At 45.4% G+C, this 117581-nt stretch overlaps 1 protein-coding gene across 3 annotated transcripts; it reads right to left on the reverse strand.

Moving 5' to 3' along the window:
• Nucleotides 1-5139: 5139 nt before the first annotated feature.
• OXCT1 (3-oxoacid CoA-transferase 1) lies at nucleotides 5140-100018 on the reverse strand. 3 transcript variants are annotated; one of them, XR_014787579.1, is made up of 18 exons: nucleotides 99102-99333; nucleotides 88862-88970; nucleotides 85716-85806; nucleotides 67503-67638; nucleotides 65583-65732; nucleotides 63253-63359; nucleotides 57642-57702; nucleotides 39356-39463; nucleotides 34428-34542; nucleotides 34224-34318; nucleotides 34050-34098; nucleotides 29480-29552; nucleotides 28189-28264; nucleotides 17831-17920; nucleotides 15095-15175; nucleotides 12352-12453; nucleotides 5759-9232; nucleotides 5145-5452 (listed from the first exon to the last, which is right to left on the reverse strand). XR_014787579.1 is itself a non-coding variant. In XM_084833147.1 (17 exons), exons 1-17 carry the CDS (start codon nucleotides 99925-99927, stop codon nucleotides 9191-9193), a joined length of 1545 nt encoding a protein of 514 aa, XP_084689273.1. In that variant the 5' UTR covers nucleotides 99928-100018; the 3' UTR covers nucleotides 5140-9190. The 3 variants fall into 3 exon arrangements, 2 of the variants coding, with proteins under 2 accessions (XP_084689273.1, XP_084689272.1); XM_084833147.1 differs by lacking the exon at nucleotides 99102-99333 and adding an exon at nucleotides 99868-100018 and having other exon boundaries at nucleotides 5140-9232; XM_084833146.1 differs by having other exon boundaries at nucleotides 5140-9232.
• Nucleotides 100019-117581: the final 17563 nt, after the last annotated feature.

Consider the following 117581-nt stretch of genomic DNA (forward strand, 5'->3'; position numbering starts at 1 on the left):
TTTTTTGTTTTTTTTTTAAATCTTCATATCATGTTTCTTCTTTTTATCTTTTGTTCATTTTATCTCTTTTTGTTCACAGCTCCGGAATCTATTTAGATGTGGAGTGGTATACAAATGTTGTAAATAAATAAATAATGACACAGGTTTCATAACATTTCTATTTACCAAGAAGAAATTCATGTGAGAAGGCCAGATTTAAATTAGCTCATAGAATCATCCCTTATGGCACAGATCAGGAACCTACAGCCCACAGGAGGTCCCCATCTGGTTTTCCAGCTTCCATGCTGCTGGGGAGTAGATCCGGGAGTGGTGGTGGGGAGGTGTCAGAGAAAAGTTGTACATGCAAAAATAATCTCCTCTATACAAAATGGCTAAAAGTACACGGTAGAGCTGGAAAATGTGCATAAAAGGGAAACCAAAATGATCCAAGGGGCCAGAGCAACTCCTCTAAGAGTACACAACATTTGAGGCTTTTTAAGCTAAGAAAAAAGGTGAACAAGGAGGGGGCACTGATTAACATTTATGTTATTATTATTCATGGTGTGGAGAAAGTGGAGAGGGAGTTTTTCTCCCCCTGCCATATAATGCTAGAACCCAGGATCATCAAATGAAGCTGAGTGGTGGGCAATTTGGGCCAGATAAAAGGTAGCGCTTATTCACACAGGACATAGTCAAACTCTGGGATTCACTACCACAAGTTGTAGCGATGGCCACCAGTTGGACAGCTTTAGAGGGATTAGACAAATTCAGGAAGGATAAGGTTATCAGTGGGTACTACTCATGATGGCGATGTATTACCTCCAGTATCAGAGGCAGCATACCTCTCAGTGCCAGTCGCTGGGGAACATGTGCAGGAGGGGGCTTTGGCATTCATGTCTCATTGTGGGCTTCCCAGAGGTACCTGGTTGGCTCCTGTGGGAACAGAATGCTGGGCTAAACAGGCCTTTACTCTGATCCAGCACGACCCTTCTTCTGTCTTCATGTAAAGAAGCACCATCAGTGTAGTGGAATCAGGGGCTCACAGGGTTGAAGTGCCAGGACTTTTTGAGCAGGGACATTGATGTCATCTGCCCCCCTGCCCCGCCTCCGACTCTGTTCCCTCTGAACTTAGCTGCAATTCTCAGAGTAGGTGTGTGGAAATGAATTTCCCCAACAATATATTGTGAGCTATCCTTGTTATAATGCAAAGTATTTTGGGGCAGCTTGGTGTTGAATGGGTAATTAGGACCCATTATCTTTACAAAAGACCACACACACACACACACACACACACACAGACTTTTCTTGGGGTGGAACATAGGAAGCTGTCTTATACTGAGTCAGACCTTTGGTCCATATATCACAGTACTGTCGACACTGACTGGCAGCAGCTCTCCAGAGTTTCAGGCAGGAATTTTTCTAGCCCTCCCTTCTAACCTAGGGCTTTCTGCATGTAAAGCAGGTGCTCTACCACTGAGCCAGAGCCCCTCCCCTTAGTGTGATTGGCAACAGGGACTGTCATGATGAGTGGTTGTATTTCAAAATCTACCACTACACTACTGAGCACCAGCCTTTTACATTTGATAACCTGGGCATTTTGTAAATAGCCCATTTGGAGTCAACTGCTTTGACCAAGGATCGCTCTTGCACAAGTAATGCAATGCCCTTCTGTCGTCCCACCTTCTCCATTTTTGTCTGATTTTACACTTCCCAAATCAGCTAGAGTAATCACAGAATTATGCAAAATGGCACCAACCTTTTGATATCATCATGTCCCGCAACCAGTTGATTGCTAGAAAGTGCAAAATTGCTGTTGAAAAACTCACTCTTGTTACCCAACGAATTAGGCAATGGGCAGGAGACTCTGATCCTCAAACAGCTCCACTGCCATAAAATTGCCATTGGTCAATTCAACGCAATAGGAGAGTCCTTCCCATCGCTGCCGCCAGCACCAACCAAACCCGTTAACACTCATGCAACAACGCAACATTTCCTGCCTTTATGGTTAAGAAGAATCGGTTTGGTGCCCTTTCACTGGACTAAAAAACCCCCCTGCTTTATTATCCTTCCCATATGTATTCAGGGAACCATATTTCTCTCAATGGTTTTCTGTTATATGATGGTCTATATCTGGAACAGCTTTGTAGTGTTAATAACCCTGCATAAAAAACCTTGCAGTACCAGGGAGTCACTGAATCAAAATTGCTAACTTTTAGGCTGCAGGAAGTCTTGCTCCTGAGAGGATTTTTGTGGTATCGCCAGTTTCTCTCTCTCTCATTTTTATATTATCTTTGGGGGGGGGGGGTTAACCAATTTGTCCTCCCCTGCTGCATGCAAGTCCTTGCTTTCCATTATGGTCTGTTCCAGAACGTTCCTCAATTCTCAATGCTGACATGGGGTGGGGGAAAAGTGAGGGGCAGTAGAAAAGCTCCATGAGCAAGCAGAACACCACCAACCCTTTGGATCTAAGTTATTTTCTATCAGAAAGTAGTTAACAGCGCAATCCTATGGCTCCTACAGAGCATCTGAGGGACACAGGATATTTCAGATTCCTGAATCCAGGGCTGTGTTTCCACCAGCTATTTACTCCGAGCCGGCTGTGTTGAGGTCATTAGGGATAGAAGACGTCATGGCCATCCAGCAGCCACCCTGGAGCTGATCAGGGAAAAATCGGATTTCCTGAGACTGCTTAAAGTCTGATTCTTTTCCCCATTTGGGTTCTCCCCGGTATAGTTGCTGTGTGCCCCAGCCGCCACATTGACCTCGGGTATGCCTTTCACCATGCCCCCGGTCAAGGGCTGTTTCCTGTCTCCCATCCCTGTGATTCCCAGCACAAACCAATTAGTGTCTACTCAGAAGTAACACTGTGCTCAGCGAGGCTTCTTTCCCAAATGCCCACATCGGAAGTAATTCATTCTGCCTCCCCCCCATTACAGCAATCCAGTGTGGCAACAGGACAGAAAGATTGGGGCTTGTTAGGAGGCTTCTCTCTCAGCTGCACACATCAGAAGTAATTAATTCCTCCCCCCCCCCCGCCCCGTTACAGCGATCCAGCACAGCAAGAGTTTTGAAAGGTTGGGGCTCATCAGGAGGCGTCTCTTGTGCACATCAAAAGCAATTACTTCTAATTTGTACCCTCATTAGGGAGAAAGGGGATGGAGAGCCTGGAGGGAGGGGGAGCCTCTCTTATTGGTTGAGCGGCCCATACCACTCAGATGAGGTTCACTTCAAGAACCCCCACCCCGCGAAGTATGTTAGGAGAAGCAACTTAAAGTGGGGCAATGCACACCCCCGTGGAGCCCTGCCCGGACCAAAAGCGGCTCCTAGAAAAATGCGAGTAAGCCACTTTTTCCTTCTCCTTCCGTTGTCGTGGAGACAGGGCCCAAGGTGGGAGACAGTGCTCTGACCTCGGAGCAAGGAAACCAAGCTCCCCGCCCTCTCCCCCTTGCAGCTGGCTTGGACAGAACTGTGCCAGCTGCTTCTATGAGCTCACAAACATGAGCTTGTACAGGGATGAAAGGGGGCATGTCAGTGGGCGTGGAGGGGAGGAGATTGGGGATGCAGGGATCCGAGCTATCCCCAGCCTTCTTCTCGCCCCACCTCCAAAGCCTCTGCTAGATAGGCAAAAAAGCCCAAATCGCTAAAGTGCAGTTCGGAGGCTCACAAGTACCCGGAGTGGATCCAATATGATTGCACCCTAAAATGGCCTTGCTTGGAGCACGCTTGGAAGTAAAAATGCAGAACTCTGGGAAATGCATTTCTGAGGGAGTTTCACACGAATTTATTTCTGAGTACACATGTATCCAATAACCCCATAAGTTACTCAAGATCACACCCTTCCCTTCTGTGAAGTAACTGCAAATGGTGCCATGGTTTGAATGGTAATCCTGCCAGCAGAACCATCATCGTTTTATTCATTATACAGCACCCAGCTCTTATCAGGTGTTTAATAGGGATGTACGAAAGTTCCGCCACGGATCTCGGGGAGGCCGAATGCCAGCGCATTCAGCTCCCCGAAATCGGTGGCGGAACGGCCCGCCACCGCCCTGCCACCCCCCCGGAACAGGACTGACCTGGGGCGGATCTTCCTGGCGGCGGCAGCTCCGGTGAGGCAGCGGTGGCCGGTCTTCCGACCGGCTGCCGCCACCGCCATTTCCAAGTTAAAAAAAAAACATGATAGGCTACGTAAAGATTTACGTAGCCTATCACGGCTAAATTTAAAAAAAACACCGTGATAGGCTACGTAAATCTTTACGTAACCTACCACGGCTGATTAAAAAAAAACACGTACGTACGCAAATGGCAGTGCCCATGGGCGCCGCCATTTGCATTCCTTATTTTGGCACGTCTTAGTCTATGTAAACAGTTACGTAGACTAAGACAGCGAAAATAAGGGGAACACAAATAGCGTAGCATCTACACTATTTGCGTTCCCCTTATTTTTACCGTCATAGTCTACGTAAATGTTTACGTAGACTAAGACGTGCCAAAATAAGGAACGCAAATGGCGGCGCCCATGGGCGCCATTTGCGTACGCACGTTTTTTTGTTTTTAATCAGCCGTGATAGGCTATGTAAACATTTACGTAGCCTATCACGGCTGACTGCAGGGACGCAAACGGCGGTGGCTACGGCCGCCGCCATTTACATCCCTGCTAGCCAGCGGCCGGATGTCTGGCTGCTGGCAGAGCCGGCCGGCGGCTCCACAGAATCGCTGCGGAGCACAGCCGGCCGGCCAGGATTCCGGGGGGGTGGAGGAATGGAGCACCTCCCCCCCCAGCAAGGATTCCGGGGGGAGGGACAGAACGCCTCCCCCACCACCACCATCAGCATAATCCCCGAAAGGTAAGTGATTTTCGTACATCCCTAGTGTTTAATCATTATTAATAACTTATTAATTGCAGAGGTTAGGAACATAGGAAACTGTCTTATATTGCATCAGCCCAGTATTGTTGACACTGACTGGCAGCGGCTCTCCAGGTTTTCAGGCAGGAATTTTTCCTAGACCTACTTGGAGATGCTGGGAATTGAACCTGGGACCTTCTGCCTGCAAAGCAGGTGCTCTACCCCACTGACCTACAGTCCCACCCCAAAGCTGTCATAAAGGACATCTGTTTCCCAGAAGTCACGTTTTCCTTAACAATACTGAAAGCAGTAGACTATCTTCATGTGATTTGTTTTATTGACTGTTTGCAAGTACATATAAAAGAGACCCGGACACACAGTTTAAAGTACATTCATTGGCTCGGTCAACTGTTCCTTTTTTTTTTTTGGTCAATGGACAGAATCAAAAGCATGACACACAGAACATGAAAGCAAAATCTAGTGAACGAAGGGGTGCAGGAACAGCATCACCTCTGTTGTTATTCTGTATACACTGCCTGAAATTTTAACAGAAAGTTCCTTGTGTTGTAAGAATGCAAGAACAGCCCTGCTGAATCAGACCAAGAGCAAGATCCACGGGCGGCCTGCCACTGAGGGTGAGCGCCGCTAGTTCCCAGTGTGCGTGCAGCCAGTCCCGGAGGCAGCGCCATGCATGCTGCTCCTAGCGCCAGAGGCGGCAATGTAGCGCTTCCGAGGGCAAGCCCCTGAGCAACCAGAAGCACACATTTCTGGATGGCAAGACCTACTGGTGTTCCCAGTAGTTTGGGGGCTTGCCCCTGGAAGTGCTACATCACTGCCGCCGGTGGTAGGGGCCACGGGCGTTGCCACAGCCAGCTGCACACGCACCGGAAACGGGCAGTGCTCACCGCCAGTGGCAGGCCACCATTGGATCCTACCTCATAGGTCTATCTTGCCCAGCTTCCTGTTCCCCCACACTGGTCAACCAGATGAATCTGGGAAGCCCACAACCAAAGCTCGAAGGCAACAGCTCAGCCTCCCCAACCTGGTGGCCTTCAGAGGTGTTGGACTATAACTCCCATCATCCCCAGCTAGCATAGCCAGTCATTTTCACACATCTGGAGGGCACCAGGTTGGGGGAGGCTGCAATTGTTCTTTCCTGTTGTTGCCACCAGAAGCTGGTATTCCCTCAACGGAAGTTGAAGGTGTATATAGCTGTTCTAGCTTATAGCCATCGATAAGACTTCTCCATTCATCTAATCCCCCTTTAAATCCTAAGTCACCAGCCATAAACACACCTCATGGCACCAAAGCCATAAGTTACCTATGCCTTGTGCAAAGAAAGTCCTCCTTTTTCTCTGTCCTGAAGCTACTGTCCTTCACTTTCATTGGGTGACTCCTGCTCAATGTTCTAGCACAGCATTTTCCAACCTGGTGCCCTCCAGATGTTTTTGACTTCAGCTCTCATCAGCCCTAGCCAGCATGGACAATAGTCAAGAATGATGAGAATTGTAGTCTGAAGCTTTTGGAGGGCACCACACTGGGGAAAGCTGTTCTAGTGTAATGGGACTCTACCTCCTTTCAATGCACCATACATAGTTTCATTAACATCTGTTGTGTGTCCCTACGACTGGCAACTTTTCTCTAAACTAAGATGCCCCAACAACCATCTCCTCCTCTTGTGAAATGCTTTGCCATTCAAGGTGACAATGTCATCTACTAGTCCTTTTGCAGGCTTCCAGATCTTAATACACCATGAAGGAGAAATGAAACATTCCAGTTTTCATCTTTCAAAAGCCTGTCATGGCTGGTACCTAATTTATATATTTCAGGAACATATTAAGTCTAACCCAGTACTGGGGCAGGGTGGGAGGGGGGTACTGCCTTACATGAATCCAATTGTCCATAGGGGTGGGCACCTCCTGCTGAGAAGTTGATTCATTTGCACTGTCACACAAAATGATGGCACAGTAGGACACATATCGATATGAACTTATTCGACACCGATGAATGAATGCCAATATCCATGCTTGGTTTTAAAGTTCCTAGGGAACAGTATAGTACTTGCCCTGAAAGTAGTAAGTTGATTGGATCCAGATTTAGCCATGCTTAGAGCAGACCCACTGAAATTAATGAGACTTACATCAGTCTTGCCTAACTTAAGTTCCACTGATTCCATTGGGTCTACTGTAAGCATGGCTAAGTCTGGATCCAACCTCCTGGAAGCCCACCCAACCCAGTGTAGGCTGCAAGAGGAGGTGATAGCTTCTGGTAATGATGACTAGAAACTGGGGACGGAACAGACTGAGGCATAAATTTTCAACTCCCATAAAAGGGTGCAAGAACCTAAAGAGTTAGTTCAGCGGCAAGTTCAATATAACCTTTCCAAGGTTATCCTACAAAGCAGTCAGTCGCGAAAAAAGAATCCCACCCTTGTTATCTCCTGCTTCCCCACCACCACGAAGGAGGCAAATTCTGGCAGAAGACGGATGGAGGACGAGCCCTTCTCAAGGACACCTGAGTGCACACATGCAACACAACAGAACCACTGTCCACAATAATGGAGAAGAACACTAGCACATGCATCTGTTGAACACAGTTCAACTGATGCTCAAGAACGGCACAACAACCCTGTGAGGTAGGGTAGGATGAGAATGCTTTGCTCCAAGACTATCCAATAAGCTAATGGCTGGCCAGGGATTTGAAACCAGGTTACGCACATCCAAACCTACACTACCCTGGTTCTCAAATTAGACAAGCCAACTGTCTCAAATTAGACAGATCAGCCACCAGTTATAACACGCAGCTCCCTTCAAGTTGTGTGTGTGTGTTTTTTTTTAACTTAATTAGGTGTTGGATCACCGTAACTATTTTGTACATCTCCACCTTATTAATCTCTCATCTAAAGAAGCTTTGAACTGGGGGAAAGGTACAGACTTTTAGAACTGCCCAGACCAAGAAAGAAAGAGAGACATTGTCTGCCACTGTTTTAATTCCAATTTCAGATGGTATAACAACTGTACAACACATAGATGGCATATCAATTGCAATAGAAAAGACCCTGCCTGGCTCCCATTGATTTCACTAGATGGTTGTGCGAATGCAGCATTGTTAACAATAGAAAAGCAGAATCCATACATTAGATGTGCATGTGCAATTGTGTATGTATTTATTAAAAGGTCAGTAAAAAAAAAGTCACAACAAGATCATTATGACAATCAACTTCCATTGCAACAGACCTGCCATTATCTGAAAGCTGAGCAATGCACAGTACATTTCCTGTGCAACCCAGGGCTGTGTATATTTCGGCAGCTGAAGTATCACAATCCTATGCCTCGGCAATCCAGACTTTTCACAAAGAAATTACAATGTATGCAAGTTAAGCAAATCTGTATGCTTACTTTGCATACTTTAATGTGCTAGATCTTTTATGTATAACCAGTACCATCAGCAAATGTGTTTTCAGCACTGCTCCTAGGGAAGGAAAATGCTATGCAGAGCACAGAAGCCTCATCCCCTCACCACTAGAACTCTCAAAAGCAAGTATTTTTCCTTGTTTTCTGGAATTGTACCAGGCATACCCCAGACGTTCAAGCCTCTCTTCTTTGCAGCCCTAAGGACTAGAAACTTGATTGTTTAAAAAAATACCGATTCTTTGATCACAGAATATAAACAGTCGTGCATATAACCTTTTATTGAAATGACCTTCTGTAATTAGAGTACCCGAATATCCAAAGTTCTGATTATTCAAATGGTGTAGGTCAACAACATGTTGTCCTGTGCCTCTTAGTGTGTGTGTGCAGTTGATGTACAGGCACTTGCAAATTAGCATGGTCGGTGTGAGAAAGGGGCCTCTGCCTAAAATGACAGCATTAAGATCACATCTAGAAGGTACTGGCTACATTCAGATGGGTTGAAGTTGATTTAAGATCCTGGATTGTTCTGAAGTAGGTAACCATGGTTTCCCGGCTTGGACAAAATGGAAACTGTGATTAATTAGACACTTCCTGGTTTAATGACGGCTCGCGAAAAAGAGTTGCATGCATGGGGGAAAGGCCTGCACATATCTCAGCTCAACAAACCGAAATATGTTCATCAAAACTGGGCCATTGCCTCTTGCCACTGTGTATTGACAGTCAAACCTACAATATGATAGTTATAAATATCTAGGTACAAAACTGAGTTTATTTTTGGAAACTACACTGTACTGTTGTGTGCGAATAAACATTTATGGAGTTATATTACAGTCAGCCTGATGCTAACTACCAAAGAAACTACTTACAAGGACCTCTTTAAAATGCATAATTGCAAAACAGACATTTGATTCCCCTTCACTGGAAGTATGGAAGATAATAAGCCCAGTCTACTTCTCAGGTTGAAATCTGCTTCATTGGTGTGAGGTTTGGTGAAACCTAGTGAGAGAGAGGGGGGAAAAAATGAATGGGCAAATAATGCAGAAATTATTTCCAGCAGACTTGTAGCTGTATGAAGTAGCTTTTGGTAATGCTAGGTACCAGCAGCATTAATGTCTGTGGCGTGTATTACATAGGAACAGAAGCAAAAGACTGGAAACTGCTGGAGGCAGAAACCTATCTCAATTTCAACACCAGAAGAAATAACAGAAGAGAGGATGGAAGGCAGAGACAAGGCTAAGAAGGGATGGATATGAGCACTTTTGAGACCTCTTGATATACAGTGGATGGGTTTTAAGCCAGGAAGTCCCCAGCTCAAGGTCACCTCTGCCATGAACTCATTAGACAGTTTCGCTAGCCCCAAAAACCTATCAATAAAGGAGCTGAAGGAGAGTGGGAATTCACTCACATAGTCACAGTTATGTACTGCTACTAGACCAATAAAATTTAACAGTTATTGTGGACAGTTCCCAAAAGGTCAATGCAGCAGCTGGCCCAGAGAAGGAGGTTCCATAAGTTTTGAAGCAGCAAATGCTCAAATGCAAAAGCTTGCTAGCCTAGCACCTACTGTATACTTGTGATCTAGTTAGAAAGGCGAACCCCAGCGACAATAACTAATCATTCATCTTGGAAAGAAAGATTTCACAAACTGTCTTGCCATTTGTTTAGGTTCTGGTTAGGATGTTATGGAAAACAGTGGCCATGTTACGAGAGCTGGTTCCTAGTTCCACCTCTGCAGGTTATAGGCTTGAAAACTCCATCTTCCTGGAACCATTTCCTCATGTAGTGGAGTTTCTGGTCCATTATCTCACCAGTCCTAGACACGAATGCACTGCTTCTGCTGTGCTTTTCCATCCTTTTTACAAGATGGACCCCTGCTTCATAAGATGGCTCCTCTGCACCGTAAAGGCACGGGCCTGATGATGGAGTAAGAGTCTCAGGCAACACGGCCTTACCAGCAACACAGAGATAATAACAATGTCCTACCTTACGAAGCCGAGTGCTTTGAACACTCAAAAAGTGCCATATAAATGGTCAGAGTTTGGGATTTCATAGCATTTTGGGGAAGGCAGAGCCGTACAACTAACGAATGCATTTCTTGTATTCTTTTTACAAACTAATTTGCAGGAGACCCATGTAACTTATGCTCTTTATGGTCTCAGCAGGCTCACGATTGGGCAGCACGGTATTCTATGCCCAGTGAGGGTACACACCCTCACCTCTAGGATTTCATTCTGCTACTTTTGATTTGCATGTGTAGTACAATTACCACAGATAAAAACTGACACAATGGCCTAGTTTGCACATAAGGCTATTGATGAATTCTGGGTTGTCATGATGTGTGAACGTGAGTACACTAACAAGACATGGTTTGTTAACCATGGACAACCCAGAAAGAGAACCCAGGGTTTGTTGTTGGGTTGGGAACTCTGCATTGTTTAAACCATGGCTTGTAGTTATATGCGAACCCAGAACCATGGCTTGTTTCGCCAGGCTACGGAGGCAGTGGGCAAGAGCAGTCAAAAAACCCAGCCACTCAACATGACAGTACTATAGCACCACACAGCATCTGGGATACAGGGAGGGAGCGGGCGAGGAGGAGGGAGACAAACAACCCAGGGATTGAGAAAACAAACCAGTTTGTTCGATTGTCTGCCAGACAAACTCTGGGTATGGCAACAATTTCATGGGTTAAGTAAACCATGGGTTTATGTGTTGTGTAAACCAAGCCACCAAGATTTTACATCAATGTAGCCATGTCACAAGCCATTTTCTACTCTCTAAAAAAAAGATTGTCTCCAACTGTAGATGATCATGAGCTACAGATGTATCAACAACAGATGATCAATGCTAGCAGTTGCACAAGCAAGAATGTAATTATTACATGAGAAACATTTGCTCCCTCTACTTCCAGCTGGAGGCAGTGAGGATTCTAGTGCATACCCCATGCTCTTCTGCTTGCCAAAACTCCCTCATTCACTTCAATTGAGGTAACAGAAACAAATCTATATGTGTATTAATTTGTATGCGCAAGCAGCTCTATACACCGAAGTAAACGGGAAAACCTGTATGCACAAGAACTCTGTGTGTGCTCCAGTGTACAGGGGAGCTCTGGAACAAGGAGATGTTATGAAAACTTGACCTACAACTCCTTTTACCAAATGGCTAGAATACTATATAACTAGGAATTAAGTTTATCTTTCTTCTGAAAGCCACTTTGTTTGAAGGATGCATTGGAATCGTAGCCTAAATCTTGTACAGATCTATTCAGAAGTAAGCCCCGCTGAGTTCTGTGGAGCTTATTCCCAGGTAAGTATTACACAGGATTGCAGCCTTAATGTGTTTTTGTGTCCCCTAACAGAGAATCAGGCTTTCACAGGAAGACAAGGCAGCTAAATCTTGATGTGTATGGAACTCACTTGATTGTAAATTAGTTACATTATAAAAGAGTAATAACAGTTAAGGCTTTCCATTCTGTTTTTTATGGTGTTGTTATAATTCCAATTATAAATTTGTCCTGTAAGCCAGAACAGATTGCCCCACGAGGATGATCTACAAGCTAAGCTGCAGATCTGATTTAAGGGTACATGAAAAACACACACGAAGTTTGTCTTTGCAGCCAAGCAAAATCCAGAATGGATTGCTTATTCTTGCTTATTAATGCCACCTTCATAACAGTGATGGGTCACTCTAAATCACTTCTCTCTTCTTATGGGGCTCCTGCATATGTGGTCTAGCAGATTTTTTTTTTTTTTAAGCTGTGAAAATAAGCATGTATAGCCACATCTCTTCCCCAAATCCACAGTAGAGCTATGTAGTTTTTCTTCTTTATTGCCGCATTTTAAAGCAGGGGTGTTGAACCTTTTCCAGCCAGGGGCTGCATTCCAATTTGGGAAGAGCTGTGGGGGCCACATTCCAGCAGCAGTCAGGGCCAAGGGCACGGTGTGGGTTAAGGGCGGAGAACCAGCAGTGGCCAGGACCAGATGTAATTCTTACCAATTTGGACATTTTCTCACCGAACATGCAAAACATGGCTCAATTCTAAGTCTACTCAAGAGTAAGTTCCAGTGCTACTTATGAACCAGAAACAGACTGCAGTTAAGCAGACAACAACTTACTGTGAAGTCAGCACCAGTGCTTTTCTTGATGTCATCTACCGACAGGCCTTCCCAGATTTCAATCAGACTCAGTCCCTTTTCCTTATCGACGTCAAACACAGCCTACAAGATTAAAAGGAATTGTAAAATAGGTTTAGTCTGCAAAGGAAAGAAGGGGAGCCTTACTAGTTAAACTAGAGGCTTGCGGCCAATGTTTCAAACTGGTAAAACCAATGCATTAGTTACATTTCTATACCGCCCAATAGCCAAAGCTCTCTGGGCAGTTTATGAAGATTAAATCCCTAAAAATACAATGTAATAACATTATATAAAACTATTTGCATGCAATAATATAAAGCAATTTTGCACAGTCAACAATCTGGTGTAGTGGCAAGTGTTGGACTGGGAGTTGGGAGATCCGAGTTTTAGTCCCCACCTGGCCATGGAAGCCCACTGGCTGACTCTGGGCCCATCACAAATGCTCAGCCCAATCTACCTCACAGGGCTGTTGTTGTGAGGATAAAAGGAAGGAGGATTATGTACGCTGCCTTGGATTTCTTAAAGAGGAAAAAGGAGGCATATAAATGTAATAAATGAATAAGTAAATATCCCAAGTCCCGCTAAAAATCTTATCGTATGCTGTCAAAGGCCTGGGAACAGAGGAAGGTCTTAACCTGCCAGTGGAAAGATAGCAATGTTGGCACCAGACAGGCTGTGCTAGGGAGAGCATTCCACAATCACGGGACCACCACCAAGAAGGCCCTCTCCTTTGTTGCCATCCTCCAAATCTACCTTGCAGGAGGCGCACAAAGGGTCTGTCAAGTACTGCAGTCCTGAGCCATACAAGGCTTTACAGGTCAAAACCAGCACTTTGAATCGGGCTCAGAAACGTACAGGCAGGCAGCGGAAGCGGGCCAGAATCAGTACCATGTGGTCAGACCTTCTGGTCACCACTATCATCCAAGCCACTGATTTTGCACAAGCTGCAGCTTCTGAACTGTCTTCAAAGGAAGCCCCACACAGAGAATGTTGCAGGAATCTAACTAGGAGGTTCCCAGAGCATTGACTAATGAAGCCAATCCCCCCACTCCCCACAAGTCCCTGATGCATGGCCTCTGTCTTGCTGTCCACCTTCTTCCTCATCTCTACCCTAGTTCATTAAAGTTGGCGGTGCCAGTGGAGGAACAGGTGGGAGCTCCCTCTCCCTCATGCGCTGCTAAAGAACGTGCCAGACTAGTAATCCTCCATGATGACCTGTGACAGCGCAGAGGTCTCATTTGCGCTGTCATGGGTCATCATGCGCAGTTCCTATCCCCTCAAGAGAGAAATTGAAGGGGGTGGCGGGCAAGCATGCAAGCCGGTATTGTTGTGGAGAAGCAGTATGGTCAAACATTACAGACACAAGCCTCGAGTTCATGCACTTCCCCATCTTCCTCTGCCATGACTGCTTCCACTTCTAAACTTAACCAGAGTTCCCTGAATTGGGACATAATGGGAACCACTCTGTGGCTCATGCACATCACAGTAAACTATGATATTTAACTAAGGCATATCTGAACCGGGCCACGTTCTTGCAGAAGATGGCAGTAGGCAGAGAAAGATGAACAGGGGGGTTGAGCAGGGGGTTGGACTCGATGGTCTTGTAGGCCCCTTCCAACCCTACTATTCTATGATTCTATGAACTGGGGAGTGTTCTTTCCCCTCCCTGACACATACAATAGGGAGGCTTCACTGCCACAACCGCAAGACAATCTAAGGTGACATTATTAAAATATGCATCTGCAGAGGAATATATTCACATGCCCTTAATTTCTTCATGATAGCACTGAGCAGGGGATTGGACTCAATGACTCAAATGGCCCTGTCCAACATTATGATTCTATGATGGCACTTCCATTGGGTTCTTTGGGTCAGAAAGGACTGTACTCCAAATACTTTGATTTCATTTAGGCTCAGCAAGGGCACAATACTAACATAATTACAAATACTTACATTATTGAATAGAAAGTTAGTATTAATATGCACAAATCATTCACTGAGGAAACTCCTCTACTGATGCTACAATGAACAGCCTCATGTGATATATTTGTTGCTGGACTGTACCACTACACACTGCTGGGGGGAAAGAATGGGGGACTAAGTTTTTGAGAGTGCTTGCATTATATTTAAACTCCCTGAAGGTACAGAACTAGCATGCCAAGAATCTAGCACGCCAAGATTTTAACCCAGTTATCTCCCTTATAGGCTGGTTTTTAAGCTTGTAAGACAGGGTTTGTGATCACACAAAGATTTCTACTCGTGTTCAAGCACATGCAAGTAGAACTCTCTTTCAGACCTTGCCGATCCAACATGACAAGGTCTGATCTGAGGTGGGTAGAGACAGCACACCCCGAGATTTGGGGGCGGAGCCAGCATGAATAGCCCCACCCCTCTACCCACTTTAAGCCTCCATGTGTTCAGTCAAATGCCTGAGCAAGGTTAAGGTTGCAGTGTCAAAAGAGCCAGTCATGGGGGGGGGGGGGGGTTGGGCGAGGAGAGACGGGTTTTCTTATACTTGAGGGGAGGTGGGAAAGATACCTACTTGTTCTTCCTGAGCCAGGATAGAAATGGCCATTCTCACAGAGGGAGCTTGTGTATTAACATTCCAGAGTTTGTCTTGGGCAACTCACAACCTAACCTACCTTACTGGGCTGTTGGAAAGATAAAAATGACCCTCTGAGATCCTTAGGGAAAAGACAGGATTTACAGAAGTAAAATACATTACCTTTTCTGTTATGATGCGATTCACACACTGTTTCCCAGTAATTGGCAAAGTGCAGCTTTCCAAAATTTTGTGGGCATTGCCCTATAATGAAAAAAGACACACAAATGAACAATCACCTTCCAAGAGAAACTGTTTGCTTGAAATTCAGAAGGCCTCACAGTAAACAGCTTCAAAACACACCACAAATATATATAGATTCCATCTGCGAAGCTTCCACGGTGGTTCATTGAGCTTTTTATGGAAGACTCCTTAAACCAATGCTTAAATATTCTAGGCCACCCTAGTGCCCTCCACTGTTTTGGACTACAGCTCCCAGCATTCCTGACCATTGGCCACGCTGGCTGAAACTGATAAGAGTGAAGTCCAAAATGTCTAGAGGGCACCAGGTTGGGGAAGGTTGTTCTAGGCTCACTTATTCATGTCACAAATATGCCTTACTCAACACGTAAAGACTTCTGCAAGCTGTTTTACAGATCGAGAATTATTTGCCTTACCTTCCTAATTCCTGCACTTAATGTCCTTCCCCCTGCTAATTTCCAATGCACCATTAATATACGCACAGAGGAACCACATGGGTTTGGCAGATTATGTAGTTTCCTCAAATGCCAGCAATAACGGTGGTCAGAAGGAGCAATGCTGCCCCATTGGTGGGAGGAGTAACATACACCAGACATTACTGATGCATTCTGGGACTGAACCACCCAGAAGCAGCTTGCAGTGGTGCTATCAGACAATGTGGCTACCTTGACTTCTTAAAATAACTGGGCAAATGAAACTTCAGTTTATGAATAGAACAGTGCATTGTCCAGGAGGACATTTCTTAGTTCTATTGCCTAAATACGCACCAATTCTGTGCTAATCTCTTGTAATCCAAAAGATATATAGGCCCTAATATACCGCTGTGCAAGAATGCCATCCTGTACCCAGGAAGAGGCAACACTTCAAGGACAAAAGTAACAGGGATGAGAGGTTAACTGTATAATCTTTCCCTTTTTTGCCCTGTTGTCTCACTCTGATTGGCACATCCAACAAAAAAAAAAAACAAAGCAAAACCCACCACTGTCATCTGTAATATTTTTCTCAAAGTCTGATCTACTCTCCAACTCCTTGAGGTTGTCCCTATTGCCCCCAAATCAAGGTTTTCTGGGTAAACAAACACTGTCCCTTCGCCCACTCCCAGGTTTAGCTCCTTGGCCTTCCTTAGAGAAGCTTTGGCCTTCCTTAGAGAATTAGTTAAAGACATCTGAACTATTTCAAAATTGTAGGCCACTCTGAAAGTCTTCAGACAAGCAGAGCAGGATGTCTACTAACTAAATAGGTATCTAGGGCATTTTTATACACGAGCCAGGTCAGGTATGTGTTAAACCTATATTCATGTTAAAACCAGTGATTGATATAAGTTGCAGATTACAGTCTCTGAATCTGGCTGCAAAGAGTTACAAGTCAATACCAACCAGAGAAGCCCCTTTAAAATTTCCAGAAGTGTGCTTTGACATGTCTTAATTAACAGTAGGTGAACAGCTTTGGTTATATTTCGCTCTTTTTACTTTCATCTCCACTTGTTCATTTGCATTTCTATACTTCAAGAGGCAACTTAGAAGAATGTTGCAAGCTTATATTAATCAGTAATTAATTGTATGGATTTTATACTGATGATGGCTCTGCTTATCTGCAGAGGAGCAGAGGGTATTCTCAAAGAGTCCCCCGCCTCTTTTCCCCCCTTTGCTGTAGGGAATAATAGTTTCATTCTTATTTATACCAGTTAACATTTACATCTGCTATCAACACAGCCAGCACTCTCAATGAAACTGACTGGTATTAAGGAAAAATGACTACAAGACCACGACAATGCTTAATTCAAGCACCTTTCAAGCACTCCTCCTGGCACAGTAATGATTTGACAGTGCTATTTTTAAAGGAAAATGTTCACCAACCCATCAGGTATACTTTAAGGTCACGTAGTATCTCCTCTAAGCATCCCATAGAGATTGAAATGCACAGACTCGTGGAAAGAGATGGCTTTCAAGACAGCCGTTGTGACTCCAACGTCACAGAATGCTACGGTTAAAGATTATCTTGCTGCCACCCCATCATTATTACAGAAGTGGTTAAAACCTATCTAAAGCTGTATCTACAGAAAGCCATCAAAATGGGAACGAAAGAACAAAGAGCTCGGCCAATACCAGGTCTTTGCAAAGTGGATGCGAGATCTCCCAGTGGGGACATGAACCAATACTAGGGGATGACACACTCTGTCCCTTGAACCCCATACCCAGCCCAGTTTTTGTGGATCAAGAGTTGCAAGGGTTATTCTTTCTAAAATATCAAATAAATAAATATTTCGGTCTGCTTTTTACTCATTCCTGGGACTAATTAACTGCTTACAGAAACAATGCATGTTTTCAATCTAGGGGCAGTATCCAACTGGGCTGCTCCACCTCTGCCGGTTCTGTTGCATGCACAGGAGCAGTCGTTTGCACAATGGGACTTTTGCACTTCTAAAAATAACCCTGGAAACACTAGTTTGTGGACTGGGACAGGTCAGCCGAGCTCCCTTCTGCGAGCTCTGCTGATTAGCCCCGTTCCGGTAACGAACATTTCCACCTGTTTCAGGTTATTTTCAGAAGTGCAAAAGCCCCATTGCATGAGCAATCATGCCCACAAGGGCATGGGCACAATGGGATACCACCCAATAAAAAACATGAGGAAGAGGATATTACTTTTTTTTTTTTTTACCTTTGCCGAGTGCTCCATAGTGACAACCACTTTAGTTCTTGAGCTGGATACCAAGTCCATGGCACCACCCATTCCTTTCACCATCTTACCCTAAAAAACACATAATTCAAGCAAAACAGGCTTAAACAGAAATACTAAACAGAAATGTATTAAAGTTCATCGCTGAGTGAGTGAAATGTGGGAAGGGTGTGTGTGTGTGTGTGTGTGAGAGAGAGAGAGAGAGAGAGAGAGAGAGAGAGAGAGAGAGGAGACTGAGCGTAAAAGGGCTGAAGCTTGTGGGACAGTGGGTACAGCTGCCCTAAAGTGAAAGCAGGCATTTCCTGAGGGGTTTGTTTTTCAGTTTCAGAAGTGGAGGCTGGAGAAAAAGTGGAACCCAGGCGAGTACACCACAGTGGCCACTTAGGATTCACCAAAAAATGATCACCAAAAATGATGAAATGCATCACCAAAAAAAGAAGAGGACAAAAGAGGGTACTGATGTACATTAAATTTGCATGTGCTAATTTATAGGTACAAATGCAAATTTAAAAATAATAATTATAATAGAAATACAGTACGTCTCACCATATTGTCGTGAGACTGTAACCAGGTCGTGCGTGTGCCTGCCTTTTCAATCTGCTGCCCAGATGCTAACTGTTGATGGACAACAGTGCTTATGGTTCATTATCTTTAAACTGGAATTGGTCAGGAGAGTCCTTCAAAGAGAGGGTGCCTTCAATTAGAGGACAGACCCCAGGCAACTCTACAAATAGAGGACTGTCCTCTGTAAAAGAGGGTATTTGGCCACCCTATAAGTGCTAGTTAAACAGAGCTAGCTTTGCAATGTGCAAAAGTACCCAAAAAGGAGTTAAGTGAGATTTTACTTAATACTCTTCTTCCATGGAAGAAACTTGAAAGGCTTAAAAATAACTGAACAAAAACCAGTGCTCAGCAATATGTTATTTTTGCAGGTTTAGAAATCATTAAAGTCATCAACAGCTGACTGTAAGGAGGCCCTGAACAATTTCCCTTCTTACCCAAGGGAATATGTTTCAAACAGAGCATTTTCTGTAAAGCTTAAAGAACATTAATATCCATTGACCAATATTACAGCTTGAGATAATAAAAAAGATAACAGCCCCCATGTATTCCAGTACTTTGTTTTCCATTTCCTCAATAAAAAGTACATGGCTGGACAGAACCAAAGATGAATTGCTTTTGAAATATATTTGTTTGCTCTGTCATTTTTTCCCCCATTGACTACCAGCTGCAAAATGGTACAATTACAGAATTATTGTCATCATACTGCCATCTCAGACAGGTAGATTAGATTTGGAAGAAGGGAAAGGGAGAGAACATTCGCTGCATCATGGAGAAAGCAAGAGAATTCCAGAAAAACGTCTATTTCTGCTTCATTGACTACACTAAAGCCTTTGATTGTGTGGATCACAACAAACTGTGGCAAATTCTTAAAGTGATGGGAGTACCAGACCACCTTACCTGTCTCCTGAGAAACCTGTACGAGGGTCAAGAAGCAACAGTAAGAACCACACATGGAACAACCGATTGGTTCAAAATTGGGAAAGGAGTACGACAAGGCTGCATATTGTCACCCTGCTTATTTAACTTATATGCAGAGTACATCATGAGAAATGCCGGGTTGAATGAATCAGAGGTCGGAATTAAGATTGCTGGGAGAATTATCAACAACCTCCGATATGCAGACGATACCACCCTAATGGCAGAAAACGAAGAGGATCTCAAGAGCCTCTTGTTGAGGGTGAAAGAGGAGAGTGCAAAAGCTGGTTTGAAACTCAACATTAAAAAAACGAAGATCATGGCATCTGGCCCCATCACTTCCTGGCATATAGAAGGGGAAGAAATGGAAGCAGTGACAGATTTTACTTTCTTGGGCTCCAAGATCACCGCAGACGGTGACTGTAGCCATGAAATTAAAAGACGCTTGCTCCTTGGGAGGAAAGCTATGGCCAACCTAGACAGCATAGTAAGAAGCAGAGACATCACCTTGCCGACAAAGGTCGGTCTAATCAAAGCTATGGTTTTCCCAGTAGTAATGTATGGCTGTGAGAGCTGGACTATAAGGAAGGCTGAGCGCCGAAGAATTGATGCTTTCGAACTGTGGTGCTGGAGAAGACTCTTACGAGTCCCCTGGACTGCAAGGAGGTCAAATCAGTCCATCCTAAAGGAAATCAACCCTGAGTGCTCATTGGAAGGACAGATAATGAAGCTGAAGCTCCAATATTTTGGCCACCTAATGCGAAGAGAAAACTCCCTGGAAAAGACCCTGATGCTGGGAAAGACCGAAGGCCAAAGGAGAAGGGGACGGCAGAGGATGAGATGGCTAGATAGCATCACGGATGCAATGAATATGAACTTGAGCACGCTCCGGGAGAGAGCGCAGGACAGGAAGGCCTGGCATGCTATGGTCCATGGGGTCACGAAGAGTCAGACACGACTGAACGACTGAACAACAACAAAAGGGAGAGAAAATGGGAAAGAAGGACTCAAGGAACATTACTAAAGAATGCTAGGAAATTACTATAGTGGCATTTTTGTTCTGCAGTAAAAAGAATAAAAGAAACCATAGAGTGACAACTGGTTAAAGATCCTTAAAATGCGATGCAGAAAGACGTACACATGCACAGTCAAAACTTCAATTAAGATGGACACCCATTCCACCCTTCTTCCCGAACCCTTCGGAGCAACCCTGCTTTTCAACCTGCCGTTATTTGCAGACACCTACATGCACCCCTGACAACTACACTTGCTACAATTCACAGAATTGAGTTGCATGTGGTATGCACAAAACCGGCATGCTTTCTTTGCCATTTCTTCCACCTGCATTCCTGTGGACAAAGAGGCAAACCATAGTTCAATTTTTTAAAGCATCCTTTAGAATAGGGGTGTTAAGCCTCAGATCTGGCTCACCTGGAGACTAGATCTGGCCCTCCTAGGCTCCCCAGACAGCCACCTCCCTTTTCCTGGCCCCACCCCCTTTTCCTTGTCTGCTGATTGCTTGGTGGTTTCCTGGCCTTTTTGTGGTTTTTTTCTCCATTCCGAAAGTTTGAAATGCCTTTCCTAAGGCTTAGCTACTTGCAGTAAGAGCTTTAAGCTAAAATATACCACCATTTTTGGTATTTTGGCTCTGCCCCTCTTGTCTTTGGCCCACTTATCCCTGGAATTCAGCCCCTGAGAACTGGTCCAGAAATGAACTTAGCCCTCAGGCTGTAAGGAAAAACACCCCTAGTTTAGAAGTATCTGCTTCTTCTGTGGTGAAACCTCAAACCATCTGCATGCATGTACTGCAGACAGACTGTGGCCATAGGCCACAACCTAGAAATAAATGCACGGGGAAAATCTCTGTGCATGGAACAGCCCCTTCCAACCCTACTATTCTATGAGTATTCTATGATCTTTCTTCCTGTGTCACAGGACATCCATAGCACTTAGGAGGAGCTTTGGGAGGGAGGCTGCATGAGCATGATGGAAACAAGGGAAGGAGCTACTATGTGCACATAAGGTGGCTCACTGCATCTCAACCACGCATAGCCAAAGCTACTTAGAGTAACAGCATTGAAGGGGGTCTTGTAGGTCATCTAGTCTAACCCCCTGGTCAATGCACGAAACCCACAGCATCCTTGATAGATGGTTGTCCACCTCCCCTCTAGGAAATTGGTTCCATTGTCAAACTGCTCTTACTTGCATCCCAAGTCATGAAATGAATTCCCGCTTACATCCTCAATGTCTTAGCTTACACTGACCTCTACAGATAGTAAAGCAAACTGTAGCAATTAATATATCTAACTTGACCCATCTTGTGGCTTTGGTGGGAAACAACACATAAACAGAGGTCTGTTCACACAAGCTCTGGCAAGTTGTGTTTTTAGCCGCATCTGTATCAATGTTCTTTGCTAAGCCACACCACACATTCTTCTTCCTTGTTGTTGTGATAACTTCCAGTTATCGTAAGGAGTTGCTGGTGTCCTCCTCCTCTAATAGATCAAGCTTGAAAAGAGGCTGCAGCCAGCAAAAGCGGTCTCCGAGAAACCAGGGAAGCTTCAAGTTCAGCCTTCTCCAACCTGGGTCTCTCCAGATGTTATAGATGATAACTTTAATCATTCCTGGCCATTGGCCATGCTAGCTGAGGCTTATGGGAACTGTAGGCCAAGCATCTGGAGGAACTCGTGTAGGCGAAGGCTGCTTGAACTGTCCTCCCCCCCCCCCCAGATGTCAGTACACTACATATAACTAACATAAGTCAGTCTGGGCAGGGAGATACATTAAAAAAACTTTTGTGGATTCTTTTCTTTTGCAAGGTTGAGACAGAGTATACTACAACAAAGCAATTTAAGATTGCAGCTAGCAACAGGTTAAGGAAAGAGCTCATTTCCTACATACAAGGATGCCTGCAATTTCGTGTGGACTATGCTGCCTATTCCAAAAGTTCCTAAGAGCCACATACTTATTCCTTACTTATTTAATATGTTTTTTTTTCCCCTGCCCGTCTTCCATCATGGAAATCAAAGCTGCACACATGGGATTCCCAGGTCGGTTCCAATCCAAGCACTGACCAGATCCAAACCTCCTTTGCTTCAGCTGGATGCCTGTATCATATGTCCTTAGATCACCTTTCAGGTGTCCAGAACAAAGATCTTCTATCACCTCTCCTCTCCCGCAAATCCCTACTCCTATCACCCTCATTGGAAGATCTCCCCACCATCTGCCATCCAACCTTCCAATCTCTGGCGCATTCTGCCTTGCAACCCCTCAGATTTCACTTCTGTCATTGCTTGCTTCAGGGGTACATAACCTGGTGCCCTCCAGATGTTTTGGAGCACTACTCCCATAATCCCTAACTATTAGCCATGCTGGCCGGGCCTTATGGGAGTTGTGCTCCACCAACATCTGCTGCTTATCTACACCAGGGGTGGGCATACATTAGGCTTGCAGGATCTACTTTGTTTTCCACTAGAACCCCAAGGACCACCTGCCAGAGACAGGTGCAAAACAGTGGCTCAGGAAAGGGGACATAGAACTGAAGAGCAAGGTGCCTTCTTAGTACATGCTTGGCCCAGAAATTCTTTTTCAGAACCAGAACTGAAATTTGCGCACAAATCCTTTTGTACAGACGTCTACTCTGGTTTTCTTCTCCAAACTTCCTTGATTTCAGCAGCCTTAGGAAGAGAAAAAGTGGTGTGTTGTTGCTGTCGTTCTACCATTAGGAGTTGGGACTGCTTGCTGATCTACTGCAAATCTCCTGGAGATCTACCAGTAGATCTTGATTCATCTTCTGCCCACTCTGAACTACCACTTACTTCCTCTCACTGTGGTACTCCTTCAGTTACAATGAAGCTAGAGGAAAGGATAGCAAAGATCAAATTCCCAATCTCAGAAAACATACTCATGAAGAAATTTGAGAACCAATTCACACATGACAAATTTTCCCCCTGTGAAGGAATGTGTTTGAGGGTCAATGCACAAGTGAAAATTCATACACAAGGTGCTGGATTTCCAATCCACAGATGTGCAGCAAACGAAACGGTAATGCCAACTTTGCACTTATTTTTTGTTTTCCTAAATGGAGGCTCTCTTGGTACCTGAAAAATGTCACGGTCGTCCTTGTATTTACTTTGGGGGTAACTGAATCTACCATTTTTTAAGTAGAAGAGTCACGATAAGGTGACTTTTCCTCCCACAATATTCACTACCTCATAAGGGTGCTGCGACAATAAATGAGATTAGGAACTTAAAGGTTCTTTTAAAATGCATCATGAAGATTACTACAAAGAGCCCAGAAAGGTCTCTGGCTGAGTCCCTGGAGAGCTACTGTCAAGAGTAAATTGACCAATGGCGTGACTCTGTATAGGCATCCTCGGTAATAAGATTTTGCCCAGGATAAGCTACCAGAGGCACACATTTCATAAGAACTATTACTGAATACAAGGGCAGCAGCTAAAAGTTGGCAGCAATTTTCTATATTTATATGCTAACTGTAGGACTTTCCCCAGATTTATTCTTTAGGATTCATCAACTGTTAGCCTCAGGGCATATGTCAGTGGTTTATTCGCCCTTGCATCAAATCAGCAACACCAGTATTTATGGTATTAATATTCATAAATCTGTAGGAGACCTCATCCATCACTTTTAATCTCTCCTCCACCTCCTGCCCCTCTGCTCTTAAAATGTGATCTTCAACGGCTTAGGGCTATTTTCCCAATATAAAGGCATCATTAGTCAAAGAAATTACAATATCATACTCAGTGCTTCTCTCCCTGGCCCCCATTTTTTTTCCAAGGCAACATAACTTATAGCAATATGTACTTCATGATGATGCAAATAGGCAAACAAAATCCATCACAAAAATAATCCCAGTGCATTGCTTTTTCTAAAAACAAAACCGTGTCCTGACTTCCAGTTAAAAAACAACATTTATCAACAGTAAGTAGCATCTCCAATAGCACTGTTAGTGAATGTCCAGTTTTTCCAAAACAGATATGCCAGAGAATGTGGTGCCCACTATAAATCATGCAGCTAAATAGTTAAGAATAATTTCAGCAAATTGTATGATTTTTCTCCTGTTTAAAATAAAGCTGTATCTTAAGTCTGAACATTTCCCCTTCAGTATCACCCACATGTCATTCATGCAGATAGCTCCTCTCTCCAAAGGCCATTGTTCACTCTAGTCATCAGTGGCTATAGAAAACAAGCCAATACCTTGCAGCATGGCTGGTGCCAGGTTTCGTGGGCCTTCAGCACCTCCCCGCCTGCCCCCAAGGTTGGGCCCCTCCCCTCCTCCCCTCACCAGTGTAAGGGGCACAGCAGCAGCACCCGCCCCCCCCCCCCAATTAACCTGGCAAGTTCTACTGTCCACTATTTTAATTGCTCAACAATGCCTCTGGGGCCCTGATGTAGCATTGCTCCAGAGCCACTGGAGGCCATTAAAAGGACAGGCACTAGCCACAGCCATCTGGATGAAGGAGTTCTGAGAGAATGGCTGGATCTGGGTGGTTGCAGCTGACTTTTCGGGTTGTCAACAAACTCCAGAGGGATCTCCAGAGGGCTGGATCTGTTGGCAACTGCCCAAGAGTGCCGACCCCTGTTTCCTTCCTTCCTTCCTTCCTTCCTTCATTTCTATACCGCCCAGTAGTCGAAGCCCTCTCGGCAGTTCACAGGTGCCAGGCCTGATGCTAGGCCTGCTCTGCAGCCACCATCCAGAGGGCTCCTTGAGATGTGCTGACTGGCTATGAGTGCAGTACACTTAGGGATGTCAGAGAATTTTGCCACGAATCTTGGGGAGGCCGAATGCCAGCGCAGTCGCCCCCCCAAAATAGGTGGCGAAACAGACTGCCCCCTCCCCCCGGGACGGGACTTACCTTCGGCGAATCTTCCTGGCGGCGGCAGCTCCGGCAGCGGTTCAGCGGCAGCCGGTCTTCCGACCGGCTGCCACCGCCGCCATTTCCAAGTTTAAAAAAAACAAAAAAAGTGATAGGCTACGTAAAGATTTACGTAGCCTATCACAGCTAAATTTTAAAAAACACCGTGATAGGCTACTATCATGGCTGAGTAAAAAAAAACAAAAAAACCTGCATGTATGCAAATGGAGGCGCCTATCGGTGCCGCCATTTCCATTCCTTATTTTGGCACGTCTTAGTCCACGTAAACATTTACGTACACTACAGCGAAAATAAGGGGAACGCAAATAGCGTAGCGTCTACGCTATTTGCGTTCCCCTTATTTTCGCCGTCTTACTCTACGTAAATGTTTATGTAGACTAAGACGTGTCAAAATAAGGAACGCAAATGGCGGCGCCCATGGGCACCGCCATTTGCGTACACACGTTTTTTTTTTCTTTTAAATCAGCCGTGATAGGCTACATAAACATTTATGTAGCCTATCACGGCTGACTGCAGGGACGCAAACGGCGGCGGCTACGGCCACCGCCATTTGCGGACCCGGCCGGCCAGGATTTGGGGGGGTGAGGGACGGAGCGCCTCCCCCCCGGCCAGAATTTCGGGGGGGGGAGGGACGGAGAACCTCCCCCCCCGGCCAGAATTTCGTGGGGGAGGGACAGAGCGCCTCCCCCGCCGGCCAGAATTTCGGTGGGAGGGACGGAGCACCTCCCCCCCATCGCAAATCAATTTCGTTAAAAGGTAAGTGACTTTTGTACATCCCTATTTATAGCAGCCTTCCCCAACCTGGCACCTTTGAGATGCTCTGGACTACAATTCCCATTATGCATGACCATTGGCCAGGCTAGATAGTAGTCCAAAACATCTGGAGGACACCAAACTGGGGAAGGCTGCTTTAGACTAATCTTTTTCAAACAGAAGCTCCTGATGCTGTGTTGCAAAATGCCTTGTACCTTCAGTATAGTTGGGGGCTTCTGTTTGAAATAAATAATAATAATAGTCCCACACCACACATACAGCATCGTCTAGTATGAAAAGAACAGCAATATTCTTATCGTGTAGTCTTATACACGTCTACTAAGAAGCAAGGACCATTGTATTTGATGGGACTTACTCCCAGATATGGGATTGCATCCTAAGGCTTCAAGGGAATGGCTAAACCAGCCTTCCCCAACCTCCAGATGTTTTGGGCTACAACTCCCATCAACTTTGCTTTTCTTTGGATGTGAAGCATGTTTGGAAATAACTAGAATACAAAGCAAAGAGAGAGTCTAAACATTAGGTTATCTTCACTTTTCCTTAGACAGGTCTTGAGAGTGAACCAGAGTATTTTTCCAGGATCCCTAAATTGGTGCCAAGAGATGATGCCTAAAGGCTTAACTGCCAACAGTGAAATATCACACAAGTTGCAAGCTCACAGTAGGAAGTGAATTGACTCTGAACTCCAGTCTTACACAGTAATAGAAGGACATTCTTGCAAGAAGAAAACTGTCAGATGCGGTCTGATAGCCTTCTTCCCTTTTCTTTTATTACAGATGTGTTTACCTTTGGAAATTTATTAAATTCCTCCAGTCACTTATATTTTAGGCTCTTGCCAGTTTGGCTATGAACAGCTGGATTCCTTGCTGAAAAAAACGAACACATCTGGAAATAACTAGAATATAAAGCAGATACTAAAAAATGATTTAGTTGGTAGGTGAAGGTTTCCAACCAACCAACTGTATCAAAAAGCGAGAAAGTGGGTGGGAACTTTAGCCTAGGAAGCAGTCCCAAGTTGTGGGGGTATGGGGGAAACCACACCCTTCATGTATGGCTGCCAGTCCATTTCCGGGCCTGATTCAAAGTGCTGGTATTCAACATTCAAAGCCCTTAATGGCTTGGGGCCAGGTTATCTGAAGGATCACCTCCTCCCATATGTGCCTGCCCAGACCCTATGGTCATCCTCAGAGGTCCTTCTCTGTGAGCCCCTGCCAAAGGAAGTGAGGTGGGTGGCTACCAGGAAGGGGCTTTTCTGCTGTGGCACCCTGGCTGTGGAATGAGCTCCCTAGAGAGGTTGCGCCTGGCACCTATGTTGTACTTCTTCCGGCACCAGGTGAAGCCCTTTTTATTCTCCCAGTATTTTAGCATTTAGCTTCCTTGTCTTTTTGCTTTGGTGTTTTAAATCTGTATTTTAAATCTCTGCATTGCTGCTAGGTTTTATTCTAGCTGTACCACCAAATATTGTGGTTTTAAGCTTTCATATTTTATATTGTTTTATGCTGTGCTTGGTGGTTTTAATTTCTGTGAACCGCCCAGAGGGCTTTGGCTATTGGGCAGTATAGAAAATGAATGAATGTATTCTGAAGGTCAGCACCAACAAAGCAATGACCAGAAGTTCAACTGTAGGCAAGTACTCTCTCTTTCCAGATTTGGGGTCAGGCAGGTGAAAACAGGGGTGAATGAACTGTGCCCCTCCAGATGTTGCTGGACTACAAGTTCCATCACCCCTGACTATTGGCCATATTGGCTGGGGATGGGATTTGAAGTCTGGAGGGCTACAAGTTCCTTATCCTTGGGTTAAAGAGTTGGTTCACACTTTCTGTGTGTGTGGGATGCCTTGTAGAATAGCTACTTTGATTACTCAATGAGAATATTTTGTTGAAATGAGTCACCAGCACCCATCTTACTCGGGCATGATTTCATGAACTGACGCTTGATTTTATTTTTTTTTTCAACAAAGATCCTCAGTTACGAGACAAAAACATAGTATTGAGATCACTGTTGGGCAAATTGTGGAGACAACCTTTGCCAATGAAATGTGCGTGCATCCAAAAAGAACCATATATTTTCTTTTTAATGTTTGTTGCAAAAACAGATTTTAGCGAAGCACCTTGTGCAAAGGCATTTATAAATCACCTCAAATTAAATGCAGTGATAAAAAGGTAAAATATTAAACCTTTATCTACTTACAGGGATCATCCAGTTGGCTAGATCACCATATTTAGATACTTGCATTGCTCCAAGCATAGTCAGATTAACATGTCCCCTGTTAAAACAGCAAACCAGGAAATCAACACACATGTGGAAGAGCAACATCAAGAACTCTGGCATGCTCTTCAGTTCCATTTACAAACCTGCTAAACATTCTTGAATAGTACCTCCATATCAGCAGTAAGTGCAGCTGGATAAATGTGAAGCAAATTCCATGCACATTTATTTGGGAATATGTTGCATTAAACTCAGTGGCTTGGGATTGGTTCTCTATGGGTCAAACTTGGAAGACTTGAATTCACTTAACAAGTAAAAAGTAATAATTATAACAACATCAAAAACAAAGTCGTAATTTGCATGGATTCATTGCAAGAGCATCTTTAGTAGGTTATCTTTAGTAGGTTATCCTGCTCATATAATGCAGGAATTGGCAATGTCAGAGGCTCTGGGGGCCAATTTCAATTCTCCAGGGGTCACACCCCTGCAGCATGCCGCCAAATTTCGGCAGCCACAACATCAAAACCTCCGGCTGTTTGCTGCCAAATTTCAGCAGCAAACTGCAATGGTGGCCTCAGAAGCCCAAATTTAGCTTTGAACAGCAGCAAATTTGGCAGGGGCACACTTATGGCTAGGTGGGGCCTCATGTGGCCCACAAACCACACGTTGTCCATGGGATAGAATGCAAAGGATTCGTAGAAACAAGCTCTGTTAGACAACTGTTAGAGCTGGCAGAGTGGATCATTTTGAGCTCCGATATCCAGTTGCTAAACCTACTGAGTTCCAATATCCAGCTACTGATTGATTGCATGACTGTTTTGCAGGAGACTGGCAGTCACTTTGCAGAAGACTACTAATAAGTTCAGGGGCCGCGGTGGCTTAGTGGTTAAGACGCTGAACTGCAGACTGGAAGGTCAGCAGGTCAGCAGTTCGAGACCCGAGTGCTGCGTGACGGAGTGAGCTCCCGTCTTCAGTCCCAGCTTCTGCCAACCTAGCAGTTCGAAAGCATGACACTGCAAGTAGATAAATAGGTACCGCCTCGGCGGGAAAGGTAACAGCGTTCCGTGCACCTCGGTGTTCAGTCATGCCGGCCACATGACCACGGAAGCGTCTTCGGACAGTGCTGGCTCTTCGGCTTAGAAACAGGGATGAGCACCGCACCCTAGAGTCGGACACGACTGGTTGAGGACACCTTTAACTTTACTAATAAGTTCAGCTACTAGCTGGGCCTGTGTTCTTGACATTTAGCAAATTCGGCCTTTTCATTACGTACCCTCGAATCATTGCAAAAGATTCATCACTAGAGAAGTAGGAAGCTCCTGGAAGTACAGTGACTGTCTCTTTACCTGTAGAAGAAACAAGGTGTTAAGCTTTATTTTATTTATTACATTTCTATACCGCCTCATAGCCAAAGCTCTCTTGGCAGTTCACAAAAAAAAGACCAACTGGCCAAAGCTCAAGCTGATACTGATGATCTATTCTCTCTGTGTCAAGAAGAACGTACTTGAACGACATGGCTCTGCAAAGCTTTAATTGGGGGGGAGCAGGTAGGGGGAGTGAGGTCAGAAAGGCAAAAACAAACATTTATCCTGCAGCGACAAGAGTCCAACCTGCTTCAAGGGAAATATTCCAGTGGAAGAGGTCTGAGAACAGAGATCCTCATCAGTGACTCAGAGAAAGTGATGGTTGCATGGTATGCCTTCAGATAAAGATCTTCAACGTTAAAAAAATATGCTGCACAGAAAAGAAAGCTTGTGTAAAAGCCAGTGTGCAGGAATGCTGAACCTCTTTCAGTCCAAGGGCTACATTCAATTTCGGAGAATCTTTAGGGGCTGCATACCAGTGGCGGGTGGGCCCAAGGGCAAAGGGGACGGGGCAAAAGACACATAAAAAATAACAGCATGTTTTAGCTTAAAGCTCTTACTGCAAGTAGTTAGGCCTCAGGGGAGGTGTTTCAACATTTTACAATGGAAAAAGAATCCGTAAAGGCCAGGAAACCACCAAACAATTGGCAGACGTAAGAACACGAGAAGAGCCCTGCTGGATCAGACCAAGGGACCATCTAGTCCAGAATTCTATTCACACAGTGGCCCACCAGCTGTTGACCAGGAACCCACAAGCAGGGCATGAGCGTAACAGCACCCTCCCACCCATGTTCCCCAGCAACTGGTGTACATAGGCTCACTGCCTATGGTACTGGAGGTAGCCCATAGCCATCAAGACTAGTAGCCGTTGATAGCCGTCTCCTCCAGGAATTTGTCTAACCCTTTTTTAAAGCCATCCAAAATGGCGGCCATCACTACATCCTGTGGTAGCGAATTCCATAGTTTAACTATGCGCTGTGTGAAGAAGTACTTCCTTTTATCTCTCCTGAATCTCGCGCCAATCAGCTTCATGGGATGACCCTGGGCTCTAATATTAGGAGAGATGGAGAAAAATGTCTCCTTGTCAGAGGAAAATTAGAGCGGGGGGGAAGGGGAAGGTACGTGGTCATCTGGGCAACCCCACAGGGTCGGCCTGAGACCCCAGGCGGGCCAAATTTGGTGCTTGGGGCTGGGGTTCCCAACTCCTACTGTAGTGGATCAAGTGCTGAATTTGAATCAGGGAGGCCTGGTTTAAAGTTCCTTATCAGAAATGAAGTATACTGGAAGACCACGAGGCACTCAGTCTCTCACTCTAACCGACCTCAGGGTGTTGCCAGGAGGATAAAGACGAAAGTTGTGCATATTTCATGACCCAGGGATCAGACCTACAATCACGAGAAAGATCCAAGGAGAGTGATCACTGGATGCTGGAAATGGCCCCCAAATGGTGTCAGGGTTGGATCTGAGCCCATAGAGTCCCAAAGCAACTCTGATTCTGAGGAAGAGATACAATCCGTGGAAGAGGAACCTGCTCGTTTTTCAGAGGCACAGCTGGAGGGAGAGCCCCCCCTGCTCACATTTCTGGGAGCGGCAGTGACCCTGGCATGGAGAGGGAGGGACAACTTCAGCTTCTAGACGAGAGACGCAGAGACAAGCGAGAGCTTGCGGGCGCCGAGAGGAGGCACTCAGCCCGGTTGGCACGACGACAACAGCTGCGTCCCAATGCCCCAAAGGAAAGAGGGGGCTCTCCCCTCCTACTCCTTAAGTTCAGAAAGTTGCCACACTTTTCTCCAAACGGAGACCAACTGACGTTCCTAATGCTCAGAATCCCCTGGTAGGCTGCCCCTTTGAGTTTTCCACTTTGTCTCAGGCAATTAGCATCTGTAAGCATCATTCGGCTGAATGGAAATAAAGCCTTGTAAAAGAGCCCTTTTGTCTGCGTGTTGATTCTGGCTACTTGAGGATTTCAGAAGGCAGCAGGGGCATTCCTGACAAACAGACCCCTGGAGACTCTGCTCAGCCAGAGACTTTGGTAAGGGGAGCACGGCAGGAACTAGCCCAGCCGACACCAACCATGGCCTAAGGAGGTCACTCTGCCCACCTCCACTAACACTCACGACTTCACCTGTAAAGGACCCACCACCACAGCTCCACTGGAGCCAACAGCTGGAGAATCAAGTGTAGCCCCTTTAAGGGCTTCCACTGCGGGGGTCAAAGCTAGAAATCCTGACTTGCCTGCAGCCTATTTAAAATCTCCATTGGCTCCTTCACTGGAGCAACATCCAAGTCTGCTGCCCCTGGATCTCTGGATCTCACCTGAATTCTGCCCAGCTTCACAGTTTGTTTGTTTATTTCATTTCTACACCGCCCAACAGCCAAAGCTCTCTGGACAGTTCACAAAAATTAAAACCACAAGCACAGCATAAAACAATATCAAATATAAAACCTTGGAACTACAGTATGAAGTACAGCCAGAATAAAACCTAGCGGCAATGCAGATATTTAAAAGACAGTAACAAAGTTAAAACAACAGAGCTAAAAGACTAGAATGTTAAAATGCTAAAACTCCTGGGAAAATAAAAAGGGTTTTCCTTGGTGCTGGAAAGAATACAATGCAGGCACCAGGTGAATCTCCCTAGGGAGCTCATGCCACAACCGAGGTGCCACAGCAGAAAAGGCCCTCTTCTTGGTAGCCACCCACCTCCCTTCCTTTGGCAGGGGCTCCCAGAGAAGGACCCCTGAAGATGATCTTAGGGTCCAGGCAGGTACATATGGGAGGAGACAATCCTTCAGATAACCTGGCCCCAAGCCATTTAGGGCTTTAAATATTAATGCCAGCACTTTGAATCAGGCCCAGACATGGACTGGCAGCCAGTGGAGCTGGAGAAGTACGGGCATAATATGGTCACGCTCGCCAGTCCCCATTAACAATTTTTCTGCCCTGTTTTGGACCAACCGAAGTTTCTGGACTGTTTTCAAAGGCAGCCCAATCTATAATGCATTGCAGTAATCTAGACGAGAGGTTATCAGAGCATGGATAACTGTAGCTAGGCTATCTCTGTCCAGATAAGGGCGTAGTTGGTATATTTACTTGATAAAAGGTGCTCTGTACCACCGAGTCCACCTGTTCCTCAAGTGACAGTTCTGGGACCAGGAGCTCCCCAGACTATGAACCTGATCCTTTAGGGAGAGTGCAACCCCCACCAGAATAGGTTGAACATCACCTAGCTGGACAGACGAACCACCCACTAACAGTACCTCTATCTTGTCTGGATTGAGTCTCAATGTATTGGCCCTCACCCAGTCCCTTACCATGCCCAAGCACTGATTCAGAACAGCCACTGCCTCACCTGGATTTGATGAAAAAGAGAGATATAGCTGGGTGTCATTCGCATATTGGTGACACCTCAGCCCACATCTCTGGATAGCATCCCCCAGCAGTTTCATGTGGATGTTGTACAGCATAGGGGATAAAATAGAGCCCTGTGGAACCCCACAGCATAGTTGCCAAGGCACATAGCACTTATCCCCAAGCTCTACCTTCTGGAACTGGCCATCCAAGCAGGAGCGGAACCACTGCAGTGCAGTGCCTCCAACTCCCAGTCCAGACAACCTATCCAGAAGGATACCATGGTCAATGGTATCGAAAGCTTCTCCACTTATGATCGTAAGAGCAGCCATGCTGGGTCAGATCGAGAGGCATCTTGTCAGGCATTCTGCTCCCACAGCGACTCCTTACCAACTGCTCTACGGCACAGTTGTTTACAGTATCTACATGTTACCTCTTTGCTGTGACCAGAACATGCATTTATCCCATCTGATTGAGGGTAACTGAAGTCACCCATTACTACAACACTTTCTCCTTTGGATGCCTTCCTGATTTTATTTTCCATCTCAAGATCACCCTGAGCATTTCTGTGCCGGAATCTGCCCCTTTTGAGGTTTTTAATTAGTTTGACAGGAATCCCGCTTCAACATACAGAGTCCATCAGTCACCCCCCACCCCCAAGAGCCCTTCCCTGTCCTTTCTATAGAGTTTGTATCAAGAGATGACTATACCCCACTGGTTCTCTCCATCCCACCAGTTTTCTATTATGCCCACTATTTTTACCTTCTCCTTTAAAACCAAGCATTCCAACTCTCCCATCTTAGCTTACAGGCTTCAAGCAATAGCACAGAAACACCGCCTCTAAATGTCTCTGGTGTGCACACTTCCCCCTTATGGCCCTTTGGCAGACTATTATATTCTACTGTATGCTCATGGGTATTTCTACCGCTTCCCCATTTGAGCTATCAAAAACAATTTCACCCTCACCCTATAGGATGATTCATCCCAAATGGGACACTCCTCAGCTCTGCTGGCCTGAACCCCTGCTCCATCTCCTTGGTTCTCCCTGTGGACTCTGACCAGAACAGGACAGTACACTACTTGAAGGAAGGCCAAGATAGAATTGGGAATGACAGACAAAACAAGTTTACCTGCATTGATGAGGTCAGGGTCAACTTCATTTTCATCTGGATAAGGTCCCTAGTTTAAAAATATATATACAGAATCAACCTTCCAGGCAAACATTTTAATGGTATCTTTGGACAATGCTCCTTTCTCCCCATGATGTAGTGTTTTCTGTAACAGCATCCATATTCTATTCTTACCAAGCCAAGGACTCCATTTTCACTCTGTAGATGAACCGTTATGTCGGGACTAATGAAGTTGCTGGCAAGCAGTGGAATGCCAATACCAAGGTTAGCTTAAGAGAATTAGTCAAGGTTCAACTCAGCCTTTACAAAATTTTATTCATGCATCTATGCCTTCAGCAACAAGAATAGGCAAGGACATTCAGCACAGCCAAAGGATACCATACATGCCATCCTCAAATTCAAGAGCTGCTCGCCTGATGATCCGCTCTCTCACATTATCACCACTTTTCTTCTGCTTGCTTTGGGTATCTTCAGCTTTACGGAGCGATAATCGCTAGAAAAATATAAAAGGAGCCAAAATGGTGGCATTTATCACACCCTTTTATGAGACATTATGGATAGGCAGATATTATATCATAGCCCTTACACAAACTGACGTTTCTTTACAGTCACGAAAGGTTTTGGGCACCTTGAAGTAGTAAGAAATAGAGTTAAGATGGGTTGGGCTACTTTATGTTAAGCGCTGAATCAATAGAACAACTAGGTAATTTTAGACTCTGGACTTAAGCTTTTTACCCGTCCATTCAGATGGTAATGTGTATTACTTCATTTACTTGAAATGTGGAAAGCTGGCCCTGCTGTATTTGGGGGCCCTGGACATCTGCCTCAGAAACCTGTCCTGACCACACCACTGTGATCAGGCCCATCTAAGAAGGATCTCCTGCTGAGGTCTGATTATTAAGACTAGCTTTCCCCAACCCAGAGTCTTCCAGATATTTTGGACTACAACTCCCAGAATTCCTGACCAACCCACCATGTTGGCTAGGGCCGATGGGAATTGATCCAAAACATCTGGAGGGCATCAGGTTGGGGAAGACTGATTTATACTTTATACATTTATATATGTGCCATGTTTGCTCTTCAGTCTAAAGTTGTTTGTTCTCACTCTCCAAATCAGTAAGTAAATAAGCTTCCAGTTTCATTGCCTATTACATGAGTAATATGTAAATAATGTAATATAATATGTAATAATATTACTATTACATGAGTAATATGTAAATGAGGGCCCTAGCATGGCCCTCATTTCTGCATCAAAAGATCAAAGAACAGTAGTATTTCCCAAAACGTGGACAAAGTTGAAATACTGATAGGATGGACCATAGAGACCATTTGCCCATGCTGTGTTTTTAGTATGGATCCAGTCTATGTTATTAGAAGACCACAAACATATGTTTTAGCAAACACCTTCTCAAAGTCTTTTGAATCTGGCTCTGAAGAGGACACCAACCTCCCCAAACTACCACCACTCTGCCTTGGGTGCTGGAATACCAGGGCCTGGCTGTCTTTTTCTCAACCACCCAACATGACCTTTTAGGACCCCCATTCCCAAAACCGTATCAGCTAGCCATCTTATGCCAGGGGTCTACAAGTCACCTCCTCCTTGCTGTCCAAGGTTCTTTATAAATTTTGCCCAGGTATCTGTGGAATATAGGAACTTATTTTATACGAGGTCAGACAATTTGTCCCCCTAGTCGAAGGATGATAGCCTCTCTCTCGAGCTGAGCAGAAAAACCCAGCTCTTATCCCTGGATCAGTGACTGGAGATAACAGTGGGGTTTCTCTGCTCACTCCCTTTCTCTGTGCAGAGAAAGGCACAGATCCATCACTCCATGCCTCTCTCTGCATAGAGGAGTTCAATGACACTAAGGAATGTGGCTTTGAGCAGAAGGGGAAGGAAGGGGCCACCCTCTGATATCATCCAGCCCCTAGGGGGTGTCCCAGGAGGAAATCCAGCCTACAGGGCCAAAACAATTCCCCACTCCTCCTCTAGCCTAACATCTTCTACCCTGTCCATGCAATCCAGGGACTGAGGTCCTTCATATCACCTGTTCTGTAATCCTTTTGACTGGAAATGCCAGTACTTTAATCAGGGACCTTCTGCTTGCATTGCTACCAGTGTGCAATGGTCTCAGCCCAACTGGGCTACTGTTCACCTATCCCTTGAGCTAATGGATAATTCAGCACTCTGCTCCTTCCTTTCCCTCCTGCATCATCAGGTTATTCCTGAGCAGCAGAAGCACATTCACCAAGCATAGCAGACAGAGTCTCTTCCAGCTTTTGTTCCAACAAACGTTTTGCTCCAGGCTGCCATCTGCTGTTATGAGCTTTGTATAATATTCTCTTCTGCCCAGCCCAAAGGGACACTGGCCTCGCAAAAGATATTCTCAAATGGTGGATGGGAAAAACACAGTCACCACCCTCATTCGCTGAAACCAAATGCCCAGGGAAACCTTTGCTAGAACTGAACACAGGCAGAGAACAATGAATCGCAGTAGCAGCAGAAAAGATAAGAAACCTTCCAGGCTCAGTGCATAAGTGAACTTTAAAAAATGAATCATGCACAGACTGAATGCTCAGTGGGATCTGTATTATTTAGCAATGTTGCTGATGTTGTCCTCCTTCCATAGATAGCACCTCTGCTGGCATACATCTACACAGATTCACAAGGAGGCCAGGGCAAACTCTCAAGTTAAAGTCGACTTGGATTGGAAAGATAAGTGGACCGTCAATTGATCCAATAAGTAAAACCAAGTGCTTCGATTACAGCCAGTGTGGACCCATTGACATCAGTTTATATGTGATAAAAGTGCTTCCACTTAGGACCAATCTTTTTAAAAATCCTTTGCAATCCCTCCTCCCCAATATTGGTTGAATAAAACACTGCTCTGTTTGAATCTCAGACATGTGGATTTATTCAGCACAGGGGTGCAGAATCTCAGGGCCCGGGGGGGGGGGGCAAACCTGGCTCACTTGAGGGCCAAATCCAGCCCACATGGGTTCTCCAGAAGGTCCCACCCCCCCTCCCCCAACCACTGATGGTTCCCCGACATTTGTGCAGCTTTCTCCCTCATTCTACAAGGTTGAAATTCCTCTCCTAAGGCTGAGTTACTTGCAATGAGAGCTTTAAGCTACAATATGCTGGTATTTGGGGCATTTTGTCCCCACTTCTTTTGCCATTGTCCTGACCAGCCACTGGAATGCTTCTCTAAAATGGAATTTAGCCCTTGGGCTGAAAGAGGTTCAACACTCCTGATTTAGGAGAACAGGTTTTCAATAGGGGCCGGAGTAGGGAAACAAAGAGTTATTTAATAAAAGTTTAAATAAAAATTAGGTTTCCTGTTGGCTGTTTTGCTCTCTCTTCCACAGCCAGGCCAGATATATGACTACAATTATTGCTCTTCAAATATGATAAGAGTGTATCTTCCTTCTCCAGGCACTCTAAGTTAAATCTTCTTTCTACTGGATTCCTCGCCCAGCACTCTGGTGGAAAACTGCATTACATCCAATACAATTTATGTTTGGAAAATGCAGTCAGAACCTCCGAGACAGATGCTATTTTTATAGCCTCTCCCTCCCTCTCCCCACCAGCTCAAGTCAGTAAATAGAGAAGCTTGTGGTTTCATCGCCTATTTGACAAGACCGATCCCTAGCAGGATTACAAAACTCAGCAGACCAAAATTAATCCCTGCTGTAACTTTGGTCTAGACTATATAAAACACTTAAAAATGAGACTGCAAAAAGTGTGCGCGTGGGAGCTGAAGACAGAAGGAAAGCAGAGCCGGGGAAACGAAGAAATAGAAAACAATAGCAGATATAGCTGTATAATGAAAAAGATCTACATCAACCTTCTGATCCAAAAAAAGGCTCCATTATAGCTGTCCAGTCAAAGAACCAGGAGAAGCATTTGAGGACTGGCCTTAAAACAAAATATGGTAAGCTTTTTTCAGCAGAACTATTTGGCTAGCACACAAAATATATATATTATTCATTACACTTATATCCCCCTTTTCTTCCTTTGTGGAACTCCAAGTGGCCTACATGGTCCCCAGCGGTCTCCCAACCAGGCACCAAGTAGACCTAGATCTGCTTAGCAGCAACGAAAGGTGACTACATTGTGTGCCCTTCGACCTTGACCTAGGACCAAAGTACCTATTGGGACAGGTGGCGCTTCATAAGCAGATGCAGAGACCAGAGTATGTAATAAGGGAAATGGATTTCAAGCTTTCTATCTTCAGGCAAAACATTCCATATTGACATGTCTGCTAAGGAAGGCCCGCATGTCTGCTATGTCTGCTCCAGGATGCCATCCTGGAGTTTCTCCACCAATACTCATCTTCTCCTTCAGCGGCTCCCGATAACTATAACTATCCAAGGAGCCCCAAGATTCCTCAGATGACCTTATGAAAACCACTTATAGGCATTCAATTCCAGGCAAAAACGTGTCAGAAGAAACACAAGGCGACCTAGTTCCATCCTGCTATGAAACAAGATCATCTAGTCAACAGACTCTTCACATATCACCCTAGGCCACGGGTGGGCAACTTGCAGGCCAAAACATCTGGAGGGCCATAAGTTGCCCAACCGTGCCCTAAGACATCCAAACTACACTGTGTCTCTAGCAGAGAACAGATGCCCAAATATGCTTGCAGAGTAAGTAGACCAGTCAAAGGACCCAAGGGTGACTACACACAGAAACACCACACCAACCAATCACCTCCCCACCACCCAATCCTAGGGTAACTAGCCAGCTTTCTTCTTGATCTAACTTACAGCAATCATCAGGTCTCAAGCATGCGCTCAAACGCACTCACCAAGTCTTACCAAGGCGGATTTGATGCAGCCGTGTCTACAGGGACTAGAAAATGGAGGTCAGACATGACTAATGAAGAGCAAGGGAGTGGGTGTTCTGTTTAGTGGGTAGCATCAGACTTTACCTTTCATTTACAACTGGGTATGGATAGGGCGCTGTGTACGAAAAGGTTCCACAGGAGCATAAAAAGTGGTGTATTGTTACATAATCCAGTTTTGTGAGAATATCAACGTTTGTTTAAAGAGAAACAAGTTTCTAGCCCTGAAGGAATACCTGAAAGCATATGTGTCTGCTGCTATTTTAGAAGTCAACAGGTGCTGGGCTAAGCAACATTTCCTGTGCTTGAGGACATAGCTTCAGTGCTCTGCACAGCTGCTTGCCCCTCCCCATGACTAGCAAAACCAGAATAAATTATGCACAACAACAGAAATTATGCAGATGTGCCCACACTGTATGGGCAAACTCACAGCATGGCCCCAAACCCGTTGGAACATACCTCAATTCTTTTTTCAAACTTATCCCCTTTGATGAGGCGATGGACATAGATCTTGGGGACATGAATATCTTCTGGGGCAAATGACCCTACATCAACGATTTCTTCTACCTGGAGAGATATGAAAAACAGGAAAGATCCCATCAGAGTTGTACGCAATAGGATTCATCAAAGGACTAGCAGAGAGCAACACACTGGGTCCTTCAACTGCCTTTGAGGATTTAAGTATGGAAAGGAGATGGGGAGAGCCAAGATGTTACAGTAGCTCCAAGCATTAGCACAGGGGTGGGCAAAATGTGGCCCGCGAGCAACATGCGGCCCCACAGGCCTCTAGTGTGGCCCCTGCCACTCCCACTGCTTGAAAACACGCTACATTTGTCCCATTTAAGTGTCTGAAGTTTGGTGGCAAACCACAGATTATTTTGCCTCCACTGCTGGATTTTGGTGCTGTGGCAGCAGGAGTGCGGCCTGAAGGGGTGGAAAGCGGCCACAGGACCCCCCAAAGTTGCTCATCCCTGCTTTAGTATCTCCTCCCCAGGAGCAAATGTTAATTTATGAAAGCAGCTGAAGGCTCTGGAGCTTTATCCTTTACTTAAGATAAATTTCTCTGGACGTTGTACAGTTCAATTTAAAATAAATAAAATTGGTTGCAATTCTTAGGCTACTTACCTGGAACCAGGGCTGGCCCTACCATTAGGCAAAATGAGGCAGCCACCTCAGGCAGCAGATTTGGGGTGTCATGAAAGGTTAGCAAATAGTTTGTTACTTATGTTGTTATTGTATTTTTACTGCTTTAGATGAAGAGAAGTTGATCTTTGGGATGTTCTGCCTCATGTGCCAAAATCAGCTGGCTGACTTTGGGTACTACACACCTTGACCTGGGGGTGGAGAGGAGGGATGCCATTTGCTGTTCTGTCTCAGGCAGCAAAATGTCTTTATTTTATTTATTAAATTTATTAATCGCCCATCTGGCTGGTCACCCAGCCACTCTGGGCGATGTACAAAGCATATAATAAAACAGTTTAAAACAATAAAATTCTGCAATAAAAACATTTTCTAAAATACCCTGTTGTTGTTCAGTCGTTCAGTCGTGTCCGACTCTTCGTGACCCCATGGACCATAGCACACCAGGCCTTCCTGTCCTGCGCTCTCTCCCGGAGCGTGCTCAAGTTCATATTCATTGCATCCGTGATGCTATCTAGCCATCTCATCCTCTGCCGTCCCCTTCTCCTTTGGCCTTCGGTCTTTCCCAGCATCAGGGTCTTTTCCAGGGAGTTTTCTCTTCGCATTAGGTGGCCAAAATATTGGAGCTTCAGCTTCATTATCTGTCCTTCCAATGAGCACTCAGGGTTGATTTCCTTTAGGATGGACTGATTTGACTTCCTTGCAGTCCAGGGGACTCGTAAGAGTCTTCTCCAGCACCACAGTTCGAAAGCATCAATTCTTCGGCGCTCAGCCTTCCTTATAGTCCAGCTCTCACAGCCATACATTACTACTGGGAAAACCATAGCTTTGATTAGACCGACCTTTGTCGGCAAGGTGATGTCTCTGCTTCTTACTATGCTGTCTAGGTTGGCCATAGCTTTCCTCCCAAGGAGCAAGCGTCTTTTAATTTCATGGCTACAGTCACCGTCTGCGGTGATCTTGGAGCCCAAGAAAGTAAAATCTGTCACTGCTTCCATTTCTTCCCCTTCTATATGCCAGGAAGTGATGGGGCCAGATGCCATGATCTTCGTTTTTTTAATGTTGAGTTTCAAACCAGCTTTTGCACTCTCCTCTTTCACCCTCAACAAGAGGCTCTTGAGATCCTCTTCGTTTTCTGCCATTAGGGTGGTATCGTCTGCATATCGGAGGTTGTTGATAATTCTCCCAGCAATCTTAATTCCGACCTCTGATTCATTCAACCCGGCATTTCTCATGATGTACTCTGCATATAAGTTAAATAAGCAGGGTGACAATATGCAGCCTTGTCGTACTCCTTTCCCAATTTTGAACCAATCGGTTGTTCCATGTGTGGTTCTTACTGTTGCTTCTTGACCCTCGTACAGGTTTCTCAGGAGACAGGTAAGGTGGTCTGGTACTCCCATCACTTTAAGAATTTGCCACAGTTTGTTGTGATCCACACAATCAAAGGCTTTAGCGTAGTCAATGAAGCAGAAATAGACGTTTTTCTGGAATTCTCTTGCTTTCTCCATGATGCAGCGAATGTTGGCGTTTTGATCTCTAGTTCCCCTGCCTCTTCGAAACCCAGCTTGTACTTCCGGTAGTTCTCGGTTCGCATACTGCTGAAGCCTAGTTTGTAGGATTTTGAGCATCACCTTGCTGGCATGTGAAATGAGCGCAATTGTGCGGTAGTTTGAACACTCTTTGGCGTTGCCCTTCTTTGGAATTGGAATGTAAACTGACCTTTTCCAGTCTTGTGGCCACTGTTGAGTGTTCCAGATTTGTTGGCATATTGAATGCAGCACTTTAACAGCATCATCTTTTAGGATTTTAAATAGCTCGGCTGGAATACTGTCATCTCCGCTAGCTGTGTTGTTACTAATGCTTCCTAAGGCCCACTTGACTTCACTCTCGAGGATGTCCGGCTCAAGTTCAGTGAGCACACTATCATGGCTATCAGGGACATTCAGATCTTTCCTGTATAGTTCTTCTGTGTATTCTTGCCACCTCTTCTTAATCTCATCTGCTTCTGTTAGGTCCCTGCCTTCTTTGTCCTTTATCATGCCCGTCTTTGCACAAAACGTTCCCTTGAGATCTCCAATTTTCTTGAAGAGATCTCTAGTCTTTGCCATTCTGTTGTTTTCCTCGATTTCTTTGCTTGTTCATTTAAGAAGGCCTTCTTGTCTCTCCTTGCTATTCTCTGGAACTCTGCATTCAGTTGGGTATATCTTCCCCTTTCTCCCTTGCTTTTCACTTCCCTTCTTTCCTCAGCGACTTGTAAAGCCTCATCAGACAGCCACTTGGCTTTCTTGCATTTCTTTTTCTTTGGGATGGATTTCGTTGCTGCCTCCTGAACAATGTTACGGACCTCCGTCCATAGTTCCTCAGGCACTCTGTCTATCAGGTCTAATCCCTGAAATCTATTCCTCACCTCCACTGTATATTCATCAGGGATATGATTTAGGTCATACCTGAACGGTTTAGTGGTTTTCCCGACGTTCTTCAATTTAAGCCGAAATTTTGCAAGAAGCAGCTCATGATCTGAGCCACAGTCAGCTCCAGGTCTTGTTTTGACTGACTGTATGGAGCTTCTCCATCTTTGGCTGCAAAGGACATAATCAATCTGATTTCGATATTGACCATCTGGTGACGTCCATGTGTAGAGTCGCCTCTTGTGCTGTTGGAAAAGAGTGTTTGCTATGATCAGCATGTTCTCTTGGCAAAACTCTATTAGCTTTTGTCCTGCTTCATTTTGTACACCAAGGCCATGCCTGCCTGTTATCCCGGTGATTTCTTGACTTCCTACTTTAGCATTCCAATCCCCTATGATGAAGAGGACATCTTTTTTTGGTGTTAGTTCTAGAAGGTGTTGTAGGTCTTCATAGAACCGATCAACCTCAGCTTCTTCGGCCTCAGTGGTTGGGGCATAGACTTGAATTACTGTGATGTTGAATGGTTTGCCTTGGATTCGTACTGAGATCATTCTATCATTTTTAAGATTGTACCCCAGTACTGCTTTCCCCACCCTTTTGTTGACTATGAGTACTACTCCATTTCTTCTAAGGGATTCTTGCCCACAATAGTAGATATGATGGTCACCTGAATTAAATTCGCCCATGCCTGTCCATTTTAGTTCGCTGATTCCCAAGATGTCGATGTTCAATCTTGCCATCTCATGTTTGACCACCTCCAGCTTACCTTGATTCATTGATCTGACATTCCAGGTTCCTAAACAATATTGTTCTTTACAGCATCGGATTTTCTTTTCACCACCAGACACATCCACAGCTGAGTGTCCTTTCGGCTTTGGCCAAGCCGCTTCACTCTTTCTGGCGCTACTTGGAAATACCCTCTGCTCTTCCCCAGTAGCATATTGGACACCTTCCGACCTGAGGGGCTCATCTTCCGGCGTCATCTCTTTTAGCCTTGTGATACGTTCCATGGGGTTTTCTTGGCAAGAATACTGGAGTGGGTTGCCATTTCCTTCTCCAGTGGACCACATTTTGTCAGAACTCTCTGCCATGACCTGTCCGTCTTGGGTGGCCCTGCACGGCATAGCTTATGGCTTCACTGAGTTATGCAAGCCCCTTCGCCACAACAAGGCAGTGATGCATGAAGGGGCTAAAATACCCTAACCCACCCCAAATGCCTGCCTGAACAACCACATTTTTAATGCACGGCGGAAGCTCATTGAAGAGGGGGCATGGCGGAGTTCCCTAGGGAGGGAGTTCCACAGAGTGGGGGCCACCACACAAAAGGCCCTCTCCCCCATCCCTACCAGTCCCTCGTCCCCACCAATCTCCCTTGTCCCCACCAGTCTGGCTGATGGGACAGAGAGAAGGCTATCCGAGGCTGATCTTGTTAAGCGGCCTGTCTGGTGTTGCTGGAGGCGCTCCTTAAGATAGGCTGGGCCGGAACCATATAGGGTTTTAAAGGTCAAAACCAACACCTTGAATTTGGCCCGGAAAACAACTGGTAACCAGTGCAACTCCTTCAGCACTGGAGTGATGTGATCTCGCCGGCGGCTGCCTTTAATCAGGCAAGCCGCCGCGTTCTGTACCAGCTCCAGCTTCTGAACTGTTTTCAAGGGTAACCCCACGTAGAGCGCATTACAGTAGTCTAAACGAGAGGAGACCAGGGCATGTACTATCGATGCGAGCAGATGGTCGGGAAGGAAGGGGCGCAGCCGCCGTATCAGATGGAGTTGATACAGCACTGTCCGGCTCACAGCTGACACCTGAGCCTCCATGGTCAGCTGGGAGTCCAAAATGACCCCCCGGCTGCGGACCTGGTCTTTCAAAGGTAGCCGTACCCCATTCAACACCAGGTCAACATCCCCCAACCTCCTCTTGTCTCCCACCAAAAGTACCTCGGTCTTGTCAGGGTTCAGCTTCAGCTTATTCCTCCCCATCCAGCCACTCACCGTCTCCAGACATTTGGACAGGGATTCTACGGCCAACCTTGGTGAAGATTTGAATGAGAGGTATAGCTGCGTGTCATCCACATATTGATGACACCGCACCCCAAACCTCCTGATGTTAGCCCCCAGCAGCTTCGCATAGATGTTAAACAGCATCGGGGAGAGGATGGAACCCTGTGGCACCCCACAAGTGAGCGGCCACGAGTCTGAAACCTCCTCTCCCAGCGCTACCCTCTGGTACCTGCCAGAGAGGAAGGACTGGAACCACCACAATATGGTGTCTCCAAAGCCCAACCCCTCCAGGTGGTCTAGGAGGATACCGTGGTCAATGGTATCAAAAGCCACTGAGAGAAGAACAAGGAATGAGCATTCACCCCTATCCAGAGCCCTGCTCATATCATCCACCAAGGCGACCAAGGCCATTTCTGTCTCATGCCCAAGCCTGAAGCCCGACTGAAATTGGTCTAGATAATCGGTTTCTCCAAGTGTGCCTTCAACTGCATTGCCACCACCCACTCAATCACCTTGCCCCAAAATGGCAGATTCGAGACTGGGCAAAAGTTGTTCAGAACTTGGGGATCCAAGGAGGGCTTCTTTAAGAGCGGTCTTATCACTGCCTCCTTGAGGGCTGATGGCATCACCCCCTCCTCAAGGGAGGCATTCACCACCGCCCTGATCCCCTCACCCAGTCTTGGACCATCCTGCCTGGAAGTAGGTGTCAGATGTGGATCGTCCTTCCCCCTTCGCAACCAACACCACAAGGAGACAAAGCTTCAGGTTGTCACTACTTTATTTTGCTAGGAACTAGCCTCTTTACAAATGCAGACTCCAGGAAACTCTCAGACTGCCTCAAGCTCCTAAACCACTAATCTGGAATTCCTAATTAGAGATGAACCGGGGGAGGGTGGGGATAAAGAAGTTGCCAACAGTTTGGGCATGAACCTCTCACAGCCAGACTAGCTTCGCAGTGATGCCCCTCCCTTAGGGTGGCTCCCTCCTACGTTGGCTTGCAAGAGTGGCTATCCTGGCAGAGCATCTGAGCCCTGCCCCTAACTTTTCCCACCCTAGCATCTCTCAAGTCACGCTGTTCTTCCTCTTCCTCCTTGGAAACTTGAGTTCTACTGATGGAGGGATGGGTGAGGGACTCAGCCTGGGCCATCTGTTTGTCAAGGTCTTCTGAGGAATCTCTCCCAGTGTTTTGGCTCACTAGGGAGGGCTCCTCCCCCAGCCTCTGATCTAGCTGGTCAAAGTCGGAGATGTCAGACGTCTCAGTGCACTGGGACTCATCCCTGACATCAGGTCTCACTGGAACCAATGGGTTTTACTTTCTTCCCTATTGAGTTGCAGGCTAAACGTAGCCCACCCTTCCTCAGGACTAATGGCTAACATTTTTACAATATTTTCTTAATAAAAATGAAGCATCTGGACCATATTCTTCCTCACATCATTCCCTTGACATCACCTGTAATTTTAAGTTCATGAAGAACTGAAATGACAGTTGGAGCAACCCACCATGACTCAAGGTGCTGTTGCAGAACCCAGAGTCAGAGAGACCACGGAGTGAAGGAAAAAGAGATTCTTTATTTAACGCGCGGGCTTAAGGCTGGAATCATTTCCAAAGAGCCAGAAGCCCCGATTTACATTAGCACATTGTTTTTATAGACATTGTGACACATATGAAACGGCTCCTCCTCTCTCTCCCGCGTGGGGTTGCAGTCCTCAACATTTCTTCTCTTAGCACCATTGTTTATAATACAAGAACTGGGTTATAGGGTAGCCATGATAAGGAGAGAACAGAAGAGAACAGCAGAGAACAAGATATACAATTGTATGACCTTTGACAAGATAAGGAATTCCTGTGTCTCATCAGCTTACAACAATATATTCAAGGGAGAAAGAGCTCAGCAAGAACATGAAGCATGAGACTGCATGAGGCTACTTAGTCTGACCCCCGATATGGCTGCTACATTCCCCCCTTAAATGCATAATTTCATTATAATTATAGCATTTTTGATAACCATACAAAGCTTTTTGTGACATACATATTACTTAGCCTTTTGTTGGGCTATTAGAGCGTAGAGGGCAGCAGTTTTACTAGCTGAGACATAAAACAGATTGGTTAAACAGCGCATAAGACAAGGAACGCAGAGACATAACAGAACTTTTATGAACAACACTGGTAGAATTAGGATGAACAATGCTTTTAAGCTAGCTAAGATCTGGAAGCCAAGGGGTTAATTAATTTAGCTAATTGTTTTGTCTTATTGTTTTGTTAGCTACTATATTGTGCAGCTTGTTGATCTGTTCATCTACAGCATTGCCATTATCAGTTAAGTTAAAACAACAGAGCTTTTGGTGTGTCTCACAACTTAAATGAAGAAGGAAGAGGTAATCTATACCAGCTCTATTTTCTAGAACTGCACCTCTTAGATCACGCAACTCTTTATTTAACAATGACAATGCTCGTGAGGTGGCATTTATGCTTTTGGCTAAGCTGCAAGCTAACCGGTTGATCTCCAGACCATCAGCCAAGGCTAAACTTGGAACCCCAACTAGTGATATTGTTAAGGCCAATTTTTCTGAGTCAAAATATAACTGCACATGACTATTACAATTTTTAGTTAGTTGGAGTGCTCGAGGCTGCCGTCGACAGATTTTTTCGGGCTACAGGGGAAGAATTGGCACCAGTTCAATTGGCGGCTGAGGCAACATGGGTGGTTATTAGACAAGTTGGCAGGAATGAATGACCAAGTGCGGGAACTACATGTCTAAAACCATCCATGAGGCAAAAGTATGTGGGCATCATTAAAAGATATATTTTGAATTTTATTACAGTGGAAGGGGGCCAGGGATAGCTTTATATTTTCTGGAAAAAATTTTGACAATTAAGCATTCGTGCACACGTAGCATTTGTTTCAGCAATGATGGGGGTGCGTAGAGTGAACTCTGTAGGGGGTAGGATTTTTGCAACCACGCCCCAATTAGCATTTTGGGAATAAGTTAAACTTACACCATAATCTTTTTGAATTTTTCCAGGATGTCTACAGACAGGTATTAGGCAAGAGCTAATAAGCCTGTTTGCAGGTATATCTCTTGGCAAACAAAAATGTTTTACTCTTGTGATGTTAGCCAGGTGAAGCCAGTAATTATCAGCAAATCACTGGGACAAACTTTTCCTTTCAGGGGCTGGCCCCCCTTTTTGCACCTCATTAAGGAGACACAATGCAACACTACTAACACTACAACACGCATGTTTGATCTTCTTTGGGATCTGACCGTACGCTGGGCAGCTATTCACCTGGCAAGCTGCAGTAGGGTCTAGTCCCCTTTTTCAATTCTCCAGTTGCAGGTCTGACCGTACGCAGGGGGACAGTCTCCCGGTGTGTCCACAGTAAGGTCTAGCCTGAGTCTTCTTACTGCTTTTTCAGAATGATTTTTAAAGGATTTTCAGGATTTCTGTTTACAGTCTACTCTCCCCCTCTCGCTCTCTTGACTCGTGTCTAATGTATCCAGGGTTTAATTCTAGCTGCTTTCATAGCTGCGGGGGTGGAAACTATGACAGTTTTCAGTCCTCTCTATCTGGGAGTCAAAGGGTTATTTTTCCCTCTTTAACTCATACTTTAACTCTTGGTTGGAAAGGATGAGCTTCTGTGATGGGAGTGGCTTATTTTTTTAAGACAAAGCGACACTGGGCTTGAAGAACTTTGCTCAGTGTTTGAACTTCTTGTTTAAGGCTAAGGTTTGCTTGCTTTTGATGCTGCTCCAGTGTCAATTATGAAGTCAATGTCATGGCCCCTCACAGTCAATGTCACGGCCCCTCTAAAGCTGTCTCTCTCTTCGCCCATTCTGGCCCCTTTGGTTTTCTCCTTTGTGTATTTGATTTATTTTATTTGGGCATTCATGCCACTAATGTCCATCTTGTCCACACTGGGCACACTGGTTCTTTTTTAAGAATCTTCTGCCTCTGCCAGGTCTTCTTCTTTTTTCTTTCGTCCACGTCTTCTTGGGCCTCTGGGTTGAGGGAGGTATACTGGCGATAGGCATTTGAAAGATGCTCCAAGTACGCTCTGGGGCCTCGGTGGCACCTTGCAGCACTTTAGACACTTTGGTCATATTAACTGACTTCTTCATACCTGCTTTCATGGCTTTTAACAGCAGGGTTTGATACTGGGTGAGGTGCTCTAGCCCCACTTGTGTTTTGGGATTCCAGCGGGGGGGTTTTACTTACAAGGAGACTTTATTGGGTAACTTACAGCACACAGGCGTACTTAATGGTTGGATCAGACAGCTTCTCTGAACCACGAGCTATTGGGCTAAATGGGTTATTTATACCATACATGTTACCCATGAGGCAGCACAACACTAGCAAGCATTTTCAGCATAGGCTAGAAGTGTTTGGTTCTCAGGCACAGCTTCCTGTAAACAACTTCGCTTCTCAAAGTGCTTGATAACACTTTTATTCATTAGTATGGGAAGACAAATTTTTTCTCTTTCTTTTGCTTTCTTTTTCTTTGCTGATCTGTCTGTATTGCAGATCATGTTTCAAACTTTTTATATAAAACTTTCTGATCCATGCACCAGCCTTGTTTCTTTATTTGTCTTTTTCAAGTTAAACTCACTTACTTAAACCTTTCTGCCTTACACTAGTCCCAATGATACACATTTGGGATAGGCTCTTCTTCTCTTTCTAGTTACATTTTCTTCATCTTAAAGAACTATTACATTATTGTGGCTACTTTACCCCAGGTAATAAGCTCCAGGCACAATCAGCTGCTTTTAATTTACCCTGGGGGCAACTATGGCCATGCTTCTTTTTTCTACAAATGTTTTTTTTTCTTTGCCTCTTGCCTTTTCTTTCTTCTTTTTTTCCTCCCCTTTCTATCTGTCTTCTACTTTCTCTATTCCTTCTTTTCTACTTGCTTTTGTCTTTCTTTCCTTGTCATCCATTGGGAACCACACTTAGTATCATTTGGAGTTGCAACTAACACTAATCTGCAAATATCTAAGAAATCATAAAATATACACAACAAACTTTTTTTGCAATTTAACACAATGAATGGAAAACACTTTTTGCATGGTAAGGCATGATGGAGCAGATCCAGCTGCTACAGTGCCTATTGCCACATCATAGTTGGAGCACAACAATTTCCTACAGAAACTCTAAACAGGTTTGAGAAGCACAGTAAAAATCAAATGTGCAATTTCCAATTTGACAGAAGCAAATAGCCAAGCCTCCTTCCATCCTGCCATAGTTTGTATAACAGAGGTAGGTACACAGCAGAAAACTGAAGCAAAAAATCAAAGCCAAAATTATCTTTCTGTTCTAATCCTGTAAAAACCCCACTAAACCAACCGTTTCATCCCAGCTGCCCATATATCAACATCCTTAAACTTTCAAAAAGAAAAACAAGGGAACTAAACTACTGCTCTGTAACAGTAAGTAGACAGTTTCCTATAGCCAAAACCTGGAAGAACAACATAGCATCATGATCAAATCGTTGTATGAACCAGTCCCATCTGGTGGATCTGGAAGCCATATCCATGTTTTTGACAGGATAATGAGCAAAGACTACAATTTATTGTTATTCATCATTTCTATAGGCATTACCTATTTACAAAAGGCTAATTCTTGTACATCAGCCTCCCGCACCCTGATGCCCTCCAATGTTTTGGACTTCCATTCCCATCAGCCCCTGCCAATATGGCCAATGGTCAAGAATGCCGGGAGTTGTAGCCCAAAACATCTGGAGGGCACCAGGATAGGGGAGGCTATTTTATATCATTTATCCCCACAACTCCAAGGGAAGTAGATTAGACTAATAGCAGCTCACCCAAGTTCACTGTTGAGTAAGTACAAATCCACACCTCATGCTGAATTAAATGGCGTTTGCAATAGTAATAGCTGAAAAGTTTGAAATTGAGACATGGCTGTGTAAACTTGAAGTGGGCACAAGCCAGGCAACCACAGACCATTGGGGCTTTCTGGCACAGGTCCCCGCATGGTTGCAATACAAACGTACTTCACACTTCAAGATATTTACTGCTGCAAAGGCTGGTACGTTGACAAGTCTGCTAGATCAAGGATGAACTGGTCCAACGTGTCACAACTTAATGGAGAGTTGAACCAAAGTCTAGAACAAGGATGGGGAAACTTTTTCAGCCTGAGGCCTGCATTGCTTTGTGGCTAACCTTCCAGGGGCCACACATCAGAGGTAGGCACCCTAGTGGATGGGGTTAAAGATAAAATTGGTGTGGCCACCTACTGTCTCTCCCATACACACGCGCAGAGATATACATCCATTCCCACACATCACACCCATTCACATACACCCACACTGATACACGTCTACAAACAAACACACACCCATTCAGTCACACACATTCATATACAATTAGATATCGATTCTCATCCATCACACACTCACCCTTCCTCCCAGCAATTCAGCTTGGAAAAAAATGGGAAACTTTCCCCAAGCTTAACTGCTGCATGGGGGGCATTTTTAGTATTACATTATATAATGCTGTGGGTACTTCTAGCTTCACCACTACCTTGGAGCTGGATGGCTGTCAGTGGCAGAGTGGTCGATCTAAGTCACAGATTTTTCTGCTCACCTTGGATTGGTGGAACTGAACACAAGATTCCTACTTTCCAAGTGTAATTATATTTAGGCTGAGCAGTGAATCTGGCCACTCTAAGAACTGGTTTGGGAGTAATGTTAAACCATAATTTAGCATTTATGAGAATAAACCTAGCTTCCCCTCAGGCTTACATGCTCTTCCCGCCTCTCTCTTCCTCCAGCACACCCATGGGGAGATCAGAGGTGCCCCTTCCATTTTAAGTTAATCACAATTTAGCATGCCATCCAAACCCTAACCAGTGGTTCATGAAAACTAGGCCACTTCAAAGACTGTAGTTTGAAGACAGTTTCTTTCCAGTAATCATAGTTAAGATTAACCACGGTTTGCATGAGTTCAGACAGCACAGTAAGCTGTGGTTGATACAAAATGGAAGCAGAAGCTTCCAAACTCCTCCTTGTGGCCACACCAGAGGAGGGAAGGAGGAGTTTACAAGCCAGGGATGCTCATTCTCATAATGGTAAACTATGATTTAGTGTTCTGCCTGAACCAGCCCTTAAAGTGGCCAGATTCACTGTTCAGGTGTGGAAATTTTAGGTCCTAAAGTGTCCAGGTTAGGAAAGATTTTGTGAAGGCCCAAGTGGCTGATTGTCAAGCTAATGATCTGTAGTAAGTATTACCATCGTTTTTATATTGTATTTTATGTCACTTTTAATATTTGTTCGCTATAAATGGTTATAGCGAACAATATAATGTAACTCCTTTAGTTGACCAATAAACGGAACAGAATGGAAACCAGTACATTTTAGCTACTGAGGACACAAATCTAAACTGAACTAATAGGGTATGATCCACAATCCCTGCTGTGTTAACACTGCTGTGCTAACACAGGTATGCACAGGGGGGCGGGGGGCAGACTAACACCATGTAGGCTATCAGCATTTCCGGGCATCTTTTCAAGGCCAATTCAGAGGGGGTTGAAAATATCCTTCTTTAATCCTTTTAGAAAGTGGGACACGGGCACTTCTCAGACTTCTACCTCGCAAGGTAAAGTTAGAATTAAGAAGACACAAGAGCTAAGGCTTAATTCATTATAAGTGTACATTTATAAGCATGGCCATTTATCAGTGCCTCAACGTTAACAATAAAAACAAATGCCAAAATGTTAGGTGACTAATGGATCCAATTCATTTCTGTCCCAGAATGTAATGAGGTCCATTGTATCTGTGATAGCAAAATGATAATGGAGCCGGAGTGTTGTTGCTAAGCAACTGGGGATACATTGTAGGGTTTTTAATTACATTTGCTTAATTAGTTATGGGTGAAAGAGCATTTCTGCACACAATTCTAACCCTCCCCCGCCACATGTTCCTCTTTCTTCCTAACTCAAACATCATCTTACAGCCCTGACTATTCCATAATAAATGCACGTCTCACAAATCTGAGAAAACCTAGACCTGTGTTACTCTAGATTCTTTCTTTGGCAAGAAAATTTTCCATTTCAAAAGTATACTACGAAGAGAAAGGGAAAACAAACATCAACAACAGAATGGACTGTGAAAAAGGTGAAGGGAAAAGAGGCAGTTGTGTCAGAAATGGAATCAGGATAGAATTACTGAACATATGACATTTCATTATACAGAGTCAGAACATCATTAGTCAATCCAACTCAGTATTGTCTAGTTTAAGTGGCTACCGCACTCCAGGATCTGAGGCAGCGTGTCTTCCCCAGTCCTACTATCCAAGATCTTTTTAAAAATTGGTGATGCCAGGGGGCCAAGGCCAAGAAGGCCAGGCAACCTACATTCACCATTCTCATGTCAGAAACAGTCCCCGGCACAGGCTTTAATGGATAGTAAACTTCGTAAGGGAAATACAGAGAATTCTGTTTGTCTTTGTTCCCCAAAACCAACTCTGTTTTGGGCCTAGCTTTCACAAGGTATGATTGTGGATCATACCCTATCAATTTAGTTTAGATTTGTGTTCTCAATATCTTAAGTGCATTGCTTTCCATTCTATTCCGTTTTTTGGTCAACCAAAAGGTGTGGAGATTGTGGATAGGGAGATGTTTTTCTCCCTTTTTCATAATACTAGAACCCAGGGACATCCCACGAAGCTGATTAGTGGGAGATTCAGGACAGATCAAAGGAATCTTCACTTCTTCACGCAGCACATAGTCAAACTATGGAACTCTCTACCACAAGACGTAGTGATGGCCACCAATTTGGATGGCTTTAAAGAGGGGGTTAAACAAATCCTGGAGAAGGCTATCAATGGCTACCAGTCCTGATTCCTCTATGCTACCTCCAGTAATCAGAGGCAGTTACTGGGGAAAATGGGCGGGAGGGTGCTGTTACACTCATGTCCTGCTTATGGGTTTCCCATCAACAGCTGGTCGGCCACTGTGTGAACAGAATACTGGACTAGATGGACCCTTGGTCTGATCCAGCAAGTCTCTTCTTACATTCTGTGCTGGCTGCCAGTCCAGGTACGGGCCTGATTCAAAGTGCTGCTATTAACATTCAAAGCCCTACACTGCTTGGGGCCAGGTTATCTGAAGGATGGTCTCCTCTTATATGTAACTGTCTGGACCCAAAGATCATCTTCAGGGGTCCTTCTCTGGGAGCCCCTGCCAAAGGAAGGGAGGTGGGTGGCTACCAAGAAGAGGGCCTTTTCTGCTGTGGCACCCCGGTTGTGGAATAAGCTTCCCAGAGAGCCTTGCCTGGAGCCTACATTGTGCTCTTTCTGGTGCCAGGTGAAGACCTTTTTATTTTCCCAGGCATTTTAGTCTTTTAGCTCTGTTGTTTTAAATCTGTTACTGTATTTTAAATCTCTGCATTGCTGCTAGGTTTTATTTTGGTTTGTACGTTTATACTGTAGTTTTAAATTTTTACATTTTATATTGTATTTCATGATGTATGTTGTGCTTTTAATTCCTGTGAACCACCCAGAGAGCTTCGGCTATTGGGCAGAATAGAAATGTGATAAATAAATAAAGCAAACAAATATTTAAAAAGTGACACAAAATACTATATAAAAAGGACCACAGTGCTTACTGCAGATCGTCAGCTTGCCAATCAGTCATTTGAACCCTCATGAAATACTTCCTGAGTTTTTCAGGCCTAAACAGTGAATCTGGCACTTCAAGGGCTGACTGAATGCTCATCCATAGCACCCCCCCCCTTCACATAGAAAACTAGCATGTGTGAGAGTAGAACCCTTCTTCCCGACACTGTTCCTCCACATACAAAAAAAATAAATCCCTCCACATAAAAAAAAGTCAGCAAGAAAAGTTCTCACCTTGCCTTCTTGAGATCATGCACATTTTCTATGTGAAGAGGTTTTTTGGTGTGTGGAAGAACGCTCGGACATGTGGGCCTCCTCCACCTGCAACACAGGGGCAGGGAACCTGCTGCCCAAGGCCATATATGGATCTCGGCCTAGTTGCAAACCTCATAGAATCATAGAATAGTAGGGTTGGAAGGGGCCTACACTGCCATCGAGTCCAACCCCCTCACCTGCTTTGGCTCTGGCCCCACCCCTCCTGAGCCCCAAAGACTCTGACTGAGATAATGCAGACCTTGAGAGGAAAAACATCCCCCTCCTGCACTGCGGTGGAACAGCTCAGGCCTCCGGTGAGCAGAAGGCCTTTCTTATTCTTGGAAACAGGTGCTCAGTTTTTATATTTAAGTAAATGAAGCAGCAGCCTTTAATCATTCCATTCCTGCTGTAAGTGGCAGCAATACCAACAACACCCCACTGTCATCAGCGGTTTGTATGTACATGATATACCTTTGAGCTCTTCACAAAGGTCTACCAAAGGGAGGCAAAGAACAACACACTCTCACACATGGACAAACATGAAACTTTTGAAAAGCAAATAGCCAGTGTTTCAAGGACGCATGATGTAGTAGTAACGGGGGACTTCAATTTCCCCAATATTTTTTGGGAGACAAATTCTGCAAAACATGGCCCCTCCAGGAAATTCCTGACTTGCGTGGCAGATAACTTCCTCCTACAGAAACTAGAGGAAGGAACTAGAGGATCGGCTATCCTTGACTTGATCCTAACCAACAGAGATGACTTAGTGGGTAAAGTAGCAGTGATGGGAACTCTGGGGGAAAGCAACCTCATTATACTTGAGTTCATGTTTCTAAAGGAAGCAAAAGCAGAGTGTAGCCGAACCCATACCCTGGATTTGAGGAAAGCTGATTTTAATAAACTCAGAACAATGATCAGTAAGGTCCCATGGCAAGCAACTCTAACGAGAAAAGGAGTCCAAGGTGGGTGGGAGTTTTTAAAAAAGGAAATTCTCAAGGCACAATTACAAACAATTCCAACAAGAAGAAAAGGTGGAAGACAACAGAAGAAGCCAATGTGGCTTCACAAAAAGCTTAGGGATGACCTGAAAACAAAAAAGGACACATACAGGAAGTGGAAAGAAGGCCAAGCAACAAAGAAAGAATACAGGCAGGTAGCAGAGAATTGCAGGGATGGCGTCAGGAAGGCTAAAGCTGAGAATGAGCTGACGTTAGTGAGGGATGCTAAAAGCAATAAAAAGGCTTTCTTCAGCTACGTGCATAGTAAAAGACAGAGGAAAGAAATGGTTGTTCAGCTATTAAATAAGGATGGCAAAATGATAACAGATGACAAAGAAAAGGCAGAAGTGCTCAATTCCTACTTTGGCTCTGTCTTCTCCCAAAAGACGGTCTAGGACCCCCCTGGCAAAGGCGAAGTACAGGCTGAAGGGGCAGGATTGCAGCTTGAAATCGATAGGCATATGGTCAAGGAACACCAAATTACTTTGAATGAGTTCAAATCTCCAGGGCCAGATGAACTGCATCCTAGAGTAATAAAGGAACTGACAGAAGAACTCTCAGAACCACTGTCTATTCTCTTGGAGAAATCATGGAGGACGGGTGAAGTGCCAGATAACTGGAGGAGGGCTAATGTTGTCCCTATCTTCAAAAAGGGTAAAAAGGAGGAACCTGAGAACTACAGACCAGTCAGTCTGACATCAATTCCTGGGAAAATTCTGGAGCAGATGATCAAGCAATCCATCTGGAAGCACCTTGAAAACAATGCCGTGATTACTCGAAGCCAACATGGATTTGTCAAGAACAAGTCCTGCCAGATGAATCTGATCTCATTTTTTGATCAGGCAACCTCCCTTGTGGACCGTGGGAATGCTGTGGAAATAATATACCTCGACTTCAGCAAAGCTTTCGGAATATCCTGATATCCCAGGATATCTTGATGAGTAAAGTAGCTCAAAGCGGGCTAGATGAAACAACCATCAGGTGGATCCACAGTTGGCTACAGAATTGAACTCAAAGAGTGCTTATCAATGCGATTTTCTCAAACTGGGGAGAGGTAACAAGTGGGGCACCGCAGGGCTCAGTCCTGGGCCCAGTGCTCTTCAACATTTTTATTAATGACTTGGAGGAGGAGGTGCAGGGAATGCTGATCAAATTTGCAGATGACACAAAATTGGGCGGGATAGCTAATATGCTGGAAGACAGAAACAAAATTCAAAATGGTCTTGATAGACTGGAGCACTGGGCAGAAAACAACAGAATGACATTTAATAGGGATAAATGCCAAGTTCTGCACCTAGGAAAAAGAAACCAAATGCAAAGTTACAAGATGGGGGATACGTGGCTCAACAACACTACAAGCGAGAAGGATCTTGGAATTGTTGTCGATCACAAGCTGAATATGAGCCAACAATGTGATTTGGCTGAAAAAAAGGCAAATGCTATTCTGGGCTGCATTAATAAAGCATAGCTTCCAAATCACATGACGTACTAGTTCCCCTCTACTCAGCATTGGTTTGGCCTCATCTGCAGTACTGTTCCAGTTCTGGGCACCACGCTTTAAGAAGGATGCAGAGAAACTGGAGAGGGTTCAGAGGAGGGCAACAAAGATCATCAGGGGACTGGAAACAAAGCCCTATGAAGAGAGACTGAAAGAACTGGGCATGTTTAGCCTTGAGAAGAGAAGACTGAGGGGAGATAGGACAGTGCTCTTCAAGTACTTGAAAGGGTGTCACAGAGAGGAAGGCCAGGATCTCTTCTTGATCATCCCAGAATGCAGGACACAGAATAATGGGCTCAAGTTACAGGAAGCCAGATTCCGGCTGAACATCAGGAAAAACATCCTGACTGCTAGAGCAATACGACAATGGAACCAATGACCTAGGGAGGTGGTGGGCTCTCCCACACTGGAGGCATTCAAGACGAGGCTGGACAGCCATCTGTCAGGGATGCTCTGACTTGGATTCCTGCATTGGGCAGGGGATTGGACTTGATGGCCTTATAGGCCCCTTCCAACCCTACTATTCTATGATTCTATGACCTCTTCCCAATTTAGCCGCAGAGAGCATTTGTGAAACCAAGGGTTTGTATCAGAAGTAAAAGAAGAGAGACAACTCTTGAAGTGATGGACTGGCGGAGCAGTGGTGCGCAACACAGAGCCACAAAAACAACGGGCAACAGTTGCACCGTAACATGAAATTGCACATTAACTTCTTGTTCTATCAATAAATTGTACAATGACAGTGCTTTAGCTTTGAGGTAAAACATACAAACAGCTCGGGGCGGGGACACACCAATATCTGTTCTAGCTTACCTCTACAATAGTTGTTCTGGCAGCTTTGCACATGGGCTGGTTAAAATTTCTTGCAGTTTTTCTATTTGAGGAAGAGAAGAGGTGGAGAAAGAGTTAAGGGGGCTGATGGAAACAGATACAAGAATACATTATGTTCAGATTCATGGTGCCATAAAATCAGGAAAAGCACCGAGTCAGACTAACAGAATTAAGGTACAATCCTACGCATGTTTAGACAGAAAAAAAGTCCTACAACATACTGGCTGGGGAATGCTGGGAGTTATAGGACCTTTTTCTGTCTAAATAGGTGTAGGACTGCGCCCTCAGGGGGAAAATATCAGGAGGCCATGCCGGTTGGGAATTACAGGAGTTGCAGTCCAACACATCTGGAGTGCACCAGGTTGGGGAAGGCTGCAGCAAGGAGTTTTATTTTATTATTATATATACATAGTGTGTGTGTGTGTGTGTGTGTGTGTGTGTGTGTGTATGAATGAACTGAGATTGTTTTCAGCCATTTAATTGTTTCATACTTTGTATCTTAAAACATTTCAGACCACATTTTATTATAATGTTGCATTATAATGCTTATAATATTGTTGCTTTTGTATTTATTTTTATGAATTGTTGTGAACTGCCCAGAGAGCCTCAGCTATTGGACAGTACAGAAATGAAATAAATAATTAAAGACCTTTGTGTAGCTGGAATAGGTTTAAGGAACATAGTTAATTGGCAAACTACAAACAGTTTTCCATGGTTGGGGTAGGCGTGGGGCAAGGATGTCCTTGAAAAGAAAAGAAGCATGTCTAACAGTGCAATCCTATACATGCCTACTGAGACACAAGTCCCACTGAGTTCAATGGGAGTTATTCCCAGGCAAACGGGTAGGGGATTGTAGCGTGACAGTCCTTATGGAGTCACAGAACTAATCAGGGCAGGTTTCAAGATTCTGGGGGGTTCCAGGCAACAGTGACCCTTTTTAACCTATGATAGGGAAAAGAGAGACATACGACCTGAGAAGCACTCTGAGTGGAATCCACCCAGATGATTCCCATAAGCAAACAAGGGAAAGGGCCTTCTCAGTGGTGGCCCCCAATTATGGAATGCTCTCCCCAGTTAAGCCCTTCCTCTACCGGCATTTGACAGTATATGGAAGGGTTTTAAACGGGTCCTGAGATTTCTTATTGTTGATTATTAAAATTGTTTGTATTTGTTGTATGTAAATAGTTTTTTTAAAATAGCATGTTACTATATTGTATTTTTAAGGTTGCTAAACCTCAAAAAAAACAAGATTATGGCAACCAGCTTGATTGATAACTGGCAAATAGAGGGAGAAAACGTGGAGGCAGTGACAGACTTTGTCTTTCTAGGCGCAAAGATTACTGCAGACGCTGACTGCAGCCAGGAAATCAGAAGACGTTTACTTCTTGGGAGGACAGCAATGATAAATCTTGATAAAACAGTTAAGAGCAGAGACATCACACAGACAACAAAGGTCCGCATAGTTAAAGCAATGGTATTCCCCGTAGTAACCTACGGCTGCGAGAGCTGGACCATATGGAAGGCTGAGCGAAGGAAGATAGATGCTTGAACTGAGGTGCTGGAGGAAAATTCTGAGAGTGCCTTGGACTGCAAGAAGATCAAACCAGTCCATACGCCAGGAAATAAAGCCAGACTGCTCACTTGAGGGAAGGATATTAAAGGCAAAACTGAGGTATTTTGGCCACATCATGAGAAGACAGGATACCCTGGAGAAGATGCTGATGTTAGGGAAAGTGGAAGGCAAAAGGAAGAGGGGCCGACCAAGGGCAAGATGGATGGATGATATTCTGGAGGTGACGGACTCGACCTTGGGGGAGCAGGGGGTGGCGACGACCGACAGGAAGCTCTGGCGTGGGCTGGTCCATGAAGTCACAAAGAGTCGGAAGCGACTGAACGAATAAACAACAAGTAGTTGTAGGACTTTCTTATTGTCTAAACATGCACAAGATTGCACACTAAGCCTCTTACTTCTGGAATTTCTGCATTTTTCTTTCAAGCTCCTGAAGGAGACATTGTTATTCTGAAATTTGTAACGCTACATGGGTAGAGCAATCCTATGGCCACTAGAAATCATTCAGACAGCCATAGCTTTTTTTTGGTTTCTGGGAACTGAGCTCAGAGCCAGTGCTCTGAGCTCAGTCCCCAGAAACTGCACTCCCTGCCCCCACAGCCTTGTAGGCAGCACGGTTCTTCACCATCTCCGTGCTTGTAAACCTAGCGCACCGCAGGTGAAAAGGGGGTGTTCCCGGGGGCAGGGAAGAGACTATGGAAGCGCCATTATGACACTTGCTACATGCCGTCCAGCTCCCCTCCCCCCGCTCCGACGTCCCCAGCTAGACAGCCAAAATTGGCTGTCTAGCTGCAAATGCAGGGTGGCTGGAGTGCAGAGGAGAGGATCCCCTACGTGCTCTGCCTGCCCTGCATTGGATAGGCGGTTGCCTCTGAGTTCAGAGGAAGTTGCCTATCCCAACAGGATTGTGCCCTGAAGGTTTCTACTATCGCTCAGCACCAGAGTCTACACAGACGACATTGCCTTGGGGTGGGCAAGCTCTCTTGCACTGTAAGTCTTCAACAGATGGATTTCCTGCACTAAGCAGGGGGTTGAACTGGATGGCCTACACGACCTGCTCTAACTCTTATGATTTATTATTCTTTATGCACCCAGGCCACATCCCCTGGGCCCTGGTGACTGCTCTACCTCGCCATCACCTGAAACCAGCCACAGAACTAGTTTCATGATTCTTTGGATCACAGTTCTGGATTTACTTTTGGGGATAGGCTTTCTCTGTCTCCATCAAGAAGAAAATAATAATTGCTTTACATTCTGGTCTCCAGGCTGAATTCAGGTCTGAGAGTCAGGGTGGGGTAGTGGTTAGAGTATTGGTTAGGCCTGGGGAGACCCAGGTTCAAATCCCCACACACAGCCATGCAGTTCACTGAGTGACTTTGGGCCAGTCACTGACTCTCAGCCTAACTGACCGCACAGGGTTATTGTGAGGATAAAATGGAGAGGAGGAAAAGGCAGGATATAAATGTAAGAAATAAATAATCTGCTTAACCATATGCTAACACTGTTCAGAAAAGCAACATTTTCACTGCATTACTGGCATTGTAAGAATATTTAAGCTTTTTCTCTACAAATCTTCCTCCAAGGTCCTCCTAACATGTCCCAGTTTGGATATCTATAGTAATGTTATAATGATTACGTTTTATCTGTTTTAAGCACTGCAATCATATGGATGTGGACTTTTCTGATAACGTGTCTCCACTGATGGCGTAAGCCTTAGCAGAGAAGGCTCACAACATTAACTGAACCAAAGAATGCTGTTTTCTAGATATTTCTCTCTCAATCCTCATACAAGGTAGAAAATGTTGGGTTTCTACTGCCCCCTCCTGGTTATTTTGTTTTGCCAAATACTAAATGAATACACGTGGTCAGCAAATTCAAAATGTAGGTTGAATTCAACATTTAGGATGAAAGATTCTGAAACCCCAATAAAATGTCAAGCTCCCACTCCTTTTTCATAAAATTAATTATTAAATTAATTGTCAGATCGAATTACGTTTCCATTGCATCATGAGAAGTGAGGAAGTATTCAGGTCTGTGTTTTTCCAGAGATTGTCATTGCCATGGGATTTCACAGGCAATTATGTTAAGAACCTCTCTTAGAATGCAATTCTATGCAAGTTTGGACAGAAAAAGCCCTACAGCTCCCAGCATGCCATAGCCAGCATCACCGGCTGACTGGGTGTTGGGAGTTGTAGGCCCTTTTTCTGTCTAAACATGGCTAGGATTGTGCCCTGAGGGCACAATCTTAGGGGGATAGGCGGCTGCCTCCGAACCTGAAGGCAATCGCCTATCCAATGCAGGGCAGGAGAAGCACAGAGGAGATTATTTATTTATTTTATTTCATTTCTATACTGCCCAATAGCCGAAGCTCTCTGAGATCGTCCCCTCTGTGCTTCAGCTGCCCTGCATTTGTGCCTAGACAGCCAGTTTCGGCTGTCTAGCCGCAGGAAGGAAGAGTGGGGAGGAGGCTGCCGGACGACACATAGGATGTGTCATACCGGCATTTCTGCCTTCCCCGCCCTGGAACACCCTCCAGAACGCCCCATGTTTGCCGCTCCACGCTCCTCTTCCAAGCGCATAGCCATTCCAAGCTGCCTGAGAGGCAGCATGCAAAGGGGAGAAGGTCAGTTCTCTGGGAACCGACCTTGGAGCGCGGGCCCCGAGGTCGGTTCCCGGAAACCCACATATCCTACGGCTGTCTAGCTGCTGACTAGCGGCCATAGGATTGCTCCCTTAGAGGCTATACAAAATTCAATGTTGCCAAAAGATCTAAAGACCACCTTCCAAGGAGCCCGTAAGGGAGCCGTGTTCCTCTTTTCCAAACAGCAGCCACGCCCCCATTCTTCCCTGCAAACTGCTTCTTAAGCACCTCTCGGGTAACCACAGCAGCCTGCTCTTCAAAAAAGAGGAAAAACTCAATTGTGGGCACTGACACAGCTGAATGGAGGATAAATCAAAATATTTCTGCAGCCCAACTCAGGGACACTGCGCAAGTCCTCTGTGGGCCCGAGCCTAGCAAGCTGCCTGGGACTGTGTGCATTCAGATGTTAGAACCCTCGTCATGCACAAATAGGCAATATCAGGCTACATGACTGGCAGGTGTCATTAGGTGCTGGATTGTCCAGGCCTGGCGTAAGTATCAAGAGTGTAATCTTCCACACTTACCTGATCAATGGAGCAGGGTTTCCTACCTACTGCACTCCTGGTGTAGTAGCCAACTTCAAGGTCCCAGGGATGGAAAGTACCGGGGGGGGGGGGCATAACTCAGTGGTAGAGCACATGGTTTGCATGGAGAAGGTTCCAGGTTCAAACCCCAGCAACTCCAGAAAGGGCTGGGAAAGACTCCTGTCTGCAACCCTGGAGAGTCACTTGCCAGTCAATGTGGGCCAGTCTTCTCTGGCCTGGTGCTGTCCAGGGAACCCTGTCCTCAACTTGCTTGCAGAGAAGCACCTGTGCCTCTGCTACAGAATCCTGGCACTGCTGCAAAGGATTCTAGGGCATATTTTAAACAGTACTCTGCTGTCTGGTTTTTCAGCTGTGTGGTTTTTAATACTGTCTATTAATTCTGTATGTTGTCTTGGTAGAGTGGCCAAAAATATTTTAAATACATTAATTAAAAATAAATATACATGGTGTGTTCGCCACATAGACCTCCACAGTTGGTTCGTGTGAACTGAAGGTGCATTCCTAACACAAACCAAAAAGCCCCCTGGAGCTGACCCCTGCTGATGGGAGTTGTGGGCCTCCAGATGTTTTGGCCTACAACTTGCATCAGCCCTAGCCAGCATAGCCAAGAGTGAGGCTGTAGGACAAAACAGCTGTAGGACCACAAGTTTCCCACTCCTGTGCTACAGGAGTTTAATGATAGTCGGCCATGTGCTGGTAAGCTCTTTGCCCAGCATTGCTGATCCTCTCATCCAGGATGCCCACAGAAGCTTCCAAGGAACTCCCAACATTTCCTGGAAAATAGTTTGAGAGCCATGCTTTAGAGAAAACCATGTATGCTCTGTGAACATACCATACCTGAAGATAATGTTCCCAGCACGATCAGACTTCCACGCCTTCACTAGGGCGAAATCTCCTGTAATGGATTTTTCCATAATATAGTGTCGGCCATCAAACTCCCTCACCTATAGGAAACAGGGGTGGGGGGGAAGACCTGTAAAATGATTTCTCACTAAAATGGTCTGTCCCCATACTAGGATTTAAAGAACAATCCTCTTCCAGACTGCCATACAAAGGAGCGGAGGGGAGAGAGAACAGCAGCAGCGGCAAATCACGTTCAATATTTGGATGTGTATTTTAGAAGAGCAGAATAGCGAAGGCTCTAATTCAGCCTAGTGTACAACCATGAGAATGCCACTGCTAGTGTCACCAAGTTTACCATTCAGTAAGCTCAACTCCTATTGGCAGACATTATGATTACATGATAATTGCCAGCAGTTGATGTGGCGTAGCGCGCAGGGTGTTATACTTCGACTGAGAAAGCATGGGCTCAAATCCTCTCTCACTAAGTGCAAGTTCACTCACTCTCTAATTCAAGGGTGTTGAACCTCAGGCCCAAGGGCCAAACCCAGCTGGCCTGGGAGCCAAATCCAAGGGCAGTATCCAACGGTGCCATTCCATTAGCACAAATGATGTTGCACTAACAGAAACTAAGGTTCTGAACTACGCGCAAGAGAATAATCCAAGTAAAGTTACATTTGTGCAAGCACCGTTGTGCATTATGCTCGTGCAACCTGTTGTGCAACTGGGCGCACAAGTGGTTGCACAAGAGTTGTGTGCAACGGGTTGCATGAGCATAATGCAGAACTGCTTGCACAACCGTGCTTGTGCAAACGTAACTTTAGTTGTTGCATAACCAGTTCTGCAAGTGTAAAAGGCAACCGCTTATGCAATGTAAAGGTTTGGTAGAGCTCTGCTAGAGCTATTTAAATTTGCGGAATGACATTGTTGGACCCCAAGATTCCCCAGATGGCGACACCCCCTTCCCCACATCACCAGGTGATTCCTGCTTTCCTCTCCCATCCCCCAACTGCCTATCATTTGGTAGTTTCCCAGCTTTTGAGTGATTTCTCCCCCATTCTAAAAGGTTGAAATGCCTCTCCTAAGGCTTAGTTACTGATAGAGTTTTAAGTCAAAATATGCTAGTATTTTTGGTATTTTGGTCCTGTGCACCACTGGAATGTGGCCCCTGAGGGCTTCTCTGAAACTGAATTCAGCCCTCAGGCTGAAAGAGGGCCTACACTAACTTACAGGTTGTTTCAAGGATGAAAAAGAAATAGGATCACTTCACGTACCAGGCTCCTCAAAGGAAGTGTGGGATACAAGTGTAGTAAGCAAAATTAACACTCATAATATCTCAACTACAAGATCATTTCACATGAAAAGAGACAGCCATCACACAAAAGCAGCTGCCTATATCTGAGTTTCCTAAGATGGCTGTGCCCCCTTCCCCTGGCCCCCACTTCCTTTCCCCCAACCACGGATAGTTTGGTGGTTTCCTGTCTTTTGTGCAGTTTTTTCCCCATTCTAAAGGGTTGAAATGCCTCTCCTAAGGCTTCGTTACAGGCAGTAAGAGCTTTAAGCTACAGTATGCTGGGGTTTGTTTGTTTATTTGGCCTTGCCCCTTTTGCCTTTGGCCACACCCACCACTGGAATGTGGCCCCCAAGAGCTTCTCCAAAACTGAATTTGGCCCTTGGGCTGAAAGAAGTTCCTCACCCCTGCTATCAATAAAGTAATCTCCGTAAATGTTAAAGATTGCTTAAGAAAGAAGACAGTCTCACAGATGTGTAGGATCCAAGCCATATATACTGGGAAATAGCAGAGCAGTGGGGAAATAAGACAACAGGACTCCCTCCTCCTCCACCCAGAGTACAGTGCTGGCCTTAAGACATTTTTATTCTTGAAGCAAAAGTCAAAGCGATGCTCCCAGGCTCTGGACCGGAGCTCATTTGTTAAAGTGACTGGCAGGAAAAAATAGTGCCCACTCTGAAACATGCTGCCAGAATAAAACCAGGGGCCCATGATGCCAACAGTGTCATTTCTTTGTTGTGGAGGCAGAACTCTCCGCTGTCTCTAAACGACCTGAAGTCCACCTTCCTTGGTCTTGAGAGTTATTGCACAAAACAGAACTGCAGAAAAGGCTTATGCAAAGAACTGGAAAGCTCACCCCCTTCCGGCCTCCAGCCCCTAATCCCTCCAGATTTTTTGGCCTGTGGCACCCATCTACCCTAGTCAGCACAGCCAACGCTGAGGGCTGAGGGGAGTCGTAGGCCAAAACAGCTGGAGGAACACAAGTTGCCCACAACTGCCCTAGTCCTAGCCCAGTTCAAATCCATGGGAGCTTTACCTCTCTTGGCGCACTGGCAAGGGCAACAGTACCATCTTTGTTGTATTTGATCGGAGATCCTCCTTCTTGCACGAGAGTTCCATAGCCCGTGCTGGTGAAAAAGGCGGGAATGCCTGCTCCTCCTGCTCGGATCCGCTCAGCAAGGGTGCCCTGGAACAGAAGAAATCAATAAGGACAGGCACAGATAACAAAGAAACAACAAACCAGCTGACTGAAAAGGAATTCTGCAGGGACAAAGAAAAAGCCACAATGGCAAACTCTCCACTAATTCTCTTCTTTGACTCCTGCCTGCCTCCATCAATCAGCTCCAATATTTCTCCAGTGGTACAGACTCACAAGCTACCATTTGAATGCAGCGGTGCACAAACAAAACTTAGGGTGCAATCTTGATAGTTGGCAGCCTCCAAAGTCAGAGGCTGACAAGTATCCAATGCAGGGCCCTCTCCCTCGTCCTCACCAGTCTAGCTGTCCTGGCTGATGAGACAGAGAGAAGGCCATCTAAGGCTGATCATGTTAAGCGACCTGTCTGGTGTTGCTGGAGGCACTCCTTGAGGTAGGCTGGGCCGGAACCTTATAGGGTTTTAAAGGTCAAAACCAACACCTTGAATTTGGCCCAGAAAACAAATGGTCACCAGTGCAACTCCTTCAGCACCAGAGTGATGTGATCATGCTGGTGGCTGCCTTTAATCAGGTGAGCCGCCGCGTTCTGTACCAGCTGCAGCTTCCGAACCGTCTTCAAGGGTAACCACACGTAGAGTGCATTACAGTAATCTAAACAAGAGGAGACCAGGGCATGTACTACTGATGGGAGCAGATGGTCGGGAAGCTAGGGGTGCAGCCGCCGTATCAGATGGAGTTGGTACAGCGCTGTCCGGCTCACAGCTGACACCTGAGCCTCCATGGACAGCTGGGAGTCTAAGATGACCCCCAGGCTGCGGAAATGGTCTTTCAAGGGTAGCCGTACACCATTCAGCACCAAGTCAACATCCCCAACCTCCTCTTGTCTCCCACCAAAAGTACCTCACTTTTGTCAGGGTTCAGCTTCAGCTTATTCCTCCCCATCCAGCCACTCACCATCTCCAGACATTTGGACAGGGATTCTACGGCCAACCTTGGTGAAGATTTGAACGAGAGGTAGAGCTACATGTCATCCGCATATTGGTGACACCGCACCCCAAACCTCCTGATGACAGCCCCCAGCGGCTTCACATAGATGTTAAATAGCATCGGGTAGAGGATGGAACCCTGTGGCACCCCACAAGTGAGTGGCCACAGGTCCGAAATCTCCTCTCCCAGTGCTACCCTCTGGCCAGAGGGGAACCACCATAATATGGTGTCTCCAATGCCCAACCCCTCCAGGCAGTCCAGGAGGATACTGCAGTCGATGGTATCAAAAGCCGCTGAGACATCGAGGAGGACAAGGAAGGAGCATTCGCCCCTATCCAGAGCCCTCCTCATATCATCCACCTTTCAACATGCCTGCAGTCTTGAATACCTTTGTAAAATATACTTCTTTTCCTAAATAAGGCCTGAACACTCAGAGAACAGCCAAATAAGAAAATGCTTGTGTATATGTCGAATGTCAGTTTTAACCACAAGAGGGCAGCAGCTATATTTATTCAGAAGTACCTAACAAAAGAACTCGGTATTGGAGGATTCCCATCTGCCCCCTCTCCCAAATACACGTGTATAAAAGTGTGCCTTACGGGCCATCACCTCTTGTAACCTCATCCTATTTATTGAAACCTTCCACGTGTGTTTTTGACATGCATGGTTCAATACTCTGCATGCTAGTTCTGTAGTTGCTGGCGTTGCAAACCTTGGAACTGGGGTCAAAGACGGAAGCCAAGATTGGTGCTATTAGCTCCAACAGACCCCTTCAAAGGAGAACCAGCTAGCTCCATAAAGAAACCATTTTACCTGTGGCGTGAGCTCAACTTCCAGTTCTCCACATAAATACTGCCGCTCAAATTCTGCATTCTCTCCAACATAGGACGACACCATGCGCTTGATCTGCTTGGTTTGAAGTAAGAGTCCAAGTCCAAAGTTATCTACCCTGCACAGAAAAAGTTATTGGACAACAGTCACTACAATTTATTTATTTATTTATTAAATTTATTAATCGCCCATCTGACTGGTCACCCAGCCACTCTGGGCGATGTACAACCCACCATAAACAATTTAAAACAATAAAATTTTACCATAAATTTTTTTTTTAAAAAATACCCTAACCCACCCCAAATGCCTGCCTGAACAACCACGTTTTTAATGCACGACGGAAGCTCATTAAAGAGGGGGCATGACGGAGTTCCCTAGGGAGGGAGTTCCACAGAGTGGGGGCCACCACACAAAAGGCCCTCTCCCTCGTCCCCACCAGTCTAGCTGTCCTGGCTGATGGGACAGAGAGAAGGCCATCCGAGGCTGATCTTGTTAAGCGGCCTGTCTGGTGTTGCTGGAGGCGCTCCTTAAGATAGGCTGGGCCGGAACCATATAGGGTTTTAAAGGTCAAAACCAACACCTTGAATTTGGCCCGGAAAACAACTGGTAACCAGTGCAACTCCTTCAGCACTGGAGTGATGTGATCTCGCCGGCGGCTGCCTTTAATCAGGCGAGCCGCCGCGTTCTGTACCAGCTGCAGTTTCCGAACCGTCTTCAAGGGTAACCCCACGTAGAGCGCATTACAGTAGTCTAAACGAGAGGAGACCAGGGCATGTACTACCGATGGGAGCAGATGGTCGGGAAGGTAGGGGCGTAGCCGCCGTATCAGATGGAGTTGATACAGCGCTGTCCGGCTCACAGCTGACACCTGAGCCTCCATGGACAGCTGGGAGTCCAAAATGACCCCCAGGCTGCGGACCTGGTCTTTCAAGGTTAGCTGTACCCCACTCAACACCAGGTCAACATCCCCCAGCCTCCTCTTGTCTCCCACCAAAAGTACCTCGGTCTTGTCAGGGTTGAGCTTCAGCTTATTCCTCCCCATCCAGCCACTCACCATCTCCAGACATTTGGACAGGGATTCTACGGCCAACCTTGGTGAAGATTTGAATGAGAGGTAGAGCTGCGTGTCATCCGCATATTGGTGACACCGCACCCCAAACCTCCTGATGATAGCCCCCAGCGGCTTCACATAGATGTTAAATAGCATCGGGGAGAGGATGGAACCCTGTGGCACCCCACAAGTGAGTGGCCACGGGTCCGAAACCTCCTCTCCCAGTGCTACCCTCTGGTACCTGCCGGAGAGGAAGGACCGGAACCACCGCAATACGGTGTCTCCAATGCCCAACCCCTCCAGGTGGTCCAGGAGGATACCGTGGTCAACGGTATCAAAAGCCGCTGAGAGGTCGAGGAGAACAAGGAAGGAGCATTCACCCCTATACAAAAGGAGCTGTACGATGTCATGACAATTCATGTGGGGACAGCCTGCCTCCCCTATTCCATGTATCGGGAAGCTACATGGGTTTACTGGTTGTCTCACTCCAGACTGCACTCTCTTAGGAACACAGGAAGGTGCCTTATACCGAGTCAGACCATTGGTTCATCCAGCCCAGTACTGTCGACACTGACTGGCAGTGGCTCTCCAGGGTTTCAGGCAGGATTTTTTCCTAGCCCTACTTGGAGATGCTGGGGATCGAACCTGGAACCTTCTGTATACAAAGCATGTGCTCTTATCACATTGAGCTATAGCATGGAGAGCCAGTGTGATGTAGTGGTGAGAGTGCTGGACTGAGATCCAGGAGATCCAGGTTCTAGTCCCCACTCAGCCATGGAAGCTCACTGGATGACTTTGGGCCAGTCACAGACTCTAGGCCCAAGCTACCTCACAGGGTGGTTGTTGTGAGGATAAAAATGGAGAGGAGGAAGAGGAGGATGTAAGCCGCCTTGGGTTCCTTGCAAGAGGAAAAAAGGTGGGATATAAATGCAATAAATAAATAAATGACACCTTGCTTCTTTCTGTCCCTTTCATGCACTGTTGGGTCTCTCTCTCTCTCTCTCTCTCTGTATAGATGGAAAGAATGGAAAGAAAAGTGTGCAGACAGTAACCAACTGAACTGTGCACTAGGAATGGAGGAGGAATTCATTTGGTCTGAATTTTTATACGAACATAACCAATTCACACCTCCTAAACCTATAAACAAACTGGAACACAATTGCACATCGAAATCCACACTTTTCAGAAATTTGCAAACCAGTTCGCAACTCAAAAAATGCACATAAAAATGTGAATATTAAGGAGAAGTGCACATAAAAATGCATATATTAGGGAAAATATACACCCCAAAATATAAAATGGGGTGGGAGAAGAGAATGCTTACATGGACTAGGAGAAGTGCATACAAAGAGTTGGAGAAATGTGGAGATTTGGAGTATAAATTTTCATGCTATTTTTTTTCTGCCAAATTCACAAAGGGCTGTGGAACAGGCTGAAATGAACTTCCAGTTAGGAAACTGAGCAAAACTGAAACTGACAGATTCCCCCATCCCTACTGTGGACAAAGAATAGAATTAAATACACATTTATACCAAACTAGCTGTATTGATACTGAACTAAATGCATTTATGATTTCCTACCCCCTTAACCCCCTACCCCCAATAATACTGGCTATTAAGCCTCATTTTGTACAAACAAAAGTAACTGATAATCAACAGCATCGGTTCACTTATTCTTCCCGAAGAATAAAAATGAAAATATGACTGAGAAAAGCAATGGAGGGAATGACCGTTCAAAACCTACTGAAAAGATGCCTCTTCATTATACTACAGGGATAGGCAATGTGGCGCACATGGGCACAAGTGCACCCTTGAACATCTTTCCTACCCCCCACAAGGTGCCCTAATCCTACCGCTATTTTTTAAATTAACACATTTTCTTACCGGCAGTGGGTTCAAAGGAGTTGCTTAATGTGTTGGGGCTTAGACCCACCTCTGCCTTGTACTCAAATCATTGGGCAGGTTACTTGTCCTTTGTGAATTGCCATGCCTCCCATGACAGCCATTTTGTGGTGGTGCCCAGGACAGTTGCTCAAATTGCTAAATGTGCTCACAGGTCCAAAAGGGATGCCTATCCGTTATAATACAGTGATGGCTACCTAGGGGCCCATGACCAAGATCCAGTCCCTGAAGTCATTGTATCCAGTCACTAGCAGCCCTACCGAATTCTAAAACAATATGTGGTAAAAAGCTTGCCCACAGCTTCCCGTGTAAGATAAACTGTTTTCAAATTGTTAAGAAATAAGGAAAGAAATATTCTATAGTTTAATGTTACATCACTCTTTGTGATTTATAATACCGCATGTGCCACAACTGTGAGGCCCTTTACTGCTAGATGGTGTCAAGTTTACTGTACAGCTGAACCACTCACAAGCCAATCATTGTGTGAACAACTTAAGGCTCACAATAGGAAACTGCTTTGAAACAAGTCAGATTATTGGTCCATCTACCTCGGTATTGTCTACACTAGAAATGGGGAACCTTTTTGGGCCCGAGGGCCAAACTGGCTCCAGAAAAGTACATCAAGGAGTGCATGCCAACAATGGGTGGGGCGACAGGCCAAGTAGGTGGGGTTACCCACTGCTGGCATGTGACCCCAATGTGCTTCACTTGCATACATGCATATATAGACACACACATCATTCATTCATTCATTCACACACACACACACACCCATATTCTCTCACAAATTCCACACTTTCTCTTTCTCTAATTCATGCACACACGCACACACCATGTTTGGCTTCTGTGCTGTGAGGTGGGAAGAGGGCTTCCCTCCTCCCCACACAACACAGAAGCTCAGTACTCTTGACCTGGAGTAAGAGAGCTCTTGCTCTTTTCAAGGGGCAGGGCTTCCGTGAGAGGGAGGGGCCTTGGCTGAGACTCAACAGGCCATATGGGGAGGCCTGGTGGCTGCATTCGGTCCACTGACCAGAGGTTTCCCATCACTGGTCTTCACTGACTGTCCTCCGCTCTCCAGGTTTTCAGGCAGGCATCCTTCCCAGCCCTATCTGGAGAAGTTGGGGACTGAACCCAGAACCTTCTATATGTAAAAGCATGTGCTCTACCACTACGCTACAACTCTTCCCTTCTGCCTCTGGATCACTGCCTGGAGAAGAGAGGGGGGCCCCAATGACTCAGAAGTTGACAAAACCTGCTATAAGAAATATTCCTGTCAAAGTGTAGGCGGAGGGGCCAGTATCTTAACAATGTAATGGGAAATCAAAGAGGCATAGGACAGCAAGACAGTCACTCATGGGAAAAGAGAGAGAGACAACCTCTGTCCAGTAATAATTCTTCAGCTAACCCTCATTGTCTATTGTATCGTGACCAGAAGCAAGAGATGTGTATACACTGCTTCAGCCTGCATATGGCACACAGAAATGGCTCAGTGGGGAACAGTAGCGAATAAAAAGTCGAGGACAGATTTGTTAACTATTAGAGAGAGATTTCTACCTCATGTTATCAAGGGCTCCTCTAATCCATTGGTTTGCTTGACTCAGTACATTGGCCATTACCGGACCTGAAATGGCGTTAGGACTAGCAAAGGGATTTCTGTACGTAAGCAGACGCAAGCTTCAATTTGACCAAAATCTGACCCAGACAAAATGAATGCCACTCAGTGTAGACTAAACAGTCATGGAGCTACTGTGAAATTGTCCTGAGTTAGCCACACTACACTGAACTGCTTGCTTATTTCCAAGGAAACTGTTATTTTAGAAAAGGGGTGGAATCCATATATTTTTTTAAAGAAATAAATTTACAGTTTAAAAGAAATGTATTATTATTTAAGGAAAAGAACAAACATTTGGGTTCTTAAGGTCATAGTGTAGTGTTTCCCCAAAATCCAAAAATTAAAAAAAGAAAGCCAAAAGGAGCAAGTGCAAATGTCATACTGTTTAGTGAACCCAGCACTTCACCTGCCCTGAACTCCTGCTTTTGCTTGACATTCTGCTCACGCACTCTCTCTTGCGCGCGCGCACACACAGACACACACAGTCTTACTAGGTTGCAGAACTAACCCATCCAGCACAATAGCCTGCAAGCGGTATTCACATACACACCTTCCTCTTGCTCCTTCCAAGCTGTAAAGTCACAATGGCATGTCATCTGCTTAACAGGGTCAAAAGTCCTCAATTCAACATGGAATCTGCTTGGTGGCAGGTTATAGGCATCAGGATAGGCAGGATTTAAGATGTCTCTAAACTTTAAAGAGCTGGATGTGAACAACAGGAATACCTGCCATTATTGCCCTGCGCTTTTATTTTAAGCTAGCTATTATCGAACGGCATACAGGAGTAGATGGACCTAGCTGTGATTCTGAAAGCCAGTTAAGATCACTAAACCATACTACTAGAATGTGTTATCAAGTCCACACCAGCGCCTGTAAGCAAGACCACCCCAAACACAGAGTAACCCGTATAAGGTAACAAGCAGAGAGTAAGAGCAAATATGCACTACATCCAGATACTTGAAAATTTGTATCAACATTTAGGTATGCAGATGAAGAGAGAAGCAAGGCTATGTATTCAAGTCATTTCATCTGTAATGCACAATATCCCCATAACTTTGATGTCTGCGTGTCACAGGCATAACAAGCTTCCTACGCTGCTGCAATTAGATTTCCAGGTAAGAAAAAAAAAAAAGACAGAAGATGCGGACGGAGAACACACGAGGGTTCCAAACTGAAGATGACATCTTCTCAACCCCCTGTAAAATTCCATGAACGAAGCAGGGTGACTGTAGGATAAAGATATCGTTTGGAAGCACCCTAGCTCACGGTCCAACATTGATCTGGGGACAGAGGAATGGGACAGGTCTCTGCATTCCTCCAATTTCCTTCTCTCCTTTTCTCCACGCCTCCCCCTTTCATTGCAGGACATTTATGTGCACGCTAGCTAGAGAAGCTTCTGCTTCTAGGTCAATGTGAGCGTGGTGGAAGCTGTCGATTGCTTTTTTCCGTGTTCATATATGCATCATGTCTTACAAAGTCACAATCATCACAAGCCTAGTAAATGAAATATAATAGGGACCACAAGCCAAGATTAGGCACTCCTGCATAACTCACTGTTCTAATGCAGGAGTTGACTTCAGCTTGGAAAAATCTCCAGTGTTTCCATTACTCACTGGTAGCTTGAATTACATACAAGCATGTCAACAGTGTGGATGTCAAGAACACCGGCCTGCTTTTCCACCATAAGGCCAGGCGTGGGGGTCATGTCCACAGCAGCCACCTGGAACTGGGTGTTATCTCAAAGTTCCTTGGCCCTGTTGCTCAAGGCCAGGCTCAGTCCTTGCTAACTGGGAAGAAGGTAACAGCTGAGTTGGTGGGAAGATGCTGACTCTGCTGGGGTGAGGGTGGTCCCCTTTGGGCCTGAGCTGGTGATTCGTTAGAGGGAAATCTGCCCTGGGCCTTAAAAGGAAGTTGGGAGAGGGGTGTGGTGTCTCCCTTCATCATGGTGGTTTTGGACCTGCTGTCAGATAGATGCTATCCTGGGAGGCCCGTACCTAGGTATGGGGAAGGATAGGCTAGCGAGTTTGACTATTTTGCTTGGGGATACAATATAAAAGCTCTCTGTGCTTGAGGGTTTTCTGTAAGATGTATTTCAGCTTGTAACCTTCTGTAAACCTACCATCTCTAAATTCTCCTTTTCCCCTATTCCCCTTTATGGAGGCATCAGCAGGGCTCGTGGAAGCCTGAAGGTTTGCAGAAGTCCAAAACCTACTTAGGGGGAAAAAACTTAAGGAGGAGGAAACCCCAAAAAGATACCAGTGAGGAGTGAGCATTCTCAGTGGCCACAGAATGCCAAGTGTTTGTTGGGGGAGAGGAAAGACAGCAATCAGGGATGGGTGACAGTGGATTGGAGTATCACGGAAAAGGGCATGAATGCCTGGCCAGCCTCCTGAACAGAGCACTCCATACTACAACACTTTGTTCCACATTGTTGGTACTGCTTGTGTATCTTAAACAGCACTCATGTGCAATATCTGTGTTAATATAAAGTCATTTTAGGAAAGCACTAGTTATGCCTCATCTGCAGTACTGTGTCCTGTTCTGGGCACCGCTAGGGATGGGCGGAACCTCTACCTCTACCTTTTGTTCCAGGGGGGTTCTGCGGGGGGGGGGGAATCCGTCCCTCCCCCTGGAATCCTCTTCGGCCGGTGCCGCTCTGCAGCCATTTCATGGAGCTGGCCGCCGGCTCTGTATCGCCAGTGATACGGGCAGCCACCATTGCCGTCCTGTATCGGGCTGACTCCAGCTGCAAATGGCACCCACTATGCCATCTGCGGCTGTAAAGCTCTTAGATTAAGCTAAATGCAGCCATAAATGGCTGCATTTAGCTTAAACTAAGAGCTTTACGGCCGCAAATGGCATCCGCTATGCCATTTGTGTCTGTGGCTAGCCTATCACGTGAAAAACCACAGATGCAAATGGCATAGCGGACGCCATTTGCAGCTGTAAAGCCGTTTAAGCTAAATGCAGCTATTTACGGCTACATTTAGCTTAATCTAAGAGCTTTACGGCCGCAAATGGCATAGTGGATGCCATTTACAGCCGGTGTCAGCCTCAGCTAGCGATACAGCATGGCAATGGTGGCCGTATTGCTGGTGCTCTGGAGCCGCCGGCAGGGAGGATCCAGCCGGGGAGGATTCCGCGGGAAGGTAGAGGTAAGGGATCCTTTCCACCATGGACTCCGGAGGCTGGATTCTTCTGAATCCAGCCTCATTGGGGTCCATGGAGGAATTCTCCGACATCCCTAGGCACCGCACTTTACGAAGGATGCAAACAAGCTGGACAGGGATCAGAGGAGTGCAACAAAGATGATCAGGGGACTAAAACAAAGCCCTATGAAGAGAGACTGAAAGGACTGGGCATGTTTAGCCTTGAGAAGACTGAGGGAAGATAGGATAGCGCTCGTCAAGTACCTGGAAGGGTGTCACAGAGAGGAAGGCCAGCATCTCTTCTCAATCATCCCAGAATGCAGGACACGGAATAATGGGCTCAAGCTACAGGAAGCCAGATTCCGGCTGAACATCAGGAAAAATGTCCTGACTGTTAGAGCAGTATGTCAATGGAACCAATTCCCTAGGGAGGTAGTGGGCTCCCACACTGGAGGCATTCAAGATGAGACTGGACAGCCATCTGTCAGGGATGCTTTGACTTGGATTCCTGCATTGAGCAGGGGGTTGGACTCAATGGTCTTGTAGGCCCCTTCCAACCCTACTATTCTACGATTCTAGGATTCTTTTATTTCAATGTTGTACCAGGATGCAGTTCAAGCAGGCTCTGAAGGCACACAATGCAATGTTTTTCGGCAGTACCTGGATGGAATACTGCCTGAGAATGGCAGGGACAACACTTTGGGTTCCACAGAAGAAACAGAGTATAACCCCATTGTAAGTGGGCACTGGGGATGCAAGAGGTGGTACCCTACATAAAGTGTTCAGGGAGAGCCATAACATGCCTTCCTAATTCCCCCCACCCTTCTGGCATACTGTGAAGTGGGGGTGGGAGAGCATTTCAGTGATTTTGGAGGCAGCAGCATGAAAAGTCAGGAGTCTACCATGAACTTACCAGCACTAGCTATTGTGTTCTGGGCATCCTGGCAGGTTGCAGATGCCATTTTCCACCCCAACAGGCTACAGATTGACTTCACATTGATGCCACATGAAGACATGGTCACCGTGAAGCCAGCGTGAGGGCATCTGGAGCTTTTGGGGACAAAAATGGTGCCTGTCAAAATTCCTGGGTGCACAACTGCCACCAGCAGCAAGGTAAAGCCACCCCACTGGATCCCGAAACATTTCACCACCATCTCCAAAGCCCACGCATTTTCTCAAGGCTTAAAGGTGCCAAGACCACCCTTTCAGCCATACCCTAAGCTACCCCTACTCAGATCAGCTCTGTCCCAGATAGCCATTTAGATAAGCCCAGTTCTAAAGGAGCAATATTAATTTCCACCCAACTGCTAGAGTCCCAAATCTGGTGTTACATAAGCAGGTCAAGTGGGTATAACTGGGTTATCTGTAAGGAATGATTCTGAGCATGTGGAGATAGTTAGCAGCTCAGATTCAGATTGGGGCCAGCCAGAACTGGGGGAGGTGTCCTCCCTAGTGAGCTCAGATATGGATAGGCGTTCTTCTCAGGAACTTGGCTTGCAGATGGCTCGACCTGAAGGCCCTCCCCTTACTTCCCCTGTGAGAATGAAGGTCTTGGAGGAGGAAGGAAAATGTGGGGTGTGACCTGAGGGATGCTAGAGTGCAGCACAAAGTGAAGCAGGAAAAGTCAGAGGCGGAGCTCAGACGTTCCACCCAGTTGGCTATGCGTGATAGCTTACGTAGGGGGGCACAACGATAAGGGAGTGGCATTCCTCCCTAAGTTATTCTGGCCGGCAAGTTTTTGTTCAAACTGCCGGCAATGTCTCTGATTCCCACTTGGCTCCTCTATCGATATTCGTAATTATGTGGAGTAGCTGTTTTTGTTTGTAGTCTCCAAGGATTTGCATTTGTAAGGAACCTGGCAGCTAACTAATAAAGTAGTGAGCCTCAAGCCTGCTGCCTTTGGAGTGTGTGATTGCCAACGGTGAGAACCAAAGGATCTGACATTATCTTCAGTGTACTCCAAAGCAAAGTCAAACTTTAAACATCAGGAGGGCTCATTCAGGCCATTCTTCCTACACCTGTGTACAAAATTAGACCTGACCTATTCAAAACAGCAGTCACTGTGATAATCTATATATTAATACAGAGCAGGAATTTTTGTTCACTCCATTTCGACCCCTAAATATTATCCGAGCGAGTTCAGAATGGTCTCAAATTAAAGTTGCTGATGCCTAGATTTGCAGAAAAATAATCACTCCCCCGAATATAAATTGACAGCTTCACTATTAATTGTTACAAGTTTATAATAGAACCCCCCTCTTTCCTTACAACAGAGGAGGGGTAGGTCTGTCTATGCTTTCATGTTCTTATTGGAAAAAGGGAGGCTAGTTGTGTGGATGAATGAGAGGGAGGGAGGTGGGTTGGAAGACCCTGTTTGCTATGGTGGGGGAGGCTTGCTTTAATTTATGGGAAGAGGTCATATTACTGGGGTGCTCATTGAAGGGAAGCCAATGCGGGACATAATTGAATGATGAGAGGAAGAGAGAGGGAAAGTCGGAGCCACCAGCTTCCACTGCACCATCCATACAAAGCTGTGAAATCTCAAGATCGGGTAAAACAGCCAATTAACGAAATTATGAAATCGTAAGTTACACACACATGGCTGCAAAATTTTTCACAACAGGTACAGCTAGTACTATCTTACTAGCAGCAGTCTTCAGACATTTTAGACCTGTGACCCAACTTTAGCCTAAACAGGTAGTTGGGGACCCATTTTTTTTTTAACCATATATTTGTATGGTGGTAGTGCTGCAGTTGCAACCTGCCATAGGTAAAGCTGCAAACTAGGAATGGGTCCCGACCCACCAGCTGAGGATCAATGAGCTATACTATGCTAATTTCCCAGCTGTGGCAGGAAACAACCCCAGAGTTCCAATTAAGCCCAAGCTGAATTTGCTGATAAATCATCATCCCTTGCACCGAGAATGGCCTGTTTGTCCTATGTACACAGCAGAAGGGCATTATTTGCTGGCGATTGTCCCACTCTAAACTGAGTCATGGCTCTTTGCTAGCCAATACAGGGATGTAAACAACAGAGTGGTCAATTAAGCAGGCAAATGGTCAAGTATAGACAAGCAGTCAGATACGTGGGGTCAAGGTAAAGCAGCAGTGGTCAGAAGAGCAAGCAGAGGTCAAAACACAGGCCGTCAGATACAATACACAGTCCAGAAGCAGAGTCAAGAAGAAGCCCAATGGTCAGTATCACAGAGCATCAATCACAGGGCAAGGTCCAGGAGGCGAGGCACAAGCCCCTCGAGCTGCTGGGACAGTGTTGCTCCCAACGCGGGCAGACGCTAAAGGCTTTTAACAGCAGAGCCCGCTGCCCCATCCAGAGCTCAGCTGCAGTATGTTAGAGCACTCTGGTCGGAGTCCTACTCACGAGGAGCCCCTTTCCTCCCCAGCAGACCTCTGCTGCAGGCTGGCACTTCGTCGGGGTTCCCCGAGTTGGGCCTGCTTCCTCTGGCATCGTCACTCCCTGGGACTCGGGGGGTGCTCAGCCTCCTCCTCTGAGGGACAGTCCCCCTCTTCCTGAGCAGCTGGTACCTCAGCAAGCTCCTCCACAGACTCAGGCCGCTGTTGCAGTGCAAGCCCTGGCAGGAACAGGGCATCATCCTCCACTGGGGCCTCTAACTCTTCCTCGGAGGAGGATTCCAATAGGGGCATGAGAGTGATGGCATATATCACATTGAAGAATGAGCCGGAGAATGCACCGCTGATATTGTTAAGTCTTGTAATATTAAGATCTGCAAGAGAGGCCCTTTTGAGGGCACCATTACCCACAGAGGCCCATTTGTCAGGCACATGGGAAAGGGCTTTCCCTGTGCTGCCCCAAAATTATGGAATGCACTCCCTCAAGAATTACAATAGGCCCTGACTCTTTGGGCCTTTAGAAAGGGTGTAAAGATGCATCTTTTCAATTTAGCCTTTTAAAATATGTACTTTTAAAGTTTTTACTGTTTTTAATGTTTTCATTTTTATTGCTGCAAGGTTTTATTGTTTTAAATTGTTGTATACCACCTTGATTCCGTTTTAGCAGGTAAGGTGGTATATAAATGTTAATAAATAAAATAAAGTTGCCCGAACAGACACAAGGAAAATGTAGCATCTACGTTTGTTGCAGGGCTTAGTCCTTGCCTCTGATAGTCCAGTTACTGGTGAACAGCTGTTTCAAACTGGGGGCTGTCTGTAATCAAGGGCAAGTATACAGCCAGTGCTCTTCAACATTTTTATTAATGACTTAGATGAGGAGGTGCAGGGAATGCTTATCAGTTTTGCAGATGACACAAAATTGGGTAGGATAGCTAATACGCTGGAAGACAGAAACAGAATTCAAAGTGATCTTGATAGGCTGGAGCGCTGGGCAGAAAACAATAGAATGACATTTAATAGGGATAAATGCCAAGTTCTGCACCTAGGAAAAAGAAACCAAATGCACAGTTACAAGATATTTGGCTCAACAATACTGCAAGTGAAAAGGATCTTGGAATTGTTGTAGACCACAAGCTGAATATGAGCCAACCATGTGATGTGGCTGCAAAAAAGGCAAATGCTATTTTGGGCTGCATTAATAGAAGTACAGCTTCCAAATCACATGACATACTAGTTCCCCTCTACTCAGCACTGGTTAGGCCTCATCTGGAGTACTGTGTCCAGTTCTGGGCACCACACTTTAAGAAGGATGCAGACAAACGCGTTAAGGTTCAGAGGAGGGCAACAAAGATGATCAGGGGACTGGAAACAAAGCCCAATGAGGAGAGACTGAAAGAACTGGGCATGTTTAGTCTTGAGAAGACATGATATGATAGTGCACTTCAGGACACGGAATAATGGGCTCAAGCTACAGGAAACCAGGTTCCGGCTGAACATCAGGGAAAACTTTCTGACTGTTAGAGCAATATGACCATGGAACCAATGACCTAGGGAGGCGGTGGGCTCTCCCACACTGGAGGCATTCAAGACGAGGCTGGACAGTCATCTGTCAGGGATGCTCTGACTTGGATTCCTGCATTGAACAGGGGGTTGGACTCGATGGTCTTGTAGACCCCTTCCAACCCTACTATTCCATGATTCTCTGAACCCCAGGCCTGCATTAGATAAATACTGTGGTCTAGGACGCACTGCTGCAGGATAGGTTCAGAGACTAAAGTGATACCGCTTGTTGCCACCTACAGCTCCAAAGAGGAACTTGAAGGGTTCTACTCTTAAAGGCAGTCTAAATATCATTTTAAATAAATACAAAATAAATGCTCCAGTACATCGATTGTGCATACCTCACCCTGGACAACAAAATTTCTCCCAAAAACCTGAGCTCAAAAAATGGTAATATTCAGAGAACTATTCGGAGAACATCTTATTTTCCCAGGACACTCGGCTGCTGACATCAGTCACCATATTTCGATAGTCTTCAAAGGGAGGCCCCAGCGTGAAATTCCTGAACAAGAATTAATCGACATATTCTATTCAACTCACACTGAATCAGGACTCTGGGTTGCTTTTCTATGTGTTAAAATAGCATAGTGTAGCTAGTAAGATAGATATGCTATTATCACAGTGACTGCTGTTGTGATAATATTGTGTTCTAATGTCGTATACATTAGAAAGAACAGACTGAGTGAATCTTCCTGACGTTATACGTTTTGTATACATGTATATGTTTGAGCTCTGCTGCAGGAAATGTAACAGACCCAACAGCTATGCCAGGCATTTCATGACCTTTTGTCCAGTAATTAATTCCGCATTTCACCACCGCCACCCCAATATCCATGTATACATCTGCCAATTGTGATCTGGAGATGAAATGCTGGAAGTCCCAATGAAAAATAAAACTCTCTTGGCAGATATCCATACCTAATGGTTTGGAGAAACACTACCATGTATCAAAGCTAGAGAATTATTTTTTAAAAGGGAAGAGAAGCACAGAAGTTACTCAATTCTACAGTAGTTCCTAAATATTTCTCAACTCATTACCAAAAAAGAGAAATGAAGTAACTAAAAAAAATCTGGTATTTCTTAAGCCTCTTGAGCATCATTTCCTAAGGACAGTTAAATATACCATTTTATATATTCTCAGTATGCCGTATCAACTTTCCAGCAAAGACATCCAAATTGGGTAATGAAAAAAAGACTAAAAGTGTCTGAATGATGGAAGAATCCGTATTATCTTATCATTCAGCTACAGTGTCAATAGTAGCACTGATAAGTGAGAGAAAAAACGTTATTAATGTTTAACTTGTAAAGCGTAACATTCAAGGAAAGCATTTTGGAATAGCAAATCTGAATCTGGCCTTCCACACTACAAAGTAAGCATTCAAATCCCACTGTTGTTTGGTTTGAAACACTTGTTAATACTGATAACATAGGCCAAAGTTAATTAAAGGAAAATGTAGGTCTTTTTGTTTTATGTATAATCCTAGGAGAGAGTATTTCTTACCTGGACAATGAGATATATATCCCTTTTATATATAAAAGGGATACATGATCCCTTTTTAGCTTAGGTTTCAATAAGCCATGCTAACCATTTCACCTATCATGACATACCAGCATCTGCTGGTAAATAATACCAATATTTTACCCTCCTAAAATTAGGATAAAGAATAAAGGATATTCAACATTCTTCAGGCCTTTAAATAAGTAGGATGTTAGCTGCAAGGGGTGGGGATGGCAATCAGTTAACTGAAGGCAGAAGACCTGGGCCAGATTTTTTAAAATTGCATTTTTATACAGCTCAATAGCCAAAACTATGCGTGCGTGCGTGCATGCGAGAGAGAGAGAGAGAGAGAGAGAGAATGAATATGGATGGATGGCTTTGGCCTCGCCCACTTTGGGGTTTAGGCCCTGCTCAACAGATTATCCCCAAGGTAATGCGGCCCGGACGGGGGGGCAAGGTTTAGGCCATACACATGAAAGAACTCTTCCAGTTATTTCCCCAAATTGTGACCATAGCACAGAACAGGATGTGCCTTAAAGAAGAGCCACCTCCTGTTGTGGGCACTTGGTTGCTAGTACTATTTGGACTTGATGGTAACTGTGTCACCCACTGGGCTAGCAGCCATTGGCATAGCATCAGTGTTCTGAACATAGGGAATGCAATGACCTGTACTCCAATTCAGAACTCTGATCACTTGGCAACAATCTAGGTCAGAATTAAATGTGCAGAAGCCCATCAACTGCCTTAAGCATGCATAGCTCTGGCTGAATTCAGGCATCATATCATAGCTCCCCACAACAGATGCCCCACCCTTCTACGCCGGTAGCAAAAGATGGTTAAATCAATGTCTGAATCAGGGCTAGCTATGGGTAAAGCTAACTAGGATTGCCCGAAACTCTGCTCTTCAGGTCATGCCCACTTCAAACCCTAGTTAAACCAGGCAACGCTGGTTGGCCCCAACCACAATTTGTCTCAATATGGATGTCACAACAAACCACTGTTAAAGCTAACTATACAAGAAGAGGAATCGGTACATGAGAGGATATCTGAATTGGCCCTCTGTACTGATTTTGTCCACTGTCAGTCTAAGAGACCATCTTCCTCATATACCAGATTACAACGGAGTGCCAGGAATGAAAGAAAGAAAAAAAATCAAAGGGCCCACAGTAGCACTGTAGCTCCTCCTTCTCTCAGTCCCCAGTAAGCCCACCAGGGGTGGGGGAAAGCTCAGGGTCCTTGCAAACCTGGAGCTGACCCTGGGCTAGAGAAGGATCAACACTTGGATAATTGAGTTTGCTATTATTATGCATAATTTTATTATTTTATCTATTGTTGTTGTTGTTTATTCGGTCAGTCGCTTCCGACTCTTCGTGACTTCATGGACCAGCTCACGCCAGAGCTTCCTGTCAGCCGTCGCCACCCCAGCTCCCCCAAGGTCGAGTCCGTCACCTTCAGAATATCATCCATCCATCTTGCCCTTGGTCGGCCCCTCTTCCTTTTGCCTTCCACTTTCCCTAGCATCAGCATCTTCTCCAGGGTATCCTGTCTTCTCATGATGTGGCCAAAGTACTTCAGTTTTGCCTTTCATATCCTTCCCTCAAATGAGCAGTCTGGCTTTATTTCCTGGAGGATGGACTGGTTTGATCTTCTTGCAGTCCAAGGCACTCTCAGAATTTTCCTCCAGCACCACAGTTCAAAAGCATCTATCTTCCTTTGCTCAGCCTTCCTTATGGTCCAGATAAATATATTTTATCTATATTATGTTCCTATTTTTCAGGGCAATTTGTAAACTTCAGTAAAAAGCTAGCTCCCATAAGAGATAAACATATCTCTCAATTTTTCATATTTTGTAATGCTGAGGACCCTTCATGAAAGTGGAAGTTCTGCCATTCTGCAGTCAAATGCCCCCTTATTTCAAAGGAGTTCTTCTTACTGTAGAAGACATAGTTATTATTTCCATTTATCTCACACCCTTCATTTAAAACATTAGGGCAGGCAAAAACAACATTAAAAAGTCCAAGTATAAAACAATACCAGGTGGCCCAAAAGTAGGTATACAGTTGTTTAGAATGTTGATGGGAGAGGGAGAGAATGTGTGAGTAGAAGATGCGTGGGTGGAGTCAGAATGACAGTTGGGAAGAGTGAGTGACAGTTAAATCAGTTAAGTGTAGAGAGTGAGGGGAGTGAGGCCCTTAAGTGGTTATACAGTTGTTTAGCTTTTTAGTTATTTTTTTTTTACTGATATTGTGAATGATGGCAGCGAACCTGAGTCAAGAACAAAGCAAGTGGATTCTAAAGCAATACTGGAAGACTGAAAATGCCAAGCAGGTGCGCACAGCGTGGCAAGAAGCATCTGACACTCCTCCACCAACACGTCTGACAATTTATCGTCTTAGAGATAAATCTGAAGCAACAGGTGCAGTCGCTAATGCACCGAAATCTGGACGTCCTAGGACGTCTATGACAGAGGACAATGAGATGAGAGTCGCTCTGACATTTGTGAACAGTCCAAAAAAGTCCACACGACATGCGTCTAAGCAGCTATCCATACCTAGAACGTCCTTGCAATGCTTAATGCATAAATTGAAATTGAAGCCGTACCATCCAAGACTGTTACATGGTCTTCTGGAGGACAACCCAGACCATCGGTTGCAATTCTGTGAGATGATGCGTAACCAAATCTCTAACGAACCAGACCTTCTTGATAAGATCATCTGGTCAGATGAGGCTTCTTTCAAGTTGTCAGGCCACGTGAACACGCATAACTGTATGCATTGGGCAGATGAAAATCCTCATTTGACTCTCACATCTCAACTGAACCAGCCAGACATCACAGTGTGGGGTGCACTGTCCAGCAAAGGTGTTGTAGTACCAGTTTTCTTCGATACAACTGTGGATAGTAACAATTACCTAAACACGTTACGCAACGTGGTAGTGCCACAACTCAGAACCAGGGCTAACTTCGCCGAACTGCTCTTCCAACAAGATGGGGCATCTCCTCGTTATGCTTTTGCAGTAAGGGACTATCTTGACAACACCTTCCCACAGCATTGGATCGGACGATGTGGCAGTATTGAATGGCCGACTTAGCACCAATGGACTTCACCCGACTTAACACCATTGGACTTCTTTTTGGGGGGCGTAGTAAAGAATAAGGTTTTTGAGAGGAATCCCCAGACAGTGGATGAATTAAAAGAGTTCATCTCGAAAGCAATTATGGACATTGATGCGGACCAGAATTTGTGTCGTACTGTGTGTCACAGTGTTCTGGACAGGTTGAGGAATGTTGCAACGTTGATGGGATACATTTCGAACTTACGAGATTAAACAGTGTTAAACAAATGTAAATGTAATAAACAGTGTAATAAAATGCAAATAAACTATACTGTATACCTACTTTTGGGCCACTCTGTATATTAAAAACTCTATTAAAACCAAGTAATCAGCAACAGAGCTAACCACTCATAAGTGCCCAGGTGAACAAAGGGGTCTTAGCCTGGCACCAAAATGATAGTAAAGTTGGTTCCAGGTGTACCTCTTGGAGCAGGGCCTTCCAAAGTCGGGGCACCACCACAGAGAAGGCCCTACCTCATGTCACCACATGATGCACTTTCCCCCACAGTGGTAGGACAATGGGATGGGCCTCCCCCACATATCTAAGAGCACAGGCAGGCTGATACATGGAGTTGTTCCTTCAGATATATCAATATTGTTAATGTAAACATACCCAACAGAATGACTAGCCTACCCTGTGCTGCAGCAACAACAGCTTTTTTCGACAATGCACTGCCATGTAATAGCCCCCCAAATAAACTGCATCGAAATAACTACAGGAAGAGAGAAGAATATAACCAGGCACAGTACTTGGCAGTTCAGACTTCGTTAAAACTTACATAATGCTTATAGAGTAGTCTTGGCTTCATCATTTCACGTTGCAAGATGGGTTCTTTCAGAGGGATAAGTAGGGTACTTCCCACCACGCAAGATCAGTTGTGTAAAGAGAATCTCAATTAGATTTTGTATAATTGGTGTTCTAAGAACAGATGCATACCTACCCTGCATTGTTGCTGACAGCGGTTATCCCTTTTACACCAGTCTTCAACAGAGCTCCTATGAGGTTCTCAGGAATTCCACAGAGCCCAAAACCTATGCAACACAAATTATTCAGCAGTAAACAACTCTGTTGCAAAAATGCAACCACCTCAATCAATCCACACACCTGAGACAAGGGCTGGCTGCTGCTCAGTATAGCCGGAAGGAAATCCCCCCTGCCCCCACCCAATCCCCTAACTCAGAAGAAGGGATCTCTCTCATACCATGATGGACTTTGAAGCAGACAAGAGAGGTTCAAAGGATGGCAACAATGGACAGGGCCTTTTCAGAGGTGGCCCCCAGATTGTGGAATGCTCTCCCCAGTGAGACCTGCCTAGTGCCAGCTTTGTCATCATTTTGGCAGCAAGTTAAGACTTCCCTCTATTCCCAGACATTTGATGGCATAGGATAGGCTGTTTTACACATCAGTTGAACTGTCTCTAGTCATCACTGCTATTTTAGCTGTTCTAGAAGGTGGCTGTATTTTAAGGGCTAACTGTTGTAGCTGTTTTAAATTTTGTATGTTTTAATTTAAGTCACCTTGGAACTTTTTTTTTTTTTTTTTTTTGAGGAATGCATCTTAAGAAATTTTGAAGCAACACAAGATAACCCCTCAGCCCCACTCCACATTCTTTGGCATACACCCAGGAACAGGCAACTTTGGGGGGCTGGGGAGCACAGTTGGCAATTTGAGAAACCACCACAAAATGGCTGCCATTGGAGACATAGCAAAGGATAAGTAACCTGCCCCAAAGACTAAGAACAAGGCAGGGTGGAGTCTGAGCCTCAATACAGTGAACAACTCCTATGAACCCACAGTTTTCAGCACCAACTGAAACCAATTTCACAGCAGACCCAGCTGCTGGTAAGGAAGTGTGCTAATCTAAAAAAAAAAAATAAGTGGGACAGGTAGGACACCTCGGTGGGAGTCAAAACAAGTCCGCAGCTAGCACAATGTCTACCCCTGGCAGACATAGAAGACTTGGAACCAGCAGAAACTGCAAATTATGGCTCGCTGGCAAGCCATATTTACGAGCTCCTATGAAAAAGTCAATGCAATGATCCAAGTATGTGCATTGTGAAAGGGAGGCTGGGGGAAAACAACTAGCAGCTGAAAGCATGGATGGTAACAAAGTGTTTTCACATTTAGAAATTTAACTATGCCCTTCACATTAGAAGGAAACAGTCGTCCTATAACTGCTCCTTCTTTATTGTACAAATGCAAACCCACCCCCTTCCCCGTCTCACTGACCATGGCTTCCTTATTTAGTGAACTATGTACTGGTTTCTCTTTTCTGAAACACGGGCTTGCGACACCAGTAGAACACCAATAAAACTTATTCAGCAATACAATCATCTATGCAATGCTTCCTCTACTTATCTTTCTATCTACCTAGGCTGTTGATCTCCCAGAGCAATTCTCTTGGTGATGAAGGTATACTTCTGGAGTCAGCCAAGATCTTTTACAAGCTCAACTTTTAGGGATTGTTATGCCCCATCACCCACATTCTGAGGACCCAGCTTCTCCAAGAAACCTTACTTCCAGAAAGTTACTTTGTGCTTGCTTCTACCCTGAATTGCACCTATAACTTTCTAGTCTAAGTTTTCAGGGGCAAAGATGACAGTCATGGTTACCATCCCTGAACACATACAGAAACCCACTGAAGACAATGGGTCTGTGTATACACAGGTGTTTTTGCAACCTTAAGAGCACTGGAATGGCTAATAACTTGAGTTCTTGTAGCCAAGAATGGTAGGTGGCAAGACATAGTAGCCCATGTTGAGGGACAGATGCAGACTGATGCTCAGCTTCAAATCAAAATATAAGGCCTTTTAGGATCTTCTAAATCGCATGAATACAAAATGCATGGAGGTCGAGCAAGGTCATGCCCACTGTCTTCACCTCCTGACCTCCACAGAGTGGGTGGAAGGTCTGAAAAGGGTCTTTTCAGACATGCCATACAGCTGTAGACATGTAGGCTCTCCACAAGATTGTCCTGGGTCCCAATCTGGATTCCCAACACCGTGAAGAGCCTATGTGCCTGGAAGCCACTTACAAACCTTCTGCCAAACACATATGGGGCATAGCCTGAAGACACACTGACACCAGTGGTATAGTAGAGCCAAGGCTCACAGGTTCGATGCCCCGGGGCTTTTTGATGGCAGTCACAGGGAAATCCGACCCTTTTGGGGCTCACTGGACTTTCTCAGAGCCCCCAGTTTGGTTTGCAGGCCACAGGCTTCTTCCCAAAATCCGGGAACTTTCTTGCGGGGGAGGTCCCCTTAAGTTGCCATTTCTGCAAACTGCAGCTGCAATTTGTGCAAATTACAGCCAATATTTACATAAATTATGTAAACCGCGGCCGCAATTTCCATAAATGGCGATTTAAGAAAAACAAAACCAAAATCCATGAGCTGGCCTGAACTGATACAGATGAAGTCAGGCCAGCTCACGGGTAAGAGAACAGGAATCCAGGGGGCCAAGTTGCTGAAAGCTCGTCAGACTTTGTCTCCCCTGGACGGATTCCTCCGACATCCCTATCTACTACCCCCTCAGACTTCCCTGTTCACTCCAAGCTAAGCTGCAATCCTTTCAGTAACTGGCGGGAAACTGGATTTTCCCAGCAACAATATATTGTTGTGAGCTACCCCTATTACAAGGCAAAGTATTTAGGGGTGGCTTGGACTTAAAAGGGCATTCAAAAGGCCTGCTCCTTGTGGAGGTGCAAACTGCTAGAACTGGAGTGTTGATACGGACCAATACAGCTGCCTGCATTTTTGGACTGTCCTTGGCAGCATGGCTATGGGGGCTATCATGATGAGCGCCTGCACGTCAAAATTTACCGTTACACCACTGAATGATGCTGGGGTCTCCCCCTGCGCATTCAGTGAACATGTGAGAAAAGTCTGAGCAGACCTATTGTATGCCCATTCAAGATGGACATGGTGGAATTCAAGTTAAACACCATTCCTCTATCAACTGCCCGAAAATCCTTCAGTAAGTTCCATTGGAAACTTTGAAAACCTAAACGATATCATTTACTCCCAGGTGTGGAGGGAACTGAACAAGTAATTTCTTTGGGGAGGAGCAGTAGATTCCAGTACTTACCACCCACAAGGAGAGTGGACCCACTGGGTATGTCTTTCACCGCTTCCACTGGATCAGTATAAAATTTGGTATTGTGACAGCTGCTGGTAGAAAAATAGCAGCTGCAAGTCTAGAAGAGTAAAAGCAAAGGGGAAATTGTCAGGGTACAATATTATGCACTCAAGCACAATCCGGGATCTATCATCGGTGGTTTTTAGAAAGACACACACATAGAATTTGTGCTGATCTACAGGTACAAAAAAAAAGCATCCTAGAGCATCATATGCAAAACGATATTACAGTGGAGTGTGTTGATATGGTTAGTGTTGGATATACACTGCAATTTTACATAGCTGAGGGGAGGGGAGGGGAGGGGAGGGGGGACACATTTAATGGCTAGCTCTTAATCATCATAGCAAATATTTAAGAGTAGTAGAAAGACTGAAATTATCATGCAATTGCTTATACTTTGCTAATTGAAAACAAGGGTACTGAACAGTTAAAAAGAGAGAAGGGTTACAAATGTCAATACCCTTAAGCAATATAAATGTTGTAATCCTGGATTTTCTTACAGACTCGAAAGCTACAATTGTGATGTCTATCTGTACATCTGGCCACATTTTAAGTGTAGAAAACAGCATATAACATATTCTAATACTATCTTAAGCAACTCCTGGGAAATTTATTTTATGTAGACATGCAACAAAAGCATATTTCAAATCTGACACAATGCCAGCAGTTCACAAACTTGCTGAATCTGAGTTAATACTACAATCCTAAAAAGACTTGCCTAGGAGCAACTGTCATTGATTGTGACTTAGGGCACAATCCTATGCATGTTTAGACAGAAAAAAGTCCTACAATTCCCGGCACGCTAGCCTGGGGATGCTGCGAATTGTAGGACTTTTTCTGTCTAAACATGCATAGGATTGTGCACTTATTTTACTTTCAGTTCAGGCTGCATCCTTTGTGTACATACTAGGAAGTCAGCTCTACTGAAGTCAACAGAATTCAATTCTGATTCATTCATTCATTCCATGTATTATATTTCTATAAAAGGTAAAGGTGTCCCCAACCAGTCGTGTCTGACTCTAGGGTGTGGTGCTCATCCCCGTTTCTAAGCCGAAGAGCCAGCGCTGTCCGAAGACGCTTCTGTGGTCATGTGGCCAGCATGACTGACCAAGAGGTACACGGAACGCTGTTACCTTTCCCGCCGAGGCGGTACCTATTTATTTACTTGCAATTTCTTGCTTTCGAACTGCTAGGTTGGCAGAAGCTGGGACTGAAGACGGGAGCTCACTCCGTCACGCAGCACTCGGGTCTCGAACTGCTGACCTGCCAACCTTCCAGTCTGCAGTTCAGCGTCTTAACCACTAAGCCACCGCGGCCCAATATATTTCTATACTGCCCTATAACTGAAGCTCTCTGGGCAGTTCACAAAAATTAAAAAACCATTAAAACACATTACTCAAAGTACGAAAAAAGCATTTACATAAAAACCATATAAACAGATGGCACCCACACAGACAACCTATATCTAAAAACAAGTTTTTAAACTATCAGCCAAAGACGATCCAGGTTCTAATTAAAAACTCATTATATGCTGCCAAATGCCTGAGAGAAGAGGGCAGTTTTAACCTGGTGCCAAAAAGATAACGTTGGTGCCAGGTGGGCCTCATTGGGGAGATCATTCCATAATTGGGGGGCTATTACTGAGAAGGCCCTCTTTCTTGTTGCCATCCTCTGAGCCTCCCTCAGAGGAGTCACCTGCGAGACAGCCTTGGATGCTAAACGTAGTGTACGGGTTGGTTCCTGCCTGGAGAGGTGCTCCATCAGGTATTGTGGTCCTGAGCTGTAAGTCTTCATAGGTTAAAACCAGCACCTTGAATCGGGCTCGGAAACATACAGGCAGCCAGTGCAAGCGGGCCAGAATCAGTCTTATATGTTCGGACCTTCTGGTCCCCATTATCAGTCTGGCTGCTGCATTTTGCACAAACTGCAGCTTCTGATCCATCTTCAAAGGCAGCCCCATGTAGAGTGCATTGCAGTAATCTAATCTGGAAGTTACCAGAGCATAGACAACTGAAGCCAGGTTATCCCTGTCCAGATAGGGGCGTAGCTGGGCCACAAACCAAAGTTGATTGAAGGAACTCCGTGCCACTGAGCCTCCAGTGACGAAGAGGGTTCCAGGAGGACCCCCCAAAGCTTTGAACCTACTCCTTCAGGGAGAATGCAATCCCATCCAGAACAGGTCGAGCTCCTTCCATCCGATCAGGGGAACCACCCACTAACAGCTTCTCAGTCTTGTCTTCCAAGTAATCACACTAAAGATCACGCTTCAAGCGTGCTTAGGATCACATTCTCTCCAGACACCAACTGTAAGCAACAGGGAGAGAAAGCCACGACCAGTGCTACGTCAGCTATGGCCACTGGATAACAGCAGCAGACGTGGCCAACCCTGTATCTTTTATCTAATTATCATCGCTTTGTCATGGAGGATAAGGCTATCAATAGCCATTCGCCATGATGGCTACATATTACTTCTAGTATCAGAGGCAGTGTGCCTCTCAATATCAGTTGCTGGGGAACACGAGTGAGAGGGAGCTATTGCCCTCATTCTGCTTGTGGGCTTCTCACAGGCATCTAGTTGGCCACTGTGAGAACAGAATGCTCATTTAGAAGGCCTTTGGTCTGACTCAGCAGTCATAAGAGCACCCCTTCTAATAGCAAACTCAGGTGGTGAGTGCCAACAGGATTATAGCTAAAACAGAGCCATGAGAAACAAGAGGAAGTCTTCAACATGCTTGGGAGAACCCCAAGATTTAGAGAAGTACAGAAAATCCTTTTTTAAAAACCTAAGAGGGCAAAAAGAAAAATCAATGCATTAGCCATGAAATAGAGAGTAACAGTTGGAAAATAAAAAATGGAACACTGGGGTGGGGTAGGGGTACTGGAAGAGGAGTGGGGAATGCCTTGCTTAAAGGAAATGGCTGGAATCCTAACAGGAACACTCTTTAGGCAAGAGGATATACTGTATTTGTTCTTCTCTAAAGGCAAGATCGTATTTACTCCCACTAGCCTTTGAAGATAGAAGCTGACTGCTATATCCCACTTTTTGCAGTTATTTTTATCTGGCTTTAGCTAACCATTTTAGTGTGTGTGTGTGTGTGTGTGTGTGTGTGTGTATGTGTTGTATTTTAAATTAGTAAAACTGATGTAATATAAAGAGCAGTATATAATTTTAAATAAAATAAATAAGGGCCAAGATTTTGCCAAAAGGACACCAAAATCAGACACAGCATTTTTAACATTGTTGCCATCTGAGTAACCAACATAAAACGTTACCTGTCCAAGATTCTTAATTAGTAAGATTTTGAGTGTGTTGTTTTTATATATCATATTGTGTGTCAGTCGGTCACTTTGTGGGTGTTTTTAAATGGGAATAATAAGTAAGATTACTTGCAGTGAAAACAAATTTACTCAGAAGCAACTTCCACTGTGTTCAGTGAGACATACTCACTAGTAAATGTACTTAGAAATGATTATGTACACTTACCAGGGAGTAAGTCCCTTTAAACTCAATGAGGCTTACTTTTTAGTAGACATGCTTAGGACTGCCTTGCTAATTAACAAAACTGTAAGTCCTCCACACATTCCTATGACATTAGCACCACTTTTAACCCAGTTTTTAAAGTATTTGAGATGTCTCCTGGCCGGATCTACTAATTGAAAGTGCACTGTGTTTGTAATCAGGTTATTAAACAGAGAAAATAATAGCAAACATGAAAAGGCAGATCATTTTCCCCATTACTAAATGCAACAGGAGAAGAAATAATACTGCTTAACGAAAAGCTTCTGGCAGTATTATGTGTAAGATACTTGAAACAGAACAAACCAGCCAACAGTTTATTCTCCCCAGCATGGAAAGTCACATGCCAGGTTTCATCAACAGTGGCACAACAGCAGACGTCCCAAGAAACCGGTTCATCGCCTTTCACTAACAAGGACACGTTTCTCAGTCAAACTGCGTGGTCTAGGTCTGAGTCCTTTATTACTTAACACAGAAAGACAGTCTTGAAATTAATTCTGCAATATGGGAGCCTAAACTTCCACAAGTGGAAACTTACAGAACCAATAATATGCACTTTAAGAACACTGGTCTAGTGTGTAACTTCAAAGCAGAGGTAGGCAACCTTGCAGGGGGGCACCCTGGCTACTGCCCAGCTTTTGGAGGGCTTGCATGAGTGGGCAGGGCTGGTGGTGAGTGGGGCCAGGACATGCACACCCTCCTTCAAAAACATCCATTCACACACACACATATTCAGGAGGAGGATCATGGGGGTGGGGAGGTTGTTAACGCTTTTAACCTTGCCACCCCCAAATGACCCTGATGCAGGATCGCTGGGGGAGGGGAAGAGGCTTCAACCTCCCTCCCACACCCCACACCCCAACAATCCTGGTCAAGGCTGCAGTTTCTAGCAGTCAGGAAACAGCCATCTGTTTCCTGGAGCCCAGCTGATGACTGATCAGCTAGGCTATGGGGAGCAGGAGGCAGGGTTCTGAGGGCTGCACAGATAGCAGCAGAGGGCCGCATGCAGCCTGCAGGTTGCCCACGTATGCTTTAAACATAGGATCAGCATTACCTTTGCACAGAATCTGGAACTGGGTGAAGCGGGGGGCACTGAAAAGACCAAAGGCAGCATCCCAAAAACTGAAGCATGCTAGGTACTAGCACATGACAACCCACTAGCTCGTAGAGCATGAGCTGCCACCCTCTGTCACAATGCCATACATGACACAAGCAGAGGGGGGCTGAAGCACTTCTGGAAAAAAGCAGAAAGACCCACAGGGCTGGCTATGGCACAGACAAAGGCCTATGCTGCTGCTGCTTCCCCATTCCCCAGTGGTGCAATCTTGCTTCCTTCTCAGTATAGTAAATTAAAAACAGGACCACATAAGGCACATATGGGCAGCCTGCAGGCTCCATGCATTCCCTGGCCAAACTTCATGTGGCCCCCAGGACTCCTTACCACTCCCCTGCTGGGAGTGGTAAGGAGTCCTTCCACCTCCCCAGCTGATTGGCTCTAAAAACAGTTGAGGAGCACACCACCTGTTTCCAGTGGCGATCAGCTGGGCAGCGAGTAAGGCACGATGGAATCTCAATGCACCAGGAGGGGAGGTTTAAAGAACACTGCCTTGTTGTGGCGAAGGGGCTTGCGTAACTCAGTGAAGCCATAAGCTATGCCATGCAGGGCCACCCAAGACGGACAGGTCATGGCAGAGAGTTCTGACAAAATGTGGTCCACTGGAGAAGGAAATGGCAACCCACTCCAGTATTCTTGCCAAGAAAACCCCATGGAACGTATCACAAGGCTAAAAGAGATGACGCCGGAAGATGAGCCCCTCAGGTCGGAAGGTGTCCAATATGCTACTGGGGAAGAGCAGAGGGTATTTCCAAGTAGCGCCAGAAAGAGTGAAGCGGCTGGGCCAAAGCCGAAAGGACACTCAGCTGTGGATGTGTCTGGTGGTGAAAAGAAAATCCGATGCTGTAAAGAACAATATTGTTTAGGAACCTGGAATGTCAGATCAATGAATCAAGGTAAGCTGGAGGTGGTCAAACATGAGATGGCAAGATTGAACATCGACATCTTGGGAATCAGCGAACTAAAATGGACAGGCATGGGCGAATTTAATTCAGGTGACCATCATATCTACTATTGTGGCCAAGAATCCCTTAGAAGAAATGGAGTAGCACTCATAGTCAACAAAAGGGTGGGAAAAGCAGTACTGGGGTACAATCTTAAAAATGATAGAATGATCTCAGTACGAATCCAAGGCAAACCATTCAACATCACAGTAATTCAAGTCTATGCCCCAACCACTGAGGCCGAAGAAGCTGAGGTTGATCGGTTCTATGAAGACCTAAAACATCTTCTAGAACTAACACCAAAAAAAGATGTCCTCTTCATCATAGGGGATTGGAATGCTAAAGTAGGAAGTCAAGAAATCACCGGGATAACAGGCAGGCATGGCCTTGGTGTACAAAATGAAGCAGGACAAAAGCTAATCGAGTTTTGCCAAGAGAACATGCTGATCATAGCAAACACTCTTTTCCAACAGCACAAGAGGCGACTCTACACATGGACGTCACCAGATGGTCAATATCAAAATCAAATTGATTATATCCTTTGCAGCCAAAGATGGAGAAGCTCCATACAGTCAGTCAAAACAAGACCTGGAGCTGACTGTGGCTCAGATCATGAGCTGCTTCTTGCAAAATTTCGGCTTAAATTGAAGAACGTCGGGAAAACCACTAAACCGTTCAGGTATGACCTAAATCATATCCCTGATGAATATACAGTGGAGGTGAGGAATAGATTTCAGGGATTAGACCTGATAGACAGAGTGCCTGAGGAACTATGGACGGAGGTCCGTAACATTGTTCAGGAGGCAGCAACGAAATCCATCCCAAAGAAAAAGAAATGCAAGAAAGCCAAGTGGCTGTCTGATGAGGCTTTACAAGTCGCTGAGGAAAGAAGGGAAGTGAAAAGCAAGGGAGAAAGGGGAAGATATACCCAACTGAATGCAGAGTTCCAGAGAATAGCAAGGAGAGACAAGAAGGCCTTCTTAAATGAACAATGCAAAGAAATCGAGGAAAACAACAGAATGGCAAAGACTAGAGATCTCTTCAAGAAAATTGGAGATCTCAAGGGAACGTTTTGTGCAAAGACAGGCATGATAAAGGACAAAGAAGGCAGGGACTTAACAGAAGCAGATGAGATTAAGAAGAGGTGGCAAGAATACACAGAAGAACTATACAGGAAAGATCTGAATGTCCCCGATAGCCATGACAGTGCGGTCACTGAACTTGAGCCGGACATCCTCGAGAGTGAAGTCAAGTGGGCCTTAGGAAGCATTAGTAACAACAAAGCTAGCGGAGATGACAGTATTCCAGCCGAGCTATTTAAAATCCTAAAAGATGATGCTGTTAAAGTGCTGCATTCAATATGCCAACAAATCTGGAACACTCAACAGTGGCCACAAGATTGGAAAAGGTCAGTTTACATTCCAATTCCAAAGAAGGGCAACGCCAAAGAGTGTTCAAACTACCGCACAATTGCGCTCATTTCACATGCCAGCAAGGTGATGCTCAAAATCCTACAAGCTAGGCTTCAGCAGTATGCGAACCGAGAACTACCGGAAGTACAAGCTGGGTTTAGAAGAGGCAGAGGAACTAGAGATCAAATCGCCAACATTCGCTGCATCATGGAGAAAGCAAGAGAATTCCAGAAAAACGTCTATTTCTGCTTCATTGACTACTCTAAAGCCTTTGATTGTGTGGATCACAACAAACTGTGGCAAATTCTTAAAGTGATGGGAGTACCAGACCACCTTACCTGTCTCCTGAGAAACCTGTACGAGGGTCAAGAAGCAACAGTAAGAACCAGACATGGAACAACCGATTGGTTCAAAATTGGGAAAGGAGTACGACAAGGCTGCATATTGTCACCCTGCTTATTTAACTTATATGCAGAGTACATCATGAGAAATGCCGGGTTGGATGAATCAGAGGTCGGAATTAAGATTGCTGGGAGAATTATCAACAACCTCCGATATGCAGACGATACCACCCTAATGGCAGAAAACGAAGAGGATCTCAAGAGCCTCTTGTTGAGGGTGAAAGAGGAGAGTGCAAAAGCTGGTTTGAAACTCAACATTAAAAAAACTAAGATCATGGCATCTGGCCCCATCACTTCCTGGCATATAGAAGGGGAAGAAATGGAAGCAGTGACAGATTTTACTTTCTTGGGCTCCAAGATCACCTCAGACGGTGACTGTAGCCATGAAATTAAAAGACGCTTGCTCCTTGGGAGGAAAGCTATGGCCAACCTAGACAGCATAGTAAGAAGCAGAGACATCACCTTGCCGACAAAGGTCGGTCTAATCAAAGCTATGGTTTTCCCAGTAGTAATGTATGGCTGTGAGAGCTGGACTATAAGGAAGGCTGAGCGCCGAAGAATTGATGCTTTCGAACTGTGGTGCTGGAGAAGACTCTTACGAGTCCCCTGGACTGCCAGGAGGTCAAATCAGTCCATCCTAAAGGAAATCAACCCTGAGTGCTCATTGGAAGGACAGATAATGAAGCTGAAGCTCCAATATTTTGGCCACCTAATGCGAAGAGAAAACTCCCTGGAAAAGACCCTGATGCTGGGAAAGACTGAAGGCCAAAGGAGAAGGGGACGGCAGAGGATGAGATGGCTAGATAGCATCACGGATGCAATGAATATGAACTTGAGCACGCTCCGGGAGAGAGCGCAGGACAGGAAGGCCTGGCGTGCTATGGTCCATGGGGTCACGAAGAGTCGGACACGACTGAACAACAACAATCTCTGCATGGTGAGATATGGGGGGGGGGAGGCGCAAGGGTAAATGTGTGTGTGGGTCTGTATGGAGGGGGCAGGGAGGCTACGTGTCTGTTTGAGAAAGAAAGATGGGGGAGCCCAGGCCTCCAGCCACACCAGCTCTGACCCACCCCTGCATGTGGCTTGCATGTGGCAAGAAGGTTGCTGACCACTGACATAAGGCAACATTGCATATACATGGGGGGGGGGGGAGATGCATTCAAGTGCCTACTAGAATGGGCCTATCAAATATTTGGATTTGATTTTACCATTGGCCCCCGCTAGTCTAAAAACTACATAATCCTGACTGTCCCATTCCTACTTGAAACTTTCAACTGAACTCCAATATTTAAAGGTATGCTAACATCACACTCTAGATAAGAAAGAGCCAAGAACTGGCAGAGGCCGCGATACTAAAGCACACAGGCTTGGAAGCAAAAAGAATCAGGAGGACTTATTACCAAGCCAAGGTGCTGGAGTGCCAATTGGCACCAAAATGCTTTTTTTTGCCGAGTCCTTCCTTGTTTGTGCAGCAAAGTCATCCAGGAAATATTCGTAGGAGAGCAAAAATATCTGTAGGAGAGCAGGTGCTGTAACCCTGCTGGCCCATTTTGCCCAGAGTTTCTTAGGCACGCAAATCCCACAGGCCGCCAACCTACTGAAAGAGTTGCACTGAAAGGCACAATTCTACACACACACTTCCTTTGGAGTAAGTCCCATTAAACTCGGTAGTCCTTCCTGCGGAGTAAAGCATGCGTCGGCTGGACCGGGCTGTTGGAAGGCATCGGTCCAAGGCCTTCAGAGAAACGGAATTGAGCCGCCACCTATTTAAAGGGGCAAGGCGTCCTCTACACTAGGCCCACCTTGCTGCTCCCACCGCCCCGCTCGTATCCTCCATCCGACCAAGCCAGACACAACTGGAGGCGGAGTGGCCGCGGCCGCACAGCTCCCTCCCTCCCCAAAGTCAGCCCAACACACGGGCGTCTGCTATTTGCAAGAGCTGAAGGACGCGCAGCAATGAACCCGCCCGGCTGGTCAAGCAGGGAGGGCGCGCAAGGCTGGAGGCGCGTCACTCATTCAGCAGCGGAGTCGCGGGGAAATCTTCGGGCCTCTAGTTCAAGGAAATGTTCTTGCCCCAGGGGGGGAAGGCGGAGCCCTCGTCGGTGGATACGACCCCGCTAGGGGCAAAGGGAAGCAGGCCGGGCTAGCTAGCGGGTAAGAGGCATGCAAGCAGAAAGAGGGCAAGGAAATGTCAGTGGTGGGCGTTTCGCTAAGGGTTGCCAGGGAGGGGAGAGAAGACAGCAGCCCAGCCTGCTCCTGTGCCTTTCACAGAATCATAGAATGGTAGGGTTGGAAGGGGCCTACAAGGCCATCGAGTCCAACCCCCTGCTCAATGCAGGAATCCTTTTAAGGATTCTTTTAAACCCTTCAAGATTTCAGGGTTGAGTTCCATAGGTGAAGCTCTGTATTATCGCATGGGGCCAGACAAAACCGCCTTCTAATTGCGGCAGGTCGAGCGGCGAAGGGTCACACCACCCCTACTGAAGGCTGCGACCCTAAGCTAAGCGCACGCTCAACCGGCCGAGGAGTCAATGGGTGGGATCCAACGTGAACCCTACGTGGAGCAGACCCATTGAAACGAATGAGACTTGACTTACTACCTTGGCTCCCATTCAGTTCAGTGGGCCTACTCTACATAGGACTAACATTGGTTACTCGCCCCTAAGCCCCTCTCCAATAAACGCGGCTTACTTCCGAGCAAGCGTATGCACCGGATCGACTCCCTCGCCCAGAAAGCAAAGCCGAGGGCGCGGAGGGGGCCGTGGGCGCCTCCAAACGGCTCCCCGCGCCGCTCTCACCTTCGCCTGGGCTCCGAGGACGAGCTGCACCGTCCCGCGTCCGGGCCCCCGGCGGGAAGCGGCGGGGAGGCGGCGGGCAAACCGGGCGAGGAGGCTCTGAGCCGCCATCTTCGAGCTTGTGTGGTGTGCAAGGCGAGGAGGAAAGAGCCCGGGCGATCGGCGGCGTTGGAGACGAAGAAGCGGCGGCGGCGGCTGCTGCCCACCCCCCCGGCGCGATGCTGCTGCTGCAAAGAAAGCGCGCCCAGCTGGCAACGGGGATCGGAGGCGAGGCGATGACACAGGCCGGGGGAGGGTGAGGGGCTCGGCCTTGACGTCTAACTTAACCCCTTCCGAGTGTGGGTGGGGAAAGGGAGCGATCCACGGGAGGAGGGCGGCTCAAGGGCGTAAGAGGTAGAAGATTTAAGGCAGCGTTGCCAACCGCACAGGCAAAGCAGTCCTCCGAAGATTTACTCTGGAGTAAGCCCCACTGTGTTCAATGGAGCGGACTCCTGCGAAAGTGCGTCTAGGGGGTTGCGGCCTTAATTGCGCCGACGTGAATGCAGCTTGCTTTCCGAGGGGACGGGAATGCAGCCTTCCCCAGCCTGGCGCCCTCCAGATGTCTTGGACTAGAACTCCCAGCGTTCCTGACCGTTGGCCATGCTGGCTGGGGCTGCTGGGAGTTGAAGTCCAAAACGTCTGGAGGGCTCCAGGGTGGGGGAAGGCGGGCCGGTATAGGCTAGGGCTGCAGGGCGACGTATGCTTAATTCGGAAGTAACTTGGGACTTACTTCTGAGTTGGCGCGTTTAGGATGGCGCTGCAATGACTGGGAAGTACGAATCCCTGACATCTGAATCAACTTGGTTAAGGCTACAAGAAGAACTCCCACACCAAATCAAGTTGAAGAATGGCGGGTGATGGTTTGGCTTTAAGGTTGCCCACTTTCGAACCGGCCTCTATATGTGCCTCTTTAGAAGCAGCTTGAGCCGCAGAAACTGGGAGGTTTTTGTTTCGTTTTTAAGTTTGGCTCCATGGCGTGAAAAGTTTCACCTCCTGATTTCTGCATATCAGAGCTCTGTTGAAGGTACAGGTGCAGGCCAGGCTGTTTTGTTTTCCTAGATAGTTGGCAACCCTATTTGGTTTTGGTCATGCAACACCCCCCCCCCCCAACCATTCTCATAACCACAACTTCTATGCATTCCTGCAGACTGTATTTAGAAAAGAAACCAGACCTTTCCATTCACTATTCTGTATTGAAACATGCTGCCTAGGGAGGTTGTGGAATAAGAACGTAAGAGTCCTGCTGAGGCAATAGTCCTCTCCTGCAGCTGTTCCACAGCAACTGGTAATTCAGAGGCATCCTGCATCAGATCCTGGAGGTACCAGATAACCCTCACGATTAGTAGTTAATGGGCCAGTTCACACATATCAACAGCCCATGGGTTAAACAAGCCATTGGCTGTCAGGACAAGCAGGAGTGCTGCCTGCAGCACGTCAACACTTCACTTTTAATCAACAACCTACAGTCAGTTCCTTCATAGGTTGTTGAGCATAATGTCTGAACCCAGACTGATAGGTTGTTCAGGGACTAAACAAACCACTAGATAACCCAGCAATGAACCATGGGTTAACTACTGGGTTGTTTAGGGACTAACTACTACTGGGTTGTTTAGGGACCGATCCGGGTTTGGACATCATGCTCAACAACCTATGAAGGAGCTGACTGTGGGTTGTTGAATAAAAGCAGAAGTGACAGACACATGGGAAGCAGCGTGCTCTCTCTCTCCCGTTCGTGCACAACAACCCATGGGTTGTTTAAACCAAAGGTTGTAATTATGTGCAAACCAGCCTTATTCTCCATGAATGTGTCCTCATAAATCCCCTTTAAAACCAGTAATAAAACACATTAAAAAGTGTTTTAAAAGCAGCAATGAAAATTCAGCATTTAAAAGAGATAAATACTTGAGCAGCTAAAAACAGATGCTTTTAAAATGCAGCATCAAATATATATAAAAAAAATTGCAAAAACTAGGTGCTGTGTGAAGCATTTCTTCCTTTCATCTGTCCTGAATCTCCTACCATTCAGCTTCACTTGATGACTTTCTCCACTCCATGTATAATGTTATAAACCTCTATCATGTTTTATTTTTGGTAGTTTTATTTTTTATCGCTTTCCTAATGGTCCCTAATGTGGAATTCACCTTTTTCACAGCTGCTGCACAGTGGCCCAAAGTTTTCATTGACCATAGCTCTAAGATCTTTTTCCTGGTCAGTCACTGCAAGCTCAGACCCCGTCATTGTCTACGTGAAGTCAGGATTTTTTGCCCCAGTCTGCATTGCTTTCCCTAGCGGTTTTCAACAGCGTAGGCATTGGCTTCTGTTTGGGAGTAGGGGATTGGGATTAAATGGTCCAAATAGATCCATATTGAGTTTAATGGGATAATCCTAAAGTGCTTACCCTGGAGTAAGCCCCACTGAACTCAATAGGACTTGGATCACAAATCTAGGAACATACTGTTATTTTCTAATAACTGTACTCAGGAATGTAGCTGTGCAATCTGAATCCAGTGGGACTTACTTCTGAGTAAAAATGCCGAGGATTGCCTAAAGTGGCTCCAGAAAAGAAACGTTGGAAAATCTGTCCAGCATATTAAAGGTAAAGGTAAAGGTGTCCCCAACCAGTCGTGTCCGACTCTAGGGTGCTCATCCCCGTTTCTAAGCCGAAGAGCCAGTGCTGTCTGAAGACGTTTCCGTGGTCATGTGGCCAGCATGACTGAACACCGAGGTGCTCGGAACGCTGTCACCTTTCCTGCCGAGGTGGTACCTATTTATCTACTTGCAATTTCTTGCTTTCGAACTGCTAGGTTGGCAGAAGCTGGGACTGAAGACGGGAGCTCACTCCGTCACGCAGCACTCGGGTCTCGAACTGCTGTCCTGCCGACCTTCCAGTCTGCAGTTCAGTGTCTTAACCACAGCATATTACAATCTTGTTGAACAGAAAAGTCATTGTTTCACTTTCTATTTTTCTAATTCAGAGAAGCTGGGTAGGGAGTTTTTGGTGTGGCCATTTGCCCCCAGTGCTACCTATAACATTTTCAGAAGTGGTTCTAAAATAAATAGTTCAATGTCTTACATCTATCAGTTGAATTAAAGAGCCCCACAAATACCTCTACAAGGAAGAGGTCTTCCCTGGAGAGGGAAATGGTAGCAATGAGGTACAAAGTACTAAAATATGTTAGTCTTTAAGGTGCCACAAGACTCTTCCTTGTTTGTCCCAAAGACCAGTACATTATCTCCCTTGCTCCTTACGTTTTCAATATTTTTGGACTTGTGGGAGCTATTACCCCTTTTTTGCATGTGTCTCATCTCTTTTGATCCCTTACTCATTAAAGAGGCCCAATTATAGTATCTAGGCTGACATTCACCAAATCCTAAAGCTTGGCCTGTGAGAAGTTATGTGTGCAACTGTGGATTTATCTGAGGATTTATCTGTGTGTTCAATGACCCAGGTACGCCCAAATGCATGTAGTCCATCACTGTGAAGCCCTTAGTGCTGGACAGCACTGAGTTTACTATAGAGTACAGCACAATTCCCTTCTGTCTCTCTTATCTATTATCTGCAGAAAAGAGCAGACACATACAGGAAGTGGAAAGAAGGCCAAGTAACAAAGGAAGGGTACAGGCAGGTAGCACAGAATTGCAGGGATGGTGTCAGGAAGGCTAAAGCTGAGAACAAGCTGAGGTTAGCAAGGGATGCCAAAAGCAACAAAAAGGCTTTCTTCAGCTACATGCATAGTAAAAGGCAGAGGAAAGAAATGGTGGTTCAGCTATTAAATAAGCATGGCAAAACGATAACAGATGACAAAGAAAAGGCAGAGGTGCTCAATTCCTACTTTGGCTCAGTCTTCTCCCAAAAGAGGGTCTATGAACCCCCTGGCAAGGCAAAGTACAAACTGAAGGGGCAGGATTGCAGCTTGAGATCGATAGACATATGGTCAAGGAACACCTAATTACTTTGAATGAGTTCAAATCTCCAGGGCCAGATGAACTGCATCCTAGAGTAATAAAGGAACTGGCAGAAGAACTCTCAGAACCACTATCAATTCTCTTTGAGAAATCATGGAGGATGGGGGAAGTGCCAGATGACTGGAGGAGGGCTCATGTTGTCCCTATCTTCAAAAAGGGTAAAAAGGAGGAACCTGGGAACTACAGACCAGTCAGTCTGACATCAGTCCCTGGGAAAATTCTGGAGCAGATGATAAAGCCATCCATCTGGAAGCACCTTGAAAACAATGCCATGATTACTCGAAGCCAACATGGATTTGTCAAAAACAAGTCCTGCCAGACAAATCTGATCTCATTTTTTGATCAAGTAACCTCCCTTGTGGATCGTGGGAATTCTGTAGACATCATATACCTCCACTTCAGCAAAGCTTTCGACAAAGTGCCCCATGATCTCCTGATGAGCAAACTAGCTCAAAGTGGGCTAGGTGAAACAACGATCCGGTGGATCCACACTTGGCTACAGAATTGGACTCAAAGAGTGCTTATCAATGGGACCTTCTCAAACTGGGGAGAGGTAACAAGTGGGGTACCGCAGGGCTCAGTCCTGGGCCCAGTGCTCTTCAACATTTTTATTAATGACTTGGAGGAGGAGGTGCAGGGAATGCTGATCAAATGTGCAGATGACACAAAATTGGGTGGGATAGCTAATACTTTGGAAGACAGAAACAAAATTCAAAGTGATCTGGGTAGACTGGAGCGCTGGGCAGAAAACAACAGAATGACATTTAGTAGGGATAAATGCCAAGTTCTGCACCTAGGAAAAAGAAACCAAATGCACAGTTACAAGATGGGGGATACGTGGCTCAACAACACTACAAGCGAGAAGGATCTTGGAATTGTTGTTGATCACAAGCTGAATATGAGCCAACCATGTGATGTGGCTGCAAAAAAGGCAAATGCTCTTTTGGGCTGCATTAATAGAAGCATAGCTTCCAAATCTCAGGAAGTAGTAGTTCCCCTCTACTCAGCACTGGTTAGGCCTCATCTGGAGTACTGTGTCCAGTTCTGGGCAGCACACTTTAACAAGGATGCAGACAAACTGAAGAGGGTTCAGAGGAGGGCAACAAAAATGATCAGGGGACTGGAAACAAAGCCCTATGAAGAGAGACTGAAAGAACTGGGCATGTTTAGCCTTGAGAAGAGAAGACTGAGGGGAGATAGGACAGTGCTCTTCAAGTACTTGAAAGGTTGTCACAGAGAGGAAGGCCAGGATTTCTTCTTGATCATCCCAGAGTGCAGGACATGGAATAATGGGCTCAAGTTACAGGAAGCCAGGTTCTGGCTGAACATCAGGAAAAACTTCCTGACTGTTAGAGCAATACGACAATGGAACCAATTACCTAGGGAGGTGGTGGGCTCTCCCACACTGGAGGCGTTCAAGCCAAGGCTGGACAGCCATCTGTCAGGGATGCTCTGATTTGGATTCCTGCATTGAGCAGGGGGGTGGACTCGATGGCCTTGTAGGCCGCTTCCAGCCCTACTATTCTATGATTCTGTGAGCAGTCCCTGAGGATATGCAGTGTGGACACACCCTGGTTTAGAGCATTCAGCTTTTAGTTGGCAGAACATGTGATGGCTGCAAGTGACCCTCTGAAACCAGGATCTAATGCCCAGTCATGCACCATGTGGTGTCATTTTTCAGTGAACAGGAAAAAAATTAATGGAGGGAAAGTAGGAGTCATTAGAGCACTGCAAATTAGGTCTCAGTTTTTTTTTAATATGCCAAGGCAAAGGAACAATTAAATGGCTGCACATTATAGTCATCGCATAGCTCCTTCCAATGTTGCTTTTTTATAGATGAGCAACAATCAGCACCAGCAAAACCTACCACCCCGTATGCTGACACAACTGTTGCCTGAACTTCAGACGAGCCACAACAACATAATCCCCCTTCCTCACCCCACCCCACACAAGTGTACAGAAATGTGCCAAGTTGAGGTTAATGCTTTGCGCATCTAAGGAAATGGACAGTGTCCACAGAAGCTGATGCCATAATAAATGCGTTAGTCTTTAAGGTGCCACAGGATCCTTTGTTATTTTTGCTGCAACAGAGTAACACAGCTACCCCCTCTGGATATCATATGTATGACTCCTTTTCAATCCTCCCCCACCTTAAACTAGGGCTGTGTAGTGTAGTGGCTAAAGGTACAATCCTATGCATTTTTAGACAGAAAAAAGTCATAAACTCCCAGTATTCCCCAGCCAGTCATGCTTTTTTCCTGTCTGAATATGCAAAGGATTGCGCCCCATAAATTGTGGCTTAATTACAAATCAGGAAGTCCCTGGTTTGAATGTTGTCTCTGCCATGAATTTACTAGGTTGCCTTAGGCAAGCTGCTCTCTCTCAGCCCCTTTTCCCTCCCAGCTGCTATATGGGGGATAATAACACTGACTTACCTTAAAGGGTGGTTGTTAGGATTTCAACTATGCCTGTGAAGTACTTTGAACACTCGAAAATGCAATACAGATCTTAAGATTTATTGATTATTAAATCTTTCTTAGTTATCTAGCTAGCTCTCTGCCCGGAAAGGCCTTACAGAAATACATTAAATAAGGGCACAATCCTATGCATGTTTAGACAGAAAAAAGGCCTACAACTCCAAGCATGTCCCAGCCAACCTTGGCTGGCTGGGGCGTGCTGGGAGCTAAATAATGCATTTTCCTCCTATAGACATTTTATTGCTATCTGCCCAACTTTCCAGATTGAGATCATTTAAATTTTTATCCTGTCCTCACTTTCTCCTAGGGGTTTTTTTTTTAAATCATCTGTGAAAAGACCTTGCCTACCTATCTCCTATTGCTTTCAGAGTATGCTATTTCCATAATTCCTGTGATGACTGATGAACCAGAGCTCCAGTTTGTTGAGCTGACACTGGGAGAGAGCTTTCAATGAACTCTCACTGAAGTAGCAAGCCTATTTTTAACTAGTACTTGACATTGAATCCCCTTTACTTATAAATATCGCTCTTTCTCTAGAATTAATAAACTACTTCAAAAAAAAGTTGCACAAGAAGTAGCAAATCCTGGGAGATTCTTGATATTTTCTGTATTGTGTGTCATCCTGTCTTTCAGTCTCTTCCTGCCATCATCCAGGTTATGACCAGAAATGTGTGTGGATTTTTTTTTACTATTTGCAACTTAGGGCGCATTCCTCATGCTGGCTGGGGCATGCTGGGAGTTGTAGGACTTTTTTCATGCTGGCTGGGGCATGCTGGGAGTTGTAGGACTTTTTTCATGCTGGCTGGGGCATGCTGGGAGTTGTAGGACTTTTTTCTGTCTAAACATGCATAGGATTGCACCCTTAGCATCTCAGTGGCCACCATCCAAACAAAGTCATGACTATGACAAACCACTCTTGATTAAGGAGATCTGCTTATATTGTTTTTATTTACTCTTAAGCATCCACAGAGGGCTATTACTTTGGTCAGAATTGCTGCTGGTGAAGGGATTCTTGGCCTGCATAATTTCCGCAACCCATTTGCCCTAAAAGGCTGCTATTAGCCCTACCAGGGAGAGGGAGAGATATAGGTTGGTACTAATATGGGTAGGGGGGTATATTGGATAAACGGGAGGAGAGTATATAAAAATCACCTCCCTACCATGTTGCTTCCCAGTCAAATTAGCAGCCCTAAGAAGTCTCATGGGTCATGTGGCCCTAAATCATATTGCAACCAATAAGATTTTAGATAATTGCAACCAAGTTGCTTTGCATTGCTTTCAAAATTTCGGTAGGGCAAGCAGCTCTAACCTATGCATGTTTACTCAGAAGTACATCTCCCTGAGTTCGATTAAACTTACTCCCAAATAGGTATACATACAGGGATTACAGCATTAGTCATGATTTAACATGATAGCAAGGAGAGACAAGAAGGCCTTCTTAAATGAACAATGCAAAGAAATCGAGGAAAACAACAGAATGGCAAAGACTAGAGATCTCTTCAGGAAAATCGGAGATCTCAAGGGAACGTTTTGTGCAAAGACGGGCATGATAAAGGACAAAGAAGGCAGGGACCTAACAGAAGTAGATGAGAGTAAGAAGAGGTGGAAAGAATTCACAGAAGAACTATACAGGAAAGATCTGAATGTCCCTGATAGCCATGATAGTGTGGTCACTGAACTTGAGCCGGACATCCTCGAGAGTGAAGTCAAGTGGGCCTTAGGAAGCATTACTAACAACAAAGCTAGTGGAGATGACAGTCTTCCAGCTGAGCTATTTAAAATCCTAAAAGATGATGCTGTTAAAGTGCTGCACTCAATATGCCAACAAATTTGGAACACTCAACAGTGGCCGCAAGACTGGAAGAGGTCAGTTTACATTCCAATTCCAAAGAAGGGCAATGCCAAAGAGTGTTCAAACTACCGCACAATTGCGCTCATTTCACATGCCAGCAAGGTGATGCTCAAAATCCTACAAGCTAAGCTTCAGCAGTATGCGAACCGAGAACTACCGGAAGTACAAGCTGGGTTTCGAAGAGGCAGAGGAACTAGAGATCAAATCGCCAACATTCGCTGCATCATGGAGAAAGCAAGAGAATTCCAGAAGAACGTCTATTTCTGCTTCATTGACTACGCTAAAGCCTTTGATTGTGTGGATCACAACAAACTCTGGCAAATTCTGAAAGAGATGGAGTACCAGACCACCTTACCTGTCTCCTGAGAAATCTGTACGAGGGTCAAGAAGCAACAGTAAGAACCAGACAAGGAACAACCGATTGGTTCAAAATTGGGAAAGGAGTACGACAAGGCTGCATATTGTCGCCCTACTTATTTAACTTATATGCAGAGTACATCATGAGAAACGCCGGGTTGGATGAATCAGAGGTCGGAATTAAGAGTACTGGGAGAATTATCAACAACCTCAGATATGCAGATGATACCATCCTAATGGCAGAAAGTGAAGAGGATCTAAAGAGCCTCTTGTTGAGGGTGAAAGAGGAGAGTGCAAAAGCTGGTTTGAAACTCAACATTAAAAAAACGAAGATCATGGCATCTGACCCCATCACTTCCTGGCATATGGAAGGGGAAGAAATGGAAGCAGTGACAGATTTTATTTTCTTGGGCTCCAAGATCACTGCAGACGGTGACTGTAGCCATGAAATTAAAAGACGCTTCCTCCTTGGGAGGAAAGCTATGGCAAACCTAGACAGCATAGTAAGAAGCAGAGACATCACCTTGCCGACAAAGGTCCGTCTAATCAAAGCTATGGTTTTCCCAGTAGTAACGTATGGCTGTGAGAGCTGGACTATAAGGAAGGCTGAGCACTGAAGAATTGATGCTTTCGAACTGTGGTGCTGGAGAAGACTCTTACGAGTCCACTGGACTGCAAGGAGGTCAAACCAGTCCATACTAAACGAAATCAACCCTGAGTGCTCATTGGAAGGACAGATACTGAAGCACAAATATTTTGGCCACCTAATGTGAAGAGAAAAACTCTGGAAAAGACCCTGATGCTGGGAAAGACTGAAGGCAAAAGGAGAAGGGGACGGCAGAGGATGAGATGGCTAGATAGCACCACTGATGCAATGAATATGGACTTGAGCACGCTCCGGGAGAGAGCGCAGGACAGGAAGGCCTGGCGTGCTATGGTCCATGGGGTCACAAAGAGTCGGACATGACTGAACGACTGAACAAAAATAAAACTTTGTACAACATTTTGCAGGAAACAGTAGCTACGGTTTTCAACTTCTAATGCTGAACGGAGATAATTTGCCACAGTTAATGTGACAAAAGGAACTACATTAAGTCTGCTCTAAGTTAATCATCACACACACTGATCATATAATATATTTAATTCTTAACCAAAACACTTAAATTCCATGGTGAAGCTCACTTGGTTAGAGCAATATTGGAAATCATCCAGAGAGAACAGGGCATTAGAGGCATTTGTTGTTGTTGTTGTTCAGTCGTTCAGTTGTGTCCGACTCTTCGTGACCCCATGGACCACAGCACGCCAGGCCTTCCTGTCCTGCGCTCTCTCCCGGAGCGTGCTCAAGTTCATATTCATTGCATCGGTGATGCTATCTAGCCATCTCATCTTCTGCCGTCCCCTTCTCCTTTTGCCGTCAGTCTTTCCCAGCATCAGGGTCTTTTCCAGAGAATTTTCTCTTCGCATTAGGTGGCCAAAATATTTGAGCTTCAGTTTCAGTATCTGTCCTTCCAATGAGCACTCAGGGTTGATTTCCTTTAGGATTGACTGATTTGACCTCCTTGCAGTCCAGGAGACTTGTAAGAGTCTTCTCCAGCACCACAGTTCGAAGGCATCAATTCTTCGGCGCTCAGCCTTCCTTATACTCCAGCTCTCACAGCCATACATTACTACTGGGAAAACCATAGCTTTGATTAGACGGACCTTTGTCGGCAAGGTGACGTCTCTGCTTCTTACTATGCTGTCTAGGTTTGCCATAGCTTTCCTCCCAAGGAGCATTAGAGGCATAGGTATTCACAAGTTCTCCAGAAACATTCCTGTATTCATCTCCTCGAATGGAGTTCAACATTTAGGACCCGAACCAATGGGTTCAAATAATAAGAAAAGGGATTTAGACTAAAAAAAAGGAAGAAGTTCCTGATGGTTCAAGCTGCTCAACTGCCCCAGAAGGTAGTAGAATCTCCTTCATTAGAGGTTTTTAAGTAGAGGTTGGACGGCCACCTCTGAGGGATGTTGTAGTACTGGATTTCCTGTGTTGGCAGGGGGCTGGACTAGATGACTTTTGAGGTCCCATCCAACTCTATAACAAGCTATGGTGAGAAGAGGAAATGGCAGGAAAATCAGCTAGGCCAGCAAGGAAGGAAGTATCTCAACAACACTAGGACAAAGAGGCTCACGTCATATTCCCTGACTCCTGTAAAAGCTTCCAGGACAGGCTTTCTTACTAGTAGAGAGTAGAATATTGGATGAGAGTAGACCTTGATTCTCATCCACTTTCAGCTGTGACCTTGGGCCAGTCACCATCTCTCAGCCTAATCTACAGCACAAGGTGGTTGTGAGGATAAAAGGCGGGGAGTGTCAGGGAGAGAATCATGTATGCTGCATTGAGCTCTTTGGGGGAAAGGATTATAAATGTAGTTAAACTAGGAAGATCTTGCTTCTTGCTGTGCTAGCTACAGATGGCCTTTCTTGTTACAGGAACCATATCTGATCATTAACTTTGGGTAGTCTTGAACAGCATGTTTACTTTTAATAGGAAAAATTGCTATATAATCACATGTAAACATGGTGAAGAGATTGGAGCTAAAACTATAGTACTGCAGCTGACAACCAAAACATGACCATTCATGTCTAATACAACTAAGAACAGGATTTGCATGATTCTAAAATTAAGATTCAAAGTACTTTGCCTATTCCCACACTCCTCATGTAACACGGTGGATGTGTTACAAACTGCATATAACCTCTATGGTGCAAGCTCATTTGTGAAGAGGGTGAGGTTAATCTGTTGGGTTCTTAGAAAAAATGCAGAAAAGTGAAGACAGCTGCAGAAGAACTGTTATTTCCTAAGAGAGATCATTCCAAGCTCTCCTATTTCAGGTGACATATTTGAAGCTGCTGCCTTATATCGGCCCAGTTGGCACACAACGATAACAACATTTAAAAAATAAAATAAAAATCTGGGTTATCATGAACCAGGCAATGCTCTTGCTACAAGCAGGAGCAGCTAAACAAACCTTCTGTCTATGGTTTGGTTAGCGTTACATGCAGACCAGGAACGCTGGCTTGTCTCTCTCCTGACAAGCTAGAGAAAGAACCCAACAACACACCATGGGTTCTTCCTGTGGCTTGTCAGAGAGAAAAGCCAGGGTTCCAGGTTTGCACATAACGTGTCACTAACCAAACCATGGATGGAAGGTCCATGGTTTCTTCAGCAGCGCCTGTGTGCAGTGGGAGGAATCAGGCAGCATGCACGAGCATGCTACCTCCTTCACAATAACCCTGAGTTAAAAAAAAAATCTGGGTTATTGTTCTATACAAACTGGGCCTCTGAGTCAGAACATTGATTCATCTTGCCCAGATTGCCTATTCTGGCTGAGGCTCTCCAAGGTCTCAGACAGAGAGGTCTTCTGCATACAAAGCATGTTTTTGACCGCTGACTTATGTAGATCCGCTCCTAAGAGCGCAGTCGTATGGGGATGGCGGGAACTTGGAGGCTGATGGCCATCCAATGCAGAGTGGGAGGAGCCTCCGCACTCCTCCCACTCTGCATTTCAGCTAGACATCTTCTCTGCTACCTGCGTGGGGGAGGGGAGTTCGGACTCCTGGGTCTGGGGTCAGAGCACTGACTCCAACCTCAGATCCAGGAATCCAGACTATCCTATGGCCTCCTAGATGCACCTCTAGATCTAAGTAGAGGTGCATGCAAAGTTTTGAAGAATACTAACAGCTCCCACAAGGAGAATATTTTCGTTATATGGTTGTCCTCATAGGATCATTGAATTAGAAACACCGAATTTTAGAATTGGAAGGGCATTTGTGTCATCTTGCCCAACTCAATTCCTGCTCAATACAGGAATCTCTGGGCAATCATCCATAAAATTTTGGATTTGCTGAACACATTGCTGCTATCTAGTGGCCTCTCAATAATATAACTGCAAGAACAAAACTTTTCTACTCAGACTTTTCTAAGAGGTCTTTCCCGGTAGCTGGCAGGATGAGTTAAACAGTGAGAGAGGCCCCTCTAGTACCATTCACTATCCCTATGTTAGCTCCACAATGAGGAGGTTTTTCTGGGGCACAACCATAGGACTGAATGACATGAGAGTTCAAGTTTTTTATTCTGGACTTGGTAGTGCAACATGATGATGAAGAAGAAAAAAATAATTCACTACCATGTTGAGATATCCACCAGCAGGCATGGGGTTGCTTTAGAACCCAAGATGCTTGGTGGGGATAAAACAGGCTAGATGGGACGGCATTACAGTTGAACTTATCATGCTGTGATAAGTTTGCAAGGCACTTTGAAGATAAAGTCACTCAGATTCGTCATGAATTGGACACCACGATTAATGCAGTTCCAGTGGTAAAGGCATTCAGAGCACCGTCTGGTCCAGTTTTATTGGATGAGTTTCAGTTACTGAGGCCTGAGGATGTGGACAAGGTGCTTGGCCAAGTCCGATCGACCACTTGTGTGCTTGACCCTTGCCCTTCATGGCTTATTAAATAAAACAAGGAGGGAAGGTCTGGCTGGGTCCAGGAGGTTGTAAATTCCTCCCTGAGAGAGGGAGTGATGCCTGCCGCTTTAAAAGAGGCGGTAATTAGACCACTCCTGAAAAAGCCTAACCTGGACCCAGAGGATGTTAACAATTATAGGCCAGTGGCCAACATCCCCTTCCTGGGCAAGGTGCTTGAGCGAGTGGTTGTAGGACAGCTCCAGGCACTGTTGAATGAAACGGATTATCTAGATCCATTTCAATCGGGTTTCAGGCCTGGTTTTGGAACGGAAACTGCCTTGGTCGCACTGTGGGATGACCTCTGCCAGGAGAGGGACAGGGGGAGTGCAACCCTGTTGATTCTTCTGGACCTCTCAGCGGCTTTTGATTTTTATTATTGCATTTATTATTGCATTTATATCCCACCTTTTTTCCTCTTGCAAGGAACCCAAGGCGGCTTACATTATCCTCCTCCTCTCCATTTTATCCTCACAACAACAACCCTGTGAGGTAGGTTGGGCTGAGAGTGTGTGATTGGCCCAAAGTCACCCAGTGAGCTTCCATGGCCAAGTGGGGACTAGAACCCGGATCTCCCGGCTCCCAGTCCAGCACTCTTGCCACTACACCATCGACCATGGTATCCTTCTGGATAGGTTGTCTGGGTTGGGAGTTGGAGGCACTGCACTACAGTGGTTCCGCTCCTACTTGGATGGCCGATTCCAGAAGGTGGTGCTGGGGGATTATTGCTCTGTGCCATGGCAATTGTGCCATGGGGTTCCACAGGGCTCTATTTTATCCCCTATGCGGTTTAACATCTACATGAAACCGCTGGGGGAGGTTATCCGGAGGTGTGGGCTGAGGTGCCATCAATATGCGGATGACACCCAGCTCTACCTCTCTTTCTCATCAAATCCAGGTGAGGCAGTGGCTGTTCTGAATCAGTGCCTGGGCACGGTAATGGACTGGATGAGGGCCAATAAACTGAAACTCAATCCAGACAAGACGGAGGTACTGTTAGTGGGTGGTTCGTCTGCCCAGCTAGGTGATATTCAACCTGTTCTGGAGGGGGTTGCACTCCCCCTAAAGGATCATGTTCGTAGTTTGGGGGTGCTCTTGGATCCAGAACTGTCACTTGAGGCACAGGTGAACTCAGTGGCACGGAGCACTTTTTATCAGCTTAGGCTGGTATACCAACTACGCCCTTATCTGGACAGAGATAGCCTAGCTACAGTGACCCATGCTCTACAGTGATCCATGCTCTGATAACTTCTCGTCTGGATTACTGCAATGCGTTATACGTGGGGCTGCCTTTGAAAACGGTCCGGAAACTTCAGCTGGTCCAAAATAGGGCAGCAAGATTGTTAACAGGGACCGGCCTGCGAGCTCATATTACACCAGTACTTTTCCAGCTGCACTGGCCACCAGTCCATTTCCGGGCCCGATTCAAAGTGCTGGTATTAACATTTAAAGCCCTTAACGGCTTGGGGCCAGGTTATCTGAAGGATCGCCTCCTCCCATATGTGCCTGCCCGGACCTTAAGATCATCGTCAGCAGCCCTCCTCCGTGAGCCCCTGCCAAAGGAAGTGAGGCGGGTGGCTACTAGGAGGAGGGCTTTTTCTGCTGTGGCACCCCGGCTCTGGAATGAGCTCCCTAGTGAGGTTCGCCTGGCACCTACATTGTATTCCTTTCAGCGCCAGGTGAAGACCGTTTTATTCTCCCAGGCATTTTAGCATTTTAGCTTTCTGAACTTTTAGCTTTGCTGTTTTAAATCTGTATTTTAAACTCCTGCACTGCTGCTAGGGTTTATTGTGGTTGCATTGTTATATTGTGGCTTTAATGTTCTATATATTTTAAATTGTTTTCTTGTATGCTGTTTGGTTTTAATTTTTGTGAACCGCCCAGAGAGCTTCAGCTATTGGGCGGTATAGAAATGAAATGAAATGAATAAATGAATGAATGAATAAATAAATAAATTGAAAATATAAGTGATAAGTGGAAAAGTTAAGTGCACTTTTTCAGCACACCACTTTTCTGCTTCAAATTGCATCCTCCCAATACCTCTTCACAACAGAAAAGGTATGTGGGTTAAGTCTGTAAACTCAATTGTCTAACTTGATATTCTATGTAAACCCCTGTGTGAACGTTTTAGACAGAAAAAGGCACTGGCCTACAAATTCAGACCTGTAAATATCAAATCAAATACTCTTTATTCCAGTCATTTAGACCCGTTCAAGTTAAAATACACAGGCTACAGTTTCTTCAGTTTAACTAATACAGTCAAACATGGCTCTTGTTCTCATGGTGATTAAAAAGAAATTAGCCACTTGTTCAGCGACATGTGGGATTTTATCTGAGACAGTTGATTACCAGTCTTTCATCTGGATGGCCTGGGAAGTTAATCAGAAGAGGATAAACTATGTGGTGTCTCAAATCAGAGTAGAAATTACAATATAAAAGTAGGTGCGTCAAAGTTTCAGGGACTCCTGTTTTGCGTGGACACAATCTGGTTTGAAGTGGAGTTTTAAGAAATATGCCCTGGAGCACTACTGCTGGTAGAACATGTAGTCTTGTTAGTATAAAAGCTATACAAGCTTGTACATTCCTAAGAGATGTCAAATAAGAAGGTGAGATACCTTAACTGGGCAGAAACCCATGGGCCACTGGGGAACAAGTTCTGTTCGCCAGAGAGTACAGATCTTGTCTTTCAGATAATCTCCGGATCAGAACTTTGGAGGCTTGATGTTGCTCAAGCATTAGAAGGGATTCAAATGAAACACCAATTGAGCTTATTTTACGTGAAATTATATGGAACCATTTACTACACTGTTCTGTTAATCATTAAGCAACCCAGTTGTGCTCAAATCAATGCATTTCCCTCCCCCACCTGGCCAAGATACTCCGTTTCTTGGCACCACTAAAAAATCTATGAAACATATTATTTTCAAAACTTGCTATGACATTTTTCGTTACTAACACTGTAGCCATTTAGCTTGTCCAGACATGTTTCCTGCATAGAGAACATGGAGACGCCAGGAACCCTTGAATATTGAACCCCAGAAAGGCTGTAAGCCGAGTCATGCCTACATACTTTTAAAATGAACTAGAAAGGGAGAGCCTGCTATAGCTCCTGCGAATGTAAGAAAAGATGCAGCTGTGGTAAAGAACATACCTGTAGACATTTTTACAGAATTCCTGGAAAATTTGAGGAGGCTGTAAGCAGCCTGTTAAAACAATGAAGACCATCTGCAATAAGCAGTTCAATAAAACGTTAAGGAAGAAAGGAACTTTACATCTATATAGATGTACTGCCAAATAAGTTACAACTGCAGTTTTCACAGAGCTATATATAGATTTTAAATATAAAAACAAGTGCTCTGCAGAAGGAAAGAAAGGTGTTTCTAAGCAAGACTAATACCAAACTAACAAAAGTGTGTGTGGGGCGGGGGGTAGCAGTTGGATCCTGACAGTCTGTGTAGTCCCTTGCTTGATCTGTGGCTTCTACATCTCAGTGTAGGGATTAATGATACAGGGGCAAGCATAGTTTTTGGGAAACCCTAGCAAGCATTTTAAATGTGTCTAGGGTGAAGGACCAGATTGCAGGTAAACTTGTATTAAGTTTTAAACATAAAAACAAGTGTTCTACAGGAAGAAAGAAAAAGGGTGGGGTGCTGCTAGACAGCTTAATATAAAATGCTTTTTTGACTGGGAAACCTCCTTTTCTGTCTCCATAAGGCTTGCCCCTAGTAGCTCTGTGAAAACTGCAATGGTAACTTTTGTGGCAGTACACCTATATAGATGTAAAGTTCCTTTCTTAAAGTTTTATTGAACTGCTTATTGTGGATGGTCTTCATTGTTTTAACAGCTTACAGCCTCAAATTTTCCAGGAATTCTGTAAAAATGTCTACAGGTATGTTCTTTGCCACAGCTGCATCTTTTCTTCTTAGATTTGCAGGAGCTATAGCAGGCTCTCCCTTTCTAGTTCTTTTTAAAAGTGTAGGCATGACTCAGCTTACAGCCTTTCTGGGGTTCAATATTCAAGAGTGCCTGGCATCCCCATGTTCTCTATGCAGGAAACATGTCTGGATTAGCTAAATGGCTACATTAATCGAATCTGACTGCCCCTGCTTTTAATTGGTTGGTAGGAAAGGTTGTTGGGGGGGAGGGGACTGTCCCTATTGGTCAGTGGGGTGGGGTGTGACCTTACAGGGCCACCTGGGCCCTGCACATGCCAGGGGGCTAAAACCTCTTCCTATTGGCCCACGGTGGCATAAGAAGTTCATAGAGGGGTCACATGACCCCTCTGGGCCAATCTGGGGAGGGTTTGGAAATGGCCCTTTGGGCCATTTCCCCACCTGTACTTGTTAGGGCTCTAAAACCTCACCTGATTAGTCCATGGTAGCATGACAAGTTCGTAGAGGGGTCACATGGCCCCTCTCAAGTGACCCTGAAGGTCATATGACCTGGCCAGCTGATTGCTCCTTCTGGGGCAGGCCTTCCCGAGGTGCGACTTCCAGCTAGGGTGGGAGTTCCGGTCTCCAAAGGGGGCAGGGCACCTGTCATTTTTGAAAGGGGGCGTGGCTTAGAGCTTGATGTGGGTACCGCTGTTTCACCCCTTCCATCAACCGGATTCTCGTGCAAAAGACATACCCTCATAGTGTATGCCTATACATGTCTACTCAAAAGTAAATCTCATTGATTCCCTGGTGAGATGATATAGGATTACACTGTTAAAAATAAAGAATTCTGAGCCCAGAATTTGTTTTGAGCATCAGAAGTGAATGGAGCTCACAGTTCTTCCATCTTAGAATCTACACTCTTGCTTCCCCCGCCCCTTTTCTTCATTTCAGCAGTGTAATTTGGGTCAGGGAGGTAGATTGTTACCGTTGTTAAACAATTTGGAGACAGAAACCGTCGCTGAATTACGGCAGATTTAGGGGTCATGCTAAGGCTGAGAAAGAGGTTTACAACAACCCTGCAAAGTAGTCCAATATTATCCCCTATTCTAGGTCCGAGATAAGGCAAAGTCTGAGAGAGTAGCATACAACAACCCTGCAATGTAGTCCAGTGCTGTAATCCCCTCCCTGTAGGTTGAGGAAGCATGGCTAAGAAAAAGGCTCTTACAAGACTCTTGCAATATAGCCCACACTTACTATATCAGGTCAGCTGTGGGGCTGAGACTGGTTTGAATTTCTGGCCCCAACCCCCCCCCACACACACACAAAAGACCCTTGAAGCCGCCTCCCAATCAAAATCCAGGGCTCAACTGCACGCAAAAGCGTGGTGTCCCATTGCGTTGCAT

This window comes from Heloderma suspectum, chromosome 2, assembly GCF_057233095.1.
Source record: "Heloderma suspectum isolate Gila_16-S chromosome 2, 16-S_ref, whole genome shotgun sequence".
Classification (NCBI taxonomy): domain Eukaryota; kingdom Metazoa; phylum Chordata; class Lepidosauria; order Squamata; family Helodermatidae; genus Heloderma; species Heloderma suspectum.

Bases quoted from the DNA above. Each gene is read 5' to 3' on its own strand.
- OXCT1 (XM_084833146.1), bottom strand. From the start codon at position 99,209: ATGGCGGCTCAGAGCCTCCTCGCCCGGTTTGCCCGCCGCCTCCCCGCC. The intron at 34,099-34,223 runs GTAAGAATAGAA...TTTTTAAACTAG, and splicing joins AAAATGGAGTCCTTGGCTTG to GGACCTTATCCAGATGAAAA. The intron at 28,265-29,479 runs GTACGTAATGAA...CTGTTTTAACAG, and splicing joins TCTTTTGCAATGATTCGAGG to GGGACATGTTAATCTGACTA.